Source organism: Mytilus californianus, unplaced genomic scaffold (assembly GCF_021869535.1).
Source record: "Mytilus californianus isolate M0D057914Y unplaced genomic scaffold, xbMytCali1.0.p SCAF_61, whole genome shotgun sequence".
Taxonomy (NCBI): Eukaryota; Metazoa; Mollusca; class Bivalvia; order Mytilida; family Mytilidae; genus Mytilus; species Mytilus californianus.
Window position 1 is genome coordinate 415767 of NW_026262714.1, and position 137177 is coordinate 552943.

Consider the following 137177-nt stretch of genomic DNA (forward strand, 5'->3'; position numbering starts at 1 on the left):
GTGACATTGGTGGTGTGCTCTGTTTCTACCAATGAAATGACCTTAACCATACGATAATTTCACGATTGTGAAAGCTGCAATTTCATTGGTCGAAACAGAACACACATCTGAGGTCACTCGCATATGATTCCTAATGAGAGTTTCTTTAGATCCCCCATTTTACATATCAGATAACAGGAGCGATAAGGGATCAATTCTTAATTAGATTGGTTTCCTGTTTCCATGACAATATAAATTGCTCCACAGGGCGCAGCGTGATAGGATTGCAGAGGTTGAATCCTGAACAGTTGGGACAAGTATGGACACAACATTCAAGCTTGATACAGCACTGAATTTGATTTGTGATTAAAATATTTGACACAGAATGAATGTTGTCAAAGAACTTAAAAGTTTGAAATTGAACATTTACCTTTTATGGTCCAATATCCAAAATCTAAATACATGATTAGATTAAGCATATCAAAGAACCCCAACAATTCAATTTTATGAAATTCTAACTTAATTTAATTTTGGACCCTTTAGACCTCAATGTGGACCGATTTGAAAAGGTCCAAAATTAAAATTGATTTTGGGGGTTATGGCCTTAAGGTTCATCATAACAAACGGACAAATATGGCCGTGTTTACAGTGGCGTAGCAGCCACTTTAATATTGGTACGGCGTTTCAGAAGGGTATCATAAAAATTACTGATACGGCAAGGTACGGCAATGTGTTTTTTTAATTATTGGTACGGCGAAAACCGTGTCTGCCATACTGGCTGCTACACCCCTGGTTTACATCTAAAAAAATTACTCTGAGCACAGACTTACCTGCAGAGATTAAAACATTTTTAGGCCTGGCATCCACTAGACCATGTAGATATATAAAAGCTAAATCCATTTATTGTTTCAGAAAACGTAAATATTCTTTTAGATTTTAATGGGCATTTTTTTTTAATATTCGGAAGGTGATAAATTAATAAACAGCTGTGCCTTAAGCGCATGATACGCCTGTATTTGACATATAGAAATTGTTGCTTAGAATACAATTGGAAAAGAAGGCATTACACATTGCCTTAAATTCAAATGGTTAAAGCCTTGTAACTCCAGAATAACAAAAAAATCAAAACAAGAATGTGTCCATAGTACACTGATGCCAAACTCGCAATATCATTTTCTATGTTCAGTGGACCGTGAAATTGGGGTCAAAACTCTAATTTGGCATTACAATTAGAAAGATCATATCATAGGGAACTTATGTACTAAGATTCAAGTTGATTGAACTTCAACATCATCAAAAACTACCTTGACCAAAAACTTTAACCTGAAGCGGGTCAGACGGACGGACGGACAAACGAACGCACAGACCAAAAAACATAATGCCCCTAAGTGGGGCATAAAAATCAAAAGGGAGCTTCCTAATATCAATCCCAACAATAATGTAAAGTCTAGGCATACAAGAGTTAGTGTGCAAAATGTGAAAAATTGCCTCAATTTAAATGGTGCAAGTCCCATAACTCTGAAATATGACAAAATATTTTCTGAATCGAAAGGGAGCTTTCTTCTGTCAATCCAAATTTTGTGTTAATATAACATGAATAAAGGATAAAAGGTTAAAAGGAAATTGAGCTATAGTCCGCAAATTGGAAAATACCCCTTTTTATGAATAAGGTCCCACAAATCCCACACGCATAATGTGAAAAATGAAAGGGGGCTTACATCGATAGATGGGAAAAGAGGGAGGGGGGGGGGGCTCTACAAGGGCCTGACCATATTTTGATCAAAATTATCCGTAAATTTTTCAGATAGGGGGGCCTTGTGACATTGAAAAACATATGTTTTTTGTTGTCTTTTTCTAATAATTTCAATTACACAACAGATGGGTATCATAAACGAAATAAAAGTAATGCTTACCATTACATGAGACGCTGTTCTGTTAATATCTGATATTTTTGTGAAACTTCTTAAAGCATCCCCATACGCTTTTTCCACTTCTCTTTTTTTTTTAAAGTCTACTTTCTTCATGACTTTCAAACACGAACGTCGGTTAATTTGTATGTGTAAATTTGTATTATCAATCACAGATGGGAAATACTTAATATATGTGATTTTGACCGGCGATTTTTTCTGCCACCTGGTAATCTGCATGTTTTTCTGGGGAATAGCACACGAAGTTAAAAGTTCTGTGTTCTGTCTGTAGTTTTCCATTGAAATATCTATTGTTATTTCGACTTATTTTAAGTGGACTTATATCATGTAGATATCCGTTTTCTTGCTCTTCACGAGCGTTATTTGATTTCTTTTTTTTGTCAGTATTGATAAACGGCGGGAAACTTTCGAGTACTTACTAAGTTGACTTTCGAATACAAAGTAATGTCAAAAGATGTTGCAAGTATTGGCGGGTTTTGTTATAATGCAATGATATATTTACTCCCATTTTAGGAGCACCGTTGTAGTGATCCTTTAATAAATGAAATGTTATAAAAGCTGATATCCAATTTACAAAATGTATATTTATAATAGTATTCACAGAGAAACCATCACCTTTATCTTATTTTTTCTTATAGAATAGAATAGAATATTTTTATTTCCCAAATTACAGGGCCCATACCGAATATACACATTTAGAAACAAATATTAGATTTTCAATTAGGACGTAGTGTTTTTATTTTTAGTTTTAGGAACCCTCCTGCCATAAATTTTGCCAACTTTATAGGAAAAAAAATGAAATTTAAAATGTTGATTTTTTTTTTCTTTTCCGACCCAGTGTTTTTTCATGCAGAAACAAATAATTTTAGTTGATAACTGATATGCTATTGGTGATTTAGTAAGTTGTTGCACATTGATTTTTTGAAATGCAAACCTTGTCAAAATAAAAAATAATTGTTATAATAGGAGAAAACCTCCTGGTGAAATAAAAAAAAGAAATATATTTTTGATCTTGACAAGGTTGGTATTGAAAGGTGATCAACAGCAGTTTTTTTTTCGTCCTCCTACCCATTGGTTTTGTCAAACATTTTGTGAAACTAAAAATATAATAACTATGGCCTTATTGTATTTATGTAGTCTCAGGTTATCTGTCTTACATAATAAAATTACAGTGAACATATGTATATAATGCTATTCAATCATACATTTAACATACAAACTGTGATAATAAAATCATAGTTCAAATTAGTCAAGATTTAAAAAAATTATAGGAAGAGAAATGAGATGTTGAATTTGAGGTCTTCAAAACTTCTTTAATAAACATTATATATATTAAAATTAAGATATATGAAGAGATGCTTTCTGCTTATGCAGAATATTTCACGCAGTTAGATATAAGGGTAGAAAGGTAACTCAAGCTGAACAGAGGTGGGAGAGGACAGAACCCATGTATACAGAGCCTGGATACCTTAGTTACTTATTATGAAAATAAATTCAAGTATTAGAGCCTGGCACTAATCACTAAAATTTTATAAGCCATGACCCCGTGTTACCCAAAAGATAAATAATTTTTTAATAAAGTATCTAGAGTGTTTTCTTACACAGCACATGCTAATCATAACTGGTCTTTTAGGTAGCAGATGTACCCAGCAAACACAAACATATTTTTAAAATGTTATAAAAATATTATGTCAAATTTCATGAAAATATCACAATAAATTAAATGTCAAAAAAATATTAAAGTGTATGGTTGGAAAAATATCGCAAAAACATTTCCTATAATATTGGCATAATATCATTAAAATATTGTCAAGAAATATCATGATAAAGCGAAAATCAATGGTAGATAAAACATTGTTTAATCTTTTCACAAATATTTTATCAAAATATTTTCAAAAGATTTAAAAAAACATTAGGAACATCAAATAATGTCATAAAAATGTTTTCGGGATATTTTCTTTCACGTGCCTGCAAAATGTCTTCAAAATGTTTTTAGAAAATGTTTTTGATTGATATCTATTTCATATTGAAATAAAGGTTTCTTTACTTTAAATTGAGTTTCGAGATTTTCAATATTAAAAATCATAAGTGATTCATTCTGTATACAAACAAGAATAAATCAGTTGTTTTGCCAAGCATGTGACAATTCACAATTTAAAGTATCGGAAAACAGAAAATATAGATAGAGATGTTGACACAAAATTGCACTCAACTCATCATAGTTTAGCCGCTTACCAAATATGTAGTCATTTTGTTCAGCAGTATTACTAATAGAAGTCATGAAAAATTTGTGTTCATTGACATATTGAAATATCAGCAAACAGGAAACAGGTATATGACATATGAAAAGTGCTCAACCCCCACTATCAAGCAGCTCACCAAATACGAACTCATCCTGTTGAGTAGTTTCTTGGAACAGGGCAATGAAAATATTTGTTTGACAAAGACAGAGGGACAGACAGACATTGCAATAAAACTCACATTCCTACAGCGAGGGTATAAAGTTTAGTTTTCACTCAACCTTTATCACTTATCCAATACACTTGTCTTCCTTCGTCCTGAACATGCATGAAATATTTGCCACTGGACGTTAGGCAAACATCAATCAATAAACAATAAACTTTTAATAGTTGAGGTTAAATTGACTAAAACTTGTGTCTCAAATCGAGATTTTTCAAAATAACTCCTCTATCTAAACAAAAAATATCACACTTTCTTATTCGATTACATCAGAAGTCAATAACTGGCTTAAGAGATAAGGAGCAAAAGACTGTTTTTTATTCATTATTTGATTTATTTAATGTTTTCTGAAAGACGTCCATATGACATTTAAAAAATGTTTTAAAAATGTTATGTGTTTGCTGGTTACTCAAAATTTATTCAAAATTGAATTATTTACTAAAATTATCACCCTTAGTTATGGTCTAATTGCCATATAGAAGAAGTCCAGGTAATTTCCTTTTATTCTTTTACATCTGCTACCTTGACAAGTGTACCTAAATAAGAGACAGTCTTGTTCAAGGTTACCTTCTCCTATTCAGGTAATACTAAACAGACAGGAGTCTTGAATCCTGTTAATCTGATGATCTCATTTGTCTTCCTACATTATTTCTTAAAGGAGTAGAAACCACTACCTTTTAAAACCACTCCATGCACATTTAAGGTTGCACCATTAGCAACCTCAAATGTGTTGAATACTATGTGTGGGTTTATTTTTATTGTTTCAAACAGCTGCCAGGACGGGTACCTAAATTATGATTAAACTAAAATTATTGTGCTTCAACAGCTACATAAATTACTTTATGGTCTGACCAAAAGGCATCACTAACATCTGTTTCAAATTTTACAATACCATTAAAATTCAAGAATATTAAGTCCAACAATGAGCCATAGGATGAAGTAACTTTAGACACAATTTGTGAACAACCAAATCTATCATTCATGAACTTTACAAAAGAAGTGTTTCCTGTATTTAAATCAAAATTAAAATCTCCCATTATCATCGGATTATTTTTGGGTGCCTTAAATACACACAAGGGAGAAGGTCTGAGATGAAGGCATCTTTTAATTGTTGTAATTTGCACTGTGGCGATTTGTACACAAACAAAACTTGAAAGAGACCTTTCGTGGTTGATATTATGTCTGCTTTTACAAACTCTAAATTTGAAGTTGTGAAGGTGCATATATCATGAAGAATACAGTCAGTTTGATAATATAATACTAGTCCATGAGGTGGTCTTTGACTGCAATTGTTTTCTTTTGGTCTATACAAACTGGTGGTTCAAAACCAGGTATATGAAAAATCTTCATTTGCATCCCTAGAAATAAGTCTCGATTCATCAATACCAATAACATCAGCAACTAGGAAATTAGGTTCAGACTTTAAATTGTTAAAATGAGCATGCATTGACCTTGAGTTGTTGAAAACTACTTTAAAACAATTACTTGATAAGCTATACAATGGCTTAAAGCAAAGCTCTAGGCCTGCATCATTTCTTAATCTGTGTAATTCTTGGTGAACACAATCTGCTACAGCTATTGATTTCTGATTGAAATCTAATATTTGTAAACCAGTTAAAGAAATCAACATATTGAATATGTGGTATTTTGCCTTTTCATTTAGATTTCAGACTAACAAAAACTTCCTGTAAAGTATCCCTTTGTGATTTATGAATTGTTTTTCCAGTTGCTGGACGAAGGGGAAACTGTACCTTTCAAAAGTCTTATATTTGTAAGTAAATGACCTTTTAATGTAAAAAAACTGGAGTCCAAGTTTTGTCGACATCTTTCCTGTACAAGTGTGAATATTTTTTTTCTATCATTTGCACCAATTCTATCATCTTCAAACTTTACCCAAATGATACTTGTTCTTAATGATTTAGTTTTGCACCCAATAAATTTAAGTTGAGCCATTTGTAAGACCATCAGTGACTTCTATATTTGCTGTCAGATCATATTTCATTCCAATTGCTAATAATACTTCTTTAGCAAGATTGGCTGTATCAGACTGTTTATCTGGCAAAGAGCTAACTAATATATCCCCACAAACAGTATCAATTTGCTGTAATTTCAATTTTTTGTGAGCACAATTTAGAGATGTATTGCAAATTAAAATTATCAACTAAAGCATTTTCAACAAACAAATGAGTGGCATTAGTTCTATATGTAGGATCATCCACTGAAATAGTTCGGGTACTTAGAACCTTAAGATCATTTTCAGTTAGCTGATTTTGTCTCAGCCTAATTAGTAACTGAGCAAACTCTAAATCATCTTTCTGTCTCATTATTTCAGTAAGTTAATGAAAAGATAATAATGCTTTTCGGTAATTTGGTGCCAATGGTGTTATTCCATTGTTTAGATCATTAAAAATCCAACTGTCAAATACAGGACGGAGTTGGAAAAAGTCGCCAATAGCTATGATACTGACGCCACCAAAAGAACAGTTGCTACCCTTGATTTTTTTCAATCTCGTCTCCAACAAATTGAACATTTTATTACCAACCATTGACATTTCATCAATCAAAATTAGAGACAAGTTTCTATATTTCATTCGAAGAGTATTGAGGATATCACACGACAGTGACTGATCAAGTCCTTTATTTGGTTGAATCTTGAAATGCATTGTGAATAGTCAGTCCATTTATATTGTAAGCTGCTTTTCCAGTAGGAGCACAAGGAAGAATTTTCATATCATCAGGATCCTTACCTTCATTAGAACATAAGTGTCTGTGTAAAGCTTGAAAAATTGCTTTGACAACTATTGCTGTTTACAGTTTATCTCTATCTATGATAATATTTAAGATAATAACCAAAAACTGCAACATCTCCTTAAAACTACCAATTTAGGGGCAGCAACCCAACAACGGGTTGTCTGATTCGTCTGAAATTTTCAGTGAAGATTGATCTAAACCTGATGAACATTTTTACCCCGTGTCAGATTGCTCTAAATGCTTTAGTTTCGAAGATGTAAGCCAAAAACTGCATTTTACCATTATGTTCTATTGTTTGCCATGTCGGCCATGTTGGTTGGCAGGCGGGGTCATCGGACACATCTTTTAAACTAGATACGCTAAGGATGATTATGGCCAAGTTTGGTTAAATGTGTCTTAGTAGTTTCAGAGGAGAAGGTTTTGTAAAAGATTACAAAAAGTTACAAAAAATTGTTAAAAATTGACTATAAAGGGCGATAACTCCTTAAGGGATACGATTGACAATTTTGGTAATGTCGAATAATTTGTAGATCTTACATTGCTTAACATTATTGCTGTTAACAGTTTATTTCTATCTGTAATAATATTCAAGATAATAACCAAAAACTGCAAAATTTCCTTAAAATTACCAACTCAGGGGCAGCAACCCAACAACGGGTTGTCTGATTCTTCTGAAAATTTCAGGGCTGATAGATCTTAACCTGATAAAAATTTTTAGGATGCCAGATTTGCTCTTAATACTTTAGTTTCAGAGATATAAGCCAAAAACTGCATTTAACCACTATGTTCTATTTTTTGCCATGTCGGCCATGTTGGTTGGCGCGCGGGATCATCGGACACAATTTTTAAACTAGATACCCTAATAATGATTGTGGCCAAGTTTGGTAAACTTTTTGTAAAAGTCAACGGACGACGACGACGAACGACGGACGCCATTGGGCCAGGTGTAATTGTAGAATGAGCCTTTTTAATCAATTATAAATGTACTTTTAATTTGAAAAATGCCCAATACTATTGCACATTATATTCAAATTAACTTTTACTCTAAAAGAATTCTTGTTAAAAAATATTGAGATCATCATTACATGATTTAAGAAAGGCTTATAATTTTATGTTAACTTGTTGTTTTCCATTCAACTTTAATTATGATCTTTCTTTATTTTACAGGCTATCGCTTCATATACATATAAGCTGGGTAAAGAGAACTAATTTAAGATGCAACATTTTTGAAGAAACTGTGAAAAATAAAGAAATATGACAATTTTAAAGAATCTGGAGTTATATAAATTATTGACAAAAGTCCGTTTTGATTAATCACAGTGACAAAAGACTGTTCTATTTTGTTTTTATAAAAGATAATTTATTCATTTATTAAAAATGTTTAAACTTAACTTTCTTATGCGTATTTGTATCACCAGACAACAACATTTTTGGTGGTAAAAAATAATTATACCCCCACTATAGGAGCGGGGATATATACAATCTTCTTGTACATTTGTCTTTCTGTCCAATAGATGATTATCGCTCAGAACCTACAGAAAACAATGAACTCCTATTTGGATAGCAGCTCAACGTATGATTGCTTTTAAGGTCTGTTGGAAACATATTTCCGACTTGCCCTTACTTTCAATTACGAGCTGGTGGTATACTTCACCCCAACAACATGTGTTGTTTAAATTTGCCTCTGATTTATTCATAGCTTTTAAAGTTTTGGTTTAGATGGTGTCACTGTCTTGTCTCAGTTAAATAACAGGGTTGAGTACAGGTGCCTTGAAGAGTTCAAAATATGCCTTTAACGTAGAGAGAAAATCCCGCACCTGGAGGCGGGCTTCAGCTGGCCCCTAAACAATAATGTATACTAGTTCAGCAAAATCGAGGCTAAACTAAACTCCGAAACATACAAATGAACCTAAATTAAAAAAAAACACACACAAGATTAACAAAGTCTAAAGGTCCCTGACTTGGGACAGGGGTTAAACATGATTTTTGAGATCTCAACACTCCACTTATACCTTTAGCAAATGTGGAATAAACAAACACACGGGTAAAACTCAAATCAAAAGAAGTCCAAGTCCGATGTTCGAATAGGTAACAGAAGAAACTACGCAAATGAAAATAATAAGTATAAACAACAAAGGACTACTAGCAGTAACTGACATGTAAGGTCCAGGCTTGGAGAGCTATTATCGGAAATTTTGTGTTATTGGTAGTAAAATTTGCATTTCTTGATCAATGAAATCTAAGGATATTTGGTCAAGTAAAATTATTCTTTTACTAAGTAACAGAACATATAAAAAGTATTCTCTTTTCGTAGATTTTGTTCTCAAATACATTTTTTTTTCTCCAATAGGATTTTTTTTCTGCCATAGGATATTTCTTTCTCCCATAGGATATTTCTTTCTCCCATAGGTTTTTTTTCTCTCCCATATGATCTTTTTCTCCTTTATGATTTGTTTTAATATCCCATAGGATTTTTATTCTCCCTTAGGATTTTTTTTATCCATTAGGATTTATTGTTATCCCTTAGGACTTTTTTTTATCCAGCAGGATATTTTTTTCTGTGATGAAATCCCCCATAAATCCCTTGGAATTGTTATTAATCCTATTGGATATTTTTTTTTTATCCTACAGGATTATTTTATTAGAAAAATATCCTATAGGATAAAAAAATTCATGTAGGAAATGCATTTATTTCTCCTAAGGGATTTTTTTAGTCATAAGGGAGAAAATATATCCTGTAGGATATTTTTATTCTCCTAAGGGATTATAAATCCCATAGGATATTAAAAATATCCTACGGGATTATGACTTTATCCTAAAGGATTTCTTAAAATCCGGTAGGATTTTTAAAAATCCTATGGGAGAAAATAATATCCTACAGGATTGTGTCACTGTTTTCACTCCAGTTGCCGAACCAGGCGAGCTATACCAAAAAAAAAAATGTATTGTTTTACCTATCCCCAGAGGTACATTATTGCCAAGTTTGATGATTCTACCGTTAAAAAAAAAATGTGGTTCCAATTTGCACTCATGAGAAGTTCAAAATTAATCCAAGAGTTTTACGGTCTGGGCTTATACTATATTTTAGAATTCAAATGAAATGACACGCAAGTTAGTTTCTCCTGACTATTTATAGATATGTCAAATTTGTCAAATGTGAAGAATGGAAAATGAAAAAAAGCCTTGGGTCAGATGGTTTCACAAAGGAATTTTTCAAGTTTTCTTGGATAGATTTAGGAAAATTTGTATTTCGCACTTTAATTAATAGTTACGAAAAGGGGGAATTATCTATTACTCAAAGACAATGTATTATAACCTGTATACCAAAGGGAGATAAACCAAGGCAGTTCATGAAAAACTGGCGACCAATAAGTTTACTAAATACCACATATAAATTAGCGTCAAGCTGCATAGCAGAGCGTATACAATTAGTTCTACCTCAAATTATAAACAGTGATCAGACTGGTTTCAATCCTGGTAGGTTTATAGGGGAAAATACTCGTCTTATTTATGATATTTTATTTCATACAGACCTTAATGATTTCCCAGGACTGCTCCTTCTCATAGATTTTGAAAAAGCTTTTGACTCTGTATCATGGAATTTCATTGAAAACGTTTAAAACTCTCAATTTTGGCCCCTCTATAAAACACTGGATAAGGACCTTTTACAAAAATATAAGTTCTACATTTCTCAAAATTGTTTTTTATCTGAATTCTTTGAAATTCAAAGAGGTTGTCAACAAGGGGATCCTTTATCGCCTTATATCTTTCTTTTATGCGCAGAAATTTTAAATACTTGGAATATTAATTAGAAGAAAAAAAAAGAAATAAAGGGAATTAAAATAGATGATACCGAATATCTGATCTCTCAATATGCAGATGACACGTCAATTATTCTTGACGGTACACCAGAATCTCTGGATGCATCTCTCCGCCTATTAAATAAATATGCTTAAATGTCTGGTCTCCATATGAAATTGGACAAGACAAAGGTGGTATGGATAGGGAAGAACAAATATAGTCAAGACAAAGTGTGTGTAAAGTGGGGTTTGGAATGGGGTTCCAGTAGGTTTACACTACTAGGAATAAACCATCATCCTAAAATAAAAGAAATTGAAAATATAATTAATATTTGGTCTAAACAAACACTTACTCCAGTGGGAAAGATAACAATCATCAAGACACTAATTATTTCAAAATTAAATCATCTGTTTTTAACATTACAAGCACCATGCTATACTACTCTTTAACAACTTATTCGTACAATATATTCATTTATTTGGGAAAACAAGCCTGACAAGATTAAAAGAGAAATATTATGTCTGGATCATAAATTTGGGGGCTGAAAATGCTAGATATTGAAGAATATATTAAAGGGTTTAAACTAACGTGGGTCCGACGGTTGTTAAAAAACAATACAAAACTCAAAAAGCTAGCAGAAAGCACAGAAAATACTAATATTGAAAACCTAGTATTTCTAGGTCCATCAAACAGATGTGAAAACCCCTTTGGAAAGAGGTTTTTTAAAGCATGGACAGAAATGCAAAATAAACTTATACCAAAACATGAAGAAGAATTTTTAACAGACTCACTTTGGAATAATAAAAATATTAAAATAGGAAACGCATCTGCTTTCTATAAAGACTGGGCTGATAATGGTATTGTGTTGATGAATGATTTGGTAGATAATGAGGGTAAATTAATGTCTGTTGAGCAATGCAAAAATATTTATGAAATTAAATCTAACTTTCTAGTTTATAATGGGGTTATATCAGCAATAAAATCATATCAAAATTCACTCAAACATAATATCTCTATAGACAGTCTTTATAAAATTCATGGACTAATTCTTCCATATAATTTTTTTTTTTTTATTAAATAAAGGGTCAAAAGATATGTATAATGTTTTGTTAGAAAAAAAAAGTACAAGGCTTAACTGTGAAGATAAATGGTCTCTAAGATTAAATAAAAAATTGGATTGGAAAAAAGTGCATAATATGTCTTTTTACATCACAAAAAGCTCTAAACTTCATTGGTTCCAATACAGAATAGTACACAGAATCATAGGCACAAATGAATTTTTATTCAAAATTAAGATAAAACAAACAGATAAATGTACTTTCTGTTATGAAGCTATTGAAGATATTGAGCACATATTTTGGACATTCTATAAAATTTCAGATTTATGGATTAAACTTAGTGATTGGATTTATAACCAAACACAAATAATAATTCCATTTAATATAGATATTATTCTATTTGGAAATTTAGGAAAAAAAGAAAATAATAAGATAAAAAACTTAATAATACTCCTTACAAAATTCTATATTTATAGAACAAAACTCTGTGAAAATCAGGTAAATTTTACAGGAATAAAAAATTACCTCAAAGAATCTCTTACACTAGAAAGGAAGATATTTTTTTAAAAGTAACCATTTTCATATGGCCAATATCTGCTGGGACCCCTGGCTTCCAATATTAGAAGAATATTTTTTTTATTGTAAAATAATAGGTACTTTGTGTACCTGAATTACTTTCACTTACATTTCTTTACCTTATCCACATCACCATCTATGTTATGATTTAATACTGTTATATGTTGGTTTTTTATGTATGCTTGATGTTTTGTCTACGTTTATAACTACATTTATGTTACTCTTAGTTATTGCCTGTACGAAAATAATTGGAAAAAAAATCCTTTGCGAGCTGTAATGAATGCTGTAAGTAAGACATACCTTTTTTTTTTGCATTTTCCAAAATTGCAAATTTCTGTGATTTTTATGTATTTTTTTATTTATTTTTCTATTCTTTTTCAAATATGTGGATCATTCTATATTGATAATGTATTATTTTGATATATTATAATTTATAAATGTATATATTACAGATAAATTAAAGTAATAAGTACTAAACAAATTGATTATATACTACTAATGGTTAACGAGGCCGGGATAAGGTACCGATATTTGATGTATCCAACTAACAAATGTCAAAATTATCAATAAAGTATGATTAACTATGAAAAAAAATATCAAATGGCTTCATTTAAAACAAACAAAACAAAAAAAATTATTAGACAAGGTCTGGCAAAAAAAAATTGTGTAAGATATTTTTTCCAAGAATCCGATTTTTTTGTGTACATAACGGTCACAAATCACTATTAAGCATTAAAGATCAACGATGGGTAACACGATGCATTACTGTTTTATTAAAAGTGATCAAGATGCGCTAATTGCGTAATTCTTAAAATTTCATAACACGTCCATTTTTCAAAATTCATAATAGTGATGCATCCTTTTATTAAGTTTTTTTCTTCAACATTTTAAGACCGTTTAATAACCGAATTTGGTATTTGTCATTATTTGCCGGGAATATACAAATATATCCCCTTATTTAACTGCTATTTCCTGTGTCCTTTTTCGTACGACATGGACATTAATTGAATACTCGTTTATTTAAGTCATTTAACTGATTTTGAGCTTTTCAGTAAAAACTTTAATCTAATACAAAAGTATAAATATTGGACTCTCTCTTCAATTATCAGAAAAAAACCACGAGAAAACACAATTGAGAACAAAGCCGACCAAATACACAAAATTACACAATTAAAAAATAAAAAGCTACTTTACATTTTTTTTTATTGAACATTTTCATTTTATCTTGAATATATTTAAAATACACAATAAATGATTTTTGTGGCTAAAGATTACGTATTTAATCACGGATTTGACAACAGTTTCTATATTTGGACATTTATTCGAAATCGTCGTGTTTATAGCGTCTTACAATGCAGCAACAGTTGGAGACTAAAGGAGACCTTCTATTTTGGGGGATGTTTGAACAATATTCTTTAACTTTAAATTTCTATGTTTTTTTTCTTGCGAACATTCGAAATATTAACAAAATTTTGTGCCTTGTATTTTTGCAGACCTCGAATAAAAATTCCCGCCATTACGGAACATAATCTTTATAGATATTATTTACCCAAAAGAAGTAAACAAACAATACACTAAAAGTTTTATGTAAAAGTGATTTTGATCATCAATAAATCTTTCCATGTTAAAAAGAAGTAAACAATACACTGAATTTTTTATTTAAAAGTGATTTTCGATCATCAATAAAATATTCCATGTTAAACTTGCTATATTTTCCATGATTGCATTAGAATATATTTGAAATTAAAACATGAACAAATCGATCGTTTATAATATCAACAATAGACAATTGGAAGCTTAAATCGAACCACTTGACCTGAAAGGTTTTGCACATGTTACCTGGGCTGTCGTCCCTTCTCTGTTCCACGATGTAACTTTAAATGTCTCCCGCTCAATTCCAAATTTTAATGAAACTTATATCATAGGTTAATATCGGCACTGTCTCGGACATGTTCGAAAATGAGTGCCAATCAACAATTTTTAAAAGCGTTATATCCCTTGGAAGCATCAATTTTATGGAAAATTATCATTGTTATCGCTCTCACATGTACAATTCTTGTCAGATTTGTATAAGACTTTTATCATAAGTCTATATCAGCAAAGTCTCGGACAAGTTTGGGAATCAGTGCCGATCAATAATTTTTTAAAGAGTTCTGCCCCTTGGAAACATTAATTATATGGAAAATTGCATCGTTACCGCTCTCAAGAGTACAATTTTGCCAGATTTTTATATAAAACTTGTTTCATAGGTTCATATCAGCAATGTTTCGGACAAGTTCGAAAATCAGTACCGATCAATAATGTTTGAAAGAGTTATGCCCCTTGGAAACATTGATTATATGGAAAATTGCATTGTTAGCGCTCTCACGTGTACAATCCTTGCCAGATTTTTATAAAACTTATATCATACTTTTATATCAGCAATGTCTCGGACAAGTTCGAAAATCAGTGCCGATCAATTATTTTTGAAATGATTATGCCCCTTGAAAAGATTAATTATATAAAAAATTGTCACAGGTACAATTTTTGCCAGATTTTATCAAATTTATATCAAAGGTTTATATCAGCAATGTCTTGGACAATTTCGAAAATCAATGCCGATTAAATATTTGTTTGCCCCTTGTAAATATTAATTATATCGGAAATTGCATTGCATTTGCTCACAAGCTTTCATTTCTCTTAAGATATTTATAAAAAAAGATTTAAAGAAATTTTTGGTTTTTGCCAATGGACTGATAAAATATGTGCAACGCGGGGGACATTGGAACTCTGTACTTTTTATTTATTATTGTTTTATTAAAAGTAATCAAAACGCTCTAATGAGGGTGGATGGGGTCCTTCTTTTCTGTATTCTTTATTTTTTTCCATTATTCTCTATTCTTTATACTTGAGCACCCTTCTTTCTCTATTCCATTTTGGGTCTATTTTTCTTTATTCTGTATTTTGGGACCAATTTATCTATTGTATTGGCCCATTATTCACTATTCTTTAAAACCCATCCAGACCCTCTCTAATTTCGTGATACTTTTTAATTTCATAACACTTGCGATTTTCAATACATATTTTAATAGTTATGAATCCTTTTTAAAAAGTTTTTTTTTTTTAAATAGCGTTTTCTATTTAATATACAATACACACTGGCCTGGTCATGTCACGGAGTTCCCCTTTTGGTGAAAATCTCACGGTAGCAACAACATCATTTTTCTATACATTCTCAACAAAATTATAACAATGTCATTACCAGTGTTCAAGCATCATCGCTCACCGGTTGCGATTGGGGAAAAGTGACAATTAGCCACGCCTACATTAAACTAATGTCCAACCAACTGCCTTCAGAAATATAGATTACACAAATCAAATATTGATAAAGTTACAGAGATTTGGTTGCGTATTCAATATTTGAAAACAAATTTATATATTTATCACTGTGTAATAGACCGCCTGCGCCCAAAGTTAAATTGTTGAAAATTGATGTGTACACCCCATTTTAGACTCTTTATTTTAACTGATAAATACAAAATCTTGCCGTACTGGAAGTTTCGCGATTTTTACAAAAGAAATATAATACATCGACGTGTAATTTCCGGGATCGTCATTTGTAAAGATTTGTCGCAACGATAATAAAATTTCCACCTACCTAATGCAGAAAAAATCACCAAATTTAGTACCATTAGCAAATTGGAACAATTTGGAATAGTTCGATATCCTTACCAGAGACATATAATACAATTTGTTTTTTATGTCTCTGTCCGTACTAAAAATCACCAGCAAATATTCTAAGTTGAAAAATTAAATAGTTTTTTCACCTGTATATCCAATCGAAAAAAAAAATCTTTAAGTCTTTGATCTAGTTGCACAAGACATATAATGCTCTTTCAAACTGTAAATTATCAACAGACAACCTGACGAAAGCCTAAGGGTAAACTACAAGTGTATATACCCTCCAGTGAAATCAGTTTTCCATTAAGTAACACTATCTTTATTAAAATCCGTACTTGTACGTGCAAAACTCTGTATTCATTTTTGATATCTACCTGAGCGATCATAAAAGACACATCTAACATAGCTTTCAAAGGTGTTTGCAAAAATGTAACCAAAAAATTTTTTTTTTTTAGACATTTAACAAATGGAATTGGGAAATTTAACGTTTAAAAAAAGCAGTGCACATCTTTCTAAACAAAGTGGCAAAAAACGCATATCGAGTTACGTAGATGAAAAAGAATAATTATGTAACAATAATTATAATGTCAATTTCATAAATTCAAGGATTATAGCTAGAAAACAACCTAAAATACGATTCATGATTTCACATGTACAGAAATTCATACAGATTTATCAACTTTTTATCTATATATTACATTCCGAAATACACAGACTTGACTCTAATCTTTGGCCGTTCTGCGAACAATATTACATGAAATGCTGGATAATATCAATGGAAAGCAAAAGAGAAAGATTTAATGTGTAGAAAAAATCAACATGCAAATTATTTTTTGAAAAACAGCAGCATACATGTTTTGATTTACGAATACGACTGATGTACTTGATTTTCCTAACAATCAGTGATGGTAGTCTCGGTAATATGCTCTCCCCGATTTCGGGAGGTTTTTTGTTCAACAACCGAAACACGCGCAATCGACATTGGTATTTTCTTTTTTCCACAAGCACGCAGTATTAATGAGTAAAGTTGGAACATAGGTTTATTTGGCACGGATTCACAATAATGTCTCTCTCCTGGTAGACATAACCTATTGCCAACATATAATCGTCGTGTCAGTCTAGAACAAAGCAATGCATATTCATGTCACTTTCATATGTTCCTCGACACAAATGTAAAAAGATGTGAATTAAAGGTTACAATTGTAGCATAATGAACTGCATTTTCAATTTTCAGTGAATCCAACTTTAATTTTCTTTTGAATCAGTTGACCATCTAAGTGATGATCAATGTGTAATACTTGCCGCTGGACGTTATATAGAAATCAATTAATCTACGACGACAACATACAATTAATGTATTTTTATCAATCATATACTTATAGTAAAAGACTTTTGAATGTAACATTATGATACAAATACCTCTAATTTAATATAATTGCATTTTTTTTTTATCGAAATGAAAAAGTTATAAACTACTCCCGGTTATTAGTACACGTCAGTTCGTTAAACTTTTTTAAATTTAGAATTGCCCATGGGAACAAACAATTTACGAATGTTCCCACGGGAAATTGTAGTTCCCATGGGAACTTTGAAATTCTAATGAGAAGAGTTACTTTTCCCATGGGAACTTCTAATGTTCCCATTGGAGTTCTTAAAATTCCAATGGGAAATGTACTTTTAATCAGATGTAGTGACAACAATGACATGTTGGGACATATGAACAAATTTAATTTCTTAATTATCTACCTGGCCTAAAATATTTTAAATTATCTTTTTTAAAACAAAAAAGTCAGATTTGCCAATTCCAGAATTTGTATTTATTACTTTTTCGGAAATGTATCTGGTAGTAAATCATAAATATTTGAATATATGTTGGATATATTATTTATTTTATATTTTAATACATAAAGGTTTTGGTCTTATATCTACAATATCCTAGATATAACCAGTTGACTCTGGTGAGGATTAGCTAAACTTCATTGAGAAACCCATTGAAAATTATTTGTTTTAAATGTGTTCACCTAATCTGTAGACATAAAAAATCAAACTCAACATCTGATCACACGTCAAAATGGATCTGGCACATAAAGAAACAAACAGAGGAAAGAAATACATAATCTACGACAGATTTCCATACAGATCGGCAAATACTTTGAAGAATGGTGATAAAGTTTACAGGTATGTACATATACACAAATGTTAACATTTCGTTGAATAAAATAATGTAAATATTTGACTTAAGTTTGAAAATTAATATGAAAAAGAACGCTTATGGGACAATGGCATGAGAGCAATTCATTGTATATTAAACAAAAAGAAATCGAGAGCTAACCACAAGATTGTTTTCTCATTACAGAAGAAAGCAAATGGGGCATGCAAACAGTTAACAACACTCAAAAATGTATCCAAAATAGTTAACTGAAACTCTTGTCACCCCCACCCCCCCCCCCCCCCCCCCCCCGCCCCATTTTCATTGTAAATTGTAGTAAAAATCAGATTAGATATCTTTTTTTGTTTTCTATTTTAACAGATGTAGTTCCCAAAAAGCATCCACAGCATCTATAACAACTGATCCCGAAGTCTTGCTGTTGTGAAAACCAAGAATGCCCACAACCACGAGAAAGATGAACACAAGGCAGAAACACGTCAGCTTCGAGTTCGTGTTCGACAAAACTCTGGTGACATTTCCCAGCGACCGTCAAAAGTGATTAGAGGTGAGCTTTAGAAAATGGAAGAAAATCTATTAAGTTATCAAGACTTGAAAAATGTTGCTATGTCCTTATACAGAGAAAGGCGAAAGCAGTTTCCAAAATTACCTAAAAGTAGACTCGATGTCCACGAGACTTTAAGACAATTAGATTTGAACACTAACAAAACTGAAAGTTTCATCTGACGATAAATGCATGAAGTTTGCAGATTACATATTGGTATTCTATATAGATGGCAATTCGAGATTTCCACCAACCATGTGGGCATCACCTCCTGACCCCAAGGAAAAGAGAACAACGAATGGTGCCGAGTCTTTTCATGCCCACTTGAACGAGCAGTTTTACGCTAGCCATCCAAATATTTTTGTCTTTGTCGATGTGCTATTCCTTGTTGAACAAAACAAAAAACTTGTAAACGGTGAATGTACTACTGTGGACTTTGTACGACGTGTTGGCTACAAATATTCTGCCAGAACTGATTTGTGAACTCATGTCAAGATATATCTGATTAGTGCTGACTTTTAAACATACGTTTTAATTCATTTTAATTATGAATTTTACTTGCATGTTATGATGACCTATATTAACTTAATAAATATTTATTTCATTGTTATTATGACTTTGCTTTCGTTCAACAGGTATTCCTTAATTATTTTCCCGGAAAATTAATAATTTATTTTTCCGGAATCGTTACTTTTTTTCCGGAAAAGTAAGGTATTTATTCCGGAAACGTAGACTTTTTTCCCCGAAAAGTAATGCCAATTTCCGGAAACGTAAAACGCCGAAACAGGGCGCCCTTTTTTGGCTTAAATCGTAATAGATTCTTAATTTCGTTGAACAAATGTTTCTGAATGAATGTGAGCATTTTTTTTAAATATAAATCGTTGATTTCTCATTAAATTATTTAAACTGTTTGTTTCCCTATTTTCTCATTTTCTCTCTACAATGACTTCAGAAGTTGAAAAAATATTCTAAAATGTGGATGAGTCAAAGTCAAGTAAGAGTACGGAAACGAAAACAAATTTGCAATTTTCCAAGTTATAAAGGAGCATAACTCTAGTACGGTAAATGACTCACTGCCCATAATCGAACTCTGTTTGTTACTATTGATTCTAAGAATTGTGTATGAGTTGCATACAATTTGCTTGAGGCAAACTTACGTTAGAGTGCGGAAACCTAAAATAGGACGGGCGGTCAAGGGTAACACTTAATGCCCCCGTTGTCCCGTTTAGGAAGCAAAACAGGCATAAGTCGCCTTATTTTAGTGAACATTTAAAATGAAAAATATCGTATCAATAAATGGAGATATTTGGTATATACGTCACAGGAATTACAAAATATTTTTTTTTTTTTCGCCGATATCATTTAATGCTAGTATTGATAATCACCACAAATTGGCAACACAACTAAAAACGCACCCTTTCAAATATCCTGGCTCCGCCTCTTCTGTATCATGTGTTTACAAATAGTAATTTAGTATAAATAACTATAATTCCACTTCAGTAAAAAATACTTACTTGATATTTATGATTTTTGTTTGTCTTTCGAGTTAAAAGTTATGATGTTATGTAAATAATAATTTTACTGTATTTTACCATTCAATCACTATTACGTTTTTTTGTATATTTGTTGATTATATAATAATGTATATGATATGTCCTCTTGTGCACCTATGTGTCTGAGGTTTGTTCTGCTTGGGTCTTTTGTCTATTTAATTCATTTCATTTGCCCGAAAAGCTCTTTTTGACAACTTTTAATAATCTAATTAGTAGAACTAGTACACCTTTAAGATATACCTCATGTAAATTGGTAAGGATTTTTTATTTAGAGTTGATGAGGCACATGAGGGATAATTATTATTATAGAACTATACGGAATTTCTCACAAATTGTTACTGTTATCGACAGAAAACTCATTGATTAATTAATTATTTATCAACAATGAAACAAAAAGATTGGTTTCATGTATCCAACAAATTTGTGAAATTCGTAGACACTTCCTCTTTAATCAGATATTTGCAGTTACCGAAAATGAAATGAACTCATCTCAGACTTTTGTTTTCGATTATTGGTTAAAATTTTCAATGTCGACACTTAAACACAATATAATCAGTAATTTATTGATTAATTGCAAGGTTTTTCTTAATATATATAAGAGTTTTGTTTTTTTTTTATCAACACAAGAGATTTTTAAATACTTTATACTTAAAGAAAGGATGCGCAATCTGTGTAACCTGGCATTGTAAAAACAATTTAAATAAAAGTCTATTATATTTCAGAAGCCACCAAAACCTGTTGCCAAGGTTTTGTCTAGGGCAATGCCTCCATCTACCATAACATCATCAACACCGGGACCAACTGCCGTTTCTTCAGGACCAACCACAAACTCTACCACCAGACCAAGACCACCATCACAACCCTCCCCCCCCTCATCACCACACATACCCTTGCACAAATCCATTTTTTATGTCCTTTTTACATGAACTTGTTCTTTCAATGCCTTAATGCATATTTTCATTTATAGAGAATCCATACTTACTTATAATAAATGACTTGGTAAATAGTTTCAATATTTGATTCAAATTTAATTCTATATGTATGGTTTTGACAAATGAATATATGATTATCAGATATTTCATGGTGGTTATATATATATATATATATATATATATATATATAATACATATCTTGTGTAACCGGTTGATTAAAGCTATATACATGCAACAAACCTATTTGTTTTGTTTTGAATTTTCCTTTTAGAATCTAAATAATTGTTCATGTTCTATGACTTCTATAACAATCTGCTATCTCATCCTCTCAGCTATATTTTATTCCACTATATTTTATCTTTTTTTTTCCGATTTCAATTTTGACATTTCTCACGTCCAACTTAACATTTTTTGTAACATTGTGCATTCAAAATGGAGAATTCTCACTTCCAATTAGATATTTTGCACTTCCAAATCTACATTTCTCCGTTTCAAGTTGTTATTTCTTACTTCCAACTTGTCCTTTCTTGTATCCATTTCAAAATTTATCAGTTGGAAGTCGATAGTCTTTGATACACGGTTAACATGTATCAGTGTCAATTTGATATTCTTATTTCCAACTTGACATTTCTTAATTCCCACTTTTTATTTCTCACTTTCAAATTGACATATCTCACTTCCAACTTGACATTTTTCATTTCCGTTTTTACATGACGTACAATGTATTTCCAAGTTGACATTTTCAGATCCAATTTTACATTTATCATTTCTCGACTTACATTTATCCAAATTTTTTTCTCGATTCAAAATTGATATTTTTCAGTTCAATCCTCACATTTGTCATTTCCAAGTTGACATTTCAATGCTCAGTTACATGTAAGTAATGGAAACTTCAAGCTAATCCAGACAGTAAATCGTCCTTACTTTGCCATATTATGTTCATAACGTCGAGTGAAAAAGTATTTTGCACAATAACTGCATATCCAAAACTACTTTAAAACTGTGATTAACAAAATGCTCGGTAATTCCACAAATGAGATGTTATCAATTTCGTTCCGGACCGCCTCAGATCTCAGGTAAAAATCTTGTAACAAGTAACGGATAGGTTGAAGTCATTCTTGTATTTCCAGATAACTAGGAGCAGAATAAAAAAGGAACAAACTAATTTTCCTTTTTTTCCCTGGAATTTCTAAAAAGTGCAATTAAAGGACCACATTGGACCAGAATGCAAACTTAATTCTATAAAGCATGTATTTGAGTGAGAAACATGAAAAACAAAGAAAATTTTGTTATATTAGTATGTATTTGTTACATTTAGCTGTCCATTTTCAGTCAACTCTCTGTAAAGTATGCAACATAGAATAAATTTTTCATCAATTCATTTCTATATACAAGTGCTTTCTGTATATGATAATTTATAAAATAAATCTATTTTATAGACCCTTAATATTTATTGTTAGTTTAAGAAAAACATAGAATAAGTTTATTCTACATTCAAAGTGATTTATGATTATAATACTATATAAAATAGATTTATTTTGAAAGTACAGTAATCTGTATGTTGAGGCTGAGAAACACAATAAATTTATTTTACACTCAAAGTGATCAATGATTATAATGATATATAAAATAAATTTATTTTGAAAGTACAGAAATCTGTTCATGCTGTATGTTGAAGCTGAGACACAGAATAAATTTATACTACATTCAAAGTGATTTAGGATTATAAAGATATATAAAATAAATTTATTTTGAAAGTACAGAAATCTATTGTTGAGGTTGAGAAACTCAGAATAAATTTATTTTACATTCAATGTGCTTTATAATTATAATAATATATTATTACTTGAATATTTTTAAAGATTTGTGATTCGATTAAACTTGATCACATGTACATTTGTATTTACTCAGTTTCCACGCCAATACTGCTGTATTTAGCTTTTCGTAGGTCAAAAACAGAATGTTGCACAGGGCATACAGCATGTTACTAATAATACATTCTAGAAATCCCCAATTTTACATTGTTTATGAAATAGTAGATTAATGATATAACAAAATAAATCTATTTTATATTATACAATTAAGGCCTTTTGTTGAGGTCAATACGATGTTATATCGACCTACAGTACATATCGACCTCGGACTTCGTCCTGAGTCAGTGTGCTTCTCTTAGGTCGCTATAACTTCATAGATATAAGAAGATGTGGTATGAGTGCCAATGAGATAACTCTTCATCCAAGTCACAATTTGTAAAAGTAAACCATTATATCAACCTAACACAAAGGCTATAATTGTATCATATAAAATAAATTTATTTTGAAGTTACAGCAACCTTCTGAAAATATAATATCAACAATGCAAAAGGACACTACTTTGAAATATGCAAATATCGATTTCAGCAGATTTTGTAATGTGGGACTGAATAGCAAGATAAATACAGCATTAAAAAAATATATAAACATAAATGTAAAGTAAACAGTGTAAAAATACTTAAAGTTCAACAAGTTCTACTAAAACTGAAAAAACAAAATCTGGCTTTTTTTATACATGTCTCCATTGATGTACATGATAAAAATTGTTCTTTTTCTTGCTTCTGAATTGGTCTGGTCTGAAAGAAAAAACAATTTCAAATAGGAAAAAAAAAACAATTTTCCTTTTGAGTATAAGACATACATAAAAATATCAAAACAGCCATCATATTAATTTTATTAGTTACTGTACCGACATCTTTGATTCGAAAACTGTCAAAACACTGTCTGTTTGTCTTTTTGTTTATCTTAATAATGATGTCTATTTTGTTTATATTATTACCCACTAAGTACCTCCTCTCTTTATTGAAGTTAATAGGCTTGCTTCTGGATATAGCAAGATAATATCCATGGCTATACTATGCACCTGTACAGTAATTGTTTTACGATAAAGGGATTAACTTCAAAAAAATAATTTCAAATGACTACAGTTTTTTGGAATTTTGTTTTGAATTATTGCAAACAGCAGTAATTTATATTTTTCAGTTTAGGTAACTCTGACATGTCTGATGTGTAGTGCAATTATGTCATTGAATTAAACGAGATAATAGGTACATAATAGTACATTTTTTTTAGAAGAATTTTATTAAATTCATATATAAAGCACAAGAAATAATTTTATAATTGGCAATAGTTAGAAAAGGAAATGATAGTTGAACTTAAAAAATTGTAAAAATTCTTACTATCGACTGATAAGATGATTTTATAATTGCTGCAGAGAGAAATAACCAGTCAGAGGCGTTACTTAAACAAGTTATTTTTTAAGTTACTTATATAAGTAATTTTTGTTTTTAAAAATAATAAAATTACTTAATAGAGTTATTTTAAATTTCAATAGAAGCATAGACTAAATGTAGTTTTCATGAATTTTTACATCATTTTATATCATAAAATAAAGAATTTATTAGATTTGAGAGGAGTATAGAGATAAAGGGTTACTTTAAAAATAATGACAAAAATATTACTTGAATAAGTTATTTTATACATTTTTGAAAAAAATAGTAATAACACTTATTGAAGGAACATATGTAATTGATTTTGGTTACAAGTTATAAATAACTTCAAGTCTTAATTAATTCACAAGTATCTATCTATTTATATCAGTCTACCTTCAAGATTTTGGAGGAAAATGATAATTTAATAGTCCCATGAGACCAATCTTTGACCCAGAAGCGTCAGTATGAAAGATAAGTGCGTCAGAAAGTTAATTAGTGTTTCAGAAGGATTAGATTTTATATTTCATGGGAAAAATAACCAGATGACTGTGAAAATTTGTTAAAGCTACTAAAATCTGTATAATTGGACACCTATAAAAATAATATTCAGAAAAGTTACTTATATAAGTAATATTTAAAATAGCCTCGTTTTCAACATTACTTGTATAGGTAATTTTAATTGTTACTTATTTAAGTAATGCCCCTGACTGATAACTGAAGCTATATATATATTCGCTATTTCTCCCCTTTTCCCTTTCATTTGTTCTTGCCCATCGCACAAGTGCACTGAAGATTTTACTTGATTGAGAATGACTATTTCTTGTCCTGGGCAATCAGACACCCTCTAATGTCCAACCCTGGTAGTGGGGCATTATATTTTTTCAGTCTGTGCATCCATTTGTTCACTCATCAACACCATATCAGCTTAATTTTTTTGTTATATGTGTAGTACCTCAGAGATGGGGTCAAACCAATTTAAAACATTGCTCATATTCATTATGATATGAGCTTTTAAAACTAATATACCAAATTAGAATTTTCATCTCTATTTTGCAGTTCCTTAACAATCAAAATCTGATGGTGTTTGAAAGGCAGGGTGTTTTTTTATTAGAAAAGGGCGAAAATAAAAGAAATGTGTATGTTAATTATGCGATACCTTTTTTGCTAGCATTTTTCCTGTTCCTTCTATTCCCAGGATTCTTCTTTCCTTTCCTTTTTGGAGATTTTATTACAATCTAATATATTAAAATTTTCAAATTAAATGCCAGTTGCAGAACATAGAAAGGTGTTAAATAAACTCCTTAACATTGCAGTCAAATCCTTATGTACATTCAGTTAAAAGTAATGTTAAGGTCAAGGCACAGTAAATGGGCTATGTCACAGATTTTGGTAAAATTTTGCATGTATCTTTGGCTCGTTAAATTATATCTGAAAATCGAAAAAATGCCTTTATCTCTTTGATTTTCTGAAATATTACTGATTGAATTCTTTCAAAATAAGTGATTATTTGTATAAGTAGCACACAAAATCGACGAAAAACGTTCATAAATTTGTCTTAAAATCATAAAATTTTCAATTATTTTTATGTAAATGTTTGAATGTTGAAAAATTAGATCCAAACAATTTTTTAACTAAAATTTTACAGAAAGAGGCAACAAAGCAAAACAAACAATACACAATGTTGTTTTAAATGCACATTAAAGCTTAAATCTTTTTTTACTCATCCACCTTTTACAAGTTAAAAGTCTACAATCTAACAACTTAAAACCTCATTATTACATACCAAATCTTCATCTTCAGAGACACTGTATGGGTCAGGATTGAATGACAACCTAGTCTATTTTGCTGGTGTTTCATAACTTAACAAACATTTTTTGACTCTACAAGCACATATTTGAAGTTTAATGCAAGAATATTTACTCTGTTATTGTTTTGAAGAATTAAGAACAAGCATATTTCTTTATTATTATCAGTTTTGGCGTGTATCATTCCCATCTGTCCTGAATATGCATGAAATAGTTGCCATTGGACATTAAGCGAGTCATAACCAATCAATCAATCATCGAGTCTTATAATAGATGATAGTATATGTCAAAGATACAGCGAACTGAAGACACAAATAACAAAAACAGGTATCATTAAGTCTTAAACAAAACACAGAACTGGTGTAAATACTACTGTTAGTTACCCAATTCATCATATCAGAAAACTGTAAGAGATGTTCCAAAAGGAACAGCAGCTTCTTCAGGCAAAATTGTGAGTGATGTACCCAACACAGCTTCGCCTTCATTTCCTCTAAAATTGTTAAGGATGTTCCTTAAGCACTCTGAAACAAAAATATATTGAAATTTAAGTACATGCACTTTAGTCATCACTTAAAACATTTTATCACCAAAACAAGAGTGCACACGTTGAAATGTCTCGCCTTTTTTACTTATCATTGAATTCATGTTGAAAGTCTATAATATGAAGGTTTTACTACAATTATCTCATAAACTTAACATTATCAAATCACCAAATATAGTTGTCATATTGCTAATAGTATCGGAGAAACAAATCTTACCAGAAAATCTTAACATTGAACAATGAACCAATAAAATGAGGTCAAGGTCATGTGAACTCTAACATACAGACATTTACACCTCACAATTGTTTCATACACTACATATAATTGACCTATTGCTTATAATATCCGAGAAATTGACCTAACAACACAACTAAAAAGTCTCCAATGAACCATGAAAAAGAGGTCGAGGTCAAATGAAACCTGCCAGACGGACATGTACACCTGACAATTATTCCATACATGATACACCATATACAGTGGCTCTATTGCTTATATCATCGGAGAAATAGACCAAACCACAAACACTATGCATTGTCCAATGAACCATGACATTGAGGTCAAAGTCAGACGAAACCTGTCAGTCGGACATGCGCACCTTACAATCATTCCATACACCAAATAAAGATGACCTACTACTTATAGTATCTGAAATACGGACTTGACCACGTTAATTTAACCTTGATCACTGACCCATGGAATAATGTCGAGGTCAGGTCAACCCTACATGTACCTAGCTGACGAACATGTAGATGTTGCTAGGAACCCATATACCAAATTATCCTATTACTCATAATAAGTGAGTATTTCACTTTACAAACAAAAATGTATCAAGCAGTCACTGAAACATGAAAATGAGGTCGAGGACAATGGACATATGACAGACGGAAACTTCGTTAATAAGGTATCGGCACATAAGATATGAAGCATCCAGGTCTTCTAACTTCTAAAATATAAAGCTTCAAACAAATAGTTTACACCGTCGCCGCCACCGCCGGTTGTAATACCTATGTCTCCCATACAGGCGAGACAACAAAAAAAAACACATAACTGCAGAACAGAGACATCATTTTTTCATATAAACCTCTGAAGATAGATATACCCTTCTGAGAAAATTTATGTCTCCATAAAACAAAGATTGTGAATTTTTTTTGTTTTTAAAAAGTTTCTCATTTTTATTCATCATGTTTATTATTATGATTAATTCAATAATTCTTTTCCAAACCAAGATATTCATTTCGGAGAGGACCTTTGATTGGAAAATAAATAATGTTTAATCCTAAAATTGACAAACTTATTTTTTTGGAATTACGCCCCTATGCCTTTGAAAAAACCTGGATCCTCCCCTAAAGATAAGAGCTCATTTGAACTGTGGAGTATATCTGAGGTAGTTAATACACACCTTAGCTATGCATTATCCAGATTATAGCACTGTAATAAGAAAGAGATTTTGCCTATGTCATATGTTTATGAAGGTCTATAAGCAGTTAATTCATCTCATGTTTGAACTGTTACACATTGTTAATTGTTAATTCAATTCTACCTTTACAAATAAAAGCATTGTAACCAATGGTTAAAATAATTATGGTATGAAGCCAGTATGTTTGTATTTATGCAGAACTTACACTATTTTTCTCCACGAGTTTACTCTTAAAGAAAAATAGTAAAATTCTAGCATATATATCATGTGTATTGCAAGAGCTGAAAGCACAGGATTTTTTATGAAATGTTGTGAAAGATTAATGTCGGAAAATGTATTACTCATAATATAAGAACTTGATATATATATATATATATATATATATATATATATATATATATATATATATATATATATATATGTATATAAAATAAAGAGATGTGGTATGATTGACAACAAGACAACTATCCATTAGAGACTGAAGAGTCCTAATGACGAATATTTAAGTAACTATAGACCACGACCGGCCAGAAATGAGAAAAATCCATACCGTATAGTAAGCTATGAAAGGACATGGCATGAATACATGTAGATCAATTTAAAAGAAAACAAACACGGCCTAATTTATAACCCAAACATTAAACGGTTGAACGCTTAATCATCCGCAATTTGTGTCATCTTTTGAACTCTTCCAGAGTTAAGAAACGCATTTTCTCGTCTGAATGTTACCTTCTCTAAAACCCAGTATTGACGGGTGCGTTCTTAATTCTTATGACATTCATTCAGGATACTTTGTAACGAAAATGAATTTCTTTTTCTTTCTTTTATGTAAAAGCTTTTCTTCAAGTTTTGTGCAAAATTCATTATCCATACAATATTACGATAATAGTTATTTGCCTCATATAAATATATATTTATATTACATTGTATTTTATGTCTGTGTATGAACTACTGAGTCTGTTATTGTTATGTCGTATCGACAAGAACAAGAAAGCATTGAATAAGTGAAAATAACTTAAAATGTAAAGAAGTATTTACTAAATAAAATAAATACACAAACAAATATATATAGAAAAATGGAGGTCCATACCTCCGATTTCCTGTGGTCGGGTTTTTATTTTGTGTGCCATACCCAGGTGAAGGTTCTTGGGACAAGTCCATTCTTTCCGAAGCGTTGTGATATAATGTATTAGCATAATATAACTTTTTATATTATATTTGAGAAAAACTGCACTGTTCAGTGTGTACATTTCCCCCTGAGATATATGATTTACCATTAAAAATTCCAAACAGTTGGAAATAATACATTTTTAAGGATTATTCGAAAATGCCTGTCCATAAACATTATTAATTTGATGTACATTTTGGCATATATTTGAGAAGAAAGGTTCAAATGAGGTAGGTCTTCTCAGGGAGGTTCTATAAGTTCGAAAAGAACCTCTGTGTCTACTTAAACAGTGCATAGTTATGAAAATGTGTCGATAGCAGACATGAAATGCTTATGATATCTAAGTTAACATATAAATGCATTAAATATAACTGAATACTTACAGACTGATGTTGCCCATCCTGATCTGTTCCTGGTGTCGTTACAACCACGACAAATCAAAAAACAAATAGAATATTGCATCATCGCTCCCGATCTTTGAATACTAGTAACATTTGAAACGGACTTTTCCTCTTTGTACTGACAAATTTATCAAGATACAGTCAAAACACGCTGTGGATATATAATGTAATTTCCATATATATTTTCAGTTCAAATCAGGTTAGAAAATGTATTTTCAAAGACCCCACTAAAGTTGAATAAAATCACTAAGTAAACAACAGTTGATGTTAGAACTAAACATAGAAGGTTTTTTTTTCTTTCTAAATTATATTTTGATTCGTGCAAATGACCACCTACTTAATTTCACATTGAATATCTACAAAATAATGGTCCAGTTGTTCTAAGAATTTATAAATTTTTCATAAAAAATAGACTTATCAGGTTTTTTTTCGGTCTATCGCCTGTGACAAAAAGTCGCAGATGCTAGACATAGACACCTTTTTTTTTGTCGTTCGTGTTTCTTATCCTTATAAAAACTTAATTAACATATTCTTTTTAGTAATTTGTAAAACTTCTTCATATATATAGCTATTGGGAAAGTTATGTGTAATTATATTTAGGAACCCATCGTGCTGTTAAAAGCAAAATTAAAGTGTTATATATAAAACAAATACAACAACACAACCGACGATATGAAGGTGTTTTTAAGTTTTGAGGTATCCATCTTCTTTCTCATACATGTAGTTTTATACTACGTCAATCATCCGAATTTCATGAGGCAGTAAATGTTTTGCTTCCTATTAGAAATGAATAAATATTACACTTTCAGTGTCCTCCTAAAATAGAGGTACACCATGTCTTAATTTCTGTTATACTAGTAGTATCGAAGTTTTAAGTATACCAATTCTTATATTATTTTTTTTTTAAAGTAACATCTCTTTTTCCATGGAAAAACAAAGGATATGGGATATCAATCCATGAAACAAAATCAGTACATGCACAGCAAGAAACACACAAAAAACAAAGGAACAGCGCTTTTATTGCTGTTCTTCATCTCAAAGTCACACTGAGGCCTTCAACACCAAGAAAAAAGACTCTCACTTCACTTAAAGTGTAAGACGGCCCCTAGCACCGACCTGAGCGGAATTCTTTGCAAAAATAAGAGACTTCGTGAGATGTAATACCACCAAATTGGACACAGTCAAAAAGGATAGTAGTACATATTTAGAACAAAGTAGTTCCTACGTATAGGTGTTAACATTAAACTATGCATAATATTTTTTGATAACATAGATATCAAATGAAAGGTGAAGGATTGGTGTTTTTTGTAGAACAAATTTTTACTGATAATTTTAAATAATAATAAAATTTATGAATGAATTCTTAAAGTGAGGACATACATTGCCTGTTACTCAGATATGACGTAACTGGTTTTGTGTATCCAAAGTTCCGGTAACCACTACGGTCTGATGTGTAAATAACTGTTAAGAAAACATTTTGGTTTATTGGTTATGAAAGAACTTGAAAACTGGTTCGATTGAAGTGAGAATAAGGTGTCTTGGCAGTGTAACATGTCTTCCTGAAGAGTTTTTTTTATATTCCGAATAAACACGTCTAAAATCTTGCTCAGATTGTCTAGTACATGTCGGTGTTAATATCATAAGCATGTTGTCATTTTGGATATGCATGTTATAGATACCACTGGACATTAGACATCCTTATCATCGTCATCCTCATCAATCATCATATAATTATATAGTTCTGGATATGCACGAAATTTTAGCCGCTTGACGTTAAGCAAACCTAAAATTCGTCAGTTTTATCTATAAACGCTGAGAACTAATTTGGTGCGCGGGTTTCGCCATTGAATCAACTCCTCTCAATCAACATCGCAGTCCTTAGTCCGCACTGATGCCTTGTCATCCTTTGCCTCACTAGAAATACAATGGAAGAGTCAAGTTACGCCACTGGATATAAAGCATGTACAGATTTATCATTAACTTTGAAGAGAGTGGGATACCAAAAACATATCTACATTTTTGTTTCGCCTATATATTTTCTAGCCTCAAAGTTGTTTTATAATTTTATCGTTTTTAGGGGCATTAGGTTGTGAAAACGAACCCCGCACATAGCAGGTGCGTTAACTACAATCTTAATTGACTATGATTATAAGTTTTCAAACCAAAGGTCGTAGATTCTCTCCTGGCACTCCGTCTTCCTCCACCAATACAAACTTATCGCCACTAAATAGCCAATAGTGCTAAAAGTGGCGTTGAACACCAATCAATCAATCAATTAATATTTTCGTTTTTAGCATCCAAACTCAAGAATTTGGAGATCGATTGGAAAAACAACCATTTCTAATCTGTATTCTTTATTTTTTAGACCATTTTCTCAATTCTTTATATATTTTTTCCATTATTCTCTATTCTGTATTACCCCAATCCACACCCTCAGGTATAGACGAAGTGTCATTATGTGGTCTAGTAATGTCATCAGTGTGTTCTGCACATATATAATTTTATAGAAAAAGATGAACGGATGGCTTTTAATATTGTTTAATGTAAGATCATATATTATCTATAAAATCGATTGATTGATAGATTGTTGGTTGCTTAACGTGCAGTGGCAACTATTTCATGTATGTTCGGGACGAGACGCTATTAACAATACATACCACGGGGAGTACCTGTAATAAGGGTCGACCGGGATGAAGGACGGAAAGCTTTTTATACGGGTTTTACATTTTACTCTTTTCGTCGGATGAAGACAATGCAAGTTACCATATTTCTATTCCCAAGTCACTCTTGAGTGTCTATAAAATCAGCAGCAAATACCCACTTTCCAGTCTTTAGTGTGACACGGTTTGGGGATCTATTTGGATAACAGTTGCACACTATTTCTATTTTCTGTTTAGGATAAAATTTTCTAATTCAAGGATTTTCTTTTTTCCAAAAAAAAAAACAAACTTTCACCATTTTTGTCGCTTGAATTGAATGTTTACTTAAACAATTTTTCATCAGATTTTTTATATGGAAATATGTTTTATTTCTTTGTTTTATGAATAAATGAATATATTTATTATCAGCCCAAAACCTGTCAGTCAATTTGAAAACAAGTCCCCGAAATTTTTTTTACATCACATCTATGTTTTTCTCTTCACACATCTTTAATTTTTATTTTATTCATGATAATTATAATTTTTTCATTATATATTTGTTCTATTTGAAATGTATATGTATCGGCATTTATTTTATCATCTATGAAGTTAAATATATTCCAGTTTTTAGTATAATATTGTTTCATTACATTTTTATCAGGAACTACTTAGCAGAATGACTTTATAATTGGTCAGGATCTTGACTGTGATGAGTTGGAAAGTGATTACTTTTATGGACATCTACTTCCTATTTTCACACACGTTGAGTTACAAGTGGGTATGCTTAGCATGAAAATGCACACATTTTTGGGGGAATGTTTGCCCTCGGACAGATACAACATGTGCATAGGGGGAGGCAGGACATATGAATGCTGTTTTTTGTTTATCATATTGGTGAGAAATAGGATTTTGTTCAACAATGACCTTGAATGTGATCTTTTTCAACAAGGTCAAGTTATGCTTATTAATTTACACATTTAATTATTTATAGAAAACAAAGACTAGTACAGAACATAATGAGGAGCAAGAATCATTTAAAGAAAACAATCAAAATGAGGATAATAAAGAGGTATGTTGTATTATCTCCATCAACCTATTAACTCCGTTTGTCTTTTCAAAACTAGCATCTGTCAACATGGTCTTATTTGATGACTAATTTAGCACATCATTATTACAAATTAATTCATAATGATTTATGGAAAAATTTGTCCTAATCCTTGTGTTATTCTAAAAAGTAGTTTGGCAGTTTTATTTCATGTTCCTGAGGATGACTAAGGGTTAATTTAATTGTATCAATAGCAATAGTTATGCTCTTACAAAAATTCATCATTGGAACATTGTCATATGCAGTATGGTAGCTACAAGTAAAGTGATTGATATCGTTAATTGATTAATTGATTGTTGTTTGTTGAATGTTCAAGATTCCATTTTAAAGATGACAGAGTTGAAACATTATTTATCAGCATAATAAAGCTTTTTCAGTTAAGGCAACGACAAAAAAAAGAGACAGATGTATGTAACGTTATATTGAATTCAAGTTTTCTTTGAGAAGAGGAATACTTTTATACTTGGAAAATAACTACTGATATTAACTCAAATATGTCATGAATATTCTGAGCTGTACGTTTTTGTCTTATTTCATCTTTCAGATAGCTTTGGTTGAATGGAATAATGGAAACATGTATTTAGGAAATTAGAAGATAAAAAGCTTATATTTACAAAGACAATCGTTGGAAAAGTTAAGAAGAGTTATAAAATGAAAAATTCCAGCTATATCATTTAAAAAAGATCAGATGTCCAAACAATTTATTCCAGATAAAATATTACGAAGTTTGTCTCTTGTGTGAAACAAAACAAAATTATTCTTACAGATGACTATAGAAAAAACATTGGACAAAATGTTCAGCGTTATATAAGCACACATAATTGACTTTGATGTATTTTCTTAACTATTTGTATGCCATCACATGATATATTGAAACAATAGGGAAGAGATATATGAGACCATCTAAACCATTTTATGACAGTGTAAATAAAAATGAATGTCTTTTGGCCATATAGCGTTACTTATATTTTACATGCATACTATACTGTTCCACTAGAATATTTGTGATAAGATAAACTGGATATAATCGTAATTACAATAATTTTGAAATATTTAATAGTATTGAAACTGACAGAAGAAAAAGGTGTAATTCATGAAAAATATTTTCCTTTATTGGTTTGTAATAAATAAGAGGGTTGGAGTTTTCTTTTGAATTGTTAAATTTTGTCATGTCGAGGACTTTTATAGATGACTTTACCGTTCTGTTTTTGATCGTTGTTGAAATATTGATGGAGTAATTTATCTTGTGAATATATTTAATATTATCCTATGTTGCATAATAGACCTACAGATCAATGGATTTTCAAAATAAAGTCTATTTCATATATCATTATAATCATAAAGCACCTTGAATGTAGAATAAACTTATTCTGTGTCTCAACCTTTACATAATTACTGTACTTTCAAATAAATTTATTTGATATATTTAATATATTATTATATAAATCAAAAACCACTTTGAATATGTAGAATAAATCATTTATGTGTCTCAGCTTCAACATACAGATTACTGTACTTTCAAAATAAATTTATTTTATATATTATTATAATCATAAACCATTTTGAATGTAGAATAAATCTATTCTGTGGCTCAGCCTCACCATACAGATTATTGTACTTTCAAAATAAATTTATTTTATATATTATTATAATCATAAGTCACCTTGAATGTAGAATAAATTTATTCTGTGTCTCAGCCTCGACATACAGATTACTGTACTTTCAAAATAAATTTATTTTATATATTTTTATAATCATAAATCACTTTGAATGTAGAATTAACCTATGCTATGTTTTTCTTAAACTACATGTAACAATAGATATTAAGGCTCTATGAAATAAATTTATTTTATAAATTATCATATACAAAAAGCACCATGCATTTATAATAAATTTATTCTATGTTGCATCCTTTACAGAGAGTTGACTGAAAATGGACAGCTAAGTGTAGAATTCAGTATATATTTATTTTGAAAATGTAACAAATAAATACTAAAATAACAGAATTGTCTTTGTTTTTCATGTTTTTTACTCAAACACATGCTTTATAGAATAAATGTGTTACATTCTGGTCCAATGCTGGTCCCTCAATAGCACTTTCAGAAAATCAAGGAAAAAACGGAAAATTGGTGTTTTCCCTTTTTTATTCTGCTCCCAGTTTTATGTTAACCGCAACTACACACATTTCCACGGGAATTGTTAAAGCATGCTTTTTTTAAAATGTTTAAACCATTAACATTCTAATGAAATTCCTGCAGTATGATACTGTTAATTCAACGACAAAATTCATAATTATTTTTAATTATTAATGAGTATACCATCATCAAATTTTCAACGAGGATCATTAAGATTTGCCAGACATAGAAACAACAGTGTGTGGAAAAATGTATAAAAAAACCTGGGAGAAGGAAACAAAAAAGAGTTTGTGGTGAAGTTTGTCCCAATAATTTAAAGGTTAAATGTAAAACACAAAACATTGCGACAGATTCCGATCGTATAAAGCAAATGTGAAACGGAATAAAAATTATACCCTCCATACCCCCCTCCCCCCCTTTTCCCCTTGAACATTAAATGGTCGTTACCGTTGTATTCCCAAAATGAGTTTCAGTCTGTTTTCAACTGTTAATATCTTCAGTGAATGCTAGATACACGACTTTTTCGATTTCATTCTCTTAACCGTTGTTAATTAGTTTAAAATCATGTATTTCTTGTGGACCTATTAGTGGTGCATTTAGCATTTATAGCGGATTTTAACACGACCGAATATGTGAAATCCCATGTCAATTACAGGGAAATTATTAGCACACACACACACATGCACACACACCATCACACACAGCTTTGATTAAGACAAAGGATAAATGTTTACGAGATAACAGCCAACCAACAAATATATGATCATCAACTCAAGGCAAATAGAGTTTAATGTGCACATTATATAGTCCACACTCTATAACAAACATTAAGTGGTCCAAAACAAAAAAGACAATCAAGCAAATAGGTAGACTGTGAAAAATAAACGGAACACTGTCGCAGAAGGTTAAGACGTCTCTGTCTCTGGCCTAGTGCAAATAATAGACCAAGGCTACGAAAATGTCCGCCGAGTAGAGACAGATCAGGTGCTTCCCCTATCCTAAATCCGCCATCGAGCTATAGAGTTACAGATCAACTAATTATGAATCTTGTTTTGTTCATTTAAATACTCATTTGGACATCTGTATGATTAAACCCACCTGTGTTAAACGAGGCCCGGCATATATTTTGGGTGTCAATTTTACTATTTTTGGAGGTTTCGTTGCATGCAGTGTTTTGGTCCTTGATGGGGGAAAACATTGATGCAAAACGCCATCTAAGTCCCACGACAGCCTTGATTCAGATTACATAAATATGTCAAATTTAAAAATAATTCAAAAGAAAGGATTCCTCAGAGGGTCTTACGTATGATTCGTCAAGCGTAGTACCTTTTGTCAAATTGTAAGAAAGCTCTTTTATGCAGACACATATAATTTCGCTAAGTTTGGAAATAATAAGTTACCATTTGCGTTTTTTGTAATGGTATGTTTCTTCAAAAAGGGTTTTCAATCTAAAATAATATACAATTTAATTATGCTATGCTCACAGCACTAGTAATAACAGCTCACACTGTCTAACTCAAAGTCAAAAATCACAAAGTCATGTCTAGATGTAGTTATCCTAAGAACTGTTAAGTTTTTTTTCAGCTCGAACGTAAAATATTTTTTTATACATTGCGTGGCATTGCAACGTTTAAACACCAGCGGCTCTTTTCACAAAAAAATCTTAAGAGTAAAAATACTCCAACGGTAAGTCATACACATTTCAGTATAACTTACGATAAATTTAAATAAGGGATTATTCCGGGATATGTTCTATGTACGTATGAAATTACTTATATTTATATTGTTCATACATTTTGAAGATATTTCGAAAATGGCAGCTAGCGGATTATTTTTTAACTGAATGGCATACCTGTGTTTTAATTTTCGTTAAAAATCCTAAAACAAATAGACGATTCAAAATTGTGTGACATTTTTTTTTTTAATTAAAGATCTGTTTATCCAAATTGGACACTGCTAATCCATTTGCATTACCATATAACCGATAACTGAAAGTCCGAAAACAGAAAGAGTTTATTTCAATTTTTTCTATTAAAAACTATTTCTAATCGACAATTTGAAAATCTGATATCCCCGGAATCAATAATCATTTTCAAATAATTACATTACATTAGAATTTGTGATTTTCATGTCATATTTCATTTCCGTCTAAAATTCAACACCTATGACTGCACGTGCCATTCGTGACAATGTTAAAATAAGGCATTGAAAAACAAACGAAAAGCTTGATATAACTCTTATTTTCATGGTTGTACCATAAAAATGTAATTATGAGAATTGAATGCTTCTTTTTTTCGTGTGAACATTTTTAATATGAAATACAAAACGTGCTACGGTGAACGCTTTTACATCCAAATAAAAAGAAGCAATGACCTTCCAGGTCATTGTTACAGTATTTTTTATTAGTAATCATTAAAGATGAAAACAAATAAGATTTTTGAAAGACCGTCTTCTGACTTATTACCACAAAATTCTACATCATCTTTAGCAGTTGACACAGGCTTTTGTGGAAGGGCATTATATTCATCTTCAAATAAAAACCAACGTCAGCCGTGAGGTAGGTCAATATTTCCTTTTAATTACCCTTCTTGTCATCGTTCTGTTTAAACATATTCTACGTCTTTCATACAATGTATATGCAGTATATGCAGTATATTGTATTTAGGTTTGTGGCCGCAAAATCCTCCACCATACCTTAACTTGATACCTTTCATGGTTGTTTTTACTACTAAAACAAACGAAAGCAACTGTTAGTAAGTTGACGAAAAAATATTTGATCTATGAAATGCCCACGTACGTTATTAACTGTTTTCGATCGCATCATACACGCCACAAAGATAAACTATGATAAGACGGAATACCTTTCAAGGCGTTTGTTTTTTGTGAAAGTCCACACTTAAATCATGTATCGGAATTGTTACTTATCTGAAGTAATTTGCCTCCTTTTCCTGATATATGTATAGTTTGTATAGGAGAATCCAATTTCAACTTAGTCCCAATTTTTTGAAAAAGGTAATAAACTCAGCGAATATGGGAATATCTTGAGGAAATTCGCTCATGTACAAATGTAGTTTACTTTGAGGTTTGTTTATCACATGGATCATCAATGGCTGCCAAAGGAATATGAATATTATTTCATCGTTTGAAACGACGAAGTCTGTACAAAAATGTTAATTAATCAACTATGTCGTAATTGAAAGGTCAGTGGAAAAGGGGGGGGGGGGGGGGGGGCTTGGTCCTCACACTCGGCGGTTTCTTCCTTTTTACTATTTACGCCCCCTTTTGAAAAATCCTGGATCCGCCCCAAAAGGAAAGAGTACATTTGAACTGTGCAATATATCTGAGGTAGCTACTGCATACCTAAGCTGTGCATTATCTAGATTTAAGCACAGTAAGAGCAGTTTGAAAGGGGTTTTGCCTATGTCATTTGTTAATTAAATAACAAAAGTATAATGTTTTTTTGATGATTTGACGATTTCAAATACTTACTGGCATCTCACAAATACAACTGATTTCATTTAGATGCTATGACGAGACTTCTTTAAAGCTGTTATAATTCTGATTTCTTGAGCAAAAGCATACAATCAATAGATGAAGCTACTGGGCCCTCTGTAGAACATTTTCATTTTCGCATATTTTGTAGATCTTTTTATGCTAAATCAAAACAATGCAAAGAAAAAGGGGGGTCACCAGAATAGTTTTTTCTCAATAGGAAGCAAAATGTGTGATTTTGACCCTATTTTCAAACATTTTCAGGCTTTCAACTATCAGGTCTACATCAAATTTAAAGACGTTTAGAATTAAGTCAGTATGATTATTATGTAAAAAAAAAAACATTAAAATTCTTAATTTAAACGTTTACTTTGGTTGCTTAAGACTTTAAATTACTTTTATATTTTTAAGTTATGTCCACATTTTACCATTTTCTAATTTCAATTTAAAGGGGCATTAGCTGTCAAAATCTTGTTCACCGATTTGACTCAAATTCTCATATTTGATTTATAACATACTAAAACGTATATCCAAATCACAATAAGTCTGAAATAAACAGTTAACAATGCATGTACTCGATAATATTTATCTAAATTATATTCTATTTTTTTTATCATATCTCGTAGCTAATCCCCCTTTAAGGCTAAAATATTGGTTAAATCTTTCTTTTGTAAAATTACCCAGGTGAATTTAACAAAAAATGATATATCATAGCTATGAACTTTTCGACAATGTTCAGGTAAAATAAAATGGGGGTCACCAGGCTTTTAAAAAGTTATGTACTTTTGTTTTACACCTCTATCCGATAAGGTCTGATTTCAATGCACTCCATTAATAACTTTGTTGTGAATTTTTTTTTTATCGCTTTAATAAAATAATGTGTGCAGTTATATCAATGGACGATATCTCAATATTCATTTGTTTAACGTATGATTGTTTGTAATGACAAAGCGAAATTTTTATTATTCTGATGAAATACGGTAATTTTGTCAGCACGAGTTGTTACCCTTTAATTTGGCGCCAAAATCGGACAACAGAAATTACAGTGTCGCCGTTGTTGACCAACGCTGATAAATACGACCATGTAACTGAATAACAGACTGACGAATAGAAAATGATGTAGGTAAAGTCATTGCAAAGAAAAACACAGATTTTGAGTTTAAAGGCAGCCAATTCAGTACCACGAAAAAATAAAAACATGAATACTTTTTGAGGAACATTTTCTAAAATTCTAAACCGGCAAGTTGTGAATTTAACATGTGGCAAAATATCGATCCCAAAGAACTTGGACTACTATACTAGTATATATAATAGTCCCAGCAAAGAGTAAGATTGTCTAATTTGTTGACAAGAATAGAAATGGCCTAATTTGTAAATTATAACCCCCTACAGTATAAGGCAATATATTTTATTGATCAATTTGTCGTGTTCATTATTTGTTAGAATTTACCCCCCTTTGGTGTAGACAAACTTCATCAGGTCCAGTATCTAGGTACACGCATTTGACTTATGGATCCAATAACACTTAGATTTGAGTTTAAGCTTAATCTTCCTGGCCCTGTCCTGTTTACAGTAAGAACTCATGAATAGCATACAATTATATATGCATTTTATACCTAAATAAAACATTAAACTTTAAGGTATTATTTTTGCATTGTTTTAACATTATTCATTTGCTATTAAAACAGCATAATAAGGCACTTTAACATGTGTGTCAAGAGGCATTGTTTTGTTCAGTGACAAACAATGTGTTTCAACTTTATTAAAAAAGTACAAATAACCCCAACATTGGTTGATGAGGATAACAAATGTAGCTGGATTTCATGATTTGATGGAGAAATTAGTTGTCCCTGGCACCTAAGCAGTCTGGCCTAAGAAGTATGAATTTTGGAAAGGTTAAGAGGTGTTAGTGATAAAAAAAATCATAATTTATAGATGTAATTCTATTTTGTTTGCTCATAAATCATCACCATAACCTCTTCATTTTTTAAAAGATGAATAACATAATGCAGTTAGATATCAATCATAGTTGATTGTTCTGACAGAATTACTCTGAAATTTAATTTCAGGCTTCAAATATTGAATGCTGGTTCATATGAGACAATTGATAGGAAGAAGTGATTTGTTGTAAAATGTTCTGGAATATTCAACTTTACTTGGGAACAATATGCAAAGTACAGTCATTCATATTATAAGCCAATATCAACTTTACTTGCAATTAGGAACTATATGTAAAGTGCTGTAAATTAAGAATGCACATGGGAAGCCTAGATCAACGATACTTTGTAGCTATATGCAATTTGCTGTCAGAATCCACATTAGAAGCCGAAATCAACTGTACTTGGGAGCTATATGCAGTGGTGTCAAAATCCGTATAAAAATACCAGATCTAAAGGACCTACATTATCACATGTCCCAATGATGAATACAAAATATCGAGTCATTTAAAGAACACTGACGAAGAATTTAAAAACAAATATTGATATAAAAATAGTGAAAATAATGAGTTGATCAGTTAACGATTGTACATATTGTACACTTTACTATTTATATATCAGTATTGGAATATACAATGTCAATTAATGTTTAATATCTTTGATCTATTGAACATTTTAAAGAAGAAAAAAATCAAAAATGAATCAAAAAATGAATCAAAATTTTTTGTACAGCTGTTTTAATTTATTTATTTTGCTGCATGTGACGAATTTTGCTGCAAACATGATAAAGCACATTTTTGACATCATAATATTAGGTGGCAGTTGTGGTAAATGCAGGTGCCTTTCCCTCAACTATTATCTCACCCACTACCTGACCCTATGGCCACTTGAATTATTTTACATCATTTGGCATTTCTTGTCCATCCAAATGCTAATCAGTAGCTATTTCAAAAGTCTTTTCTGGATAAAAGGAGATTTCTATAAGGAGATATAGCTCAACGAGACAGCAACCAAACAAAACAATCGTACACCATGAACACATTATATATTGTCTGAAAGATCTGACACAATTAGGAATGTTGATTATAGGGTTTAACTGTAAAATTGTCTCACTAACTGGGTGAGATAACTGCCAACCTATCATGTATCACCTTGAACCAGATAATTAAAATCAGGCAAATATGTTTTTTTTAATAATTCAGATTTGCACTTCAATTAAAAGGGATCGGAACATAGATTTCTAGAAATGACACTTTCACTAAAAATTATAACTCTAATTATGGCCTTATAACTTAAAATTAAACTTGCAAATATTTCTAAAAGACAAGCGACAGATACCAAAGGGACATTCAAACTCATAAGTCAAAAATAAACTGACAACGCCGTGGCTAAAAAAGAAAAAGTCGAACAGACAAACAACAGTACACCGAACACAACAAAGAAAACTAAAGACTGCGCAACACGAACCCCAACCCCCCCCCCCCCCTCCCCCAAATCTGAGGGGATCTCAGGTGCCCCGGAAGGGTAAGCAGATCCTGCTCTAAGACTAGAAACGGAAAAATGATGTATGCACAATTTTGTACTCATTTGAATTATGTTTGATCAATCAACTGAATGTCACCAATGAAGTACTTCAACATTACTAAATAATAATAGTGTTATTCTAAAAATCCTTTAAAGATATTGCAGGAGAAATATGGAGTATTCATAAACAACGCAACAACCAAATAACGTGTTTGTCTCGCCTGCGACGAAAGTGACAGAAGGCGAAATATAGTTTTGACGTCAGCATATGATAAACTATAGTTAGTACTAAGCTTTATATTTAAGAAGGAAGAAGACTGTAGCTTCATACCTTGTATTCAGATACCTTATTTTACAAAATGTGCGTCAGTCACATGTCTTGCTGTCCTTTGACTCATTTTCATGGTTCAGTGATTGCCAAAATAGCATACCTATAATTATATTTGGTATATGGGTCCCTTGCAAAGTCTACATGTCCATCAGACAGGGTTCACCTGACCCCAAACTTATTTCATGGACCAGTGAGCAAGGTTTGAGATACCTGACTAGGGCTGTTTCTCAGATGCTGTTAGCAGTAGGCCATTAGGCAATGTTAAGTTTTTGTGTTTTGGTCTGTTTTTCTAATACTTAAAGCAATAGGTAAACCATATTTAGTGTATGGAATGGTTGTTAGGTGAACATGTCTGTCTGACAGGTATCATTTGTCCTTGACCTCATTTTCAAAGTATATTAGTCAATGTTAAGTCCTCATTTAAGATACTATAAGCAATATGATAACCACATTTGGTGTTTGAAAAGATTTTTAAGTGTACATGTCTGTCTTCCAGGGTTCATCTGAACTTGACACCATTTTCATGGTTTATTGGTCAATATTTAGTTTTCATGGTTTGATCTGCTTCTTGTATACGATACATGCTATAGGGCAACAATATCTAATGTATGCAATAATTATAAAGGTGACTTGGTTTATCTAACCTTGACCTCGTTTTGATGGATCATTGATAATATTAAGTTTATGTGATACTTGAAGCAAAACTTTATCTTTAGGAATATCAACATAAAATCAATCATGATAAGTAAAGCAGGTGAGACATTGCAACTCGTGCACTCTTGTCAACACAAAAAATGTTTTGTAAACTGTGACTACCATACATGTAGATGTATCTTGGAATCTGGTAACAATTTAAAAATATGTGATCTATCCTGATACATGTGATACTTCTTGTTCGTATTAAAAAAAGTTCACTACGTTAGCTTGTAAGCATTATATTTTTTAAGAATACTCATTTTCTTATATTGAAATATATGAAATTGATTTCACAAAACACAGCTATGATTGAAATGCAAATTAATTTCCTTGTAACTCACCATTTTCAAAGTTTGGACATTAACAAATACAAGAAAAAAAAGCTTCCTTATTAGAAGACAGTGGTTGTTTTGAAAGTGTTTCTTTTGTGTCCATGGTTTGCTAAAGAATTTAAATGTGTAAAATTAAAATGTAGGATGTGACTGTCAACTATTTATGCTTTGCATGAAAATTGTTGTATTAAAAAATGTTTTTGTTAAATGAGAAATATTTAACTATCAAACATTTTGTAGTGAGAAAATATTTTATATACTCCAGAATAAACTCATGGCCATTACTTGAAAATAAAGATATTTCAAGTTAATAGAGATTTATAACAGCACAAAATATAATAATAACGGTGACTGTAGTGTTTATTTTAGTTGTTCTATTTCATTACTTTGCTAGAGCAGTTTTTGTGAAAGGAGCACACCAATGTTAATGGAGTCCATGTAGTATGAACATGCACGAGCGTATTTTACTCCTGAACATGGGACGTTGACAATTGGAAAGTTGAGATCATCATGTTTGTCATTGATTCTAGTTTGCAGTCTTCAATCTGTGTCAATATCGAGTTTATTATCAAGATATGACGCAGACATTCTACTTTCAACAGTATCCTTAATCTCCAAGTTCACTGGGATATATAAGCACTCATTGAAATGTTGTTTATTGAGTGACAGAATGCATAAAGTAATAGATACCGAATCTGGGATAATGTATTTGTCATCTTTACTGATTCTGATACTCTTGTGTTTCATGAATTTATGTTTTATAGTGACACGAAATAAAACAGTATAAAAATATTTTATTAACGTATTTATGAAGTTATACAAAAAAAAAAAAATGGCATGAACATCAACAAAAACAAATATCAATAGGATTACTTAAAAGTACTACATGGTTCAACGATTGATGTTTTTAACCATATGTTAAAACTGTATAAAGATCAAATGACCGTAGCATTGTCCTTTGTAGCCTGCTCAAATATATACGATACCTATAATCTACTCTTTTGTTTTGTGTACATGTGGTACATCAATATAACGGTACAGTTTGACATGAAACATTACGATTAAATCCACGGCTTGAAAATCAAGTGTTCTAGATCAAGGTAATATAGTTATGTAACATCAAAACAATGGCGAGATAATTATTTACCAAGAAAAATGTTTAACAACTGCATCAAGAAAGCAAAATGATTCAAGCAAAGTCATGGCATTATATTATCTCTCTCGACTATTTTACATCTTTTGTGTTAAATTTGTTAATTGAAACAGGCAGTAGTTATGTAATGTTCAAATATTATTGATAATTATAATTTATAAGATTTAAGTAAGATTTCTTTAGAAATAGTTTTCTCTTCTTAACAATTACAAAACCACTGCACATGGGGATACTTAACCGAGTTGTAATTAGGACAACAGATACTCGGCGTCTTGATCCCTTTTTTGTATGATTTACTTATTTAAAACTGATCGAAGTACGTATATTTGGCACTTGTAAAATAAAACTCCGTCAGAATTTAAAAAAAGCATACGGTTATATCATTTTCCCGTTTTTCAATACATGTTTGCGATTTGTATGTTGTCGTTTAAAGCAAAATGTGGAAGCACTACCTCAGAACCTAAAAGTAAAATACATATATTACAAATGACAAATAAATACATAGAAAATAACAGAACGTTTTAACTTCACTAGATATTCGCATACTGTGAATCTCGAGAATCACCTCCGAGGAGGACTCTAATACACTGATGACAGTATTCATATTGATCCTGAAATAGACAAAAATATATAACTATCTTATCTGCTAAAGTGATGACTTGATATTTATTGATGCAATCTCTTTCTGTAAACTCAATGTTCAAGTTTGAGGAATGTTAGGTCTTCGATAAACTAATTTTGTTTTCTAATTGCGGGTTTACTATGTATTTGATTTAAGACTTTTGAATTTCTGGCTTTGAAATTCATAAATGATTTAGACTTTCAACTGTATTAATGTTGGTGGCACTCAGGAGTTTTTTTTAGACGACACAATTAGCCTGGTATCTTTGATCTCTGGTTTAGTGTCTCATATATATTATCTCTATGAAGGAAGTTATGATAATGAACACATGCTTTAAACTATTGTTTCAAGTAGCTCATGAGCTACTGGAAATTTGCAAATAGAATGCAACGTAAACAATGAAAAACTTAATTTCGTTACTTTTGTCTTAAAATTTAGTTCATAATTATCATTTACATTTTACAGTTGTTTTTCAAGGAAACATCATTTTGTGACACTCGTCAGTGTGTTTTTCCAACATCATTTAGGATCGATTTATTTGTAATTTGGCATTGGAAAATTCAGACACATTTGTTAGATTATTCTCAATGTACGTATGTAGTCATGCAGAGTTGGAAGCTAAGAATATAGAAATTAAGAAGAACATTTCAGAGAAGTTATAAACTGCGTTTTCTACTTTTGAATGACGCAAAGAAAGAAATACATATGGTACAAATTCCATAGCGTCATAATTCTTGAAGTGTTATTGTCAAGAGTTGATTAGTCATAAAATGTAAACGAGACGTTTATATATTTGAAGCACTCGATTAAAAGTTAAACATGAGGGGCATTTACAGAAGTGATATTTGGATTGTTTAAACTTTCATATTGCGATTAATATGATTGAAGTATTTTGTTTCCAGTGAAATTGAATATTTTATTATTCTCATTTCATTTTTTTTGCAGATATAAGACTACATGTAAATTCTAGCTTATCTATGTAGCTGTTTGTTGATGTTGTTTATTCTATCGTTTGAAAATGCAAGTAAGCAAACTAACACCATTTTTAAAATTATACGCCATAACATAACTCTAGATCTAAATCTTTTTATATTCATCAGCATATTTCTTTGTTAGCTGATGGGAACGTATTAGTATTGTAGCATTTGATGTTGGATACATGCCATCGGGATTGTGTAATTTTTCTTCACTACACACTTACAAATTCATCAAGGAATTCTGGTCGCCTTGTTTGAATTTCTCTTACTACTTGAAAAATATCGATTTCCTCATCTATCTGCATTTTTTCCAAAACTAATCGCAATCCTATAAATAACCCACTCTTACTACAGCCATCACTGAAATAATAAGAAACCTTTGCAAAATTATGTCATGAACTGATAATTATTATTACTATTATTTGATAACAATGTTTAATAATTTTATGGTGATCATGTTCACTGTCGTTCAGGATTGCATATAGCTAAATCTTACAATGCTTATTCTTAGGAATTGGTGAATAAACTACAACTGTCTTACATTAATACGAGGTTGCCATTAATGTTTCAAGAATACTTACTCTTTAGGATAACCAGAATTCACGTGCGATGCATGTACGTTGGTGTTTGTGTTGACGAATCGTTAAGTTAATGCGTAGTGTTTTGTTTTCGTTTGTTTTTTTCTTGACAAAGTGTTGTCTGTTTTTCACATATAATCTGTGATTGCCCCTTTGGTATATGCTTCCTCTTTCTTTGATACATCTAAAATTTGTGACTATGGATTTTATTAACGTCCTTTTACAATATGGAGAAAAAATTATGCATAACAAATTGGACCTAATATTGTCAAACCATAGTTGAGGAAACAACTAATTATAACATTATTTAATGTTCACCATAGGAACTCATCTACCAGGTTTTTAATGACGTACCTACATACTACAGTGATAGGGCCTTTCTGCGTTTCCCAGCAATTTTGTACACGATGCAGAAGATCTAACATATACTCTGGTGATGGTGTTGCACTAGTGATAGTCCAATCCTCAGCAGTGAATACTTTAATTGAAATTTGTTCTTTATTTTTCTGTAAATGTACATCAGACTAAAAACGTTGTTTTGTAAAATATAGACACCATTTTATTTAGTTTCACGTAAGACATTTATTAGAATAGTTAAATGAGATGATTTAAATGTGGCCTAAATACTAGTACTAACACAATTGTTTCGTTTGGCCGCAATACAATACAGTTGATTAATGGGTATAATGCATTTCTTTTCTTAGGACTAAAATCGTTAGAAGAAAAACGCACTATACCCATTATTCATGGTTATATATATAAAATCATGTGAATTCTTTGTATCTGAGGGTCCGGATTGAGGAACCTTCTTTTCCGTATTCTTGCATTTATTTTCCTCTATTCTTTTTTTGGCGCGCTATTCTTTATTTTGTTAAATTTTGGGATCCCATTATTTTTTATTTTATTTATTTTCTGATATTTTAGCACCCCATTTATCTGTATTCTTTATTTTTCGTGGTCATTGTTTCCTCTGCTCTTTCCCATTATTCGCTAGTCAGGAATATGACAGTTGTTTTCCACTCGTTCCGTTAGTTAATAACGTTTAATTTTGTCTGTTTTTGTGGACTTTCCCTTTTTTAATTTACCTTAGAGTTCGGTAATTTTGTTATAATTTATTCATTTTTTTGTTTGCCCTCTGTTCTCTATTTTTACTTTTTAATATCTTAGTACCCGCATTATTTTTTACTCGTTACTTTCTTTGCCATTGTGTTCATATTAAACCTTAAGCTTCTTCCTACCGTGTGGTTCAAAGTAAGCGGAAATTCTCCTTGTGCATTTTCCGTTTCTTTGACAATACGGAAATCATCAAACTGTAGCATTTCTTTCTTCTCTAACCACAATGGAGCACCCTGGCGAAAAGATATATGTAGCCTTAATTTATAAAGTTATAACAACAAAAAACTGACATTTTTTCCGCGTTCTGTTCTTCTTAGTCGACATCGCAATACTATATGTCAATTTCGCTGCTCAGTAATCATTCAAGAGAATATTACAGTTTATTACATTGGTTGCAATGAATAACATTGATTTCCCAGTGAAATAAAAACAGATGATTACACATGTTCACTCCTCTGACGACATACAACAATAGGTGTCGTCACGACGTTGTCGATGATGTTGCATGTATAGAAAACGATATAGTTCCTTTCATTTTCTGCTTTATTTTTATTTAATAATCCATGGCCAATGTAATAAAAAGAATAACTAATCCAAGAATTCAAATATCGTGAAATATTCAACTTGTGACACAACAACACTGATAATTAACTCATGTGCTACGCGCAATCGTGAATTAATGTGTTGTTCGGTCACACGTTGAATATTTTTCTATATTTGAATTCTGTGATTAGTTATTCTATGAGTAACACATTCACGACAACTTATATCTATATCACATTTTATATTTAATCGATTATAGTACCTTGATAATGTTCTTTTTTAAATATTGGCTGCAATAGTTTTTTCAAACCTCCCATAGATTAGAAAAAAAAACTCAATGACAAAAATAAAATTATCTAGATCTTATTTTTGCGAATGTCCCTATGCTTTTCTGTTAGAAATAGTGTCTTCTTCCATATATATTAGGTTATGATGCGAATCAATTCTTTTTTGGATAAAATTTGACACGATTTGACATCGAATTGATGACTAACTAAATACAGCTAAGCAAAATTCCTATCTTTAAATAACTATAAACTAGATACCTCATGTAATCGAAACGAACAGGAATAAAGCTCACCTTATTTCCGGGATCCAACAAAACAATAATTTTGGAACTGTGATCATACATCATTGTCCAAAAATCAATTACAGTTTCAACAAGCGGGCACTGTGTTACAAACATTTTACTATCAACTGAATAGCCCTGTGATAAAATGAATGAATTATAAAAGGACTAACATTAAAATTTTTAATATAAGCAAATACAATTCAAGTGAATAGAAAAAATCAATACAATATTTAATATTAAGCTTATATTGTTATACATTTTGTATAAATGCATTTATATGGAGCTTTCTGTTGATACGCAAATACAACATTTGTACAATACTGTACCAGATGGCCATTGCAATTGATGAACTGCCTAATCAAATTTAATGCCATGTTTCTTCGTTAAATGAAAGTTCATATAACGCCAAAATTTAAGCAACTAGGGCAAGCATTCATCGGATTTAGACATGCAAATGACGCTCTATGCCATGTACATGATGTACGAATAGATAATGTGTACGTAATCACGTTTGCAAATCAGAAGAAAAGAAAAACGCAAACAACTATAACTATCTGAACTATAATGTGGTACAAATAGCTATACACGCATCAATAAGTTAAATGTAGGAAAAAAACAATGTTTATGAGTCTACATGTAATTTAATCTGAATTTAAAGTGGTCAACTGGAACATGTGCTACTGTAGAAACTTCAAATACTAGTAGTATAAACACGATTAAAGAATGTTTGATTTAAACATTTACTCACTGGAATTATAACGGCATTGATATAGTCACTTCTGGTTTTACCATAAGACATTAAGTAAGGTCTATATTTGTCATCTGCAAGATATAATTTGACAAAAATCACAATACAACTGTAACATAATACACAGTTATAAGTGAAAGTCTTGCATTCGCTCGCATATTTAGAAGACAGTCACATCATTTGTAAGACAACACTAGCTGTTTCCAAAAGAAACCAACAACACCATCTCAAATAACGAAAAACGAGGAACAGAATAACAACAGTTTGTAAAACACTACATACAAAAACTTAACACTGAGCAACAACAAACCAACCGGAAACTAGTAAGGTCTCAGGTACGGAAGGAGGGTGCGCCGATCGTCAACAGCATGTGGCAACCGTCATGTTAATAATAAGTAAAAATTCAGTACTAAGTCTCAATCGATGATATTATAATCAAGGTAAAATAATTTTAGATTTGAATCTAAATTGTGTCACATTTTTCTTTCATGCAGTTTTGTTTGTTTCAGACCTTTTGCCACAATCAAGAAAAAAGGGAAGGTATTGTAGCTACGACTATTGGAACACATCAGTTGTTTTCGTTCTCCTTGACACAAATAATCAATATATAAGTTTTGTTTTTTGCTAGCGTAACATTGTGTCTACAGAGGTAATGATGAACATGCAGTTATAAAAAATAAATGTAGTACTAGGTGTCCTAGGAAGCCTGATCGAGAATATCGAGATTTGAATCATTTTTTTGCACTTTTTTCTTTCATTCAGGTTTCTGTTTGGTCATTCCGTTTGTTTCGTAACTCTTAAATACATCAATATATAGATACCATATCAAACTGCAATAAACAAAGACGGCGTGTTTGTGTTTGGTTTGGTTATTTTATTAATAATCAACATATAAATTGTAACATTTAACTGTTCACATTTAAGTTAAACCAGATTTACATTTTGTTTAGCAATTTTTTTAATATATTTGTATCATACAAATGGTTAAATATATATGTTCCTAATTTATGCACACATCGCATTGCTAAGATACTTGAATGATTTATCTATCAATGATATATTTCATGTGAGTTTTCCGAAATCCTGTTATTCCAACGATATTTACTTTACTTTATAATCGCGACAACACATTATTTAGGAAGCGTTAGTTAATGAAAATGTGTATTTACGTGCAAGAACAGTTGTTGTAGAATTCTTTGATTTGTTTTCTTTACAATTTGCAGCAGTAAACTCACTAGAAGGATATGATGGCCGCAAAGTTCGCAATCTCTAAAGTATTAAATGAAAAAGATGTTAAATCATGAAGCTGTTCGGCGATTGTCAGTTAGATAACTAAGATCAATTGACTATCTGAACATCAGGTCACTGATGTGTAAATGTCAAGGAGGTGTCTTTCAAATCAGGCAATTCCCCGTGTATTTTGCTGGTAAAGTATCAACACCGGGGTTTCCCAAGACTATGGATTATATGAGATGAGCCACTACAACCAAAAGTTATACACAAGTTAAACATGTGTTACCCGTTTCTTCTGATATGTCAGAAGGCAAATTATCTACACCTTCCTTGCCTTATTCATCTGCCGCGGACGGTGACTTTGATTACTACCTGCTAACGAGTTCCCAGTTCGTTTTTCGGTACTATACTTACACCGAAACAAGGCCAGCGATTATTAAAACAACACACTTAAAATCAAAAGAAATTGACTAGGGTCATCTTGTGTTCAGGTTGCTTGTAATTGTAATGATATCAAAATTAATTTGTCAAAATCTGCACGCGGACACATACATGTTGTTTTAAACAAAGCAGATAATAATGCATAGGCAAACATTTTTAAGGTTAGACATTTGTTAGATACTAGCTAACATGTCCAACACATATAAACACAGATATTATTATATCTACCATGCATTGAATTGTTAAAACATATATTCGTGACAGTTGTTTTCCATTCGTTCCGTTAGTTGATATAGTCTACCGTTTTATTTTGTCCGGTTTTATGGACCTCACCGTTTTGAAATTTACTTTGGAATTCGGTATTTTTGTTAATACTTTCTTGATATAAATTCAAAACACGTCTTACACAATATAATGAATAAGATATATCTTAATTGTCATTATCTGCAAGTTGTTTTCATTATTAATACATTGTTGTTCTCAATAAAAACAATAGATCAAGGATTTTCGAAATAAAAAAGTTTGGCATATGGACATATTGGACAAGTTGAAACAGTTATTCAGTAAAACAATTACATTTTAGTGTTGGAAATCAGTACTGCCTTAACAAAATGCTCTTATAATTTTGATGTTCATGACATAAATCACTTAAATCTTAATCTTGCGACTTTCCTCATTTCAGCAATAAACATAATGAAGATGAACGTACTTCTGATGACTATCATGGTGTAATCAATTTTTCTTACAAATGCTGCGCACAACACAAATATGATAAGGAAACTTAAAAATTGGTAGCCACATTTTGGTGCAACTATTCTCACACAAACATCTGTATCTTTATGCAGATGTAATCATCCGTGTTGTGTAGAACACATCACTAAAATATATTTGGTACCTGAAACTCTTCTCTGTACATTGTTTGATTTGTTGGTAATGTCTTGTTTTCTTGCTTTTGTATATATTCGCAGAAATCATTCTTTTGAATGGACGTATTCGGAACCGTGAATAGTTCCAGCAGTGCTTCAAACACGATCGAATATTGTCCCTATACATTAAAAAAGATACGGTTAAAGAGTAAAAAAAGAGCAATATGTTTGTTTATTTTTTCTTATCGTTTACACATAGTAGATACAAAGCAAAGATATTTCAGAACAGCGAAGAAAGCACATTTCAAATTATGTTTATTTTAGTCTCCTCTAAAAGCGAAAGTAATCACAATCCACGAATCACTTTCCTGTTCATTACATTGGATATTTCAAGGAAGCATTATCAGCAGTAAGTAGATGTTCAAGTAACCATACCAAATAGATTGACATCATATCAAGAACTTGCAAATAATATATATAATTAAACAAGCTTTTGATGAATTTATGATACCTTAATTAAGTACCAGTTTTCTTCAGACACAATGTACAGGCTATATATTAATGCAAATATATATAGTTTTACTGCTGTTAAATATGTTACATACATGTGTTTGAATCATATTCATTCTGTCTTTCCTCATCATCTGAACATACTCCATAATATCAACGTAGCCAACTTTCTTGCCATGCTCATAAAGGGCATCGATAGCAATGAATGTACCTGTCCTTCCAACGCCAGCACTAAAACATGCATGCTTCATATTAATAATAGCAAGGAATATAACATAAAGGTGGAGATAAAAAAAGAGTTATTTCACAAATAGTAACATCCTGCAAATTGTTATAATTTGGAAGCGATAGTGCATAAAGGTCACTTATGATGTCACGTGTCGGAATTTGACGTAAAATGGCCTTTTTACACATATATGTTGGTCAGAATTGTTATGAGCCAATGTTTCATCCAGAACGATCCATGTCTATACATAACATTAACTTCAAGCACCATGATATCATTTTTTTGATTTAGCATTGACCAATATCTAAATGTTGGTGACAAGTTCTCAACATGAGGCTAACTTGGCGGTTTTTGCATAAATAAAGACGTTTGAAGCATTTATTCCAATTTGAAAGACACAAAAAAAAAAAAAAACAAATACTGATCGTTTGGTCATCTGAAGATTGATATTTTGTAGATTTTTAATTTGCTCTGATTGTCCTATTTAAGGGTAAAAACGATAGAGTTATATCATACCTTCTCGTTTTTGTTATAAAAAGTAATATGATTTTATATTTGAGTCAGGGTTTTTTTTCTGTCTAAGGGTTTGAAAAATCTTTACTTCTAAATATAGTCGGTATCATGATGGTTTGGAAACAAAAGTGTATTTAGATAAATGGCGAGTTTTAACAAAAACATCTACAAATTTTCGAATACAAATGGATCTGAAAGTACGTCAGAATGTTACCGTTAGTTTGAAAACAAGTATTGTATTAATATTAATGACTAAAAGGACAGAACTACATTTTTTTTTTAAATCAGCGATATGGATGTAACATGCTAACGTTTCTATTTTGGTAAAACGGTGTAACGTTTACATATACCTGCAGTGCACCACCATTGGACCATTCTTATCACATATTTTGCTTTCCACTTTCCTGTAAAAATTGACCAGTTTGATGCTATCTGGAACACCATGATCCGGCCATTGTGTAAAATGAAAATGATGAACTTTTCGTTCTTGCTGATTCTAAAATTACAAAATATTACTCACTCGTTCAATATTTAATCATTCCTCAGTCCAGTATTTGGTATTTTAAGTATGGTAATTTATTTTCTTCAGCCTCTTATTATCCTATCGTGACTACTAAACATTATTCCTTTTTCATAGTTTACTAGCATGTGGAGCCGTTTGCATATATTATTTCTATTTGGTCGTCAAACATAACCGTGATATGACACTCTTCAAATATTTTCTTATTCGGAATTTTACTAATTATATGCCATTTATAAGGTGTTCGAAATTATTCTCATATTCAACCTCATTGTTTTATATATATTTGACAAGATTGTAGATACGTAATCAAAAACGATAGAGAAGGTGTCAAAAATAAATCCTTATATTTGATTATAAACGACAGTTGTCTACCGATTTTGAAATATTGAAAATCGATGATGGAGATTAAATAAGACAACAACCAAAAAATAGAAAGAAATCGCATACAAACTTTAGTTTTTTGTCTGCTGTGTATTCTAATGTGTTTTTTATACCGATTCGCTAAGTCTGATTTTATACCTACTAGTTAAAATGTAAAAGTTTGCAGAAAGATAAATTACCCTTCCGGACAAAAAATTCAGCCTCCGATCCGACTAGTCTTTGATTTTAGAATTTTGAGTTGCTTGCTTAGCGGAGAAGGAGCAATTACCAATTTGCAAAGCTTTTGTTCGAAGCGACCAGAGATAGAACCCACGACATCCCTTACTTGAAATGAGTTCACTACCACGAGTCCAACGAGGCGGTTCATCCCGCCATTGTGTTATTGTGCAATGGTAATTGTTTTGTATTCTTGTCATTCATTTTTGCTTATGTGCTTTGTCTATATGCCATTATGTTTACTTTGTTGACATATTTGTTTGTAACACAATGTTGACTACTGTACCCCTATCATTGACATTTTTACCTATTATGTCTGTTTGTTTTGTTCACACATTGTTATCAATATAATAGCATTTTATGCGACAGCCATACAAGTGAGAGGTTTAGCTAGCTATAAAACCAGGTTCAATCCACAGTTTTATACATAAGGAAATGCTTGTACCAATTTAGGAATATGACAGTTGTTTTCCATTCGTTTGATGTTTTTGAGCTTTTGATTTTTCCATTTGATAAGGGACTTTCCGTTTTGAATTTTCCTTAGAGTTCGGTATTTTTGTTATTATACTTTCCATCTTAGACGTTTACCTAAATGTTTTTATAATAGTTAATTTACTGCAAGGACAGCTGAAATAAAATAATATATGCATGATATATGATTCTTGTTTGACATCACAATGGTTGAATAGACTACGCTTACATTTGAGATTTTAAGTAAGAATACAATTACGATCACATAAACAGCTGAGTAATGCTAAGCATTATCCTAATTAGGTAAAAGAGAGGCGAAAGATACCAATGGGACTTCAAACTCATAAGTCGAAAATAAACTGACAACGCTATGGCAAAAAAAGAAAATAGAACAAAAGACAAACAACAGTATGCAAACACAACATAGAAAACATTATACTGAGCAACACGAACACCACCACCGGAAGGTTAAACAGGGTAAACATGACAAAAACATATCGAGTGCTTTACGTTCTTGACAACAATACATTTTCCTTTTTAACTAGTGTCTGCTGTAATCTTTGACAATGCTAGCGATGAGTTGATGTCGAATAAAAAATAGGCCGTGCTTACTATATAAACTCATAAGTGGCGCTCGAATATAAAAAAGTTAAAAAGGCCAAATAAAGTACAAAGTTAAAAAGCATTGAGGACCAAAAAATCAGAATGATTTTGCCAAATACTGCAAAGGTAATGTTTTTTTTTTCGGAAATACAAAAAGTATTGGTAAGAATTCGCCTTTCTAGCTTTTACAATTATCTTATGTATTACAAATATTTTTTTTCTAGTATCGGTGTTTTGATGGATACATGTAATGGCTATTTCATTGACACTCACTATTTTTTAAAAAGTAAACTGAAATTTTTGAATCGATATTACCGTTTTGTTATTTAGTATAATCAATCTGTACACATAAATAGTGTGGTATATCTCCTCTGTCATTGTTAGTCTATAGTTGTCTACCATTGTTGCTTTATTGACAGTTTTAGGCCAGTATTGTTCACATTTTTTCTAAAATACAGAAATTTCAAAGTGCATGTGATATGTATTTACCTACAAAAAACTTAAGACAGATATTTTATTTACAACACATCTATAAACAAAATGACTGACATAGAGTTCTGACATAGAGTTCAGTTGTAAAGAGGAGAATTGCAAAATATTTAGAAACTAAAAAATTGTTTTAAAACAACGCATATTCAAATAAGGAGGTTCCTATACTGTACGATTGGTCAGGCTTAATTAAGTAAAACACTTGTTTGTCCATCTTCTTATCTGATAAAACCGTTTGTTTACCAACATTGTACCAATGTTCAAATCTCATTCATCAATATAAGACATGTATATAAAAAGTAACAAACAAAAACTTAGGGAATAGTATAAACTCCAAAAAAAGCAATACCGGGTGCGTCGACAAGAAAAGGGTTTTCTGCTATTCAAGCATATTCTATTGTCATTTAAACTTCCCGAGAATCATGATAAATAAAGAACGGCAAAACAATACACTCCATAGTAGAGCTAATTATAAAAAGTGAGTGCAGTTAGGCATAAGAACACAAATACATCATGTACATACCCTTCTTTCCTCTTCCAGTTTCGTGACCATCACTATTTTGCAAACCTTTTCCTGCCAGACCATTTGCCAGAAATCCCTTAGAGTATTCTTTTTCGGACCTACGTACACAACCAAAAATGTGTTAGAACTTATATAATAGCATGACTTGCATTCTGTAGTAGTTTTATGTATTAATCTGTTCCTTATATACACCCATCACCACTCCTCCCAACTATAAAAAATAAATAATGATAACAGATTCGTTTACAAGTATGTTGTACTGCGTTAAGGTTTCCAGAAAACTGGCTTTTTGGACGGTGACATCCTCGTGATAATTATAGAAACCTGCTAAAAGTACAAAGAAATAGATTTCAATAATTCTAGAACTTCTATAATTTTACAAACCTTGTGCGGCTATGTATGCCTTTTCTTTGTCATAACTCTGAAATAAAATAGACTGGATATTGTTATAACCATAAATACAAAATATTATTTGTTATTGATTACACTTATTTACTTTAATATATTAAAAATTACTTTTAAACATGGTTGTAAAAGAGATGCGAAAGATACCAAAGGGACATTTAAACTCATAAGTCGAAAATAAACTGACAACGTCATGGCTAAAAAAAGAAAGAGACCAACCGTCAAGCAGCAGTATACAAAACACAATATAGAAAACTAAAGACTGAGCAATACGAGCCCACCCAAAAACTGGGGGTAAATAATTAGGGCAACAGTAATTTTCCAATCTTCAAATACCATAAAAGATGACAAATCAAGGTTACACACACCAATGAATAAATCGTTTGAACTCTAAAAGGAATGTAACCAGGTGTTTCGACTGGGTAAGTGTCTCCTGATATGGTAGCATCAACCACCTGTCACAATCAGTAAAAAATGTCACAATTGAAAATAGGACGCAATTGGTAAAATTACCGATGAGACTGCTCTGATATCTACTATATAAGACTGCAAAATTATCTCACTAGTGATTTGAGACTCAAATACGTTATCGTTCAAACAAATCATGATTTGATTCTAATTTGAAGTCGTCTTTCTGTGTTAATACCGATGAAAAAATTAAGATACATGTATGAAGCAGCCATTCTAGCTGACTATGCGGTATGAGCTTTGCTCATTGATGAAGGCCGTACGGTAACCTTTAGTTGTTAATTTCTACGTAATTTGGTCGCTTGTGGAGAGTTGTCTCATTTGCAATCATACCACATCTTCTTATTTTTTTGTTCTAGTTGCGGTAGTATCCTTAATCTCAAGTTATATTTGATATGTTCGACATGTTCGATACAAGCACTCGCTGAAGTATTTGATATTGTGTGACTGGGCATTATCAACATATTTGAAAGTGAAATTAAAGTACTTTGCAAGACGTTTTTTTTTTTATTTCTGGGAAGTTTTGGGGTGAATTCTGCTTCATATGATTAAAAAAAAACTAAGTTGGCCAGTAGTGGTGCACAATGAGTACCAATTCAAATATTGACTCGCTATTGAAATAACAAATAACCAAACTCAAAATAGAGCTGTCAGCATAGCAAAGGTCAGAATGGCCCGACTTTATTATTATTATATCACACCACCACAAGCTCATGATGCAACTGCAAACCTAGTTTGGTTTACTTAAGTTTAACGGTACAAAAGATACGAGCTCAACACGAATTGATTAAGGTTTTACTATCATAGGAATCAAAGGTTAAGATCAAGGTCAGAGTGATTTGACGTTTGTGTATGACACACCACAAGGCATTAATGCAACTGTATACCAAGTTTGGTAAACCTAAGTTTAACGGTATAATAGATATGAGCCAGTCACGAATCATGAATTGGATAAGGTTTTACTATCATAGGGGTCAAAGTGATCTGAATGTAGTAGGTGACACATCCCCAGCCCATGATACAACTGTATACTAAGTTTGATTATTCTAAGTTTTACGGTACAAAAGTTATGTACCGGACACGAATTGGACAAGGTTTTACTATCATATGGGTCACAGGTCAAAGTCAGTGTAAAGTGACCTGACTTTGGTATATATGACACATTCTCAGCCCATGATGCTACTGCATACCCGATGGGACGGACTGGCTGACAGACGGACATGGTGATTCCTATATACCCACCAAACTTTGTTTGCGGGGGTATAAAACATGTTGTCGATCAAAAAGTCCAGCATCTTAGGTGTTTGTGTATTTCACAAAGTAAGAGTTTGCATGACCTAAAACATGAAATGTGTATCTACAATGCCAAATTTGTTTTAAAGAAAAGCTCTGTTTAATGAGACGATGTGAGTGGTATTCGATCTTTCGTTTGAACATGGGGAATAGAAGTGTAAATCATAGCCAAAAATCTTAAGTTTGGATACTACTGCAAAGTGGTGTTTGAACATTTTGCCGATATAAAACAATGTGATTTAATAATAGACTCTTTAACTATTATTCACTTATGAGGATCTGACAACGTTGATATTGTTTCTAACGACGTTTTCTTAATATTTGGTTTTTGCCGTAACGTTTTGATGTTGTACTTTATTTGGTAGACGCAATGATTACTTAACCAGATGGTGGAACCTGACACTGTTAAAAATCTAGAATTGTTCAATTATCTTACATCAATGTAACTAGCTTTTATGTAGTCATGCTTGGTATCTCCTGTCAACACAACCCTTGAATGGTCATCTACAAGAACATAATATAGTACAATATATCCATATACGTTTACTGTTACGTTTAGTACATGTTTCATATTAAAACTGGTATATTTAAGAATATGTTACATAGTACAAATACTTATCATTATCAGCAGTGCATCACTTAATGCTATAGAAAGCATATACCTAGATATGTATTATGTATGTCCAATGCAAGGCATATAAATATTGAAAGGAAACAATATTGATATAACGTAATGTCATTATCAAAACTGCGTTGTCGAACGATAGAAAACAAAATGCAAAAGAAAATAAATCAACATTCAAACGCAAAACACCTCATAATCAGCCAGAATCATACAAGAGAAAATTGGAAATTTGGCAGCAAGACCTCACTTCTTTATATGCACAGGAAAAATATTCAGTTACGTAAGTAAACGAGAGGCTCTAAAGAGCATGTATCGCTCAAAAATGAATATGTGCAACATCAACAAAAGAAGCTCTCCAACATTGGAGAATAAAACACGTGAAACAAACTGATGACAAAAAATTCCATTTTGTTGATTTAAAAAAAAATCACTCCTATGAAGAGTATAGTAATGATTTAGGTACCATTAGACTCATATGTAGATCTTGTCTTGCTGAATATTGGTAAACATCGTCATTGAACAGCGGGAACTACGGTTAGGATTCGATTGACGATGTATGCCATGTTGAATTAATTGTAGATCTTGTCTTATTGGTAGTTTTTGTTTTCTAAAGTTTCTACCTATATATTATGATATGGTCATAATCATAAATTAACTGTTTACAAAAAATTGAATCTTTCATAATACTTAGGATTTTCTATCCCAGGAATAGATTACCTTATCTGTATTTAGCAATCATTTTAGGAATTTGGGGTCCTAAATGCTCTATAACTTAGAACTTTATTTGTCCTTATTGCCTTTTCTGATTCGAGCGCCGCTGATGAGGTTATGGAAGACAAAACGCGCGTCTGGCTTACAAAATTTCAACCCTAGTATCTAGGTCACACCAGTTTGGTTCCTAGTTCTTGAAATTTCCCCCTCCTATTTTGCAGAAACTGACTTTGTAATGAAAAAAAAAGTTACCGCTTCCGCAAATAAGAGGTCCGCATGACCGATCCAAAATTATTTTCTTTTTGATTCTTTTTTCACATAGACGCTTTTCTATTGCATATAATGATCGATCGTTTCAAACGCACATGTGATAACTCGATTTGCAAACAAAAGTCAAAAATCGGGATGCCAACAAGCAGTTGTGTCAGCTCATTGCCGTGTATTGTTTATCTTACTTTAGTTTCCCCGTTATTTGTCTTTAGGCTATTATGTTTCGTTTGGTCGTATGACTTTTGACGTTGCTTGGTATTAATGCTTCCAGCCATCGGGTTTCCTTCTTTTTGAATTTTGACATTCCTGGTGAAGGTGGGTCCTTAGGAGCTATTCGGACACAAAGGGTTTTTACAGTGTTGTTTCTATTGTGTTTTCCCTTGTATTCATATTTACCTAATTTTTATTTTATCGATAAAGTGTTTTCTATATACGGTAAATACTACCAACGACTTTTTTTTTGTTGAAATCATTTTCCAATTTACTATCTACTACACCTTTTTTTGTTGGCGTCTTTGTTATATTTGTTTGTATGTTTATTTAGATTTTTGGTCAGTTGTGTTGTATGTTGGTAGTGTATGTCTACACAGTTTTGGCTGCTGGATCCAAATTGCTTTTGAATTAACCTATGTCTGTTTGGGTTACTCATTCAATGTTGTCAATATAATGGAACTATAAATGACTGGCATACAAGTCGGAGGTTAAGCTAGCTATAAAACTAGGTTTAACCTTCCATTTTCTGCGAAAAATGCTTGTACCAAGTGAGGAATATGGCAGTTGTTTTTATTTTGTTCCGTTCATTGATAGTGTTTGATTTTGTCAGCTTTTATGGACTCCCCCTTTTTGAATTTGCCTTGGAGTTTTTGTTATTCTTTTTTTGTCCTTAAAAGACCGAAGCAAAACGCTGTCTTTTTATGTCAATTCATCATAAGTACGGTTTCATAGAAAAATGCATAGTTCAGTATTTTAACAGTATTCAATTTAACATAAAAGTTAAATCAAAGCCGAGAAAGCAAAATCAGTCGGTTTTTGTTTCACTGAAATGAGTTGGTATAATTATATATTTTACGAATGACATTTTTTATATGAATTGCACAAAATAAAAAATTATGCAATACTTCAAAAATTATTTGACAAAATTTAGCCTTGTAAGTGTTGAAATGTCATTTATTATGCGCAATTAAAATGATATTGCAGTAGCATTTGTTTATGCATGGTACACCATCTTTCAATTAAGTATACTAGTATGTATTTACATTTTCTAAAAATGTAGTATGCCGATGATTATTCAAGTAGGTTGACCATTCGTATTGATATAAATGGGACAATTTGAAATTGACACTGCCTGGGCATTAAAAAAATGATTAACCTCCAATTTAAGATATTAAGAGAAAAACTAACGTATGATAGTATAGATAAATAATAGTTTGTGAATAGCACGGTTATTTGTTTTATAAATCTGCAACGATGCATCAAATGGAACGTCGATAAATTCCGCTCCGTTCTGTTGAATTATATAGTCGAGCTTTTGTTTTTGTCACTTTTCATGGACTTTAATTTACCTTGCAGTTTGGTAATTTATACTTTTTTTTCATTTTCATTACATTATTAAAAGAAAATGTCAAGCATTTTCCTAGTAAATACAAAGATTTATCAGATTTTAAAACAAACTGTTTGATTTTTGCGCCTGTATTAGGTCAGGAGCCTCTGGCCTTCAATAGTCTTGTATGTTTTTTTTTATGTCTCTTTGACACGTTCCCAATTTCCATTTTCCATTTTATGTTTGAATCTTCCGCAGCAAATGGCCTGATAATAAAAAACTAGTTGTGTCGGAACGACACGAATGGCCCCGTCTCAAAAAGTTGAAAAATCTGCAATTTCAACAACACATGTGGACACAAACATGCATGGATAGTATCCAGCTCTCAAGACCAATACTAGTTTGATGAAAAATTTCCTTCATCAATGAGTAGTTAAATTTCAAACTATCAGCAAACAGGAAGTGGATGTACTGAAGATGTGTTGAAACGACATGAAAATCAGCATATCGGAACAAAACATAAACTTGATCTTTAACCCATCATGGTAGACTCACATATCAAAAATCAGCGAAAAATCTGAAGGCATATAGAAAAAAGTCTGTATAACTGTGATTTTCAACAATTTATCAAAGTCCGAAGCCCGTAATTTCAGCAAAAATTAGCAGAGCGAAACAAAACTTGAACTTGATCTGTAACTCATCATGGTTAACTCACATACTAAAAATCAGCCCAATATCTGAAGGCGTTTAGAAAAAAAGTCCGTATAATGGTTTGTTGCGGAATACCGGAATGACAGAATGACGGACAAGGGTAAAACTATATGGCCCCGACAACTTTGTTACGGGGCAATAAAAACGTGAAATAAATATCATCTAATCGTTTTAAATTTTACGTGTTCGGTAATGTGTTTGACGTCGTAAATATAACAAGTTTATTTGTTGAACATATATTTTGACTACTCTTAATCAATTTGGTGTAGATTTACTAACTTCTCCAATCAGTCATACGACCAACGTCAAGTTACCTGTAACGCAAACTTGGCTTAGACCGTTTTTTATTTATTCTTTTTTTGAGTGCCGACAAAGCTAATGTTTGACAAATCCGTTGCTAATGATAAGTTTAAAGCACATTATTTTCTTCAATTAAACGTTTTACTAGTATATTATGTTCCAGCCTAAACATTTGGAGGAAAAACTCAATACTACCTTAATTAGCCTTTTCATCTAAATTTGGGTTTTTAATGTAAAATTAGAATAACAGGTAAAAAAGCTTTTGTGAGACCTCGAAATTGAAAGTATTATCCTTTTTCTTTTATTTAACTATTGTTAATCAATAAAAAAATCACAAAAACAATAATTGTGCATTGGTACTAGCTGTTATCAAAGGGAGACAATTCAATCTCAATCTCAATGTGTTTTAATCACAGGAGAGATAAATCTTGTTACATGAGGAGTTATCTCATCAACTATAGTCTATTTTTTAAAACATCTTCAAGGTATTTAGTTTGCTTACCCATGTTTTGTAATTAGTTCCTCACTTTGAAACCGCAAAGTAAACTTTGATAAAAACCTTAATATTTATTTGCTATGTAATCTTTGTGGATTTAAAGATTCATTATAGGGTAATAAGGGAGCCATCAAATAAATAGGCAAGAATGACAATTTAAGACATTGAAACATTCAAATTCAATTGAGTTTATGAAAGTCTGATTCTTTTTCAATTTATTCTATAGAAAATTTTAAAAGTGACTGAATTTATTTTTGCATATAGGAAACAAATCAGGTAGTATAATATATTTTGTGGCCAAATGATGGGTTGTTAATGGGAGCGAGTCATTGTGACACTGATAAGGGGTGAACAGAATTATGGGAACTATGGAATGAGAGGGCTGGGAATGGGAATTGGATAGATGAAAGCTGGAGTCAGGGTGGTGTTAACCGTGCGGAAAGGGTTGATAAAACTGGGATAATTCATGTTGACGAAAAAATAGGAGTGCAGAGGAACAGAATACGGAGTGAAGTAGGAGTTTGGGGAGGGAACTGGGAATCAATGTTCCCTGTCACCCCCTTACTAATAGCCAAAAAAGAAAAGGGGTTGGGGTCATGTATGTATATGGAGCAATTCTGCAGGGGATGCGAACCACAGCTTGTTCTAGTTTGTGAACTGATAAATAAAAAGACTGATTGATGCTTAATGTAATAGCGCTATTAAAATAAAAACCAACAAAAAAAACCAACAAAAAAAAAATGAAAACAATATATAATTTATTAAGTACAATTTGTATCATGTAGACCAAAAGTAATCGACATGACTGCAATGATTATCCGTTTTAAGAACGCATAAGGCAGATGCACTAACCGCATAGGGAGATTTTGGAAGAGCACAGGTTCCCATGGTTGGACTGAACGTCAGTCCACAGACAAATCATCGATGATGATGGAAGTTTAAAACCACCTTGTATGGCTAGCCTTCGCCTAGTCAGCCCTGCATAGGGCCTTTTAATGTTTTTAAACAATTTAATTCGATATTATATTTCCAAAGAATTTATATAAAATGATTAAGTCTTTCAACGAAGGTTATAAATGATTAGCAAGGATGCAAATACTAAACTTTAGAACGTAAATAAATATCTTTAACAAATGAATTCAAAATAGCAATTTCTATTCAATTTAACAAATATGTACTGAATAAGTGTCATGTAAATCTTTAAATATAGAAACACGCAATTTCTATTTTTTAAACAAGGGAAACAACAATTACATGATAATCCTATCTGCCAAATGTATTTAGAAACAATTTGTTTTTATAAACAATTACTAATTAGAAAAAAAAACACACACACTGAAGAATACATGTGTTTTAGTTGCAACAACTTTATTGATAATAAACAACTGCCAACCTGACAATAAACAAACACTGGTTTGGAACAAACTATACACTACGAACGACAACTCGACCTAGTATGTTACTCTTATTTGTTGATAATATAAATAAAAAATTATTAAAAAAAAAAGCGGTAATATGTAGCAATTAATAAAAATCAGAATGCCGTAGTAAAAATTATCAGGAAATTGGTCTGCTTTGCCGCCCGGAGATGCCGATAAGTGAACTTGTACAAAATCATGTTTTCAGGGGAAGTGATGAATTGTCCTTGCCAAAATAACAATTAATTCAGGTATCTAACATTGCTAACATATATTGATACCACGATAATACATTGATAACATTGATATAATACTGTCTTGTTAAATATACCTTATTGTCAAAGAATGCAGCAATAGTGTCGTCATCGACGGCCAAAGAAGAAACCGTGATGATAAAGCATGCAATTCCGGAAATTGACCGTCTCCGAAAATATTAAATTCTAAAATTGAGTTATCGTCCTTTTCGCGCCAGGCGACTATTGAAAAGGCTACCTTAATTCGTCCAAGAAATAAATTGCATCATGCATAATCATCCAATATTTAGTCTAAACAAGTATAAACTGTCTGAATTTTTGCCAAGATTTTAGCAAAGAAATTTGAACGGTTAAAATATACAACACAGCAACACGACGGGTGCCACATGTGGAGCAGGATCTGCTTACTCTTCCGCAGCAATTAAGATCACCCCCAATTTTTGGTGGGGTCCGTGTTGCTCAGTGTTTAGTTTACTATGTTGTGTTTTGTGTACTTTTGTTTGTCTGTTTTTTTTTTTACTTTTTTAGCCATGGCGTTGTCAGTTTATTTTCGAATTATGAGTTTGAATGTCCCTTTGGTATCTTTCGCCTCTCTTATATTGACAAATCAATTTAAAACTAATTACCTATGAGAGTTCTGAAAGTAGACACAACCTTTATATTTTCGTTAGTGGCAACTTTTGTCATTAACTCCTCATTCCCTTGTGTGGATCGTGTTCAGCAGATAAAGTATTTGAAACATTGCTTTCAATCAGTCTAGAAGCTGCACCCAAAATAAAGTTATTATAACGTATATTACCTAACATTTAAATGTTGCATTGGTTCTTGTGCTCGTCTGTTCTTTGGTGTTAATTATTAATTTAAATTATAACTAAAAAGTAATACATACATGGCCATGTTGAGAGGAATCGATTTTTAACTTTGTTTTCTTCTTTTGAACCTTCAGTATGAGCGTGAACAAGACCTTTAGGTAAGATCTAAAATAAATTTGGTGTATACAATTTGATTTATCCACTTGAACAACTTAATTTCAGTAACAAATATATATCAAAAATATAGCATAGGTATTATGTAAACAAGAAATGACTTTAGATGAGTATCGATATCAGGAGGTGTGAGACATATATCATTAGTTGGCAACAAAACGAGTAAAGACAACTCATGGTCAGCAAACAGTTTTCTAACTTATAAGTGTTACGGAAAGGTTGCTTAACGAGTTCGTAAATGAACCACCTCAACCTAGTGGTTCTTCAGGAGTCTGTAGTTCAGTTGTTGTCGTTTGTTTCTGTCAGTTTCAATAATTGTTTTATATAAATTCATGTGCAAAAATCGGGCCGTTAGTTTTCTCGTTAGTATTGGTTCAATTTTGTATCCAGAACAATTTAAAGGTTCTTGGCTTTATTCATTATAGAAGGTCATAAGGTGGCTTGTAGTTGTTACTGTCCTTGTTCCTTGTTGGATAAATGTCGCATTGCCAATTATATTGCTTTTCCTTATCGTTTTTTTTTTCTTTTTATTAACAAAAGAAAGGTGTCTGTGCAATACATAAAGATTAAATTTCTTACGTCACGTCAATTATGGTTAATTTTGACTAAATATTCTATCTTCAAAAAGGAAATTTCTATGCATTCATCATTTATAAGAACAAGGTAGTAGAACTCGTTATAATAAACATAAAAAAGCAATGATTAAACTGACTTCATATTCATTCTTGAAACCTTCATTCTTTCTTTTCTCGTTGATAACTTTTTTAAGGTCTGCTATTAGTACTTTGTATTTAGTAATTTGTTGTTCAGATTCAACATTATTATACACGTTTCCTTCTTCTTCATCATCATACTCTTCTGGATATTCGTCTTTTACTTCAGTTACACTTGTTTTACTTTCTATTTTACCAGACACGGAAGGTTTTGCATTATCTGAATCGTGTACACGTTCTACATTCAGATATACATCCTCCGTCTGCAGTGCATTTTCATGATCTGAAATTAAAAAAAAAAAAACAAATAATAGATAGATGGATGGATAGATGGATGGAGGAAGGGAGGGAGGGAGGGAGTGAAAGAGTGATGGATGGATGGATACATTGAGAGAGAGAGAGAGAGAGAGAGAGAGAGAGAGAGAGAGAGAGAGAGAGAGAGAACATTGTATATGATTTAAAATTTTCAACCGAATATGATGATTTACTCACTACAATACATGTTTTCGTGGCTTCCAGTTATCTTGTCCTTGTTGTTGAGATATTTTTCACTTTTAGGATTAGATCTTCGCCTACAATTAACAAAAACAAACTGTAGCTGTTTGCCTTTAATGCAAAAGTTTGTAAAATTCTCAAATATATTTATACTTCAAATAATAGTTATACCTTGTGTGATGTTCTATGATAGTTGCTATATATTTGTAGATTTTGTTATTTTTTATTTACTGCGATAAATTAAATTCCTCCCCAATACAATTACTTCCTAAACAAAGCCGTCTACTACTTAGGGAATATGAACCGTTCAACTTTACGATGAGTTCTTGTGTGCAACCTATCGTTTCGGTTTGGTAAGGTTTTAAGTACCTAGTCTTGTGTGGTTTTGTTTGTTTTTTTGTTTTTTTTTGTCCTTTTGACTTTTTCCATTTTTCTTTTTTGTAGTTTTTTTTTTTCTTCGGCTTAAGGTTTTTGGTCTCTAACTATTAGAAAAAATATTCTTCAATTTTTTTTTTATTTGTTGGATTGTTTGTTTATTAATGTATATAGTTTTATTAGTGGAAAGTAAGACCTTTTGTTATAGAGACAGTCCAAATACTGTCCATTCCTGAAAATTTCCCAGGAATTGACAGTTTTTTGGACCTCCGCTAAACAATGCTAAAACATTATAAATCTTGAATATTGAAAACAAAACTTGAGTATCTAAAATTGCGATTAATCGTATTCATTTTCCCCGTGTTGTACCCATTAATCAGAGAGCAGAATTTTACGATCAAGCTCACTATGTACCCACTAAATGGAATTTTGACGACCAATATACAAAATGTATATATACACTATAAAATTAAGTTCATCCATTTTTATTTCATAATTCATATAATAAGCACGTCTTTATCATGTTTATTGAAGTGGGAATGAAAAAAAAATATTTATTTGTGTCTTTAAGTGGTGTTTGTGGGAAAAAACCAACATGTGTGCATATTTTTTTTGGTGGAAAATGTGTTTTACCGTTTGATAAATACTGGATGTAGAATTATCTAAGAAAAACTATCTAGTATACCTATAATAATTTTCCTTGTATGTAACACTTGAGTCTAAGTAACTGAACTAATAAGGTCGTGCTCGGTTTTTAGTGATTTCAGAACATTAAACAAGTACAAAATGGTATATGCATATCACCACATGTTTTGGTTTTGCTAGTTACAACGAGTCATACTTTTATGTAATATACTACTAATCAATAGAGGAAAGAATACAAATAATGATAAAAAATGTAATGAAGGAAAAATTTATAGACTTTCAACACAGATTATTGATTCTCCCTCTATCCAACTGGAACACTTATAATGCTTCATGACAAAACAAACATGTATTCATACATTTGTACAGACAAAACCATTTTTTAATCGAGTCCTGATTCTGATCATGAAAGTGTCAAAAATGACATTCCGTACCAACTCTGTTGTTTTCATTATTACCGATCATCATATCGGAGTTTGACGTTTATACAAATTCGCATTATTACAAATGTTCTCGATTCCGTCTTTATTTTCTTTAAATCTAATGAAAAACTGCTCTGTAGTCTCATTAAACAATTCAAAATTAACGTCGTCATGTATATAGCCGATATGACTGTAATATTTACCACTGGACATCAAACAAAAAAAGTCAATGAAATCTTGTATGCTACGCATTTCTGTCGAAAATACAATATAAACCTAAACTCCCCATAAAAAATTTACTGTTGCACACTTTTAATTTTCTTCAATCTCCTAAAAGTCTGTCAATCAGTACCGTATAATGTTCATAAAATCTTAAACACTTAGGAACACCAAAAGATATTAACGATACTTTAAAATATGCACACCACTGAATGTTCACTACTTTCTAATGTTTTTAAATGGAACAAACGTTTTTGCTGTACGTTATAAAAATACAGCACTGTTTTATGAAAGTGTACTTTGAATAATTCAAAGGGCGAAACGTCCTGATGTCTAAAGATGAACAATACAGCGTTTGATTAAAAGATTTCATCACAGGTGTATTTTAATAGATAAACGGTTTTCTTATACAATCGATAACTACTTGGCACAGCACGATTAAATACATGTATGAACAACTGAATTATTGAACTGTTGCATTTCTTTTGAAAACTAATTTCATATACTTGCACGTGTATGATTAAATGGAATATATGATTGTCAAATTTAGCCAACAATCAATTTCATAGTAAGTTACGTTTTAGTTCCATATATCACTTGACACAGCTCAATGTAACGTATAATCGAGCGATACATAATTAATGTTTGCTAACCTTAAGGCACATGATTAAAGATCAATATCTTTATTATTTTGAAGATAAACTTACCTGTATATAGAAATTATTATTGCTGCAACAATTAAAATAACAATTACAGTGGCTATGCCTCCTCCTACTGCTGCACCTGAACTGTTGTCGTTGGGCATAACTACTGCAGACACTGAAAACATCAGAAGGATGATAAAAGGATTTTAACTTCTTCCATGTACATTTAAGGCACATTTATACAAATGATTTAGCATTATTAAGCGGAATCATCAGTTGACAGATTTTGTATTTCGATATGTGTATACTGTATTGTTTTATCAGAACAATACGTAGCGTATTTGTTTCATGGTAATTTTTCTTTCCCCTCGATAGCTCTGATTATGATAAACGCATGAATTGTTTTCTTCCTCTATAGCTATGATTATGATACATGCATGAGTTGTAACTGTTTTTGTTTATCGTTACATCTAGTATCATTATAGTTGTTTTTATTGGGTATTTGTTTAGAATAACTGTACAGTATACACTTCTATGGATACCGTTTGCCATATATAGGTATGTACATGTACATGGTATTTGAATAGTAGCTTATTATCATGATCTCGTATTCCGGTTTCTGACTGACATGCCATACAAGGAACAAATCACTTATAGATATTTAAAAAGTTGCTGCAAACGTTCAGATATCAAATGCTTAATAGACCACATGTGCCCACCATAATCCGAACCCGCTGTGTAACTGTGTAATATATTGTTAAGTTATGAGTAGGCTGCATGATGCCGATAATAGCCAAAGTCCCAAAACGTTAGCGTCTTGAAGGCCTTGGGATGATTTCTGCTCTTTGGTCGAGTTGCTTTCTCTTTGACACATTCTCCGTTTCCATTCTCAATTTTATATCAAATCAAAACAATCACATCATGAAAACTACCCAGTATGAAAGCTCTTTGAGTTCACAAGTAGTCATTGTGATACAATATTCCAAAGAATGGTCAAACTTCGATGGCTCAAGTAAAAATTGCCATATTAAAATCTCGGTAAGGAATGGTCCAATACACACAATAACAAACAATCTTATTTGGTATGAACCTTTTCTGACAAACGGTCTGAAAGAAGGTGCAGACAAGTGATCTTGAAAGTATCACACCTTATTGGAAAACGATATCAAGGTATAAATGTGTATCAGAAAGTCGGTCTAACGGACGAAGACTATTGCTATATCCCTCGCGGCGCTCGATGGAGGACAATATAAATGATTTTTTTTTAATATATCAAGGAATTTTTTTTCTCGGACAAATTCATCGATAAAAGTAATCCAGTTTGTAACGCTTGGTATTATAAATACTCATTGAAGTTTTCAATTGTACAGTTTATAAGAAATTATATAGTGGTATCAATTTATTACATAAAACAACTACACGACTGCTAAAACCCATGAGCAAAGCAGCATCTATTTTTTTGTGTTTACAACGAAGAGAGAACATAACGATACATGTAAAATACTTCATACGAAGCAGTGCCTGCATACAGAGTATATATCTCCCAGTTGATACGATATTCCAAAGCTTGCGTTCCTTTCATGATTTCCTCGAAAGATTGTTGCTGCTTACAAGGGTTCCAAGTGATGAAGTTCAAGTTCCCATCACGAGTTGACTGCCCGTTTTAAATATATGTATCTCACATGACCACGGATAATTTCAAATTGTCGTAACCGCCGTACTGTTCTTTTTTTCTTCGATTGTGTCATCAAGACTTATCACCGGAATTGAACTTGCACAATAAACACAATAAACACGACAAAGTGGAGCAGGAATTGCGAACTCTTCACCCCGGGTGTTGGTTTGAGTCATGTTGCTCTGTCTGTCTGTTGTTTTCTTTGAAGTGTTTTGTGGCCTTATCACTTTTTTTGTCGTTTTTCGTTTAGCTGGAAATTACGTTTATGACCAGTGTAAACATAAATTTATCATTTCGGAAAAAAAATGCAAACATTGTAAGGAAAGTTGCGTTTACATATCAAAAACCAAAAAATAGTGATAAGCATACATTTTAATGAAGCTCTAGACGGATGAAACAATCAGATGCCAGAAAAGGTCACAATAAGCCAAGTACAGCATAACTGTATACATGACGCACTAGTTAAAGTTAACAAACATGTATAAACAGACATATTGAGACACCGAACGCCAATAAGGGTAGCATCTGACCTCAAAATTAGGCATGTATTTTTTAGTTCAACCTACCTTCGCACTTAACTCCTTCGTATCTTTCAATACATCCATATGAACAATTGCCTTCAATTATTTCGCATGACTTGTTGATGCATGTTGTACACTCCAGTTCGCAATTAAAACCATAAAAACCATTGTCACATTCTGAAAGATATTCTAATTTAAGGTTGTTGTACACACATCATAGATCAAAGATTCGCAAAGATGCATTACAATGCTACATGTTGTTATTTGAAAGGCCAAATCAACTGTAGGGCGCATATATTGAAATGCTTGATTGTGTGCTATGTTTTATGTACATTTGTTTGTTCCCGACTAATGTGTTTGAATATCCCTTTGGTATCTTTCGCCTCTCTTTTAAGAAAGGAGTGATGATAATTATCTACAAAACTATTAATTGGTTAAACTAGGGAAATCTCAAACTTCTTTTGCGATGACAGCTCAAGCAGACAAAGGCTTTTAAAAAGTGAGAACTTTCCATCTCCAATGGTTCAAATATTTCACAAATTTCAATCTATTGCTTAATAGAAATTATCTTTTGATACTTCTTTTCGAAAATCAACAATTGGAAAATGCAACAAATGAGTATTTTTCATTGAAAAGTATTCAGAATCAGAACGCTCAAATTCAAGAAAAGACGTTAATGCGACTACCAAAATTTGACAAAACGGCAATGCAAAAAAAAAAAAATCATACCACACAAAGAATGATCGCAATTTGAGATCAGTAATTTCTGGTGAAGATTAATGTAGCAATGTGCATCGAAAACATTAAAAACAGTCAATTATAAATGTACATTGTAACTTAACAGTTTAATACAACCTTCAACTCGAACTTACATCATTTTAACTCGAATAAGACGTATAATCTTAGTTTTCTTTATCAACGTTGAGTCATGTTTAACTTTTAATTTTAAACCCGCCAATCAGTTTTGAACAAGCTTATGGGATCCAAAAACAAGGCCTTGGTTCTTTTAGTTAATTTAAATCTAGAACAAAAACTATATTTTATTTCTCAAATTTTTTTTCGCTTTTATTAGTTCCCGTTTGACTAATGACACTTGTCGAATTTCGTATTGTAAATTGCAATTTATAGTAATAAATGGTTTCCCATTTGTAGGTTTTATAACAAGGAAGATTCAATTTATAGAGGTATCTTTGTCTAACCCTTTCGGTAATACAACAAATATGAAAAAGGCCAGGGCTATGTCTATAATAAATTGCACGTATTCGTAGAACTCTAGCACAAAACTATTCGATAACCGTGTAGCAAAATCAAAACATCTTAGAGATATCTCATTGGTCCCTTGGTCGCATAGCATTCGTGTAGCAGATGTAACAGATGTAATGCAATGTCAAATACAAGACAACTTTTTATACGGACTTCAATCGGAAACTATCTTGACCTATCCTTATATCTATGAAAGAGCACCGCTACAATTATGTCAAATGTGTATATATAATACATACATATAAGACCAACAATACACCATAAGATGATAAGCACGATTTATGCTAATGTACTCGCAGGGAAACTTATGTCATATTTCTCGAATTACTAAGGAAGCGAGTACAATATAATTATCAAATTGTAATCCGCTACTTTTTTTACACCAACCATTGCCCCGTTTTGTTCATTTCAAAAGCTTATGCTGGTATTGGAATAAAAACAATGTTTAATTTGTAGTTAAAAGGTGCTTATTACCACAATTCCAGAATTCGCCTAATGCCATGACATTTCAATGGATAAACTTTTTTGATATTCCAAGTAGACAAGCATTGATTTACTAAAACAAGTTTATTTGATTAAAATTTAAATACGGCGATTTAAGATAATGTTCAGTTATCATATACATTGAAACTGTAAGGTACGTCACAAAGAAAAAATAAAGCACAGGAAACGAGGTTAAAGTAAACGTAAACTCGTCATATATTCCAGAATTGACATGATGTACGTCAGACGCGCGTTTCATTTACAACAGACTCATCAGTGACGCTCGAATCATAAAGTTTAGAAGGTCAAATAAAGTATGAAATTAAAGAGCATTCAGGACCCAAATTAAAGAACAGTAGTTATGGAATATAAAATTGATTGATTGATTGATTGATTGGTGTTTAACGCCACTTTCAACACTATTGTGCTATTTCATGGCAGTCAGTTTTTATTGTTGGAGGAAGCCGGAGTGCCCGTAGAGAACCGCCGACCTTCGGTAGGAAAACTGAAAATCCTAGTCAATTTAGATTGGAGTCGAGTTCACCTGTCTCGAGCTCACAACCTCAGAGTTGACAAGCTAATGATACAGTAGTTCGACTACTTAGACCTCTCGGCTGAGATTTTCAATATGAAAAGGCATCCACGATTAAATCATGTTTCGATTATTTTTATTTGTCACAAAGGAAGGAAATGTGTAAATAAACCCAGTTAGGTCTGATTTATGCCTCCTTGTCTAACAAGGCGACATACAAATAAATATACATTTGTTTTAACAAATACAACTGATTATAAATAAAAAATTACACAAGCCATGCTGTTTGAAATGAAACATTGTATGTCAAAACCTAAATCACAAAAAAAAAAAAAAAAGATAAACATAGATGTTTGTGACGCGGTAATTTATTGGTATTGTCAAAGTTTTTGAAATAAAGTTCACGCAACGTTTGGGAAATTTAAAGGCTTTATGTAAATACATATTTATACAGAATTGTTTTTACAATAAAACGTAATTGAACCTATATGAAACTAGCTGACCATATATTTCGTGAAGAAAAGTTGTTTTATAGTAGAAAGGTTTGTCGCTCTAGTGTTTGTCATGTCGTCCAGCATGAAGGAATTAAAGCTTACCTTTATCACATATATCACCATGCCATCCTTTTGCACATTCTCCATTAGAACAAAGACCATTGAACTTGTTGCAAGGTATAGTGCGACAGTAACAGTCCTTTGCACAGTCTTTCCCAAATTTCCAATCATCGCATTCTACAGATAAAAAATAATTATGCGTTATACGAAAAACATTAATCTAATTTGTAATGTGTTGACACATTAAAGTTATTCTTCCATTCACTGAAAATCCCCGTTCCACCCCCCGAGTAACAAGGAATAACAAATAACAAAAACATTAAATTCATACAATATATATGTGTATTACAAGTTTGATTATATTGCGGTGTCTGATTTGGCAATAAATATTTCGGAATATAATACTTGGATCTATCCATTTAATCATTAAAGATTTCATCCAAGCTTTATCTCTTGTTGAAATTCGTGTTACTCAATATCAGTATGTCATTTCTGTTTGTAAATATTTATGTTCGTGTTGTCCTATATTGTTTTGTCATGGTGTTGTCTGTTTATAAACGTCGAGTTGTAGTCTGTGATTGTCACCGATTTTTGTTATTTGATCATTTGTCGTAACTCTTTCAACTGAATAAATTTTAAAATCAACCGGATGATTGGTAAGTTTCTAATTATACATTCGTGAATAGGAATACATGTGTAGCCTCTGTGCATGACATAATTATGATCGTATTTCAAAGTGGTGATAATTGTTGTCTTTTAAAATAAAACATTGCCCATTTAATGATTTGTTTATAGCTACATAAATTTCAATTTCACAATAGTTTTGTCTCACTACTCTGTTTATACATACCTTTATTGCAATTTTTTTCTTTGACAAAACCTGACTTACATCCACTCGAATTACTGCATACGCCGTTAACTTTGTCACATTGGTTTGATATGCATCCGAAACAGGTTTGCGAACAGTTAATACCAAAATACCCAATGTCACATTCTACAATGTAAACAATATCTACTAGTAATAAAAATTCTGCCTGTATACCGATATCTCTAAACCTATAATTTAGAATAAGGAAAATACTGCGTTCACTCATTCATCAATTGACAAAGACGCGAGATTAATTAATAGACATTTAAGATAAATGTTTACTTTTGACGATTGAGAGTCGAGAGTGTAGAGTTGAGACATTTAAATAAGGGATAATCTCAAAAGTATGATTTCCCAGTTAACAGAACATTACCATATTTGACATAAGCGGTCATCTCAGTACCAGAATCTACGACAAACGAGACGATTTTTATTTTGAAATAATAAATTCCCCTCACCTTAGCAGCAATATAACAAATTCACCTGCATATGGCATATACATATTCCAACTCATTCGGTATTCAAGAGACTGTTGCTGCTATTCAGACTTTATAAAGCGTCACCTGTGTCCTAGCAGAATGTTGATGAATCAGGGTTATGTCAAAAACATCAAGTCCTTTTTCTAAAAATAAAGTTCAACAGAAGATACCAAGACCTTGTTGATAAATATTCCGTATCAACTTCGCAAATAATACAGGGTGGTCCTTAAGTATAAATTCTAGGTACTGATGTTGTTTATGATCATTATTACGTGTTTTAGTGTTCTTTTTATTTGTCTTTGTATATTTTAACCTTTACTGTTTAGTCTATTTTTGGTACTATCCGTTTGGCGTGGCTCGGTATCTTTATATCCCACCATTGTGTTATTGTGCTATGGTCATTTTTTGTATTTGTTTCTTTCATTTTTGCTGATGTGTTTCGTTTATAGGTTGCACTTCTGTAAATATAGACAATGCAATTTCCCATAGGAACTCCCTTTACGGCTAAAACTGTCCCACTTTTACTATGAAATTTCGTAAAAAATGATATCCTAGAATGGAAAGTTGCACTACTATTTTATTCAAAGGTCAAACTATGCCCCGAACTTCTAAGAGTTTAAACCTATACTCAAATTCTGTACTACCCCTCCCTTCAATTTTGGTCTTCCTCAAATTTATTTTCGCCGCTATACATCTGTGTTTATACTGGTAACATTATGAAACATAGAGATCCTATCTGGGAACCGGTATGTAAAAAAAACAAAATATCTATGAAAATTATATATCTTACCAAAAGATTTGTGAAACAGCTGTTTTAACAAAGTGCAACCTATACTAACATTTATTCAAATAGAAAAATCTTGAAAACACTTTTTCTCACAACAATGCTTATTTATCAGAATCATAGCCTTAAATTTATCACTGCATATACTCTAACTTTTCTTTTACAGTACATTTCATACCCCCACCCCAGTTTCAGTTTTTGAAGAATTTGAAAACAAGACTTAAATTTTTGTCAGCTCAGCCTATGTGCATGTTTTCCGACATGAAATGTCAAAAATCTGTTTGAAACTATCTATACTAAGTCTTGTAAATTTTTTTTTATAAAAAGAGACCTTTTTATACTATAAATGTAAAGTTTAGTAGTTAATCGTTCCATCATTCAAGATATATATAAAGTATTCAATCCTGCCTCTGTCTCCAGTCCACATCTTACTGTATGCCTATTTATCAATAAGAATTCACAATTTCTGCCTCAAATGGTCAGTTTAGAGATCCTGTCACAACAATATCATATCTAACCAAAAAAAAAAAAAAAAAGACATAATTTAGCTAATATATGAACTAGAAGTGTTTAACCAAAGCCATATTTGCAAAAGTCGTATGTATGAAGTTACCAGTCTGATGTATGAATTCACTAAAAATTTATAGAACTGACTGCTCACATCTGTTTTTTGCATAACTTCCAAGCACAGTTATTGTTTTCCATACAAAAATCCTTTATAATGATAAAAACATAGCATTTACAGGGAAAAATATCTGTTATATGACAAAGGGGTTAGGCATTTTTCTCTGTTTTTTGCAACTGAGGCCTTAAATTTGCTAAAAAAATTCCGCTGTTTCTGTTAATATGGAATATTTAGTACATATTTAGGAAAGAACACACTATTATAAGTTTAATTGAGGTATTTTTGTATCTGTAGCTTTTATTTTTTTTTATGCCACGGTCATACAAAAGAACTTTACGGTGTTACGGCTCACTTTTTTGGTTTATCGACAGGACAAAAACATCCAAACAGCAATATTCATCAAAGAGCTAAAGTTTAAATGACTGCAAGAGTAACTATAAGCACTTCTAAACAATTTAAATTACAAATATGCATATATTATGAATTTATTTTGCATACAGGGCTTTAAGTAAATTATGCATACTGCGTGTACTGTGAGGCCACACCAATTTGATTAATAGTTATTTGGATTTTCCCGCTCCTGTTTTGGAGAAATTGATTTTTCAATAAAAAAAAAAAAATACCGCTTCCACAAATGTTTGGTCCGCATGCCGCTCCAAAATTAGTTTCTCCTTGAAATTGTTTTTTCACAAAGACGCTTTTCTGTTGCATATAATGCTCCTATCGTATTAAACGCACGTGTGATAAATCGATTTGTAAATAAAAGGTCCAAAATCGGGATGCCAACATGTAGCTGTGTCAGCTCATTACCGTGGACAAGTAGTTATTAAACACACAGTAATTAATCTCCAGAATAGTGCGTCTTTAAATCAATGTATTACATATAAAGACATCTTAGGGGAAATTTTGAATTTATTCATGCGGATTACTTATACTGGAAAATAAAAGAAAACGATTATGTATAATAAGCAACAAGTCAATAAAACAAACCTTTTGTACAATTGTATCCTTCCAATCCTTCATTGCAACCGCCAGTACACTCGCCTGATACATGATTACATGGTTGATTTAAGCAGTTTGCAGAACAATGCCTACTACATTCACTTCCGAAGTTTCCATTAGCACATACTGTAGAAAAAACATGGTTTATTTAGTGTTGTTATCGGAACATTGTGTCATTTAAGCAATGAAAAACCTGCAATATGATTCTTTAAAACACGAACACTTTATATCCTATGGTTTAGTCGGTATTGCTTACATGTCACTTTTACTGAGAATCAATGTTTTATCAAATTGTGTTTATGATACATATATCATACAGATGCGTATCAGGAAACAAAAAATGTTCAAACGATGCAAAGGGACTATGTTATTTAATATATAAAACTATAAACAATTTATGTGTGATTTCTGATTCAAATGGGTTGTTGTAAATAATATTCAAACACCCTTCTTAAGTTACCAGATGTTACATGTACAAAGAATAAGATACCATGAAATAATAGGAAAGGATCGTTCATTTCATTTACATCTCATCTTTTCTAGATCAGTTGTATCGTGTTTTAATATGAAATTTTATATAAATGATGTACTTATAAAGTCAGGCATTGACTTAAAAAACACTAATTGATCTTATATTCAAACTTGCTATAAAGTCAATTGTGGTATACATCACATCAGTCATTTTTTTCAAATGAATATAACATGTATAACAAAGATAATCAAGTATGAGATTACTATAATGCATAGAATAAGTCAAAGCCTACGTCGAACAAGGGGTTTTGGTCGTTGCACCCGCTAGGAATTGAAAGTCATAGCGACAATGTTAAAAACCTCGTTCTAGGAAATTAAATTCAGTCTGACTGTATTCCTTGTAAAGGAATAGCTTCTCTAGAAAACTTTCCAAAGGTTTGATTGAAAATATGAACATTAAGGAATTTCCGTAGTTTTGATTTACCTTAGGTCAACGCATTTTTACCAGAAACACATCTTTTATATTTTGTTAAATGCTGAACAATTTCGGCTTATCATATCATCATGAGTATTGTAGCTATTTTGCCTTCGCTTATTCGATCAACAATGTTTTTTCAGTTAAGTCGAAAATGAGTTTGCTTGGAAGTTAGCTGTCACCAGTTATTCACCATATACTGTATTGCCCCCCTTAAATCAATCAAAATATGTGCAAATGAGAGAAAAAAAAGAAAAAAAAAACGTTTTGCTCTAATATGGGAGTAAAGGATATATATTTAAAAAAAGCTGCATGACAGGATTTTACAATGCCACAAATATATTAACCAATGTCACATCTATAACCAATCCATCCATCTAAACAACCAGATGTACAATTTCCTGTAACTAAGTCACATGGTCCGTTACAGTGGCAAAACATTTCACAGTTATCTCCGTATCTTCCTAGAGGACAACCTGTAGATAACATGAAAAATTGAAATTATATAAAATTGTATTTGTTCTAGGTAGATTACTGTAATAACCATCTTTTTGCGACAAGATAATGCATGATATAAAAGATATATATATTCGGCTTTAAGAGGCTTGTACTGTGATTGAAAACATTCTTAACTGTTTTATCTGTTATATGCCCTCTTACGATCTAAAGTGTTCTAATATTGTGAATGCCTCTGAAAAACGATCTTTGAATATAAGAAACAGTAGAACATGTAGAAGTCAGCATGAAAAAGCACCATATACATATGGCATTTATCTGCAAAAATGACATAATCTCATATGTTAGTAACACTTTTTGTGTACAATTTACTCATTTAATAAATGAAGTAGATTGTTATATATTTAAAACAAAATGCACTTTACCGCCAATTTCTATTTCACACACATCAACTCCACTTTCTGCTGGTGGTACATATATGATATATCTACAAACGGCAAGCACATCAGTATCCTTAGTCGGACGTTCACCTTGATATAACACAATGCCATTCACCCAGGAATCACTGATATTGGAACAGTAAACTATATTCTCACCCGCTGATACTGGTGCATCTGTAAGAAATATGCATAAACTATATACTGTTTTGTTATCCTAGATATCTTTTCCGTTTAAAATTGTTGACAAGAATAAATTCGTTACACAACAGCGTCTTTGTGCACGATAAAAAAAAGAGTATAGTAAAGCTCGCAATTATGACAACCAAACAACTAGAATATTATGTTAGTAATGTGGACATACAGGAAAGCGTATGATCCACATTGTTTTTTCTACTTATAGAACATAACGCATATTACAATACCACAAGTAGGTAATTGCAACTTTTTGTTTGTTAAATCAAATCGTTTAATTCTATAAAGTTAAAAAAAAGTCGATCAAATCCTCTGCCCTGATTTACAATATGGTGAAGTGTACAACATGTTTTTTTAACCTTTTGTTATGTGCAAAATGTGTTCGGCATTGGCCACAATGTGTTGTTCACATGTGGTAAGGATATAAGAATTAAAAATGCTTTAAACTGAAATTAAACTCTGGTATGGACCATGGGAATTGATAATAAGAAATATACCACCACTTCAATGTATGCAGGTGTGTATGATGGCAGTCGTCATCACTGGTAAGTACAGTTGGAAATGTTTCTAACCTTTCGTTAAATCTGTCTGGAACTGTAAGGAACAGTCAGGAAAACTGTCTTTAGACCTCCCGAATCGTTTTCTAGACAAGTTTTGTTCAGTTCTGACTATGGTTGGTTAAACCATGGATGTCTTATATTGACAGGAACTCCAACAAACCGACTTCAAACGTTTATAGTGAGATAGATTTGCTGCATTAAAACAACGAAAAAAAAACAAAAACAAAAACGAAAACCACGCGACTGTTTTCACAAAAAAAAACTGTAGATTAAAAATACTCGCAAGCCATGAATATTTCAGTTTTAGTTACAATCAATTTAAATTGTAAGATTTTTTTATTCATGAGAGGGCCATTGGCTAAACATGCATAACTGTTATATACATGATAGTCTTGAAAATCATAAAAAGGTCTTAGATCGGAAAAAATATCATATTTTGGCATTATGAAATAGCGCATGGGCAATCATATCATATCTCCTTATTTTAATATTATCTTGAATAACAATAAATTCCTTGTGTTAAAAAACAACCCGGTTGTAATCTGCATCAGTAATTGAGGTTTATTGCCAAATTTGCCAAATTTTTAGATTAATTGTTAACTGAAAGTCCACTGGAAATTATTTCATCCAATTCAAAAAGAACCAATCATTCCTAAAAAAAATCTGTCAGTCGTCAGAGCAATCTCGGGCTAGGTTGACAGTTGGAGGTTGTTTTTAACTTTTGATTAATTATAAAAGGTGTAACAATTCATCTGTCTCGTAACCTGATACATGCTATATAGAGGTCTTCACGTGCGTGTAATAATTAACCTCTTTTAGTTTTTAAAACAAATTCGATGAATACGTTACTAACATTTTTCTATATTGAGATGATAGAGAAAACCATAAATATTCTTGTAACATTCGATAAAAATTTACAATCTTTAAATTAAATTTCAGCTATCCGTCGCCATCTAACACACTATACGCGCATCACATTATTTTCCACAAACACCAAACTTCAGGTACATGTAATTTTTAATACCGGATGTTTCCCGATTTCCAAGTTCCTAGATTAAAACATATTTAACAAAACAAAAAATAATCTTTCCTTCTTTCCGAATGCAGTTAATTTTCCTATGTCATTCTGTTAAATATGGACCGATTTTTTACAAATTTTCAGCATTTGTCTTCATGTATTGAAAGGAAACAGGTGTCGTTATTCATGTGGCGATTAACAAATAACCACGGGAGTTTCCGTGTTTATTTACATTGATAGGTAGATAAGACCCTCGATTCCAAATCACGTGATAAGACCAGCTTCAGTAAATAGAACAGGCAAAGGCCGCATCGCAGATACCCACAAAGGAGTTATCACGTATTTGACAAACTGAGTCGGAACCTTTTAGTTTCTTAAAGAAATCAATGGGATGTGAATGTGCTAATTTTTCGTTGGAGTTCTTGTCAATATAATACTTCCATGGTTAAACAATGTTTAAGACAGTTTTAACCTAGATTTTCGTCGGATAGCTTCAAACGCGATTAGTTTTTATTGACATTAAGCAGAAAAATGGAATTAATGGATCTATGCACATTTACTCGTAAACTACAACAATGTACAAGGCAGATTAATTATTTTTTTACACATTACCAAAAGACAAATACACATACATTGTACAATCTTCTAACTACATGTAAGCAACATACAATGTTTCATTATAGACACTGCACTTTACTTCCGTAACCAAATATGGAAGATTGCTAGGGGTTGTTGTCCTTTATTTACAATTGGCCTGCATGATGTTTTGTAAATCCTTCAATTCTCCAACAACAACAAAATCCTATTTTTATAAATTCGACCCATTTTACGTCTCTCTACTGTAGTTTTTGTCCCAAAAGGGCGAATAAAGTTATAGAAAAAACAAGAATGTGTCCATAGTACACGGATGCCCCGCTCGCACTATCATTTTCTATCTTCAGTGGACCGTGAAATTGGGATCAAAACTCTAATTTGGCATTACAACTAGAAAGATCATATCATAGGAAACATGTGTACTAAGTGTCAAGTTGATTAGACTTCAACTTCATCAAAAGCTACCTTGACCAAAAACTGTAATCTGAAGCGGGACAGACGGACAAACGGACTGTCGGACGGACAAACAAACGGACGCACAGACCGAAAAACATAATGCCCCTTTACTATCGTAAGTTGGGCATAATAAAAAAAATAAAATGAAATTTGATACAGCATGACAATTTCTGAGAAGGACGGTCGTTGCCAACGAAGTCATAAACACCACAAACAAGAAACAATCGGTGTATTCATCTTTTTGTTATTTACAACAATTCTACAGTCATTTACAATATCTAAACACTATATGTTATACTAAAGCTAAAACATCAAATGCCGAGTAAACTCTTATGTAAGAGAATATGATGATCAGGGAGGTATAGTGCAATTGAAAATTCTTAAAAAATAAAACAAATGTTATTTTTAACAGAAACTGTGTTTGCGTATAACCAACAGTATATAGAGATGTGTTCAGTCCTAACATGTACAACAAGTTAATTTGCTAACAAGTAATTTTGACTGTTCACAGTTAACCTGCGACATCATTTAGGACTGATCCGACCAGTCATAGGACCACAATCAAGTTAACTTGAAAAGCGATCTTGGTCCTATGACTGTCCGCTACTAAAGTTAACTTCGAAACCAATCTTGTAATAAGTTAACTTCGCTTTTGACAACTCCGATTAAACCAGACCTGATCTAAAGTTAATTTTTGGCTGGTCTGCTCAACACTTAGTTAAAGTGCGACCTCGGGACCGCTCTACATCGATTTATAAAACATTTTTAAATGTCTTTATTTCTTGATAAAAACAATACAGATTTAATACATTTGTAAATAAAGTACGCATACAAATGTGCTTGTTATAAAAATTTCTCCGTGATCTACTTGTTTACAAATCAAAAACGATATTGGTGTCACTGCTAACGTGCATTCAATATATATTTTAATAAATATGACAATCTTCAGGTCGTTTATATTTTATATAAAATGTTGAGGTTCTGATCTGTTTTAAAATGTTGCATTAATCTTAAAAACTACGGTATCAGAAAGAATCGATTAACAATGGCAATAACGCAGAGTACATAGATTGTATGAAATAATCATGATAAATGAAAGCAATATTGGTGTACAGTTACTAATATTTATGGTCGTCTTTAATTCAGAGTGCCCACATTACTACTAATTCAGCATTTCCTCTTTTTATTCAAAATATTGACTCGTCACAAAAAAATTAGTAGTTTTGATGTCTCAAGCTGGCTCGTATATCAAACATATTTGAACGCATCAACCAAAACTGACCATATTTGCACTTTATTATGAAAATTTATATAGTCGCATAATAAATCAGTTTTTTTTTTTAACTCGGAACGGATTGTGTAATACAAATGACAGCAATATTGGAACACAATGACTACAAAATTTTGTCCGCATCAGTTGAGAGTGCCAGCATGTCCTACGATTATTCAAAATATTGACTCGTCATAAAAAGTCAGTAATTTTTATATCTCGGGCTGGCTAGTATAACAAAACAATTTGACCGCATCAACCAAAACTGACCATATTGCAATTCATTATGAAAATTTATAAAGTCGCATAATAAATCAGTAAAATTTTAAACTCAGAATGGATTGTATAATACAAATGGCAGCAATATTGGAACACAATGAATACAAAATTTTGTCGGCATCAATTTGGAGTGCCAGCATGTCCTCTTTTTATTCAAAATGTTGACTCATCACTAAAAATCAGTAGTTTTGATTCCTCAGGCTGGCTCGAATAACAAAAAAACATTGACCGCATCAACCAAAATTTGCCATATGTGCACTTAATTATGTTAATTTGTATAGCCGCATAATAAATCAGTAAATATGCTAACTCAGGACTGATAATATAATACAATCAATTGACAGCAATATTGGAACACAATGACTCCAAAATTGTGTCTGTTGTAAAGATCAGAAAAAGTAATACTTCCTCGGCTAATCTTTATTGATTTCTATTGTTTCTTTCGGGAATTTTTTTTTTCTAAATCTGAATAATTCGTGATATAAACCATTGAACAGTTGAATGTGATATTTAACGGATTATTCAGTTTAAAAAAAACAATTACTATTAATATGTTCCCGATTGAACAATAGATATCAGTATAGATAAGAACTTTCATATGCCATCGTGCTCACCAAAAAGCATTATTGAAACCGTTAATAAAACTTTTGTAAAGTTTATTATAATGAAAAGGACTATTGCTTCGATGTTTTAGGTATACAATACTTTAACATATCCTGTGAATTACACTTGATGAGTTTTACTACAATTAAAAATTGCCGTAATAATACTAAACACACACATTAAAAAAGTAATAATTAGTTACAATTTGTAAATAAAAAAGGACACCTTTTTACCAGACTTTTGGAAACGATATTGATTCACTGTCCTTTATAACAATAGTTATAGTACCAAGAAGGTATCAAAACGGTTACCACAATAGCATACTTTTTTTTAAATTCACAAATCTACAGAAAAATATGTTTTGCTACTCTTTAGATACAAATTAGTGTTCAGGTTTAATATGCCTTTCCAAATTCCTGCTGTCAAATGTGCAGTTGAATTTGAAATGAAATGTGGTGAAAACTTAGTGTGTCTTAACAAATCACAAATTTTGAGAAAAATCTTCTAATGCTAGAAATTCAACAAACATTGATGTAAATATGTAATAGGTTATTTTTTGTGATGAAAGAAAATGATGATCAAAAATTAATTAGAAAACTTATAATTAGAAAACGAAGGTCTATAGCAAGATTATTTAGTTTGATTTTAATTAATTGATCAATATATATATATATTTTAAGATCTAATTACATTGTGGAATTGGTTAACGTTTATTATAAGTTTATTTAATATATCGATAAGTTTACCCAGATCGTAACTAAATTTACGGGCTCGATAAACAGCATCAAGGCAAAAAATAGATTGTGCTATCCCGTTTGTAATAAGTTTTCTACGGGTACAGTTAAACTTTCACATTAAATATGAGAATAAATGAGAGAATTTAGTTAAAGTTTTCAAATATTTTCGCTAAAGAAATCCTTGACGAAACAATTTACCAATATTAAAAAGATTACGTTCATTGAAATCCAAAACGTCACTGCAGACATGGGCATAGTGAGCGAAGTGGAATATATAAACACCGTAAAATGGGAAGAAAGGAACATCATCGTCCGAAATAGGAAAATTATCAAAAGAAAACGACAAACCGACCCTTTAGTGGTAATTTAATGTGTTGTGTTTCCCCTGTTAAAACTAAAATATTTAAATCTAGGAAAGGACACGCATTGCTGTTTGTATTTGAAAGCAAGTTCCGTTGGGTCAATTTCGACAGTGTATTTAGAGAATGTCTTGACTATTTAACGAAAGTATATCACCGAACTAACTGTAAGTGTTTTTGAATTTATCAGTTGAATGGAATGTAGACGGTAAGTCAATTAACTAATTCATTAACTTCATTCAGTACACCTGGGCAGATTTAATATGACTGCCGAATAGTGCCGTCTGTCCTAAACTGTTGATTTACAATCCAAAATTTATCACTTTAAATGAATGAGTACTCAAACTCTGGGTACAAACTAAAATGCCGTTGTCAGATGAACAACAGCTTGACCAGTAGTAATATACATGTGTAATGCTTACTTAGTGTTAAACAACTGTCTTAATGACTTCTTACCACCAAAGGTGAAATAAACTGTAGTTACAACACTCAAAGATCCAGTGTCGACCTGTAGGTAAGAACCTGATCCAGTTGTCATTGAGCACAGACCATTTGTCCGGTTTCCATCAATGGCCAAACTTGCTGGTTGACTTGGATTAGGTGGATTTTGTGTGGATATCCCATTGGAAGCTATATTATCTGTGACATAAACAATTTTATCAATACTGTATATTACTTTATGTCGAGAAAATGCTTTTGTTTTAACATTACCGAAATCAGCACACAAATGCTTTATTCAAACATGTTTGATTTTAAACAGTAATATTTGACAATTGAATATTGAAAAAAATAAAAATAAAATAATACAATACGAAACAAAACAAAAGCCAAAAGACTAAATAGTGCTTCAAAAACAATAACAAAACATATCAAAATACCTGTGCAATTTAAAGTATATTTTAATTGTAATTTGTTTTTCAACTTCAATACATTAAAATCGAAAGATGATGTATATGTCCGTTAAAGAATTTAAAACACATTTCAAAATTCAGAGTTATATAAAGCTAACTATCATTCTGTCTTTCTTTTATTATAATCTTCATTTTAATGGTAACCACTACTTGCTTTCTAAAACGAAATTAGAAGAAAACACCTACATTTGTTACAGTACTGTCCACCTCGTAAAGCTATGCATCCTTCAATACAAGCACCTGTATTAATATCACATTTGTTATTAAAACAGTAATGTTTGTCACACCCCCAGACACAAGAACCGTTTTGAGGATAACAATAATTGCCTATGCATGTTGCTGGACATGGTTCCGTACAGTTTGTGCTCCATGTACCTTTGAAGCAGCCTACAAAACAAATTATTTTAGTACTGATATGTACAGATAAATTCATATATCATATATTATATTCCATTCAATTTTTAAATGAATTAGATGTTAACATTTTATCAATCAAACAATCCTACACAAACCCCTAAAAATAAATGTTTTCCTACACTAGAAAAGGGTCGCTTATATTTTTGCACACACACAAGTGTTGGAGAATTCTTCTTCCCTGGAATTTCATCACAAAACCATTGAGTCTTACATAAACAATGTTCTGCATACATTTGAATACTTTACCATAAATTGCTACGTAACACAATTCCACATAGCAATTCGCACTGCTTCTTCTGTTGACGAAATACATATTTTTGGCTAGCATATTACAAGTTATGTTCTGAGTAATGTTAGGTAAGCCTGTTTTTCCTTTGTCTGAGTAGCACAGACCTGGATCGCTACTTTGATCTGCAGTTCCGTTCCCTAGATATAAACGAAACTCATCCATACGATCTGGATCTGTAAATAGGAAACACACAATAGAAACAATTCAACATAATATATATCAAAACTGAAATAAAAATGGTCTCGAAAGTTTTAAAAAATAATTTTTTTGTTGGAACCATCATTTGTTTGCAAAATCTTGAATTTTAGCCAAAAAATAGAGGATAGAGAATTTTTTTAATTTTTATTTGTATTGTGAGTAATTGTTATTGCTCTCCTATATTTCTTGTAGATATTTTAAAATTATTCAATATTAAAAAAATGTGCAAATTCTATTAATAATGACTTATATATTTTGTATCTTTTGTAAAGAAATGTCACTTGGGGTGATACTATGACTTCATACACACGTTGCAAAATAGACATCTGAACTACAATGGCCTTTTACGCATAATCTATAACTTCGAGTGACATCAACATTACCTGAGTGAGGTAGAGAAAACATTCTTTTAGGTGCAAGTTATATTTTTCTAAATATTTTAATTATATAGAAATAATGAGAATTGTATGATTACCAATGTGACAACTACAACCCGAGACCAATGGAAGAGAATGCAAACAGGTATATGTCACCTTACCGCCTTCAACAATGAGAAAAACACATAAAATAAGGTAAGTTTTAAATTACCCGGCATGACAAAAATAATAGCCAACGACTGATTTTGGCAAAAATCAATGGACGAATAAAAAAAATATGACAGACAGCAACCAATGAAAACTATTTAATTAAATATGTTATGCCAACCCTCCAGTAACAGTGATGTAACAGCACAACATAAATACAAACCTGTTGAATTCAGTCGGAAAGGACTTAACTCATCATCAGATTTGCACATACAAATGTAGCACGAAAACAACTATATAAAAGAAAAGAGACACAGAGTACTTCCTAATCTTCCACTAAAAAACGACTTATAGATTTGAAGTTCAGTTGAAACAATTTATACAGACCAAAACAGGAAAGTTGTCAGAACAAATATTGTATAAAATGTGAAAACTTATCGTTCTACGTGTATTAGGGGAATCACGGGAATATTAGAACACGCAATCGGTGACGGAATAGGGAAAAGTCGATTATTAAAAAAGGTTGATTTCACTTTATAGTACGACTGAAAATAATTTTACTTGAATTGAATTTTGGTCGTCAAAAAATCGAATGGTGCATTTTGTTTTATTTTTTTTTTTATTTTAGCGTTAGCTTTATCTAGCAAATTTGCCTAAAATTGCGGTCCATGAGTAGCATATGCAATTTAACTTGTTATTCTCAAACTGCAAATAAATATATTTCTTTTTTATTTTGTTCAAACATCAAACATAATGTTTTATTCATTAAGCGAAAAATCTAATCCTAAAAGCCTTTTGAACACAAATTATGAAGATACCAATTACTGAAAACGGGGATATTTTGTCGTTTCACCGGATTCCTTTATTATCGTGAGCATGCAATAAAGCGCTAATGAATTAATTGCATCGTAACTACTATAGATTAATAAAATTATCATTTCTCCTTTCATATACGCAAGTTTTTATAAAAAATGATTTAAAAAAAAAGATTTTTATAAATATTCAAAATATCTACTTTTAAATCCATAACTTAATAATTCTCGGAAAGTTGTGTCTCGTCCATGATTGAGCCGAATACTTAGTTTTCCTTAATGATTTGTTTTGTTAATGATTTAGTGTTAGTTTGATTTTTTTTTTTTGGGGGGAGGGGTTCTTAATTCAGTTTTGGTTTTTTTTTGCATTAAAGAGGAAAAATAAGTTTGTTAGATGTAAACTATTAGAGAAATTTGGATCCGACATAAACCCAAAAGATGATAAAACTGGGAAGTCCTTTGAAACTTGGCTTTAACATGTTTTAACATTTGAATTGTGTTACATGTATTTGCCAGAAAGCAGTAGTGGGTCAGTTGTTTCATTTACCGCTAACAGTAAATTGCTGTATTTTGACATAGTTGATAGGTGTAAATATGAAATTTAGGCTACACGAAAATGATACATGTGTAATTGTAACTTTGGTTCATTCTAATATACAGACAGAACGTTAAGAAATTGTTTATTATAAAAGTCGATATATTGATACAGACGTGAAAATAAGATTACGGTGTTTACAGTCCTCATTCCAATTTGAAATAATTGTGAAACCCTACCGACAGACTTGTTTTTGTATTCGTTTCAAGCAGAATGCACACAGAACCTTTTCAAAGACTAAAGAAAACCATTTTGCTTAGTTCTTTAATTCAGTCCGTATGGCCAGTCCGTATGACAGGAAGTAGATACAGCTGGTCCTTATGGCCAGTCCGTATGACAGGCAGTAGATACAGCTGGTCCGTATGGCTAGTCAGTATGACAGGAAGTAGATACAGCTGGTCATTATGGCCAGTCCGTATGACAGGAAGTAGATACAGCTGGTCCGTATGGCCAGTCCGTATGACAGGAAGTAGATACAGCTGGTCCGTATGGAAAAACTTATTAATCGGACCAAACATCCGTATTAAACGTATGATTAATATGAGTTGATCTTTTGAACTCCATATTTGTCATGCTGATTTTAGCGTATTCGGGCCAATTTAAACATATTATTTAATAAAGAACAGTCATAACGATAAACAAGGCGTTTAAAGACCAAACCGCCTATTGTTTATGCGCATCAGTTCACGCAATTTTACTGTGACATGAAAGCTCTATGACGCTGTGTCTAGCTCGGCAAAATGCGGCAGATAAGAACGTCTCATTTCGCGGATTCCAATATGATTTATGCGTCAAAATACGTTTTGTCAAGAAAAGTGAGATTTAGCAGCCGCAAATATTTAGTTAAAATCAAACAAAAATGAACACAAAAGACTAACGCTTAGAATTTTGTAATTTGCACAATTGAGCTTTTAAAAGTTTAGGCCGACAAAAGTAGTTCTAGTAGTTTCGATCTACTGGCACCAAAATATTTTTTTACTTTAACAGATTCCCGTAAAACAATGTTGGAACTTGTAATGAAGCTCAATTTTATTTATACTGCTAGAGTGACAAAATCTTTAAAAGCATGCATCGTATTTTGCCAATGCCGATAATTGGTATCATTTAAAATTGTCTTAAGGGGAAACAAATATAATATGATTTCGCTTGCTCTCGCCAAGTATTTTACTATATAAAACCTTACTCTCTCGAATGTTTTAGGCAAAAATTTTAAGAAATTAATACTTGAAGTGAATTTAAATTGAATTTCATGTTTGTAAAACAAAACTTTTATTTATTATCTTATTTGAAAAAAATGATCGGGGAATAAAATCAACATTAAATGGTCACTTTTAAGAACTACAATGACCGGAAAGATTGAAAACAAATTTCGATACGTGGTCATTCATTTTGATTTCCAAAAGGACATTTAAATTCATTAGACTATAATCTTTCACATGTATCCTGTTTTGAGAAATACTTTATATAGTTTCCAACGGAAAAATATTTTTTTCAGTTCAAATGAAAAGTGTTTTTTTCTTAACTAGACGTCTTTACCGGCTTATTTGTACTTTGCATTAATTTTATTGTATATTCCAAAACCGTGAATTTGATGGTGAAAGAGTAATAACAGAAATGGCATTTTATAATAGGCCATATACATGTAACCTTTTAATATTAATAACCTAATTCTACCTATCATTTCAAGTTCCTTAGATATTTACTATTTAGAAATAATAAATCTACTAATTAGATGGAAAAATATTGCAACTAAAATTTTCAATTACAAACACGTTTTGCAGGATCTCAACATTGACGACTTAAAGTCTAAACCTCCTGATTGCACCTGTGCTATTTCCAAATTCACATATAATCCGGCTGGCCACGTTATTACCGGAGACCTCAACATTGTCAATAACATTTCCCTGCGAAATTTGTTATCCATAGGTCCGAAATATCGTAAGCCTAAATCCATCAATTGGAAATACAATTTCAAAATACTGATGGATTCAGTCGACGATTATGCCAGGCAATGGGATAAACGCGAGAAAGAAGACGTAGATGCTCTTTCCGAATGCATTAAGGCTATGAGGTCGTTGATACAAATCCGAATTAAGAAACTGAATGGGTCTATCAATACCCATGCTACGTCAATTTTTACAGACCCAAATGTTGCAAAACACTTGTCCTACCTCCATGACAAATATGTTGTTGTCCCCGCAGATAAAGCCCCAAACAACATCGTTTTTGTGTGTAAATATCATTACATAAACTGTTTGATAAATGAATTAGGTATTGACAATTCATTTGGAAACTCAACATATACCCTCACAACACTTACCAAAGAGGAAATCCTGGATAATCATAGGTCTGTTCTATGTTCCTTTGGAATTTCAACCAAAGATGAAGAACTGGATCTTCCATCACTGTATCGGATACCTAAACTACATAAGTGTCCTTACAAACAACGGTACTAGTATATTGCTGGGTCTTCCAAGTGCTCCACGAAACCTCTTTCTAAATTATTAACATCTTTTTTATCAGCAATCAAAGCCGGGCTCCAAAGTTATTGTGAAACTGCCTATTCTAGAGGTGGCGTGAATCAGATGTGGATACTAAAAAATTCCAAAGATCTTTTAGAGAACATACAATCTTGTAATAGTATTAAAACATTTCACTTTTCTACACTTTACACAAGTATTCCCCATTCCAAACTAAAAGACAAATTGAAAGAGTTGGTATTACTTTGTTTCATTAAAAAGAATGGCGAACGTAGTTACGAGTATCTTGTCTTGGGGAGGGATAAATCCTACTTTATAAAGAATCACTCTGCTTCAAACAAAAAATTCACTGAAATTGACATTATCAAGATGCTTGATTTCTTGTCTGACAACATATTTGTTACGTTTGGAGGACGTGTTTTTTCAACAGACTGTCGGAATTCCAATGGGAACCAATTGGGCCCCTCTTCTTGCCGACTTGTTTCTTTATTATTATGAGGCTGACTTCATACAGGAACTTCTTAGGAAGAAGGATAAGAAGTTAGCAATATCCTTTAACTTTACGTTCCGTTATATAGATGATGTTCTCTCACTAAATAATACAAAATTTGGTGACTATGTTGAACGAATCTATCCCATCGAACTAGAGATAAAGGATACTACAGATACAGTTAAGTCTGCCTCATATCTTGACTTACATCTAGAAATTGACAATGAGGGTCGGTTGAAAACAAAACTTTACGACAAAAGAGATGATTTCAGCTTCCCAATTGTGAACTTTCCATTTCTATGTAGCAACATTCCAGCAGCGCCTGCATACGGAGTATATATCTCCCAATTGATACGATATTCCCGGGCTTGTATTTCCTATCATGATTTCCTTGATAGAGGATTGCTGCTCACAAGGAAGCTATTAAACAAAGAGTTCCAAATGGTGAAGTTGAAATCATCCCTTCGTAAATTTTACGGACGCCATCACGAGTTGGTTGACCGTTATGGAATAACCGTTTCACAGATGATATCGGATATGTTCCTATTGTCGTTACTACAATACCCTTCCCTTTTCACGAATGTGACCTACCGAATTAGACTATTTACCGGATTTGTAATAACATAAGCAACACGACGGGTGCCACATTTGGAGCAGAATCTGCTTACCCTTCCGGAGCACCTGAGATCACCCCTAGTTTTTGGTGGGGTTCGTGTTGCTTAGACTTTAGTTTTCTATGTTGGGTCATCTGTACTATTATTTGTCTGTTTGTCTTTTTATTTTGGCCATGGCGTTGTCAGTTTGTTTTCTATCTATGAGTTTGAATGTCCCTATGGTATCTTTCGTTCCTCTTTTGCAATATTTTCGAAAATTACGGGAAACTTGTACTATGACGTCAGATTCAGTGTTCTATAGAAAGACAACTTTTTTCTTAAAAACAATGAGTAAAAAAACATGAAAATTACTCATAACTTTTTTAATAAGTCGGTGACATATTGTTTTTTGGACTTTATTTGAAAGAGAACACAAAGCACTTCCTTTCTTGAAATTTTTATGTAGAAATCAATGGTAGATATTTTTTAATACTGGAAATCTTTTTCATTTTTGTGTATTATTTGTAGCTAGAATTGAATAAGATCAAAACATCAAGAATCTTTATCTCTATAATCTTTAATTGATAGATACAAATCTACTTTTTAATGTGAAAAAAAATATTCTCCTAGATTTGGTATTATTGGTGGATTGAAGACAATAGTTTTTAGTTTTTATTAGTATAATTGTTTTTTAGTTATGATTTTTAATAGAGTAGAAATCGGTTTTTATTAATTGCACTTATATTTTTGCAAGTTTATTTTTATCGTTAATTTTCAATATAATTATGTTGAAATAAAGTTACATTTTCGTCTCCTAAGATTAGTTAAAGATAACAGTATTTTCCAAAGAATTTATTACAGAGTAGAAAGTTAATTGTTAATCTTAACGGGATTCCTAAATTTTATGACACCTTCAGTAGGTCAGTCTAGTCAGTTGGAGTTCAAATAATAGTCGTCTGCAAATGCAGCTGTGGCGATTTAATTACTTTGTTTTGATCATCTCTGGGAATCAGGTTAAATTAGTGTGAAATTGTATGTCTAATGTTCAGACGTAAACAGATCGTCTTTATCATGCGATAAGTTAACATCGAAAACAATGTTGTGAAACTGTAATACGCAATGATAGTAAATATTGTAAATATTGGATTAAAACGTAGTTATTAGCAAACATTCGAGTTAGTTATATGTTATGGATATAATAATGCTATTGGTATAACATTATCGACGAACTCCCAAATCACACACATTCGAGTTAGTTATATGTTATGGATATAATAATGCTATTGGTATAACATTATCGACGAACTCCCAAATCCCAAATCGTCGAACTTTATATGAACAATTTATTCCACTGCACAATTCAAATCGTCTCCGCAACAATTGGATTATTTGAAATTTTAAATAACAACCACATTATGTTCATATTGCGGAAAAACATGAAACTGAGGTTGCTATAGTGAGGAAACGAAGTCGTTGCCCCCCAATATTGTTCATCATAATTTAGTTCAAAAATCATGAAATACCCTCACTCATAATTTTAAGAAAAAGATAAAATGGTAGAAATTAATAGGCTGTTTGGTCTTTAAATCAGAGTGTCGTTGAAAGTATCAGAATAGTAAACCATAGTAAGGGTCTTTCCGATTGTCCCACTTTTAAAATTACAGGTTAGAAAGTATTGAAATTTTGTGGGACAATCGGGAATATGTTTGTTGGACAATTGGGAAGTTTAAATGTTGGACAATCAGGAATTGTTTTGATAATGATTAATTTAATTTAGTAGTGTGTAGCAGTTAATTACAGGTTACTTATCAATGTTACTTACAAAATATGAAATAAACCTGAACAAATAATAATATTTACATATTTTATTTTACACATAGTATGGTCCGTGTATATTTGCGTCCATTGATTTTTCGTTTTGAGATATCAAAAACAAAAAACGAAAAACGAAAGTGTTTTCATTTTTTGCTTTCGATTTCACAAAAACCAAAATGAAAAACAAAAGTGTTTTCGTTTTTCGTTTTTGATTTCAGCAAACAAGAAAAAAAAATCAACATTTAATTTCAATTCCTGTATTTTGTTCTATTCAATTCTCGATTTACATAGTACAATGTTTTTCTTTCAAATTTCCTTGTTTTCATCTTGAATAAAAAAAAAATTATTATATCAAAATAATAAATGAATCACAAATTTGAATAGTACAATGAAATATTATATACAGATGGTAAAACATAAAACGATTGATTACAACATCACATTAACAAGAAAGGTTACAACTTATGTGATAAGAAAACTAGCCCTGTCGTTAAAGTATGCACAGCGGTTATCAGATCAATAGTATTTAAATCGAAGATAATGTCGACGAATGGAAAAGACTTTATCAATCTTAACAAAAAGGATGCATGATCTTTACACTTCAGAACTGAAAGGTTGGTTATCTAAATCTATTATAATTGCATGATGACTGAGGCTAATCAGCAAATACTACACGAACATTCAAGACGGTAATAATAGGTATACGCTATTTAGATTATTAAAAAAAAAGTTCAAACCCCAAGTCGAGGTTTAGTAGGCCATCTTATATGTCACCAGGAAGCAGTCCAAAAGAAGATGTCTCAATAATTGGTGGTTTATGTTGTTGGTTTTGACTTTGCGTGATGGCAATACAAATATTTTGATAATCATTCATAACCATGAACTTGTTGGACCATTTTTATTTTCAAGCAGAAAAGCATCGAAACTTAATTGTTGGCAGCATGTTAGATCAACCATAGAAATAGCCAAAAGCACAGGCGCTTGAGAAAAATGTGGCTTTCCCCCATTTTTTAGGAAAGGGGGGGGGGGGGGTCTCTTTGAAAGCGACAAGGCCAATTTTCCCTGGACTCATTTCACTCATAAGGTCAAAATCTAAAATTGGTCTGCACATTGAAAATTGAAGATGAAGTTGTAACTTATATACATGTATTTTGTGTCAAAGTTTAACTTATTCTCCTGAAATCAAAATACTATTCAGTGCTATATGTTTCTGTTGAAGGCATTGTTATACAAAATTGCAAAGGGTAAGAGCCTAATTCTCATTATTTTTTTTTCATTCACAGGGTCTTTAATGTTTATATTATATATTTAACATATTTTTTTTATAATTAAAGTTCATTTATATGTTTCGGAGTTAAGTGTGACGTCCATTTTCACTGAAATAACACACATGTGTTTATGTGCCACCTAATGCCCGCCTCCAGGTTCGGGATTTTTTCGCTGTGTTGAAGACCCATTGGTGGCCTTGGGCTGTTTTCTGCTCTTTGGTCGGGTTGTTGTCTCTTTGACACATTCCCCATTTCAATTCTAAATTTTATTTTACCAATTTTACACATAAATTTCCATAAACTCAAAATGCAATTCAGCGTTACATGTTGCATGCTGTTGAAGATACAATTTTATATGTTTTAGTCATATTTTGCATCGAGGGACTTCGATAGCCAAAATGAATTAGTGTCCGAAAGACAAAACATAGCTTTACTTCTAACACAATTTTAGTTTTGGTTAACGATGACCTTCTTATACGTTTTAGAAATGAATACTCAAAAGCACAAATTTGCAAGAATCGCGATTTTGAGCTATCTTTAGGCGTTTATAAGATGGCGACACGTTTAGAATAAAGCGATTATATAGTAAAACCCTTAGAGTGTACACTTTGGGATGTGGTTCTATGAACCTAAGTAAACTTTAAGAGTGATAGACTTTTTGTAAATGGCCCTGGTTTGAAATAAATCAAGGGGTAATCGGCTCTACTTTTTAAAAATGTTTTTGACTTTTACATCGGCAGGCGACGCTAACCAAAATGAATTAATTTGTATCCGAAAGACAATACATATAATAGCTTCACTATGTTTATATTCATTTTATGGAGTTTTGGTTTATGGAGTTTTGGTTTGGTTTACTATATTTTTATAATTCATTTTGACGAAACATACTTAAACGTTGCCAAAATCTTTCAAAATTTTTCCCGTTTGGATTATCTGTAGACTCTTTAGGCATTCAAAGTTCTGTAATCTGTTTAGGAATTACTTATTATATTGTTAGAACCTTAGAACACATACATTGGGTTGCAATACATGTACTAAGAGTTTAGTTAAAGGTTGATATACTTTTTTAAAAATGGCCATGGTGTGAAATACATTCAGTGGGGAATTGGCCTTTAGTCTTCCTTTTTAAAAATTATTTACAATTATTTAATGCGTTCTTTTTGTACTGTAGATACGTGTTAAGAACATAGCGAAAGCAAGTATATGCAGAAGCTTATATAGACCTCGTCTTAGCTTAATAACGTCGTGTCAGCAACCTATGATATGTAAAATATTTAATCACAATCAAAATTCAGAGTTGTCAGATTGTACAATTAATAGAAAGTGTAAGTAGATTCTTAGCTTTCAAAGAGATCCCTTCCTCCTTTTTTTTTAAATGGAGGAAAGATACATTTTTCTCAAGCGCCTGTTTTTTGGACTATTTCTGTGGTTGATCTACCATGCTGCCAAAAATTAAGTTTCGATGCTTTACTGCTTGAAAATAAAAAAGGTCTAACAAGTTCATGGTTATGAATGCTTATCAAAATATTTTATTGCCATCACGCAAAGTCGAAACCAACAAAATAAACCACCAATTATTGAGACATCTTTTTTTGTACTGCTTCCTGGTGACTCATAAGATGGCCTTCTAAACCTCGAATTAGGGTGTGAACTTTAAAAAAAAAATCTAAATAGCGTATAAATAGTATCACCGTCCTGAATGTTCGTGTAATATTTGCTGATTGGCCTCAGTCATCATGCAATTCTAATAAATTTAAAAAACCAACCTTTCAATTCTTAAGTGTAAAGATCATGCATCCTTCTTGTTCAGATTGATAAAGTCTTTTCCATGCATATTTCATAATATAGACATCACAACACATCATATAGTAGCAACTAATTATGTCCAAGTGTAGCAAATAAGAGGCAATGTTAGCATACTGAAACACACTATCTTCACCATTCTGAAGTGAAGACAATCTTTGAGTTCTTGTAGGCGTTTGTTGATTTGTGTGCATTTTTTCTTCTCTTTGTTGGTCATACCCTCGGCTTGGTATACTGAATGATGGTCATTTCGTTTGCTGCCTGCTCTTATTTAAGGTAGTTCAGTAGCGTGTATAATTGTGTTTGAGGAGGATTGTCGTCCTTGATCCTTAGGTTTTGGTAATAACTTCATAGCTACCCAGGATATTGTGACATAGTACGAAAACGGAGTGTTACTTCCTGTTTTGTCCGAAATTTCCAGGTTTTAAGTGGATGGAAACAGACGTCTTCTATTTCTGCATGTGGTACCAGTGGGAGAACTGCTGCCCTGCGTATAAGTTGAGTCATGTTGACTGCACTTTACGGCAAACACACTTGGTATATTGGAAAAACAACCTTTAATAGTGATTATTGGAAAGGCTGATCTGGCAGAATTCTGGACAGCAGCTTCGTTATAAATAAAGAAAGTTGCTGGGTTCAAGTGAATCTGATGTTGCTTCCCTGGTAAAATTGCAAAGACTAGTTGCAACATCTCACCATCAACAAATGGGTGCATGTAGAGTGTAGATTGTAATTGAGTTTCTACTTTTTTTTAAAATTGCATGCATTATTTCTAGATTAATTTAAAAACTTTAGAGAAAATGTAATTAAAATTACAGTATTGACATTTGTTTTATAAATACACGTAACATTGTAGATATATTGCATACATCAGAAATATTATATGATATAATCAAAAGTGCAATAATCATGATAATTATATGAAAAATAATATTTTTTACTTCTTATTAAATCAATACTAAACAATAGTTTGAACATGCAATAATTAATTCTTGTTTATTTGGCAAAACAAACAACAGTTACCTGGTTTATCTTAGAACATTTTACTTCATAAAATAATGTGGGACAATCAGAACCTGTCATGTGGGACAATCAGAACTCCTTAATTTTAAAAAGTGGGATAATCGGGAATAAACCGAATAGTATAAGGTTTATAATATAATTAAAGGATTTTAAACAATCATATGCTTATACATACAATGGAAAAGTCTTACAATTGCTTGTGAAGGATGTTTTGAATCAATATTGTATTTTTTTATATAATATGATGAAATCAGCCTTTTAAAATACGAATAAATCAGCATGTGTAATACTGATGCCGTCGCCCTGTTGATATTACTACAGCTTTTCGGCTCGGTCCAATACAGAAAAAAAAACGTATCAGCCTGTGGGTAAATTGTCAGAAGAAAATTATAGTTTTGAGCCTTTTTACGAATTGTTTTTGTATTTGGTTGATGTTTTGAACTGAAAGTATACAAACGTTCTCTTTGTACATGATTCAATGCAAAATAGGTAGGTAGGGTGAAGGTTGGCGCCTATTAAAACCCGCTACATTTGTTTGCACCTGTCAGAAGTCAGGAACCTGATGTTCAGTGGTTGTCGTTTGTTGATGTGGTTCATAAGTGTTTCTCGTTTCTCGTTTTTTATTTAGATTAGACCATTGGTTTTCCTGTTTGAATGGTTTTACACTAATCATTTCTGGGGCCCTTTAGAGCTTGTTGTTCGGTGTGAGCCAATGGTCCGTTTTGAAGGCCGTACTTTGACCTATAATGGTTTACTTTTACAAATTGTGACTTGGATAGAGAGTAGTCTCATTGTTACTCATACCATATCTTCTTATATCTATGTACAGTTTATATGTATTGAAAAAAAACATTATCTGATGTTGAAATCAATACAAATTTATTGCTTCTGGAGTTTGTACGTGTATGCTTTAAAATCACCATTTGATTAAATCGATTATAACTTACAATCTTCTCGGAAGTAGATCACAATGTTTGTCATATGGGCAACTGCTGGAAGTTGTAGGCCCCACCAAGCGTAAATCTGATCTTTATCTGTATTAGCGCATCCGTCAGCCTTCTTATTATTTGCAGGTCCTTCTATTGCAAGCCTTGCAAAACGTCCTGGAAAAGTTGTGCGTTGTAAGGCTAACCCTTGTGATGCAAGATTTACTGTAGAAGAAATAGTACAAATGTAAAATATCATGGGATTTTGTATATTAAGTTGAATGACTAAAAAGGTAGTCCTATGTATTTTCAACTGTTGGCATTTGTCGTTAGTATCAATTTTCAATTATCTCCTGTGAAACAATTGGGAGAGCTGTGCACAATTTGGAGAGCTGACGACCGTTGTTCGTTAGGTAGTCTGATTGAAGGGCAAATGTATGACCTGTTAAATCATACTATTGGATTAAAGTTTTTCTCTACACCTATACGTACTTTCATAATTTATCGTAAGTAGTTATTATAAAAACTCTGGAAGGTTGTAGTATATTTGGTATCTATTCAATTTTGATAGTTTAATTAAAGTCTTATCCATTACAGTTCTAGCATTTAAAGACGTGGCGATGTATAAAATAAATTTCACTTCTGCATTTTTGTTCTCTGAAAGTGAAAATCATTTCAGAAACATTCCAATATACATGTAACTGCATTTAATTTGCTTTTATTTTATTTTTTTTTTATCTTTAACCATTAACATTGTTTTGAAGGGAATCATTTGTAAAACAAGGTAGATCAAGGGTAGTAACTCGAAATTTGAATTGCAAATAAACTCATAATAAATACCAGGATTGAAATTTTGTACGCTAGACGCGTGTTTCGTCAACAAAATACTCATCATTGACGCTCCAATCAAAAAGGTTAAAGGGGCAAAATAAAGTAAGAAGTTGAAGAGCATTGAAGACCCAAAGTTGCTTATTGCTTACGAGTTTGAAATACGCAGATTATTCATAATCTCAGGCTTTGATTGAGAATGCAGATATTAATAAACAGTATGTTTGACACCCAGGTGTCAAGTGTTTATTGTCAAAATTGTCTGAATTGTCTGGTAACAAATGTACGTCATTTGTGACACAACATCAACATCAGGGAATGACACCGATAGTATAGGTCGCAATACACAGTTACACAAAAAAGAGATTGTTCTCAATGCTCTTTACTTTCGTACTTTGTTTTGCTGGTGTTTTTGTCTTGTTTGAATCGAGCATCAGTGTTTTTCCCTCTGAATAATGAACTATTCAGCGATGATTTCATAAGTACGAAGCATCCCAAAAATTTAACACAGCACTTTTCTTTCAAAACAGTGTAGAGAAAAGAAAATATAAGACACTTAGTGAAAAAAATAGTGGGTACCCTTTTATCATGTCTATGCTGTTACCAACACATATGTAAGTTACCACAATATTATACTTGTAAAAAGTGCAATTATGTGTTGGAAACCAAATTTACAACAGAAAAACATTTACACTGCATCAGAGGGAGTAGTTATTTCACAACAGAATTCATAAATGAAGAAATAATTTTGTCTATCCTGCTAATTTACTATGGTTACAGTAACAGGATAGACAATATTTGACTGAAACGTCTTTGAAAAGTATATATTAATTAAATAAAATTTTACACATACTGAAATGTTTGGTGGTTTGAAATCATTTAAAGGTAACAACGTCCTAATCTTCGCAATTTAGCATAAACAAAAAGCTAAACTGTTATCGGTAACAGGATAGACAATAATGGTAATAGGATAGAACTTAATATGGTGATATATCGTTAACGAACGTTCCTGTTACCAAAAAAAAAAAAAACGACAAAAGTAAACCAACATGCTAAGGAATTACTTGATGTTGGATTTATTAGAAAGAGAACAAATTCTGAACATTATGAATTGCTTTCTTAGACTAGCGTTGCTAGTGGTTAGTTTTATAACTTTTGAAAACCAATTTTTAGAGGTATTTTTCAGTACAACACGGGAAATTGACAAATAATCTATCATTACACAGAATGATAATATATAGAAGTTTTTACTCTTGAAACTATATAATTGACCACGAAAAACAAGTTTAAAATGCTATCGAAATCTTTTCTAAATAACTCAAAATATCTTTTCAACATGGTAACAGGAGAGACAAAATATTGCACCACCTATCAAAAATGTTTCCATATATTTTTGTATGACATTATTAAGATTGCATCTTTTGCAATGTTTATGTTGTTCCATAAGTATTGTTTGCTTTGATTTGCTTATGAAGAGGGTGGTTTAAATTAGCAACGTTTATTCAATTTTGCAATACTCAAAATTCGACATTTTTTTAAAATAAAGTAAAATAACAAAAATACTGAACGGAAAGTCCCTAGGCAAATAACAAAATCAAAAGCTCAAACACATCAAACGAATGGTTACAACGTCTTACTATATAAATATATTTGTCGTATTTATCTGTTAGTAATCGTGAAATAGATCCCATAAGAGCAGACTATACGAAAATAGTAAGTAAAACTCTTCAAACAATTACTTTTTGAAACAACTTGTTAGACAACTTCTAATCACACCGACCGAGATGCATCAGGTTCTTTAAAATATTCAAGCAAATGTTCCTTTCGGTTAAATTTTGTACTTTGCATACTCTAAGGAGACTTCGCAAGATACTTGTGTCACGTACCGTAACAAGCATACGACGTTTTTGATTTTTTAAAGAAACGTAAAGAACAGATTTTCTTCAGAATATTTAGTTAACGTTTCTTTCTCTAAATAAAGCAATTGTATAATATTTGAGGTATGATGCACTTTTTACAGACTTTGGTTATGGTCTACATGCAATCACTGAGACTTTCTAAAATGTCTAAACGTAAAGACACGGGTAAAGAGAAGTCATTGTTTCCGTCAACAGATAAAAGCAACCGATGCAGCATGTATAATAACTGTTTTATAAAGATAAAACGATGTGATATGATTGCCAATGCGACAAATCTCCACAAGAGATCAAATGACTTTTGTATTCTGTAGCGCACTATCAACATATATGTACCAATACGTACTTGAGTATTTGTACTTTTCAAGTCTTGTGCAAATTTGAATCATATATCTTGTTGAATGCATACTCAAGTTTTCTGGCACTGAGAATACAAATGAAAGGCAGCGACGTACATTTGTGTTAAGGCGACAATTCCTTAGACATCTATATATGTATTTCATACAAATCTCGTAACACAGGTTTCGTTTAATTTTTCATAGTGAGAAAATGTACAGTAAATGTACATTTTTTGGTATAAAAAAATCATACTTGCGATAATTTTCGATAAATATCAACAGGAAGATGTGGTATGAGTGCCAATGAGACAACTCTCCAAGCATTTTTATCTTTAAATCTGGTATAATGTTAAATTTCGCAAAGTTAATTGATGCGGGACAGACCTCATGCGTCATCTGATTCCCATATTTTTCTACTCTATCCGCTTTTGAAGGGAAACATCAAGTGTGCTATGAAGGTGTTAAGGCGTTTATGAACGGGAAAACAAAATGGAGCTACTTCGCGGAAAAAAGAATCCGCGACACTCGTTTTATGTCGACTAGTATCATGCAAAATGTAACGCGGGACAGGACACAAATAACCATTTTCACGAGCTTTTCTCACTTGCTCTGCATAATACTTGCAATATTAAGAAAGAAGATAAATAAGGATTATTTTGATATACCGCATGTTATCAATACATTTTTACATTAATACTGAAACATTTTTAGAATAAGGAGAGGACGTTTTTTTCGAAGATACTGTAGTCTAGTAACTTGCGACGTCTCTAAGTGTAATACTCATGCTAAATCATTTCCGTATTCTCTGTCCAGTCTTCTTTTTTTGGGGGGAGGGGTGGGGGAGATAACAAAATTCAAAATCAATATCTGTTATGATTAGTGATTAAAATCGTATCAAAGTAACCTAAATGTAACATCTTCAAGCTCAAGTAATTTATAGGTTTAAGTGACTAACTATTACATGAAAACGAATACTTTTATCAAATCACCCGTGAATACTTTTATCAATTTAAGTAAACACATTCCTTTAAAAAAATAAATAACTTGGCCTGGGAAGAACGGAAAAAATCCTCCTTCTCACCCCAGAATATCAAATGGTCGTCCCCTAAATAAGAAACATCTTATATATACAAATAGATAGTAGTGATCAGCTATGCAGTGGTTTTCAAAGAAATTATTATAATTGAATAAACTTGACAGAGAGATATATCTCGCCTATATGTTCTTTTGGTAGTATACATGTTAACATGGTTAAAGTTAAAACCATGGCACAACTTTAACATGTTTAAAATAAAAGGTGTCATAGTTATCGTGTAATATAAATTGAAACATTACAGCATATTGTTCTAGGGATTGTACATGATCTTGTCTTCCTTATTGTGTACATGGATTAATTTATAAAGTTGATTTATGATATCGATACCCTTATGTCTGTACTCGATATTTGAGTGTATTTTCCGACGATAGGTAGGCACTTTTAGCTCGGTCATGAACTTGTAGTGTTTATATTTGTTTTTCCTGTACTTGTGCTTTCTTTATGGTATTCTATTACACCGTTATTATATAGTGAAGTGATTTTCCTGTACTGATTTTATTGTAATGTTTTAAATAACCATTTGTAACTTAACCAATTGAGATTAAAAAGGGAGGATGAAAATGTTCAACCTTACAAAATGTTATTGGATGTTGGCATATCTTTGATGGGCAATTCACTCCTTATTTTTCGGTATGAGGCGGTTTCGAGCTTACTTTCCTGTGGAGGGATCTGTCTAGTATAACTAGAAGCTCTAAAGAGCCTGTGTCGTTGACCTAGGTCTATAAGCATCTTCAACTATGGACTCTCGCCACCAATGTGGACTAGAATAGAATTCATTACAAAATTTTATTTTTCTATTATCTTGTATTGCTGATAATTGTTTTTTTTTTAATTGTTTTTTGTTTACGGTTTCTCTCTATTTCCTTTAGTTTGTTAGCACAAAAAAAGGGAAAACAATTATCAATTGAGGCAATCACTCCTATGAAGAGAAAACCTACAATTTCGGCAAAATTGTACTTATTTGTAGATTTTGTCTTGCTGATCATTATTGCTATTTTAAGTGTCCATCTATCTTCTACAGTTTTCAAGATAGTGTGCAAAAACGTAAAATATTGGTAAAGAGCAAGTACTCTTACAAGGAGTTGACTGATGATTTCGGATATTTGACTTATTTGTAGATCAAGTCTTGCTGATCATTTTGCTTATTTATGTTTCCACCAATCTATTATAGTTTTTTTGATATAAGGCAAAAACGCCATAAAATGGTAAAAATTATTATCAAAGGGCAAGAACTCCAATATGGGACCGTCAGACGATTTCCTGACTGTAAACTTATTGATAGATCTTGTCTTGATGATCACGTTTGCATAATTAAGATTCTATCTATCTTTTATAGTTTTTCCGATATTAGGCAAAAACGCACAAAATTGAAAAAATATTCATGAAATGGCAATAACTCCAATAATTGTCTGATGATTCGACAATGTGGATTTATTTGTAGATCTTATCTTTTTGATAAATTTGGCCCAGTAGGTTCAGAGGAAAAGTTGTAAAAGTAAACGACGACGACGACGACGACGACGGACGACGGACGCCAAGTGATGAGAACAGTTCACTTGGCCTTTTAGCCAGGTGAGCTGAAAATACATGTAAAATAGAGAATGGAAAAGGGGAATGTGTCAAAGAGACAACAACCCGACCAAAGACCAGAAAACAGCTCAAGGCCACCAATGAGTCTTCAACGCAGCAAGAAAATCCCACACCCGAAGGCGGCCTTTGGCTGGCCCCTCAACGATAATGTAAACCAATTCAGCGAAATTGACACCACACATACTAATGAACCAAAATTAAATAAACACACAAGACTATCAAAGTTAGAGGTTCCTGACTTGGGACAGGCGTAAAAATGCTGCGGGGTTAAATATGTTTGTGAGATGTCAATCCCCCTAAGCCTCTAACCAATGTGGAATAAACAAATACACAGAAATAAACACAGTAAAACTCAGTTTAAAGAAGTCCAAAGTCCGATGTCAGAATAGGTAACAGAAGAAATTAAGCAAAATGACAATGCACAAATAAAATTTAACAAAGGACTACTAGCAGTTATTGACATGCCAGCTCCAGACCTAAATTATGCTGATCGAAAGGATATGGCTTGATCATATGAAAATCAACCACTATCCCTCCCGTTAGGGGTATAGCATCATACCATCATATATTTAACGGAATAACGTACTCCGTATCATGCCAACAACTGGTTTCAAAGTGTTTGTTGAGTCTAAATATTTTGATTTCTGTGTCATTAGTCGATGAGTCAAACAGTCTTGGCAGAATATTTATGTTTTGTTTAAATGGATATACACACATTCTAATGTACACAGGCCACTGTAATCATGGAAAGCTAATTATCTCAAAGTTTGATTTAGTCCGTAGTTCAATCGCTTGAAATATAATAGCCAGATAGTAGAAAAAGCACAAATTTTGACGCACCACAGCTTCATGTTTACTCTCAGTGCTATCGCTCAGGAAAACAAATTGAAAACGGCAAATAGGCAAAAAGGACTGGAGTTTTATTCGTAACTGCTGATAAGAACTGATATTCATTTTCAATTGTCGTATATGCCAGTTTTTACCAGCTAAATGTAGCTGCACTTAAAGATACTTGCAATTTAATCAATGTTTATTTAACTTTTTGCCTCAATTTCTGATAAATTGAAAGTTTTGTTTGAACAATCATCGGATACTGAAATTCGAAATCATGATAACGAAAAGACGTCATAATGAATAAACCAACGTTAATAGTTATGACCAGAACTTATCAAGTCATCTTCCGGTTTGCTGAAAGAAACTGATAAATCGATTATCTGATTGTCTGCATATTGATAATGTAAAATATCAGCTGTTCGACAGAATATGAAGCCTTTTTGAACTCGTTCGCTACGTTCACTCGACAAAAAAATTCATATTGTGATTCGCAGCTGATATTTTACAATATCAATATTCAGACAACCTGATAATCGGTACAAACAATATGATTAGTAGTGCTAAAAGCACACTTTCTGCGGAGTCTACAACTAAAAAACAAATCGACGCTCAAAGTAACATTGATTTTTGTAATAGAGGAAAGGACATTATAAAAGTTAAGAACGAGCAACGAAATGATAACAAATATTAACATATTATTACTTATTTGGAAGACAAGCCAACTCCGTGTGCTGTGGATTCATTTATTTTCGTTGGTATCAATTTTCGTGGATTGAGGAAAACTTACATTTTCGTGGATATTTGATTTATTTCGTGGTTTTGCCAATCTCTGCATATAAAGCCTATAGAAAATGTGTAATTCGTTGAACATTTGAATTCGTGGTTCACCTGTACCTACGAAATCCACGAAAATTGGTTTTCAACGAAAAATAACGAATCCACAGTGTCTAAAAACCATATTGGTAGAAGCTCCGGATTACATATTCAATTTAATAGATGGTGTATTTGATCGGAATAAAAAAGCTAAATCTGCGCGAAATAAGTGCAAGTCCGCATATCAATAAGCTTTAAGTGAAAAATCGAAAACGAGGAGGATTTCTATATGGTCTATATCAAGTTAAAAAAAATGAAAAAGTCGGTGAAGCCGCAGAAATCGCCTAGTGTCTTAGAAGGTTCAAATTATCGCAGAAAGCTCGGGAAATTCTACTTAAACGACCACCTCCTTTAATTGAATAACTAATATTCACTCAACATATATGGGATTGTACTACATGTATTTGTAAACAATTTGTATCAGAATTGTGTTATTGTTGACATTTACTGTGTTTTGGTGATAATTGCATCGCCAAGGTTTAAACAAGTATTCAATTATGTCAACGTAAAATCATAGAGAAATCCCGTCGTTTTAATACATTGGTTTCAGTTTTATCAATGACGAATAAAGGCAACAGTAGTATACCGCTGTTCGAAATTCATAAATTGATTAAGAAAAAACAAATCCGAGTTACAAACTAAAGCTGAGGGAAACACATCAAATATAAGAGGAGAACAAAGACACAACAGAAACACTAAAATGCAACACACACAGAAACGAACTATAAGATAACAATAGCCATTTTCCTGACTTGGTACAGGACATTTTAAGAAAAAGTGGGGGGTTGAATCTGGTTTTGTGGCCAGCCAAACCTTCCGCTTTAATTACAATGTTAAACATAACACTTAAATGACAACATTAAATGACAGGACTACAATACAAATAAATGGAAGAAAATACAGGACAGAGAAACACACAAATAAAAAATACAATAGAACATTACGACAAGCTAATAGTTATCAAAGGTGCCAGGCCTAAAGATGAAGAGCATTGAAAATTCCACAAAATTGTGCCAAATACGGCTAGGTTATATGCCTGTCATAAGAATGCCTGTCATATTGAGTATTTAAAATAATTCATATTTTAGCAAACAGTAAATTTATAAAATATAAAAATGACCATATAATTTATATACATGTTAACACCGAAGTGGTGACTAACTTGCGTCGCAACGGTTCGTTTTTTTATATATCAAACATCGTATCAACCCTCATCCAGTTTAATCCTTCGAGCAGAGTTCTAGGGATTATATTGGTGCCTCAGGTTGATACAGGTGCGATATAAAAAAATCCATAGGATATTTCATGTTTATTCTACCGTTTCAAAGAAGTATCACTGATATCTAAAGTTAGTAGCTTAATTAAATAAACCTGCTGTAATGATTTTAGTTCATATAAAATTGAGAATGGATATGGGGAATATGTCAAAGAGACAACAACCCGACCAAAGTGCAGATAACATATTCCAGAACACATCATGATTACAGGAGCCGTTATATTGACAAAAAGAGAAAGACAGCATATCATTAGTTTGACGAATACATGTACATGTATTGCCATCTTCTATGTTCATTTTAATATGTAATTGGTGCAGATTTTCTTATATTATTACAGTCACTTACTTTGCGCTGCTACTGTCACAATAAAGGTCGCAGTGATGATTGATAATAGTGCTATCTTTAAAATCATCTGAAATGGAATTTCATCTGTTATCATAATCACTATTGAAAATATCTATAAATACCTGGAGCTTTTTATATTTTTTTTACAATGACTACTATTTCATGTGAAAGTAACTTTTACCTGAAATGATTCATTATCATATTTCAATACTACTGTGGATTCATTATCATTCGTTGGATACCAATTTTCGTGGATTTCGTTGGTACATGTGAACCACGAAATAAAATGTTCAACGAATGACAAATTTTCTATAGGCTTGTATGCAAACTTCGGCAAAACCACGAAATTAAATATCCACGAACATGTTAGATTTCCTTAACCCACGAAAATTGGTACCCACCAAAATAAGTGAATCCACAGTAGTTACATAGCGGGCATCACTAGTGGAGCAGGAACTACTGATCCTTCAGGGGAACATGAGTTTACTCACTTTTTGGGGGGAGTGTGTTGATCATTTTTTTGATTTTTGTAATGTTTTGTTAGCTGTTTTTTGTCTATTCGTAATTTAAATTTTTGACCACAAACAAAACACAAAAAGATAGGATGAAATCTTCTGCTTCAGGAAAATAATATACATATGTTACAGGCATTTTCTTAATTTTAGGAAAATGCCTAAAACCTTAAGACATTTTGTAAAATGCCTAAAACCTAAAGACATTTTGTAAAATGCCTAAAACCTTAAGACATTTTCTAAAATGCCTGTAAGATTCAGGCATTATCAAATATTGACTATTGTTTTCCGGAATTTTACAAAATGCGTGGAAAATTTTAGACGCATTTTTAAAAAATGCCTAAAATGGTTTTATTGAATGAAATGTTCACACAAACTAAGCTATCGAAAGTATTGAACAATAGAACAAATTTGTGGTGTTAAATCTGGTTTTATAGCTATACAACCACATTTGGTGAGCCTGGACCATGACATATTTAGCTCTGTCAATACATGTTTTCCAATATTACTAAACTTTCGAAAAACAGGTGTTTTCGCAAACAGCACGCACATGAATATCTTCTTTTCCATTTGGTCCAAAAAGATTGAAGGTACCATTAGCTTGATTAGGTTGACTTACACCCTATGGCATAGCAGAGCATTCAACAGGCTGAAGCAGATCTTTGCATGGCGGGGTATTCGTGCATAGCACAGGACACGTACCCTGTCGACATACCCAGTATTGCTTCCTTTAGAGATCATGCGATTCCCTCAGGTTTTGTTTGGTTACCATGATTTAAACATCGATAAACCACTGTCGCCTTAATTCATCGGGATCATAAGACTCACGAGTTCCCTTGAGGCAGTGAAGATGAAGATATTAATTCTTTGCATCACAACCAAACATGACTTTGTAACCAATGCTGTGATGGGGAATCCATTTGGCTGTGAAGGATGTAAAAATTTACATTCTTTCTGAAGGGGGATATCAAATCTGATGCATCGTGTAAGGAGTGTTCCACGCTCTATGTACATTAACAACTCCTTGACCGTTCTACAGAAGAGGGACGAAAGATACCAGAGGGACAGTCAAACTCATAGATCGAAAACAAACTGACAACGTCATGGCCAAAAATAAAAATACAAACAGACAAATAATAGTACAGATGACACAACAAAGAAAACTAAAGACTAAGCAACACGAACCCCACCAAAAACTGGGGATGATCTCATGTGCTCCGGAAGGGCATGCAGATCCTGCTCCACATGTGGCACCCGTCGAGTTGCTTATGTTATTACAAATCCGGTAAATAGTCTAATTCGGTAAGTCACATTCGTGAAAAGGGAAGGGTATTGTAGTTACGACATAAGGAACATATCCGATATCATCTGTGAAACGGTTATTCCATAACGGTCAACCAACTCGTGATGGCGTCCGTAAAATTTACGAAGGGATGACTTCAACTTCACCATTTGGAACTCTTGGTTTAATAGCTTCCTTGAGAGCAGCAATCCTCTATCAAGGAAATCATGATAGGAAACACAAGCCCGGGAATATCGTATCAATTGGGAGATATATACTCCGTATGCAGACGCTGCTGGAATGTTGCTACATAGAAATGGAAAGTTCACAATTGGGAAGCTGAAATCATCTCTTTTGTCGTAAAGTTTTGTTTTCAACCGACCCTCATTGTCAATTTCTAGATGTAAGTCAAGATATGAGGCAGACTTAACTGTATCTGTAGTATCCTTTATCTCTAGTTCGATGGGATAGATTCGTTCAACATAGTCACCAAATTTTGTATTATTTAGTGAGAGAACATCATCTATATAGCGGAACGTAGAGTTAGAGGATATTCTCTTCCTAAGAAGCTCCTGTATGAAGTCAACCTCATAATAATAAAGAAACAAGTCGGCAAGAAGAGGGGCACAATTGGTTCCTATTGGAATTCCGACAGTCTGTTGAAAAACACGTCCTCCAAACGTAACAAATATGTTGTCAATCAAGAAATCAAGCATCTTGATAATGTCAGTTTCATAGAATTTTTTGTTTGAATCAGAGTGATTCTTTACAAAGTAGGATTTATCCCTCCCCAAGACAAGATACTTGTATCTACGTTCGCCATTCTTTTTAATGAAACACAGTAATACCAACTCTTTCAATTTGTCTTTTAGTTTGGAATGGGGAATACTTGTGTAAAGTGTAGAAAAGTCAAATGTTTTAATACTATTGCAAGATGAGAGAGTCTTAGATTGTATGTACTCTAAAAGATCTTTGGAATTTTTTAGTATCCACATCTGAATCACGCCACCTCTAGAATAGGCAGTTTCACAATAACTTTGGAGCCCGGCTTTGATTGCTGATAAAATAGATGTTAATAATTTAGAAAGAGGTTTCGTGGAGCACTTGGAAGACCCAGCAATATACCGTTGTTTGTAAGGACACTTATGTAGTTTAGGTATCCAATACAGTGATGGAAGATCCAGTTCTTCGTCTTTGGTTGAAATTCCAAAGGAACATAGAACAGACCTATGATTATCTAGGATTTCCTCTTTGGTAAGTGTCGTGAGGGTATATGTTGAGTTTCCAAGTGAATTGTCAATACCTAATTCATTTATCAAGCAGTTTATGTAATGATATTTACACACAAAAACGATGTTGTTTGGGGTTTTATCTGCGGGGACAACAACATATTTGTCATGGAGGTAGGACAAGTGTTTTGCAACATTTGGGTCTTTAAAAATTGATGTAGCGTGGGTATTGATATGCCCATTTAGTTTCTTAATCCGGATTTGTATCAACAACCTCACAGCCTTAATCCATTCGGAAAGAGTATCTACGTCTTCTTTCTCGCGTTTAGCCCATTGCCTGGCATAATCCTCGACTGAATCCATCAGTATTTTGAAGTTGTATTTCCAATTGATGGATTTAGGCTCACGATATTTCGGACCTTTGGATAACAAATTTCGCAGGGAAGTGTTATCGACAATGTTGAGGTCTCCAGTAATAACGTGGCCAGCCGGATTATATGTGAATTGGGAACTAGCACAGGTGCAATCAGGAGGTTTAGACTTGAAGTCGTCAATGTTGAGATCCTGCAAAACGTGTTTGTAATTGAAAATTTTAGTTGCAATTGGTTTGGTATAGGTATAAGAAATTATTGGTACAGACTGATCTTTAAAATAAGGAGGTATTTTCGACTGAACTAATTTATGATGAAGGATATTGCCTAAGTTGACGCCATCGAGACCTTTGTTGGCAAAGGAAAGTTTAAGAAAATATCTTTTCTCTTTTTCATCTTTTCCAATGCGAACTGGTTTGAAAAGTCTGTGACTTGCAATATCCGAAATAATAGCTGTAAGTTTGTATTGGTTTGAATGAGGGTTAGTAACCGTGGTTTCCAAACATAAATTGAACAGAGAATGAAGTTTTGAAAGGGGTAATGAATACAGTTTCGTGCGAATGTGATGAATACCTAACGGCTTTTGTATAAATGACAGCAAGTCATTAATAGAGACATCATGCAAAGTAGGTGATGTATAATGACGATGACCATGACTGCGTCTACGTCGAGGAGTAGAGTTGAAAATATTCATCACATTCACCGAGCTACAGGAAGGACTAGATAGAATACCTATACCATCAATTTTATCATTGCAACCATATGGTGTCGCAGTTCCCAATTGTCGAATCCAGTAGTCCTCTTTTTGTCTACGGAGAGGCGTTGCAAGCTGAGGATTGTTAATCTTGTGGTTTATTTTTTCGATTATACGAACTGTCATAGAAACGATGGTATGTTTGGGAACAACATTTCTGTCCCTATCCAACATACTTCCATTTCAAACCGCAGTCGAACTTTAAGCCGCTTATCCGGGTCAATTCATTGCAGAACTTACATCTATGATTTGATATCAATTTGTTCTCTTCCTAGATATGCATGAAATATGTGCTTTTGAACGCAAACATCAACAACAAGCAGTAAAAAAAAAACGCCCTTCGTTTCCTCTGCTTCATATTACATGCTTCCGTTTTGTATATAGATTAACTTAAAATGTGTTTGTAAATTATATTCCATTGTAAGAACAATTGGTCTTGCCATCATGACAAGAAAATCATGAAATTTCTATCTGAAATACAGAGTAAGTACATATTTAACGTAGTTTCACTAAAAATAACTAATTCGTGTAATAATAGACAAACAAATTTTCCAAGCTTTAATTTTAAAATAAATATAATTTAACCGAACCATTACTTTTTTTTCTTTACAAGATATTACGTATTATCCTTTTTCTACAAATCACCTACAACTAAACAGGCAAGTTGTTGAATTTTATTTAAAATTTCAGTCGTTTTACAAAATGACTAGGTATTTTTAGTCTTTTTATACATTGACTGTCAAGGTTGGGGATTTCATAAATTGCCTGAAAATTCAGTCATTTTACAAAATGCCTAAATTTAGAAAATGCCTGTAACATTATACATTTTTTAACAACGTATCTTATATTGAATTTCATACTTTATGACACTATGCATATGATAATGTTTCTTTTAATCAGCATAATATTCAATTAAATATACATAATGAAAAAATCTTATTTAAGGGTTAATATTCTACGAAAAGTTAGAAACGTTTTCGATCGGTTCACTCTGGAAAAACTATATATGTCTTTTATACGGCCAATTCTTGAATACGCCGATGTTGTATGGGACACACATAATGTAAACCTAATACAAAGGCTTGAATATATCCAGCTAGATGCCGCACGCATAGTTACAGGGGGGACTAAACTTACGAATATTGGTAAGTTATATGTCGAAACTCAATGGGAAAAGTTATCGGAACGAAGAGAAAATCATAGATTGATACTCTGGCACAAAATTATATATGACAAAACACCTAGTTATCTCCGTGAACAAATACCAGGTTTAGTAGAAAGTAGGCATAACCATAATACAAGGCAACGTCAAAATATCTTAGAAATCATTACAAGAACTCGCTTATATTCAGAATACTTTTTCCCTGCAACCGTGAAATTATGGAATAAGATACCTTTTAATATAAGACAGTGCGACTCTCTCTTTCTATTTAAAAAACATATTTGTAAACAAAATAAGAAGGTTCCCACACATTATTATGTTGGAAATCGCATTGGACAAATTCTCCATGCACGCTTGCGAATGAACTCTAGTGCTTTAAACTCCGATTTATTTTTACGTAATTTAGTGGATTCGCCAAATTGTCGTTGTGGTGCTATAGAAACAAGCTCTCATTTTTTATTAACGTGTCCTTACTATACTAACATACGCCAAGTGCTACTGAATTCTCTTGCATATTTTCCGCAGCGTATTGATGTAAATATTTTGCTTTTTGGGTCAGATTGTTTAACTGATGAAGACAATTGTACTCTTTTTGTATTGGTACAAAAATACATATTGAAAAGTAAAAGATTCACACCATAATATGAAAGCATCATTTATATGTTTTCCTTGCATTTCATTTAGCTCATTTCAATCACTTGTTTTTTGTTTTTTGTTTTTGTTTTTTTTTTCTCCCTTTTTTCTCAAACTATATAGTCAATCTTTTTTTGTATTTACTATTCTTAATATATTTCAATTGACAGAGCATGCTCCAAGTATTCATTATATTGTATGTCAACATTCTTTTGGAGACAGATTAAAATAAGCAATGTTGCTTGTTTCTGAATCCCATTGTTTATACTGTATTATATTATATATCATGATTTGACTTATCGAATAAAATATTGTTTAAACCAATATTCAATTATATATTTAACGTGTGTATCGTTCATTATTTTATTACGTTATACTGCTGTTGTACGTGTATGTAATTATGAATGAAGGGAACCTTTAGCAAATATTTTCAATATAGTTTCACAGGAGAAAGTTTTGGAAATTTGCTAGCAAGAATTAATGATTGCCTTTTGAGTACCGGTGGGTTTTTTTTTTCATTCAATCAGAATTATAAAACTAGAATTGTCTGTAGAGGGTTTGCAAAATATCAATACTATACTATATTGAACTCGCTAATCAGATATTATTTTTCAGCAATGTCTCTCAATCTCCCATAAATCATTCATGTCAATTTGGTTACTATGACAAGAAAAGGAGTAGGTCCGGTAAGGGCCGATTTTGGCCTCAAAATTCAGGTTCATCTGATGAAAGATTTTGGACACTTTTTAAACACTTAAGTGTCTACTTCAGTCGATTCAATTAGTTAATGTGAAAGATTTGAACTGATTTAGTCATTAAAGATGCTCAAATTCAAGCTTAAATATGAAAGATCTATCAAATATGCCATAATATGTCACTTTTCAGATGGTTTTTGTCAAAAAGGAAAGTGGCTGCATCCGTGTTCATTCTCACCCTTTATATATGTTATGTATTATCATCAAATACAACTTACATTTAAATATTAAGAATGAACACAAATGCGGCCACTTCCATTTCAGACGGAAACCGTCTAAAAATTAACCAAAATGCTAAAATTTTGACGATTTCAGTAATTTAGAATGACTTAACGATGATAGTACCCGATACATGTGCATTGTATTGTCAAAAACAGTCCAAATGTATGTAACAGAACTATTCTTCTTTCCAATAAATAGCTGAAAATTTACACTTTAACAATTTTGTAAAACTGCTATATTTTGGGGCCAAAAAGGGGTCTTACTGGGCCTACTCCTTTAGGAAAAAATCCCATAGGGTTTCAAATACTCAAATGAATTTCATCTCAAACGAGTTATACATAAAACTCACGTGAACTGATTTTTCGCAAGTTTGACGTGTATCTCATGTTAAACTCTTGTGAAATTAACATGAAATTTACGTGAATTATTTTTTAAATAAAGTTATTCAAATAACATCTCAGTTTTCAAATTTATTAAAATCACGAAAAATACCATTTAAAAAATATGTTCACGTAAAATTTACGTCTCCGCTGTATTAATGAGTTAAGAGATTAGTCGAATACTACTAGCTGAAAACGATCTGTCTGGCTTTGTAATGAAATAAGAACATTTTGAGGGCGGAATACAATTCATTTACAAAACTTTTTATTTGAATAAATACATCTATGTAATTTCATCGTATTATTAGAACGGTTTTTCTTTACAAAAAAGGCCAGAAAATTAGAATCAGCATTAAGAGGAGATATAGCTCATATAATTCAATTTTATGAAGGTAAGCTATGTTTTGTCTATTTCTATGATAGCAAGGACAAAGTATAGAGAATAATTTTCTTTAAATTTTCTTATATATACCCTTTGTCACGCACTAGAATTTTTATTGTCGTCCTTGATAGGACTTTTCCCGATTAAAATTAGTCAAGAGTCGGATCAAGATCCTGTGATTAGTGACTGAAAATTTGTAAAAACATTTATTCAATCACGACAACAATAAGATATTGTTCATGAAGCGTCCCTATTATTCCGTTCTTAATCTAATTCTCGTCGAATTTGTAACTTTCGCATGCTAAAACAAACAACAGAATCTGTTCCGACAGCGTCCCGATTCTCCGAAATGAGTTCCGACAGAGATCAGATAGTAAACCAACAGTGAACAGATGCAGGATTGTTACGATTTTTATCCGATACTGCAGATTCTGTCACGACATGGTCACGATTGTAATCCCAGTAGACAAAATCAGCTGAGTTCCCGAATATTACGGGACGCACCTAGTCGAGAGTGTTTTGCTGACCTCTCCGGTTTATCCCCGATCACTAGGACAAATTTACCTTTAATATTGACCTCCATTAGCAGGCCACAATTCTTAGACTTCAAATCAAAAGACTATAATATGTATGGTCGATGAGTTATTCTGTGATTACAAATAGATAAAAAGAAAAAACAGAGTCCAACACAAAGTTACCAAAGCACTTTGTACCAAATTTAATGAAATTGCGACATATCGTAGCCAATAAGCAACATCCTTTTGTCGTTTATTGTAACTGTTTCTGAAAATGACGATAACAATCTACTTGCTAAATTTAAAATCTGATCTAGACCATTGCCTTTGAACCCAGTTTCATTTTCATTGTCCAAGGACCACATATCAATAGAATTTAGATCTCTATGAATTACGATTTATAAGTTACATTGATATGTCACTTATGTCAAAAGAGAAATTTTATGTCACTGGAACGCTTGGTCAAGATTGATTGAAACATGCAGAGGATACATATATCAAGCAATGAAACTGTACCTACCAGTAAAGACTACCATTTTTATGGTTATGATACGCATGCATGAAAGGGTTAATTGATGTTATGTCTTAGTTTGAAAATTACATAGCTTGCATGGTCATTTAGGCATCTCAGTAGACGATGTAGAATACTAGTATTTATAAATTCAACAAGATGAACACATACTATTAATAAAAATGATATTATACATCCAAATCGTGTAACGTATAAGCAAGAAATTCCGTATCTTCCGTAACCATCTAAACACTAATGATAAAATCAGAGAAACTTAGTACTACATTTTACATGTATAATGATCGTGATATGAACTTATTCAAACTTCAAATCTTTAATAAAATTGTATGCGAATACTGAAAGGTTGAACTTATTGAGAGGTTTTTATAGTTGCTAATACTCAAATGAATAACACAACTGGGTGAGTATTGCAATAATCAGAACTCGCTTTCTGAAATCAGACAAATATATTTGATTGCAGATTTTCCTTTCATAATAATCATTCTCACTTTTTGGTCTTTCATGTCCAAATGGCAATAATAAATGCACGCTATAATTTCTTAATTCTTAGTACTTAATCTTAGTTATTTCCTTATTTATTATATTATAATGATGATTTAAAATGTAACTGTTTGTATAAGTTTGTATTGTTTTTGTCAACCATCTATACATTTTGTTTGGTTCTTCGTTTTGTTTTTCTAAAAGTATTACATGAAGTAAAGAAAAAATAAACTAACCTTCATTGCAGCAATTACATGTACAACATCACATTGTGTCCACTGTTCTATATAATTAACCAGGAAGTACTAGCCATAATGCTTACAAATCCGTATTTATAACCGATTTGGATTTCTTAAGTTGGTTCTTTGTACTCCTAGAGCAGTCAGGCATATATTTTGTACATATAAATTGTATCCTATTAATGTGTTCAAAAGTTATAGATTTAAATGTAAACTTGGTAAAGAAAGTTTTTAAAAGAATTCACAAAATTGAATGTCATCTTTTTAACTAGTGTTTAACAGAGAAAACGACCCGTGTACTGTATGTTTAATATGTAAGGTTTGTATTTGTCAAAATTCGGATGGATAAATCATGTAACTCGGTCATATCATAGTATACTGGATTAAATGACGGTGTGTATAGCAGTTGACCATAAACAATTTTAAATCGCAGACCGCATTGTGTTCAGTATTGAAGCATTGTAACATTTAAATTAGATGTCTCTGCTGGTGGACATTTTGTCCCCGAGGACATCATCCGCCCAGTAGCAAAATTGCATGAATTTACGAAATTCGTCCCTCTTTTAAACTATGTTTTTGTAAAATGTATCTATTACCGCTTTTGAAAAGTGCATCTATTTATGTTAGCTTCAATACATCAATTTCACCCCCAACGCCCCCGCCCATCTCCCGCAATTTTAAATGCATGCTTCCTTATTGCATTTGAAATAAGTATGCAAAGTTTTAGGACGGATAGATGTATGTTCTCAAGGACATATGCACAGACAAATAGGCGTGATGTAAAACATATTACGTAACCTTTGTCTAAGAGGATAAAGTTTTTAAAATGCGGAAGTAAATACAAAAAAATGTCTCTAAATAACCGAGATGTCCCATTGGTGTTGACACTTTCATTCGAACTTTTAAAACTATCCACCTGTGTGAATGATAGCTTCCTAGTTTGAAAGGACATGCTAAAAAACGTTGATAAATTAAAAAATGATCCTTGTTAAGTTAACTTTGTTCTTTTCCTATTGAAGTAGCTGCTGCTGTAAATTGTTCACTGAGAAGCTACTTCATTATATAAAATATTATAAGTCTGTAGTTTGTATCAATTATATTACTTTTGCTAAATTCATTATGTAGGTGATAGTTTAGATGAACACGTCTACATGGAGACTCTAAATTTAAACTATTTGAATCAAAAGAAACTTTTGTAAACAGTTACTGAAGAAGCAAGTTATTGTACGAATGTTTATTTAGGTCAGTCAGAGCCATGAAAAGGTACAAAAAAACTAATACCCTAAATTATAAGTGTCATTGTACATTTCAAATAGACGTTCAAATATTTAGTAAGAGCCTTATACTATGTTTATTTTTATATATGGAATTAAAATCTGTTTGAAAACTGTACACAACTCTTTGGATTGATAAACACTATGTTGGCATTCAGGATGGCAGAATGTAAACTTTAATTATTCTTTATATTTGACCAACTGTCAATTTGAAAGTAATAACCAATAAAATTAATCTAACCCATGCTTTTAGTTAGTTTTTTAGGGATTCCATTACGTTGTTTTCTTAATCTGTTCCCACTTGTCACATTTGTTTCAAAATAGAACGAACAAATGTGAATAACACAGGATGTAAATGTAAGTATCATTACCGACGACAGTGATGTAATTATTAGTTGTGTTTCCTCTTAGTGTGGTAGGCTAAAACGAAGAGCTATTTTGCACTTGAGAACCTACCTTATCATCAATATTTCCCTATATATATTTAAAATTTTTAAACGGATATTATACGCACGCATATTGCTCGTTTCTCTTTAAAATTGATTATAATCACAAAATATAAACTTAAAAACTTAAAATATATATTTTTTTTTAGGATACACCAATCAAACCAGGATGCGATGCATATAGTGCAGATTAGGATCAACGTATCTAGCTATAGGTTCACGGGCAATACGTATACACTTTTGGTTTGGCTTTGAGCGTTCCTGATGAAGGTAAATCCAGAAAAGCGCTTCGGACGCATGAAATTATCAAACGTGTTTTTATTTCAATTTTTATAATTCCTCATCGACTTGAGCATATAGTGTTACACATTTAAAAAAAGGGGGCATATACTAAAGGGACAATAAAAAAACACAAGTCGAAGAAAACTAACAAAACTATGACTTAAACGATAAACTGTTGAAAATTCAGAAATAGACAATCTAATGGACAGCAACATTGCTTAATAATTCAAAGTTGCTGGACCTTGACCTAGAGGTCGACATTTTGATATGTACTGATAGTAATGCAGCTTAATATAAAATATCATTGATATTTCACAAGTAGTTCCCATCAAACTGATTTAATCAGAAAACAATTGTTGAAGACGACGCCGGAAAAACAACACTATTGTCGCAGGCGAGACAAAAACAAAAAAGAAGAAAAGATAACCAACATACGAGTATACAAAACACTACATGGAAAAATAATAACTGAGCCACTCAAAAAAATAAAGAAATGCAGGTGATTGTATGTTTAATTAGCCTTTCCTCTTTCGTAACAAATGATTTAGATTTCCAATTTCTAAAGTTGATTTATTGCACTTCAAACAATCAACATCAAACGTAAAAGTACAATAACAGTCTAACATGTACGTGCATATCTGCTAGTGGTTATATAAGCATTTAATTAGCCGTTGTATGTATTCTTTGTCTTCTTATTCAATGGGTATCATGACCCGCTCTATAAAAATGTCAATACATTCCCAAATCAATTGATCTACTATGATGAAACATAGTTGGTATAATTAATTCAACACAATACACTACCCAGACAAACAAAAGACAAATTAAAGGTAACCGTTTGAAAAGTAATCTTATAATTCGAACAAATTGATATTAAAAACAAATAACGTATCACTTCCGGTATCAATTCGTACTAAATTATGTTATATATTACATGCATATATACATGTAATTTTAAGATCATCGACACAAGATGATTGTATTGAATTATTTTAAAACATTAAAATTGAACAGGAGTGGATGGTTTTTTTTTTACAAACTTCTTATTTTTACGAGTTTAACTAGATTTAATCACTTTTATATAATAAAAAACTACAAAATATTAGGTCAATGTCAGACAAATATTCACTTGTTTGTATCAGGCATAGAAACTGGGGAAGGACGAGGTTTACCGAGCCCTTTAACAGTTTTGTGCCGAATACAAACAAAAACAAATAAAATGATATTTTTCTGACATTGATCCAATACTGTTTAAATACTGAAGCTAAATATGGCTACAATTATATTTATAATACATTTAGTACAGAAAAAAAAATTGTCTATCCCTAAACGAACCCGGGATTGCAAGGCAAAGTGACGTGAAATCGGCAATGTACGAAAAATAGTCAGAGACATATTGTCGTGTGAATCTTAAAATGATATATTTCCCATTTGGTAATAGTGGTAAACATCTTAGTTAAAAGCTCAATATCATAAATATTTGACTGAGACATACATTTGTAAACAGTTATGTTGGAATCGTATCTACGTACATGAAGAGTAACTCTTTGTTAGATTGTTCTTTTTTAGATAAAAAAAGCATCCTCCTTTTTGGAGATAAAATATTTCACTACAAACAATGTAGTTTTAGAAATTTATCCTTATATTTCCATTGGAGATAGACCGTGGATTTTTTAACTTTGTAATATCCCCGATTCTGTATGGCTAGATTTACTAAGAATTACTCATAAATTGAGTTCAAACCATGCAAACCATTTAATCATAGTACTACTAAAGATAATTCTGATAACAATTATTTAACATAAAAAAATACATGAGAAATAGTGGAGATACAACACTATAAAAATATTTTTCTCTGAACTAAAAAGATGAATAAGCCATTATAATTCAATGGGAGTGTGGAGATAGAACAGTATAGTTCTGACAAAAACTCTTAGACTGTAGAAATATCGTATTATAGTTGTACAATGAGATACTAGACTGTACTTGGATCTCAAATATATAGCTATCTTCCTTTTTATTAAAAGTGGACATATAACACTATAAGATTCACACCACGATATGTCTCAGATATCACTTAGTCTCTCTTACTATGTTTTATTAATAATGACAACATGAAGTGTTTTAGACGCAGTAGAAATGTGTATGTACCGACCATGCATGTTAAAACATACAAAAGTTCGATGTTCTTTCTACGTTTTAAAATTAAAGTACGTCATATCAAATGTCCATCATTTAAGAATTAAACGCTGCTTTTTGTTGGTTTTATTGGATTGTAAAAACGTTGACCGAAGCATATTTTACATGAAGCGCGAAGCGCTTATACTAAACGTGTGCGCACTTTCAACGCTTTGGCATTATAAGAAGAAACCTTGATGCTACACTCACGAAATTACGAGTTAAATCAATACTTTTGATTGTTTTTCCTGTGCATTGTTTTGATGTTGTCACGAATAGCACATCCAGTAATGGATTTTGCATTTTATACGGGAAAAAATTTACCTTTACGAATGCCTCAGCTAAGCAAAATTACGGAATCGTTTGCAGCTTCTATGTATTGTAATTATCTAAGAATTGAATGCTTCTTCTTAGGTGTAAAAGCGTTGACCGAAGCACATTTTGTATGAAGCGCGGAAGTATTTTGTAGTTTTTGGTACAGCCATTGAATGATAAAATATACTGTAATTCTTAAGATAAGTAGAACTATGTCTCCATAATATTTAAGACCTTTATTACATCACGAACCTGGGGCCGGTGTCATGAAGCAATCATAGTGCTTAAGACCATCTTAAGATCATCTTATTTGCCAAGAGGGTATCTTGAAGTAATCTTAGAATGATTGACAGCCCTTAAAATTCATGTTGCACTCGGAACCCTAAGAGTACTCTTTATCCTTCTCGGAACGCTCTCTTAGTTTTAATCGTATCGACTTGGTATCTCGAATGTCGATAATCAACATAAGATCGTCTTTGATTACTCTTAGCACATTTTAAGTGTATCAGCATTCTTTTTTTACTAAAAACTTAACAAAAAATTCTAAGAGTGGTCAAGGGCACCCCTATCTCTCTCTTAGTTGCTAAAATGTCGCTTGCAATGTTCAAGAGATCAAAATAGGATATCCAAAAGGATTTCAGAGATCGAACAAATCCATTGGATTTTTTGACGGCCGTAGTATTGTCTGTGATTACAGAATCGGAAACCGTCCCGCGTAACAGCACTTTGTTCTGCTGAATAGCTGTCAGCATTGTTTCTAATTCATCTTTTTTAAAGTTAGCTTTTCATATAGAATCAAATTCATAACAGTGTAGACAAGACCATTTGTTGGTGCGCTCAATTCACCAATTGACTGGATCAGATCGGGTAACCGTTTGTCTGTTACGCCTACTTAACACATTGTTTTTACATTTAAACGTACGGGGTCACCAAAGGTTTATTAACGGTTGAAAACAAGTAACTAAAACAAAAATTTTACTAGCTTCAGAAGTAGTAATGAACGTATAAGCAATAATCTTTTTCGGACTTAAAAGCGATTTTACAATTGTCGCTTTCTAAAATTTGTACCGGCTCTGTGTCTTTTTAAAATCTAATCTTGTCTAAAAGTATTCATTTTTAGAACGAATGCAGGATAACTTTAAATCGTGGTGCAAATAAAAAGGATAAAGAAATTATTTTCGTACGGTCTTTTTCGTACTTGCAAATAATAGGACAGTAAAATGCTACATGTATTTGGACCTAGCTTAATACAATTTGCATGTACTTTATGAAATAGTAATATTTCGATTAAATATCTAAATATAATTAATCGTTGAATAAATTTATTTACTGGAAAGCTAGAATTCAAATTAGTTGGTCCAACGTTCTACTGACTGATTCAGCATTCGGACTAGATTATTCAGAATAATACATTTTAGTATGACGAATGGGAAACTGGAATCTTTCTGCTAACCACTTTACTTGATGAAAACCCATGCTTGGTTGCAGAACCGTATTCCCGAATTCATGATTACGCACATACCACTCATCTGTTCTGAGAGTGCGTTTTATCTTGATCTAATTTAATTCATGTGTGTGTGGGGAGGGGGATTAGTTCGTTTCTTAAGAACACACAGGAACAATATTGTTTAACCTCAGTGTTTTATATTTTTTTATCTCTAATTCTAAATTGATATTAATTAGGTTTTTTTTTACCTTTTTTCGAATGATTGAGGACCGCTTGAAAAATTATGTATCCCTCCGAAACCTAAATACATTTAACCAAAAGGGGTACACTACTATTCACTGGCACACTAACGTTCCCGCTAATATAATTGTTTGATTGCATAATAACCAATATTTATTGACTTAGAGAATTGAACAATCCATTGAATGGGTTGCAATGCATGATGGACTACTATGTACTTTATCGAGAACAAGCGTGTATTTCAGTTACCTACAATTAACTCACTTTTTCTTCTTTTGTGTCTACGTTTAATAAAGCATAAGTTGTATGCTCAGATTAAAATAACAAACGGAGAGCTGATGAACTGTAACACCTGATAATTTGAAGTTTATTAGACAAACAAAACCCTGTAACAGTTTTACTACATATGTGTTACAATTAATCTGTTTAGTAAGAGGCTTCCGGTTAATTATTCTACCACTAAGATATAATGAAACATTATTCAATGCTTAGATATATTAAAAAAATGTAAGAACAATTCTTAATTAGATTGTTGTGATTCAACTGCTGAAGTTAACAGGTCGGGACATTTCCAGAGGCGGATTTAAGTGGTGTGGGGAAGAGGGGGTGGGGGTGGGGGGTATGGAGCTTCATACATTAAAGCATAGACTTTTTAAATGTCCTACTCCTACTACTTAGGCTATTAACTACCATATTTACCTAGTGTGGACAACAAACTTTGCCGTCGGGATTTTTTTAAGAATTACAGTTGGTTTGGGGTAGTATCGACAGACCTAACTTTGGAATTGTTGAAGGCTTCTTGTGAATTTACCCACCAATTTTTTACCATGCTGCCCAGCAAGCCTTATGTCATTGCCTACGATTGTTCCTAATGAGGACAAACACTTCTCTATGGGCATTTTTTTTACGAATGAAAGTTTGAATTGGGTAGCTATGTGATCGCCAGAACACAACTTTGGTCCTTAATGACTTTACCCACCTATTGGGCATTTTAGCCGACAAGTATCGTTTGTACCTCGTGTGGATAAAACCTTTTCAAAACCGTAGGAAATTTTTGGACTTCAGTTACAGACGTTCTGTAAATTAACTCACCGGGGCTTTAAAGCCCAGCAAATATAAGGTCGTCGGCTATAATTTGTACCGAGTTTCGACAAAAGCTTTGCCGTAGGGATTTTTTTATGAATAAAAATGTGGATGGGTTAAGTTCGTTAGATCCCAAATTTGAACTTCAGTTGTAGGCCATCCGTAAATTTACTCAACTAGGCCTTTTAGTCTGACAAGCCTTGAGCCATTACCATTATTTGTTCCTCGTGTGGACAAAAGCTTTGGCGTAGGAACTAAAAATAAAATGCCAACTCTTACAATTTGGCAATTCATAGCTTTTTCTTTCAAAGGAACAAAACTAGCTGGAATGTTCTGTGCTTGAATAATAATATGTTTTTTAACATGTTTAAAGCATGTGGATTGCATTTAATTTTTTACAAAAGTTAAGTATCATCTATTTTTAAGACTAATTTTATTATTATAAGAGGAACAACAGTTTCTAATAAAAGAATACCAAAAAAGGGAGAAAAGTAACGAAAAGAACTCATGAATATTCGATGTCTTGATTTCAAAAATTATTATGGTTGCTTAGATAAATAAATAACTAATCAATTTTGTCTTTTGTCTGCATTTATTACATTTTGACTTCCTACTGGATATGCAAAGACGTTATATGTTTTGCAAATCTTCTGTTTTTAGGTTCTTACGTAAAACAAAAATTTGTTTTTGTCAATTTTGTAGAAGTAGATACTTAATGAATGACTTGTACATTTACAAATCATAAGTGGTGTATTTCCTCACAGTTGCTGAACCGGAAACATGGTTGTGGTTGACTTACTATTATAATATAAATCCGTTTAATGATACTTGCCAGATATTACATTTATCTATTGTTGTAAACATGTAGTTTAAATACCGATTAATTATTCAGTGTACGGGTGATTAAAACTGACAAAAGAATGTTTCCTTATATTCTGTGTTTGCGTCTTTAGTAACATGGATCATGTTTGTGAATGTCATGTCAATAGAAAAATACTTCTTAAAGTTTAAGATTCTTTGAATACGGTAGTTTTTTACCCGTTTGCATATGCAGTACCTGCACCACTTTGGTACGGTTTGGTGTGTTGGCGGGTATTGGATCAAAAATTAAGATTGGAAAGGTGGACTGTAAATGCTTTTAAACGGTTCAAACAAGATCAAACTAAATTGGTCCTCACTCTTAAAGGTTTCTGTGCTGGATTATTTCGTCTAAGAAACAAAGTATCGCGTCTCGTATTTTTGGTATTTAATTAGAATTTTTCTGATTTACCTCTCTTTGTCCCTTAATATATCAATAAAAGAAATAAATAACATTTTGTACGGTGTACATTTTGCTCATTATTTCATTATTGAAAGCATAGGGACGCTATAGCTGCTAAAATCCACGTCATTTTGACTTTGGTGAATAGTTGTCTAGTTGGCAATCCTACCACATCTCCTTATTATGTTTTTATAAATGTAACTCTAGAAGTTATGATTTTTGAAGAACAAGGTACATGTATCAATTAGATCATACAAAACTTAACGTGTAACAGCTAAGCGGAAAACCTGAAAAATAGAACTAAACTTACCTTTTCAAGTTAAAGTCGTATTCCATTCAAGAATCATTCCCAATCTAGACCATGAACAATAAACTTTTCTAAGGATCCGTTGATCGGAAATGCTATATCCATATATAATAGTGTTTGTGTGAAATTATACATTAAATTGATGAAGACATGTATTACATATACATATTAACCGGTACACGTGTAAGTTAGTTGTACGGGTGACATGATAATCTAAACTTCCGACGTCATTTGGGTCATTGTTATTTTATTTTTATGTGGTATGATATATGACTACTCTGTAATATGAACGGAACGGAATCGTTCACTGTACAGCGTTTTATAACGTGTGTATCGGATTTATTTAAGGAAGAACAAAACAGGATCCTCGTATGGAAACAGAAGCATTTTTTTGTTCTGAAGCAAGAAAAAAAGGTTAACAATAGATATAAGAAGATGTGGTATGAGTGCCAATGAGGCAACTCTCCATCCAAGTCAAAATTTATAAAACTAAACCGTTAAAGTTCAAAGTACGGTCTTCAACATGGAGCCTTGGCTCACACCGAACAGCAAGCTATAAAGGGCCCAAAAAATTACTAGTGTAAAACCATTCAAACGGGAAAACCAATAGTCTAATCTATATAAAAAACGAGAAACGAGAAACACTTATGAACAACATTAACAAACGACAACTACTGAACATCAGATTCCTGACTTAGGACAGGTGCAAACAATTGCAGCGGTTTTAAACGTTTTAATGGCATCAAACCTTCACCCTTATCTGTAACAATAGTGTAACATCACAACATAGAAAAACACACTATAAATTAGCAATTGAAATGACTTAACTCAATCAAAAGACATATTAACAGCAGTAAAAACATACACTGAACAAATAAATTTGATCTATGATACAATGCAAATACAAAATAAATAAACTAAGGGAAGAATAATTAAAGTAACATGATATACCGCTGTGAAATGTACGAAGAAGTGAAAATTTATAGTAATACCAAACACTTATCAAAGCTGGTATATAGACCAGATATAACCCTTGAATAACATTAAATCACAAAAAACATTACAATTAGTATCAACAGGTCATAAACAAGAAAGTACAATTTGAGAGTACTCGCAGTTACTGACAGCTAGTTAAAAGCCAAAAACAATTAATAATAAAAAATCATGCATCAGAGACTAATGTTCATTCCTTAACCATATTTACTTTCATATTAGGGGTCTTGAGATAAGCTTCCTATCGGGGGAATCATTGAAAAAAAAGTTGGTACAAACAGATCCATCTTGTAAACTTTGTTTTTAACGGACCATATCTTTGCTTCCTATTTAACTTTGGTTATTTTTTTCTAATTTTTTCGAATAGTCAACACTTGCCAAATCTTATTATAATTGCAACTTTAAGCGCTTCGGACGCACGGAATTTATAAAGTGCTGTTTTCATTTTTTCAGCACTGGGTCGGTACCACTGCTGGTGGACTATCAGTTGGTCCTGACATGGTTTATGATAAACCTTTGTAAATTGTCCGTTTATTAATTATTAGGAAACTAAGGTTTTAACTTCCTCAGGCAAAGTTGATCTTGGACGGATTTGGCTATTATGTTTAGGTCCTCTTTTGTCATATAGCTTTTTGAATTTTTCGGTTCTTATACATGTACATCTTTGGCTTTTAAATATTCGGCTTTGAGAATTCCTGATGAAGTTAAATCCAGAATAACGCACCGGATGCACGAACTTTATAAAGTGTTGTTTTCATTTTTTACAGCACTGAGTCGATACCGTTGCTGGTGGACTTTTAGTCCCCGAGGGTATTATCAGCTCAGTAGTTAGTACTTCTGTTCTGACATGAATAATAACAAACCTTTGTAAATTGTCAGTTCATAAATTTTTAAATTTTAAAGAAACTAAGATTTCAACTCCCTCAGGCAAAGTTGACCTTAGATGGATTTGGCTATTATTTTTAGATCCTCTTTGGTTATATAGCTCGGTTCTCATTTATCTTTGGCTTTCAAATATTCGGTTTTGAGCGTTCTTGATGACGCAAAAACCAGAAAAGCGCTTCGAACGCACGAACTTTATAAAATGTAGTTTTCATTTTTTACAGCACCAGGTCGATACCACTCCTGGTGGACTATCAGTCCCAGAGGGTATTATCAGCTCAGTAATTAGTAGTGCGGTCCTGACATGATTTATAATAACAAACCTTTGAAAATTGTCCATTTACAAATTTATAAATTATTAAGAAACTAAGGTTTCAACTCCCTCAGGCAAAGTTGGTCTTAGATGTATTTGGATATTATTTTTGTGTCCTCTTTTGTCATGTAGCTCTTCAAATATTTCGGTTCTTAACATTGGCTTTCAAATATTTTGAGCGTTCCTGATGAAGTTAAATCCAGAAAAGCGCTTCAGACACATGACATTTATCAATTGTTGTTTTCATTTGTTTTATCATCTCCATCATAACGTGGTTACAATCTTTAAAAATTAAAAAAAAAAATATGTTGTGAGAACTTTCTTGCGCATTCACCAAGCTGACGTACTGCCAAGGATGTAATGTAGATTAGCTGTATACCGCCATCATGGATCGTAAATTAGCAGTACGCAATCGGTCTAGTTCTTTGCTTAAATCGGCAAATTTTGAGACAGAATGACAATTTATGTGTAAGATTATTTATGTAAAGGAAGAAACATAAGTGATTTATTGCACTATTTAGACTGTTTTAAAATACCAAATATTTGCTTTTGTTCGATTATTTTTTTTTGAAATTTAGCTATATAAGGAGAGATAAATCTTATGTGATTGTTTTTAATAAAGGAATTTTAATGACATTTTTATTTTGTACTTGTAGCAAAGAAAGCCAATTCGGTGGCACAATTTTTTATTTTTATTTTTTGAAAGCATAATTATTATAAAATCTACATGTATCTGCTCATGTTTTATTAAAAACTTTGATTGATAGATTTCTTTCCATTCATTAAACGGTTTTTTTTCATGAATAATCTATGAAAAATTGGGCATTTTGTTCACAACTTGTAGCTTGAAAAATAGCAAGATTAGCCATACTTGTTACTGTATTTTTGAAAAAAAAACATGATGAAATCTACATTTTTGCAAAATATGAGAAAATTCAATCTAAGGAAATTTATTTATACTGTAAATTCAGAAATTTATTGCGTGCATTTAATATTGCGTGTTCTTAAAAATGGACAAACATGCGAAATTAATTATTGCGATTTCATGAAAATCTGCATACAGATATATGTAAAAGATATCAGAATGCGAGTTCTTATTATTGCGATAATCAAAAGTCGCATTATTCAAATTAATAAAAACATCTCAATCATTTTTGAATTTACAGTAGTTCAGTGATGATCAACGTTAAAAAATGTAAATAGACTTGTGTTACATTTTAATCTGTTTAAAACATATAATAAGTATACTTTGAGCGAATCAACCCGAAGCTGTTAATGCAAACTCATGGACAAGTATAATTGGGCTCAACGTGGTCCAAATACTTTTTTCGTTCAGCGTAAGGTTCATGTTTGCAAACTTATTTATTAATTTCAGGAAACAACAAATCAAAAGCGCATGTTTTTACTTTTACTATGTTCTGGGTGCTGACTGGTTGTGTGATGTTCTCAATGCTAATTATCCCCATTTTCTCTATTCGATAATACAGATAGATTCGCTTATTATCATTTTTAGACACAACTTTTTTTTATTCTTTACTTTCAATTACGAAATCGAACCCACATTTCTGTAGGCATTTTATAATACATTATTTTCTGGACTGTTAGAATATTTACTCTACGACCTTCCTTCTCGGAGAAAAATCTATTATTATTATTTCAACATCTTTGGTCGGTCAATTTTTTTTAGATGTATTATGTTAGTCCGTTTATAGATCATGCAAATAATTGTAGGTGTGTGTCGTATTATGTAAAAATGATAATATCCTGTCACATGTTAGTGTACATGACTCAGGTTAGGAACCACAGTAGTTGTCGCTTATATCTTTGTCAATTATAGCAGATCTTAATTTCGTCATTAATGAGCTTTCTCTATATATATATATCTTGACATATAGATTTAGTGCGATTTAGATCTTAGCATAGTGACAGATATACAAGTATATTGTTGAATACCTATGGTACGCCACAGCTGTCTTATGCGGAACTCTGATATTACGTTATGTTTTTTTTATTATTACTTGATGATATTTTGTCTTTACATAATATGGTTTTGACATTACGTAATGAAAAGCACATTAAACAAACGAAATATGGAAATAGGTTAAAAAATAGAACATATTTTTTTTCCGAAATGGTCACGTGGTTTTACCTCATCAGGTAATGTAATAACCATATCGAAGAATGACAGGACCACATCAAATACACAAACACATCATGTAGTCTAAAATCGTCAAATTTTGAAACATCATTACGTAATGTTAAAGCCATATAAAGAATTGGCAAATCATCATTACGAAATAACAAAATCACATCATGTAATGAAATAACTACATTACGTTAAGTCACATACACATCAAGTAATGTTAAAACCACAATGCCTAATGACACAACCACATTAAATAATGATGAAACCACATCGAGCAATGACAAAACCATATTAAGTGATGACAAAACTATATCAAGCCAATACGAAACCATATTGTGTAATATCGAAATATCATTAAGTAATGACTATTCCATATTGAGTTATATCAAAACATCATTACGTAATGTCAAAACCATATTATGTAAAGACAAAATATAATCAAGTAATAATAAAACAACATAACGTAATACCAGAGTTCCACATAAGACAGCTGTGGCGTTCTATAACGACCGTATGTTGACCTCTTGGTGTCTTTTTTTTAACTTTTTGTGTTAATATATTCTGAGTCATTAACATATCATCTTTAGTGACTGATTGAAACTATACAATATATTCAGATCTCCATCTTTGTATACATATATGCACAAGGCTGTGTGTTGTTATGGTACAGTAGTTCCTAAACTATCTACATGGCAAATGACAAAAATGCACAGCGCAAGTCTTTAAAATGTTTTACTCTCCATTTTATAATACATCTAAAACTTAATAAATTCTTTATTACAATGACTAAGAACAAAGTGGATTTATATTCTCCCTCACTACGTTCGTCCGGATATAATGTAATCGTATTCTATGGACGATACAAAACAAAACAAATGCACATTAAATTATCCGTGAATAAACTCTTCGTTAGGCTATAGCGAGAGTCGATTGTCAGAAAGATGACCACACAGGTTGTAAGTGCAAACACTCGGGGGCCTCTTCCTATATACAAGGTGATAGGGCGTACCGCTGGAATGGGTCATATTTTTCAGCTTGAAAATATGTGAACAGGTGGAGGAAAACTATCAGAAATATATAAAAGGTCAATAAAGTTGTTAATTCTTCTTCGTCCGTCATATTTCTTGGTGTTTCTATCCACAAATTTTCCCTCTTTTGGCATTTTGGTATTCCATTTTTGCAACACACCAAACGAAATCCACCAATAAGGGAAAAGGTTATTTTTTACCTACGCAACATATGAAAAGGTATACATATTCAAAATTGAAATAATATGAAAAGGGCGGGGTAACAGAACACAAGCGTGACCCCTAACAATAAAGTATTGAAGTGCTCCTCCCCCTCGTGTCTAGCACAGATCTATGTCGGTGTCCTATATAGCTACTCGCTATAATCTCGAGAAAAAGGGAAAGTTGTTAAGTATAGATTATACTTGAGCTAAATAATAACATCAGAAAGAAACATTTTTACAACTAAGATTTGACGAAAGTGTAAGTTGCTTTTTAACAGAATCGTAAATATAACAGTCTTTAGCAAAATCGGTACGCCAAAAGACAAAATTGTTTAAAAGCAAGAACAATAGCAGATAATGTGCTCAAAAGTAATTTCCTGGCCATTGTATGAGATAAAGGACGATTAACTTCCGCTATCTTTTAAGAATTTATTTACTTAAAAAAACTAACAGAACGAAAAAAGATATTGATCATGATCTAATGACAGCTTAGCTAAATTAATGTATGTTAATAACCAGGCTACTGGACAGGTAGACACATTTGTTCCAGAAATTATAACATTATTTTCCATTCTATTTACATCTATTTTCCCCAGATTCAATATCCAAAGAAACATAAGTGTCAAACATTTCATATTATACATCTTTAAATTTGGAATATCAATGTAGCGTAGAAATCCGGCATAACCAACTGACATCATTGAACGAATTCTAACATTCGGTAAATGAGAACGATCAGTACCAATTGTGTCTACTATCTCCTGTAAATGATCTGCTATAATTGGTTCTTTCTTCACTAAGAATTGTCTTCACTCCTTCAATCTTCATCTCAATAAGCTTGTCTTCACACGAGTGATACATCAAAATGAAATCATGATATCACGTAATGCTATGAAAATGAGCTAATAACAATGATTTAGATACGGATTGTTGTACAAGCCCACTAATATAAACTGCAAAGGATGGTACACTTGATTGCAACAGATTAACTTTATATGTAATACACCATACTTTTCATTTGTAGAAATTGCTTTACTGCTTCTCACAATATTGAATATGCTTTTTTTCACGTCCGGTAAATTGTTGATTAGAGATCGCAAACTGAGAAATTTTCCTTCATGGTGCACTGTCCTGTAATAATGAAACATAAATAAAACTAAGCCCAACAACTTAGCTAAATAAGAAGTTATACAACACAATAACGTAAAAATCATGCAAAGTGCATCTTTATTACAACTGAACCAAACTGCATCTTCATATAACAACTGCTCAAGGTGCACCTTTATCTAATAACCGTACAAGGTGCATCTTTATTCAAAAACTGCACTATGTGCATTTTGTTTTATTCTTAAACCGCACAAGATGCATATTTTATTCTTAAACCGCACAAAGTGTATTTTTTATTGTTAAACCGCACAATGTGCATTTTTCATTTTTACGTTAAACATAATACGTTCTGGGATCTTGTGTGTAGGACATACTAATAGATTTTGTATAGATCTATAATTTCTTTTCCAAAATTCTAGTTCGGTTTTGACTGAGAGGGATTATCAAAATACGAGTCCCAAGTATCTCTCTGGTATACAAAATTGCATAAATTACGCGTCATCAATTAGCAAATATGGCCAAAATATTTAATCAAAGATATAATCTTACCGAGAACAGATGCCAAATTTCTGGCAGTTGAACGATTATCTAAATTTTCGAATTTGAACTGTTTTTTTTCAATTTTCTGGGACTTCAATAATACCAGATACTAGATCAATGAAAAAAAGATTCACTAAAAACCCTAACCAGTCTAATTTTTGCACTGGTGAAAAATCGATTTTCACTAAATTTGGTAAAAAAGCAGATTTCAATAAAGTATTTAAAATAGATTTAGACATACGAATGCACCTCCAAAAATTAACTAAACAATGTTCAAACAACTTTAGTAAAGAAATGTCCAACAGAACATAGCCAAAAAGGTAAAGCTGAGAAAATAAAATATCTCTCTTGTTCATCAATTACCCAAGAAAAACCTCGATAATTCTGATGTGCTTGATGGAGTAAGTACATGTAAGTAAGTAAGTAGATTATTTATTATAGTGACTTGTGTAATTACTATTATGTGTCAATTAACATAATTTAACATAATATATACATATACACCCGACCCAATGGGTCTATAAGTCACCTTAACATTAAAGTGCATATTTGATTTGTGTCACGGATTTGATAAAAAGTATATCTAATTATGTGGTGATAACCAGAACGGAAATCGAATTGAAAAAAAAAAACTTTTTGCGTATTGCTATGCCTCGTTAAAGCCTTCAATTTTTTTTCTCTGCTTTTGTACATATTTATCAACGTGTCTCAGATCTACAATTCAACTCTCTTTCTTGGAATCACGGATAGACACAGTTTGAGGATTTATTACATATGGTTTATATGAAACTTTAGTAATACAACTATTCATTTTTAATTATGTAATAGCTTTCAAAACAGATGAAGAATTTTTAAAAGCTGATCTGTTATTATTCAAATAAACTTATGGAGGTTATTGAATAAAAGGAATGACATTACCAAATTTTACAGTGCTTAAAACTAAGCCAGAAGGCTGTAAACTATATTCCCAAAACTGTACGTGCTCTTTTAATCGTTTTACAGTCTGATTTTCAACAGTGTATTCATAACTATCAAATTCTATATCATACTTAACTTTAAGACATGGGTGGAGCACTTGAACTAGTGGCAGATACTTGGTACTGCTGAAGGTACGTCCTTTGTAGGAACAGAATCGGGCAGTTTGTCCTGGTCTTTTACAGTAGAAGCACAGTCCGTCGTTGCACTGCTTCTGAGGGTTGCTTTGCTGACTTTAGTCATCATTCTTGGGTTCCGATTCTTTGCCGAAGCTACAAAAAAAGTCTCTAGTATTTAACTTT

The 137177-nt window shown here is 32.0% G+C and overlaps 2 protein-coding genes and 1 long non-coding RNA gene across 3 annotated transcripts; all 3 read right to left on the reverse strand.

Annotated features, from left to right (window-relative positions):
- Window positions 1–44956: 44956 nt before the first annotated feature.
- Window positions 44957–80670, reverse strand: LOC127707277 (receptor-type tyrosine-protein phosphatase epsilon-like). The gene is made up of 23 exons (XM_052211814.1): window positions 80550–80670; window positions 79245–79382; window positions 76349–76492; window positions 75541–75675; window positions 72712–72843; window positions 70534–70645; window positions 68163–68242; window positions 67670–67953; window positions 66861–66948; window positions 60083–60150; window positions 57865–57901; window positions 57481–57578; window positions 56784–56915; window positions 54625–54770; window positions 53631–53766; window positions 53055–53204; window positions 51655–51754; window positions 50486–50559; window positions 49747–49872; window positions 48746–48856; window positions 47862–48013; window positions 47154–47289; window positions 44957–45941 (listed from the first exon to the last, which is right to left on the reverse strand). The coding sequence occupies exons 1-23, from the start codon at window positions 80641–80643 to the stop codon at window positions 45861–45863; spliced, it is 2754 nt and encodes a 917-aa protein (XP_052067774.1). The 5' UTR covers window positions 80644–80670; the 3' UTR covers window positions 44957–45860.
- Window positions 80671–86551: 5881 nt separating this feature from the next.
- On the reverse strand, window positions 86552–89386 carry LOC127707271 (uncharacterized). Its single transcript, XM_052211809.1, has 5 exons — window positions 89365–89386; window positions 88741–88956; window positions 88264–88464; window positions 87623–87805; window positions 86552–86580 (listed from the first exon to the last, which is right to left on the reverse strand). The coding sequence occupies exons 1-5, from the start codon at window positions 89384–89386 to the stop codon at window positions 86552–86554; spliced, it is 651 nt and encodes a 216-aa protein (XP_052067769.1).
- Window positions 89387–101338: 11952 nt separating this feature from the next.
- LOC127707282 (uncharacterized) lies at window positions 101339–120021 on the reverse strand. The gene is made up of 3 exons (XR_007984744.1): window positions 119853–120021; window positions 110408–110474; window positions 101339–101535 (listed from the first exon to the last, which is right to left on the reverse strand). It is a non-coding gene; the product is annotated as an uncharacterized LOC127707282 (long non-coding RNA).
- Window positions 120022–137177: the final 17156 nt, after the last annotated feature.

Coding starts and splice junctions, on each gene's coding strand:
- LOC127707271 (XM_052211809.1), bottom strand. CDS start 89,386: ATGTTTTCTCTACCTCACTCAG. Junction 88,957..89,364: donor GTTTTCTCTACCTCACTCAG/GTAATGTTGATG, acceptor TCCTATTTACAG/ATCCAGATCGTATGGATGAG. Junction 86,581..87,622: donor AGTTTATTTCACCTTTGGTG/GTAAGAAGTCAT, acceptor TTGAATTTCTAG/CATTAGAAGATTTTTCTCAA.
- LOC127707277 (XM_052211814.1), bottom strand. CDS start 80,643: ATGTTTTGCCACTGTAACGGACCATGTGACTTAGTTACAGGAAATTGT. Junction 53,767..54,624: donor CCAATGGTGGTGCACTGCAG/GTATATGTAAAC, acceptor TGCATGTTTTAG/TGCTGGCGTTGGAAGGACAG. Junction 50,560..51,654: donor TACAACAACTGTTCTTGCAC/GTAAATACACAT, acceptor TATATCTTGCAG/ATGACAAATATAGACCTTAC.